Here is a 144,179-nt window from a genome sequence, read left to right on the forward strand (position 1 = left end):
AGGGGAGATACAGTGCTATATGAAGGAAACGCCATCGCTACATAGCCATGAATACATGAATGTAACCTGACTGCATGGATAAAAATGCTAAAGAATAAATGTGTCAATCAGAAAGGGTACAGATTAAACCAGGTACTGAAAGGAGTTAAAGCAGAATTAGGTAAACAGGCAAAGGGATGGAAGAAGGAGGAATCATGGAGCTAGCTGAAACAACAACAACAACAAAAATGTTTTGTAGAAAAACAGGATGGATAGCAGAAAAACGGGGTGTTTTGAAACAAGGATTTTTCCAAGGATGTATCAAACAAAATGTTGCCAAAAGGCCAGGAACCAATCAGAGAGTAGCACAGACAGACAAAGAGCGGGCCTTCAGCAGATAGAAGGGGAACAGCAGAATGCTTCAGGGGACAACCTTTTTGAATTCCCTCCCAAGCAGAGATCCTGAGTTTGTTTGCAATAAACTCCTGCCTTGTTGAACTCCTCTGGTCCTTGGCTTCCTTCTTCTAGTCCGGCTTCATTCTTCAATTCCGTGAGACACGACCCCGGGAAGAATTCCTGCTTACTGGTTCCAGTATCAGTACTACAGGAAAGAAATGTGAAGATGCAAGTTTTGTCAGCTTCTAGTCAAACACAGTCCTATGGAAAGAGAGCTTTGGCAATCAGCCCTTAAATACATTTAGCCCACTGGCTAAACCTTTCTTATGCTGAGATGAATAAAACAAGCTATTAGCTTCCAGCACTGAATAACGCGTCTGCCCTCTGACACGTGGAGCACTTGTAGAGTAATGATAAAATCATATATCTGAGTCAGTAAATTTGGTAGCCAGACATTGGATCATGAAAAATTTATCGTACAAGAATTGCCACTTTATACCCTGGCCTGTGTGGCTCAGTGGATAAAGTATTGGCCTGTGGACTCAAGGGTCCCGGGTTTGATTCTAGTCAAGGGCACATGCCCAGGTTGCTGGCTGGATCCCCAGTAAGGGGTGTGCAGGAGGCAGCCAATCAATGATTCTCTCTCATCATTGATGTTTCTATCTCTCTTTTCCTCTCTAAAATCAATAAAAAAATATATAAAAGAATTGCCACTTTGTGATGGTTTTAGGGATGTGGACTAGCTAACTTTTATTTTCTAACAGTACTGCTCTCATTTTTTTTTGCCTGTTTTAGTTTTCTATGATTTTTACAAAAAATATTCTTGACATTTATTCTGTCTTTAAATCTATCCTTTTGGACCCTGCAGACTTTGTTAGCATTTGGATTTCTATCCATGGCAAATACATGTCTATCAGCCCAGTGTGTATTTATCTCCTGAATATTAGTCTCTTACTCATTTATCCATTAGACCTTTTATCTTGTGTGAGGTATCAGTGCTACTTTCCAGTGGTAGACCTTATTTTTGCTGCTATTTTTCCCCCCCCTAAATCTTTGCTTTCTTCTCTCCCTACTAAAAGCTTTACCCAGCCTCATTCATGGACACTTAACATGCAGAGCCCTCCTAAAGGAGGTGCTACATTCCAGTCTCATTGATTTGGGGCTTGGTCACAATACACAAATTAGCCAAAGAAATGTGAGGAATAATAATTACAGAACTATCTGAGAAGAAACTTTAGAAGGCATCAATAGTTTCTGCCAGCTCTCTTTCTGGAGGTCCCAAGTAAGGCCAGCTCTTTGAGGTTAGAATCTGGAATGAGAACACATTTGGAACAGACATAAGGAAGTTATCCCACAGCCACTGACAAGTATCAGGAATGAGAAATGCATATGTGTGTTATAAGCCACTGTGATTTTAGGGGCCTTATTTAAGTTAATAAAGCTAATGAAATAATGTACTAGGTTAGGAAATAAAAAAAAAGAAATAGCTTAATAGCAAATTTGAATTGCAAATTTACATCCACTTTAGATGATCTGTCAAATGAGTGAAAAATATAATGTTTAAACAAGAGTAAAAATAAGATGAAAGTTATTTAAAGTTAATACAAAATTAAAATCTTTAAATCCAGAATTACTAAAAAACATAATTTGTCTGTCTTTTGGTTATAATAATCTAAGATTAAGTTAACTAATCTCATCACTTGATGATCACTCCTGACCATTTGAGGAGAGATCTCTCCTCCTTCAGCAAGGCTTTGCATGTGAAAGTTGATTTTTTTTGACAAGACATGTAAGTCATGGCCAGGAACAGGAACACTGTTCTTCTTGGTTCCCATTGGAGTTTATGCGATCAGTGGTTCTCCATCTCCCACCCCTCATGCTGTCATCTACAGACCACTTAATTACCTGCCAGGAATTAAAGGCCTACTCAACTCATATAATCATTACTTATTTCTCTGCATGATGTTTAGTGACTTCAAATAATCATAATCATGTAGATGATCCAAAATCCTAGTCTTTCTTCAATTGTCTTTTTTATACCTAGCAAAATTTGGTTTCACCTCAATTTAATCTTCCATTAGTTTCTAATTTTCATAGTAATTCTGTATCTTGCACCAGCATTAGGGTTTTTCCCCCCTCTGAAATCCAAGTTGCAAGTTTCTCCCTCTCTGTGTACCTATCACCTTTTCAACTTACTTCTCTAGTAGCCACTTAAATTACGTCATTATATTGAGATTTCATCCTATTGGGTTGTAGACTTTATGCATCTGTCCTCTTCTGTTTTCACTCCCCTTTTTACTTTTTACCATCTTAGGTTAGGTGGCTCATCATTATTTGCATGATTTTTTAAGCAGTTTAAACTCTTGTTTTCTCTCCCTCTCCCATACTTGTCTGGCAAAACCTCAACTCTGGTTGAATGCAAGTATACACATTCTGTGTATACAACCTGAATAACTCAACTCAACTAGAAGTACTCATGTAACCATACTGACAAATCTCTGTTTTAATTCATGAGCTCTAGCCTTAAATAGACAAGTAGCACTTCTCTTAAATAATACTACATGTCCTAAATGATTTTGATTCCCAGGCTTTGGTAAAAATAATTCAGATACTCCCTTTCAACAGATATCTTCTTATATTGTCTCATAGTTTGCTTAATTGGTTATATACAATATAATGGCTTCCATTGTGTTCTTTATTTTCTGCCATTTTTGCCTGGCCAATCGTTTACTTCCTTGCATTTGCATTTGCTATCCTCTCAGTATATAATGCTCTTGTTCAGTTCTGTGCATTGCTAGCTCCCTTTTATTCTGCAAGTCTCTCTTCAAATGTCACCTCCTCCAAGAGTCCTTCCCCGACCATCTTATTCAAAGAATTTCACTACCCTTAGTTACACTACCCTGTTGAGGCCTTCACAGCACTTATCACAACATGCAATTACCTCTAGGTTTTCCTTCTATTATATTTATCTACATCTAGAAATTAAACTCCTCAAGAGGATAACATTTGTCTACTTTGTACTCTGCTGTATCTTCGATGCCAAATATAATCTCTGGCAAAGAGTATGTAGTCAAGAAATATTTTTTACTAATTAATAAATTAATTAATACCATATGTAAGTCACTAGATAACACTTTTATTCATTTTTTTAATCTGTAGAGTGAAAAGGTGATAGTACAAGGTTTCCAAAGTGTCTTGTGGGATTCTAGTCCCATCTTTAACTTCTTGACTAGGTTGTGAATAACTGTACCATAAGATTAATTGGGTACTTCAATCAACTTGAACTTTGAAGTGTCTTTTGCACTTGTTCTACCATTTATCACCAGAGAGCTGATGATATAAGCCCACTGTTGATGCTTTCTACAGGTGACTTCATCTTTAAAGGGATATCAGTACCCATGTGCAAGAATCATCAACTGCCCAGACACCTTTGTTCACCTTAACAGACATGACAGGTGCCTGTGATACCATGGACACACATTTAGATCATCATGGTTCTAAGTTAGTCTCCATAGGAATTCTCCTCATCTTAAAAATTATAATAATTCATTCACTTTCAAGAATTCTATGTAAATTTATTCCTCTGTCAAAAAGATTATAAGTGGCTAAATACAATCTACTTTCTTCTTCATATCTTCTTCATTTAACACATATGGTCAAAAGGTAGCTAGTTTTACATTTAGGTTACACAAGAGAGGTTAAAATGGCCAAATTTGGATCTTTCCCAAAGGATTTTAAAATGTATTTCTTTATTTTTCTAATAATAGAAACACAATTGTAACCAACATAAACTTTACAATTTGCATGAGCTGTGAATATCTGAGCATATGTTTAATCATAATACCTATCTTAACTTTAGGTATTTGCATAGTGAAGTTTTCTGGTGAACTGTAGGTAAATATGATTGTGTTTATGCAGAATACAGATCGATTATTCATATGATGAGGCACAGGTCAGATGTGAATTAGACTCATTATTTTTCCTTTATTTCCACAGGCTCCCTCCAATAAGTAACTATTTATTCATTCTCCCACAGCAGCTTTCTCCTGCTGACAGATTAGGCATCTCTGCACTTAACTTTCAAAAGTTTAGTTCATAAGGACTTAAGTTATTTGCTCAACTATTCATTTAACAAGAGCCCAGGTTATCAAATTTTCAATCCATTAAACAAATCATGAAATCATTGTGTATAGTTTAATAGAATTATTTAATTGAAGGATTGTAATTTCATGTACATGCAGGGACCAAGTAGATAAATGAATTGGAATAAACACAAATTGTGAAGCGAGATGAAACAATTGTTACTTAATGCCTCCTAATCATTACTATCAGAGTAGGTGAGTTTGGTATTAACAGATCTTATGATATTGAAAATAAATTTGTATTATTGGCACTTAATTGTGTGTGTGTGTATTTAATTTTGATCCATTTTGCTGGAAAACAAAAGTCTTCTAGAAGTTATATTCATCACTAGTGTACCAGCTAATAATGACCTGAATATTATTTTTCTTTAAATATTTAAATGATAAACAATAAACCATTTAAAATGTCTGCTTCACAAAGTTCACTTTACACACAACTGTTCAATGTTATAATATATACATCAAAGCAATATTTTCCGGAGATACTTATTATGTACTATTATAACTATAAAAGTGATTGCATAGATATTTATTTATCTAAAAAGAGATAGACCTACACAAATAATTGTTTTAGCCTTGAAAAATGTGTAATACTATTTCCCTTTGATTCTTTTATGATGAATTGAAAATAATACAAAAAGAAGGTTGGTTAAGTTAAAAAAGAAATTAAGTGGGGATGGTTGGATTGGGCAACATGAAAAAAGAAAGGTAATAAGAAAGCAGAAAGAAATTGGCTAACACAGATATGAGAGACTTAGAAAGTACCCTAAGATTAAAAAATTATGACCCAAAACAATATACTCTCTAGATAGTGACAGAGAGAATTGCTTTGGAAGTGACCACCATTCAATAGGAGAACAGTTTGGGGTAGGTAATATTTGGGGTAAGTAATAGTTATTCTATTTCTACCAGACAGTTCCTCCCAGCGCCACTGAGCATGGAAACACAGGGAAAGTAGAACACAGAAAATATATCACTAGGTAATAAGGTGGGACTTTGAGGACTTCCCAAAACATGTGAGGAATAGTGTATCTGTTTGTTTTCAGGGGTCTTTGCAGAGGGAATAAAACAGCAAGAGTTAGGACTATAAACCAAATGAGATAAGGTTTAAAAACAATTAAAACATGGACTATGAGCAATTGAAGTCCCATTCCAAATTGGAGTATATTGGACTAGCAGTTGTTAAAAGATATCTCAGAGAACATTTCAAATGGATATTATAAATTGAAGAATATTTGACTAACAGTGTGTAAGAACTATCTTTTCAAAGACATTTATATTTAAATAGAGCTCAAATACTAAATGCAAACAAAACTGTAAGTGGTGGGGTTAGATAGTGGGGAAGAACTGAGAATGGCAATGATGGGATTTTCCTGTTGTTCCAGAAATTATATTTATAATTGTATATTGTACCTATAGTCAAGATCACCCCTCTGTTAATATTACATTTGCTTATTATGGATGAAAAACAAAACACAAAGTAACAGAAGGACAATGAATATACATACTGAACAAAAATCAGTGAAGCTTTATGCATATTTATATGAGCAAAATGAATTAATTTAGAATAAATTTTTTAAAACTAGATATTTTGTCCAGAAAAAAAATAAAAAAGACTGAGTTGCCTAGTGATGAACAGCTAAATTTTCATGAACATGTCTCTTGTTTTTCCTGATCATTGACTCATAGGTAAAAGGCTTTCATGAATAATTCTCAGTATATTGTAAGGTCATTAACAAGAATTTTAACCAGCCCATCTGCATCTCTGATGATTTTATGTGCCAACTTGATTAGTCCATAGTACCCAAATATTTAGTTAAATGCCAGTCTAGATGTTGGTGTGAAGGTGTTTTTTTAGTACAGAGTAACTTTTAAATCAAAAATTTTTGAGTAAAGCACTTTATCCTCCATAATCTGATGGGCCTCACCCAGTAAACTGAAGGCTTTAAGAAAATAATAGATTGAGGTTCCTAAAGAAGAGGGATGTCTGCCTCCAGATGTCCTCGGAGTTGAGCTACAATATTAACTCTTCCTTCTTCCAGCCTACCACCTTATCCTACAATTGGGAAGTGCCAACCTCCACAATTACATGATCAGTTCCTTAAAATAAATCTCTCTTCTCTGTATTTACACACATCTTATGGTTCTGTTTCTCTGGAGGTTCTGGACTAATACACCAACAATTCCATTGTTAAAATGCCATGGGTACTAACAAGAAACAATTGGAACTTGAAATTAAAATAAAACACATTTATGTTAGCACTCAAAAAATAAAATACTTAGGTGTAAATCTAACTAAACATATGCAAGAGCTATATGATGAATACTGACAAAGTTTTATGAAATGAATCAAAGAATAACTAAATAAATGAAGAGATCCTCCATGTTCATGATAGGAAGGCAGTATTGTTAAGATGTCACTTTTTTTCAACTTGATCTACAGATTCAACTATTCCAAGTTATTTTGAAGATATTGACAAACTGATTTTAAAGCTTATATTGAGACAAAAGATACAAAGTAGCCTACAGAATATGGAAGGAGAACAGTTGGAGCACTGAAACTACCAGATTTTAACTCTTATTATAAAGTTAAAATAATAAAGACAATGTGATTATTTGTGAAAGAATACACAAATAAATCAGTGGAACAGATAAAGTCCCAGAAATAAACCCATTCAAGTGTATTCAACTGATCTTTGGGAAAGAACAAAGGCAGCACAATGCAGATAACATTGTCTTTTCAACAAATGGTCCATAAACAACTAGATAGCCACGTGCAAAAAAAAAAAAAAAAAAAAAAAAAAAAACCACAAAAAAAAAACCCACAAAAAACAAAACCTAGACATATAACTTATACTCTTCACAAAAATTAAATCAAAATACATGGTAGACATAATATAAAATGGGAAATTATAAAACTCCCAGAAGATAACAGGTGAAAAAATCTAGATGACCTTGGGTTGACAATGACTTTTTAGATTCATCAAAGGCAAGATGAATGTAAGGATAATCAATAAACTAGAAGAGTTAATCAAATTTGAAATGTCTGCTCTGTGAAAGATGCTGTCAAAATAATGAGAAGATAAACCATGGGCTGAAAGAAAATATTTGCAAAACATATGTGATAAAGGACTTTATCCAAATATATACAAAGAACTCTTCAATTCAGCAGTAACAAAATGAAAAACCCAATTTAAATTGGGCAAAAGATCTCAATAGGCTTCTCACCAAAGAAGATACACAGATGGCAAATAAGCATATGAAAAGATGTTTCAAACCATATGTCCTCAGGAAAATGCAAATTAAAACAACAATGAGATATCACTAAACACCTATTTAATGGTCAACATTCAAAATACTGAAAATACCAAATGCTGGTGAGGATGTAGCGCAACAAGAACTCTCATTCATTGCTGGTGGGATGGAAAATAGTACAGTTACTTGGAAGACAATTCAGGTTTCTTCAAAGCTAACCATAGTCTTACCATCAATCTTACCAGCTACTATACTCATTTGATATTTACCCAAATGAGTTGATAACTTAAGTCAACACAAAACAACTTCACATGGATGTTTATAGCAGCTTTGTGATTGCCAAAACTCAGAAGTAACCAAGAGTTCCTTCAGTAGGCATTTGGATAACAACTGCAGTATATCCATAATATGGAATATTATTCAGCATTGAAAAAAAGTGAGCGCTTATGCCATGAAAAAAATACGGAGGAATTTTAAAAGCATATTATTAAGTAAAAGAAGCCAATATAAAAGGGTTACATACTGTATAATTACAACTATATGACTTCTGGAAAAGGCAAAACTGTGGTGACAGTAAAAAGATCAGTGTTTGCTAAGAGTCAGTGGGGAACGAGAGCAGAGCACAGAGGATATTTAGAACAGTGAAACTACTCTGTATAATACTTTTAAGTTATTACACATCTAGCAAAGTCCATAGGATGAATGTAAAATACCAAGAGTGAACCCTAAAATAAGCTATGGACTGTGGGTGACAATGATATGTCAATGTAGCTTCATTGATTTTAACAAATGTACTGCTCTGATATGGGATGTTGATAGTGGGGGAAGCTGTGTATGTTGGAGGTGAGGGTATATGGTAAGTCTCTGTACTTTCTGCTCAATATGCTGTAAATCAAAAGCTGTTCTAAAAATAGTTTATTAAGAAAAACTGTCATGGGCCATTAAAAACCCCACTATGAAACTCCAAATGTCTACCCACTTATTTCTAGCTAAAGTTGAGGGCACAGGCCGCAATTAAAACATGATTTACATTAAGTTGAAAGATAAAGCAGCATTTTAAAAGCAGCTGCCATTATTTTCATTATTTATTCATAGGGTACTGTGTAATTGCAGAATTGTGCTGAATAAAGACAAATGTGTGCTCTTTATTGAAGAACTTACAGTACAAAGATAGAATGGAAATTTAGGAACAACTTGAATTTTTCAGGATCATCAAAACAGGCATTCTAATGGAAAGACGTGAACCCAAAAGACGCTTGTGTGGATATGTTTTCTTACACAACATTTATATTTATGGTTTTTATGCCTAGTTGCCTATTGAGAAGAACCAGACTGTCCTCGATTTGGACCAAGTGTTGGCCTGTGTGCTTTTTATTAACTTGGCAAATACAGATGCATATTTCATGAATCTAATAATATTAGACAAATGACACTAAAATACACTCTAAACCCTAAAGTGTTCAAATATGGGAGGTGGAAGCTCTTGAGTCTTACCGATCCATTATCAATCATTCAGAAGTGTTTACCTCAATCTAAAAGGTGCCATGCTTAAGGAATTTAGAAATAGCAGCATTATAGAATTCAGGCATTCATCCCCCCCCCCCCTCTTCTAGAAGTTTAAATACGTTTTCTGTGCTCCTATAACTAGTACTTGGTGTGCTTTTCTTCTGCTGTTGGTGTGTTTGTTTTGTTCTGTTAGGGCCAGATGAACAGTTTCCCCTAATTTAACTTAAAGCTTCATACAGGAATCAAACCCACTTTCCTCTGGCAGATTTTCTTGTTGCAACTCTCCCATTAGAGGAGACAGCTTGGCATTGTGGAGCTGTAGCATATTCATCCTGAAACCTTTGTCCCACTCCTCTTCCTTCCACTTTCTATTCCCACAGGACTGAACTACTCCACGGTTCCCCAAAGCACCGGCTCTTTCCTCTGCTTGTGATGTCCTAACCTCCCTCTGTCTGGCTTACTCCTTAGCCTTGCAAACCCCAGTTTATCTGTGCCCTCCCTCGGGAAGCTCACCTTCCTTGCTGCCCAAAACTGAAACACTCCCTCTGCTGCTGTTCCTCATGGTGCCAGATTGCAACTTATTTGTTTTACAATCTGCCCCCACTCTGAGTGAGTGAACTTCATGTCTGGCTGGATGCTATATTTTAATCATCTGTATGTTCAGATGTCTTCCATATTGCCTGGCTTTTAGTACTTGCTCAAGATATGTTGGATAAATTTAAGTGATGCACATTACACTATCACCATCAGTGAGTGGCGTTTTATTTAAAATCCAACATTTATTTGTTCCCTGTTTCAAAATCAAAAGTTCAGCTAAGAGAATTTAGCATCCTAACCAGGCGTTGCCCATGTCCTCCCCTTCTAAGTTTCCTTTTTAACTTAAATAAGCGTTTTCTTTACTGCAGTTTCTCCAAGTTAAGAAGTCAGTGTGATAGAGACGCATTAATGCAAGGGAGATTTGCCTCAACATCAATAAACTCGAAAGGCTCCCAGCAGACCACTTGTAGTGTCAATAAAGGCTCATAATTACTTGCTCCTTTGAGCATTTTAGACCCAACCCCCTAGTTCCCTAGTTTGTTCTGCTGTGAATAGAGGCTGGTTCTTAACTTCCCAAACCTTAGGCAAAGAATGTCAGACATTGGTGAGGACCTGGTTTCCTATTACGAAAAGCAGCTAGATGTTATCATTATTTTAAGCCGTCCAGGGACTGGTAACTCATAACTCCTTTTCCTGCTCTCCTCCAGCATAGGATGGGTGGTGGGCCTCACCACTTCTGGTTTGCAGAGGTGTAAACCCCCGGGGCAAGGGTGGGTGACTGCTACAGCTGCTGTAGGCCAGGTACAAAAGGTCACCAGGGTGGAAAGCCCCAGGTGGCTAGCAAAGGACAAAATGTAGGGTGGGACCTCACCCTGGGTGACCTTTCCTCCCCTAGCTTATTGCTGCTGGTCTTGCAGTTTGGAGCCCCTGACCATCCCCCCTTAGAGATAACATCTAAGCCTCAGTTGTATTTCAGCTCAAGACCCAGATAAGCAACAAAACCAGTGACTGCTGATGTGAGGACTAGCTGCATGGAATAATGACCCCCTGCCCTGGTGCCAGCCAATCAATCAGTGGAGACCACAACCCTGAATAGACACACCTGGGAAGGTGCTGAATATTCTATTAAGATCTTTCCCTGGGACCTCCCCTAAAATCTCTTTAGGATGGAGGACCCAGTGCGCTCTCCCTCCAGGGAGCCTGCCCATGCCCTCCTCTCCCCCTCTCTGCCCCAGGCACATTACCATTAGCTTCCTCACTCCCAACTTCCAAGGGCCCATCCTTTACCTTCATAATTTGTATTCTAAGAATCACTTCTTCTACCTCTGTAATTTACTAAACAAATGTCCTCTTACAGTTTGGGTCTTGCTCTGAATTCTTTCCCAGCCAGAACCCAAGTACGGAAGTTGCGAAACCTAGGTTTGGTCTGACCCCACAGGTCAGACACCTGGTACCCTTCCTGCCACCTACAAAAGAGCCATTGCTCAACCTGAAGGAACAAAAATTTCAATTGACACGTTAGGGCTGGGGGGAGGGGGGAAAAACTTGGGATCCTTGCCTGTACATTGGTGAGAATCCTGGGCTCCAGGCACTGTCTCCTGCCAGGGGTGTGGCCCAAAGGACAGTGGAGAAACACTCAGACTGCGGACTGGAACCGAGGACTGGGAAAATGCCCCTGCATTAGAAGTGAGGAAACAGTTGGAGGGAGGAGAGGGTGAAAATCAGAGGATAAATACTTATTGAAACTTTTGAAGAAGAGCCCCTTCCTTCCTTCCTTCCTTCCTTCCTTCCTTCCTTCCTTCCTTCCTTCCTTCCTTCCTCCCTCCCTCCCTCCCTCCCTCCCTCCCTTCCCTTCCTAACTTCTTTCCTGTTTTCCTTCACGTGTATTTTTTTTTAAGTTCTTTGGTGATTGCTTTTTCTCAGAATCCTGTTTCTCCTCAATGAAATTTAAGAGGGGTTGACGTTTCCTTGACTTAGGTGAGGAGTTTCCGAATGACAATGAAAGGGAGTCACGTAAATATCCATAATGTACCTAATGTCATCATTTGTTTCCTACAGGATCCTGAGTGGGGGTCATCCGCCACCCCCCTGAGGGGTAACAGGCTGTTCGGTGCATGTGTGTATTTATTGAGCTATGCACGGTTTATAAAACGTCCTCTTTCTACTCTTTCATCCCCGACCTCCCCCCGCCCCCCCCCCCCAAGTCACTCTATTTGAGAGGCATGCGGATGCCTAAGTGCGCGCATGTGTGTGTTTTCAAAAGCTTGGAACATGCGAACCCTTCTTGCAACACACCCCTTCTTTATCTGTACGATTTCGCCACCAGGAAGCCTCTCTAATCTGTCCGCAGCAGAAGCGCCCTCTCCACGCTCTACGGACGGGCGCCCTCAGCGCCTCCCAGTCCTGCGAGCTTCGGGGTTCTGGGGCTGCCTGCCTCGCTCTCCCCGCAGTGCAGGAGGGCTGGCTCCCGTGAGTGTGAGTGTGAGTGTGTGTGCGTGTGCATGCACGGCCAGGAGCTTGTAGCTTCCTCTCCCGGCACAGCGCAGGCAGCGCCTGCAACGCTACTCTCCGAGCAGCCGTGGGCAACGCGAGGCGGCAGCAGCCTCCGCCTCCTCCGCTGGTGATTGGTTGGTTTTGCTCATCATTTCCCTGCTAGGAAAAGGGAAGGGCCAGTGACGCCCCCGAGCCCAGCTGCAGAAGCGGCCGTCTCCTTCAAAGCACAAGGTGTCTAGTCTTTAAAGAAATCTGAGCCCCAGGGAAGCAGCGCGGAGCGACCCGGCGGGGCTGGCGCGAACCGCGAGGGAGAGCGCAGGGCTGCGCTCCGGCACCGGGGTGAGCGTGGCCGCGGTGGACCCCCGCGACCTGCGCCGGAGACCCCGGCTCCACGCTCTCCTCGCATTTTACAGATAACGCCCCCCACCTCCGGCGACTAAATCTCCCAACACGGAGCTTTTCTATCCAGAGAAGGTGCCGGAACCGGGGCAACCACTACTGTCCCAGGCACCCAAGATGCGGTCCGTTAGGAAGAGGTGGACGATCTGCACGATAAGTCTGCTCCTGATCTTTTATAAGACAAAAGAAATAGCAAGAACTGAGGAGCACCAGGAGACGCAACTCATCGGGTAAATGCAAAGCTTCATTTCAGGATATGATTATTATTTTTATTTTTTTAAAAAAAAAGTCAAGCCAGGAATGAGATGTGGCTGTAGACAATAGAGTGAAGGCTGGGGTCCTCTGTGTGTTCCTAGGAGCGTGCGTGTGTTTAGTCTCGGGAATTAAATAACAAAGGCAGTTGCCGAGGTGTGCGTGCTTCGCTAGGCGTGTTCCCGGGAAGAGTTCAACTTGCTGTGGGGTGGCCGTGACAGTTGTGTTGGCGGCGGGGCTCGCACGCCAAAGGGGAAGTCACTGCAGAAGTGTCAACAAAGAACGTGTGCCCTTGTCCCTTTAATCCGCGGGCAGAACTCAAGGGAGACGTCTTTATTCGCCATCTGGTTGCCCTCCCTTCTGTATCTTATCACTGTGGCGATGCCAGGGAAAGCTGGCTTTCCCAAGGGCTGAAGTTACAGCCCGGAAAGCAGGAAATGTGTCTGCAGTCGTTACTCTTCTTTGGCGTGGGGTAGATCTGCGTATCTCAGTTTGAATGAGAAACTCCAGTACAACCAAGGATACTTTCTTACTTGCTCTTCTGTTGATAAAACACAGGGGCGTCATGGGTACTGTAGCTTCAAACAGACTATATTTCTGCCCTTTTTTTCTTTCTTTCTTTAAGTTTGTCTAGTTGAGTTCAAAATCTTCCTCCACCCCAGTAAGTTCTCTAAATATCACACTTCCTTCCTCCTTGCCCCTGGCCTCTGTCTCTTTGAAGTTTACCCAGCGGGGTAGCTGCAACTTTGTGTTGCTTTACAAGGCTTGGAAGCGTTTGCTGAGGATATGAACCTGGTTGTCAAAGGACTGTGTTCAAAGTCCTGTTTTCGGAAATCCTCCCTCATCCGGAGGCGACCGCTGTGGGAAACGACACACTGGCCCCTGGCAGAGATGCCCGCTTTGCCCGCTCGGTTTTTATTTCCCTCGGCATTTATTAAAACGAAGATAGAATCCTTGCCCCGCTCCCCCTGTGTGTGTGTGTGTGTGTGTGTGTGTGTGTGTGTGTATGGCATAGGACTGCTAAAACGTGCACAGGCACGCGAACTTCATGCACTCCATTTGTTCATATTCCTTCTCCCTAAGTAAGGAGCATTTAAGTGAACAAGACTCAGGCTTACCCTGAGGGAAGTAATTACTATTTTATAGGAAACTAAGATAGCCAGAAGCACAGCCGAATGGAACTGGAAGATGATGAAAAAGCTAATAAGGAATGGCCTGGATGGTCGCAATGCATCAACAAACCTATAAGTGGGTCTGTTCTTGGGGGGAGCGGGGCCACGCTGAACTGTGTGATGAGGTCGTTTGCACATGGAGTGGGTGGGTTGCACATGAGACCGAGCTCAGTTGTCAGCAAAGGAGGACCTCGGGCGGGGGTGGTGGGCTTCCCTGGCCGACCTGAGCTTCCCAGGCAGACAAAGGGGTCTTTCGGAAGGTGGTGAACCAGCGCGTGGGGGCGAGGCGGATGCTGGGGTGTGGGGGAGGCTCTTTGTTCCCTTCCGGGCCGGGCCGGTGGGCTCCGAAGCCAAGCCTGAGCCCAGACAAAGCGGCCAAGCCTCCCCGGGACTCTGAGTGCGGGCCCACCGCTGGCGACCCCGGGGAGCAGGAGTGGGCGGGGCGGGCGAGGCGCGGGGAGGCGCCACAAGCTGCCCAAACGCCCGCCCCGGGCCTCGGGCGGGAAGGAGGCGCGCACCGGGGTCGGGTCCCAATGGGGGAATAACAGACCTAGCACGCTCCTCACGTCAGGGGCGATGTCGCTCCCGGGGCCCTCCCCGGTCCCCGCGGGCCGGTGGGCGCTGCCCAGGACGCTGGGCGGAGGGGGCGGGCCGGCCGGGCGCGGCGTTAGGTGCTGGGCTGGGCTCACATCGCACCCTTGGCGGGGTGCGCGGCGGTCTCTTCCCGGCTTCCCCAGGAAGCTGGGACTGGCGCTGGAGTGGATCACTGGGAAGAGAGGTGTACACGAGGTTTCTCCCCTCCTCCCCAGAGCTGGCCGCGAGGGTGGGAGAATGATGAGAAGACGGGGAAGCCTCTTGCAGGAATCCGGTCCCTTTAAAAGAGCATCACTTTTCTTGCTCCCCCGCCACCCTGCTCCTCCTCCTTAATTAAAACCCGCAATTACCGGTGTGCGGGGCGCGGCGCAGTGCCTCCGGGCTTCCCGGACACCTTGGAGGTGGCGCTGCCAGCGGCAATGCCAGGACAGCCAGGACCTGTAAGCGCTCCCCCTTTCTCTTGAGGATAAAGTGTTCAACAGAAACGCCTGTGGTGTTAGTTTCATGACTGCGTTTTCAACTCCCAGACAGTGCTTCAGGTGGAGGGCTGGACGCATCAAAAGATCACTTTCCTTGATTCTCTACCCCAAGGCCACGTGGAGGGGCTAGTTTCCAGAGGAGTAAACTAGAGTGGAGGTTTGGCCCTCCCGCCCGGACCTGTATTCTAAAGTGGGGTAAGGGAGGCAGTGTCTGACCTTTGGGGGGCACTGCGTGCCTTCTGAGTAGGCTGAGTGGATTCAATGAAGGCCATTCCACATTCCTCATATCTTAGGACAGCCCCCCTAGATTCTTAATTAGCTTACTTGCTACCATTTTTCAACAGGCAGGCAGTTTCGTTGTCTATTGGACTTCTGCGTTTCTTAACTGCAAGGCCCCTCTAGAATCAGTGCAGCGCTGCTCTCATGCACCAGGTTGAGGAGGCATTCCGCGTAGAAGGAGGGAGAACACCAGCACAACTTTCCTACCAACCATCCACATTTTCATCTGTCGACAGGAATACTAGCAGCATGGTTTTTCTAAGGGACTGTTTGAGAATAGATCAAGTAATTATTGGGCATTTAAAACGGAAATCCCCTTCTAGGCAAACCTATTAATAAAGTGGAACTCAAAGGGCATGAAGTGGTCTGTGCTTGATGAACATTTTTTTCTTAATGGGAAAATGACACTTGCCTTGCAATTGGCCCAGGATTTCACTGACCCTGTGAGTGCTCTTTGGGTGTCATTGGAAACGTGTTACCTTACGTGTCCTACAGATAACAATGTATGTGTGTACGCTTATTGAGTGCGATAATGTATTTGAGAGTATGACAGAAACTTTAATATCATTCAAATATTTGTTTTGATTGTTATTCTTTAAAATGTGCCACATGCCATTTTCCTGGTTGACCACAAGTGAACTTTAACTTACATTTCTTATCATCTAGAGCAGTGGTTCCCAAACTTATTTGGCCTACCGCCCCCTTTCCAGAAAAAAATATTACTCAGCGCCCCCTGGAAATTAATTTTTTAAAAATTTTAATAGCAATTAAACAGAAAGATATATGTATTAATGTTTCTACCTTTTTCGTAAAATATAGTAAAGAAAGGTGTAAATTAGAAACATTGAAGTTTGAAATTATGAAACTATTTATTGAACTCAGAATAGAAAGGTAATACAAAAAAAGTTAAAACAAATGCACCTGTGGCCATCACCGCCCCCCTGGATCGCTGCAGCGCCCACCAGGGGGCGGTAGCGCCCACTTTGGGAATCACTGATCTAGAGATCTTTTTAATTTGACTGTGTACCTTGTGTTGTCTTACCAGTATTAGTTCTGAAACTTTTAACTGAATTGACTGTGCAGACAAGCATTCCTACTTAGACTACGATCATCGTCAGCAAAGTTCCTTCCAGGGTGTCCTAGGGTAGAACACACTCTTGTAAATCAGGAAACCCAAGGTCTGCACGTCCCTCACATGTCCCCTTTGGAGCTCTGCTAACAACCATCAAGCAGGGAGTTGAGGTAGTAAATACATTTCTCATCTTTATTTTTAGTTGTTTGGCACTAAGGTAATGAAAACAGAAAACTGACTGCTGTTTGTGTTCAGGCGTACTTGGATGCAAATTCTTTTCTTTTAAATGATTTTCAAAATTTTATATTAACGAGGAGATTTAACCTAGTCCAAAGGAAACACATTCATTTCAATAAACAAATCATGAAGAATTTTTCAGTAGAGGTGAATTCAGGGTTAGTGGGATCTAATTTCATGAAACAAAATTAATATGTCTTATATTCTACAGAATTAATAAATTGTAGTGATGCCTGACAACTCATATTTCAAATGGAAAAATATTTTTAAGTATTAGTAACCTAACTATTGATTAGTTTCTGTCACTAGCATTGCATAGATGAACATCTAGGAGGGCTTCTCTTAGCTTCATACAAGCAGGAAAACTTACATATATTGCTTTATGCTACATTATTTCCTTGATGTGTCTTGTAGTTTTCCTTGTGGAGGTACATGTTGAATCTTACTGTATATAGCCCTATGCCAGTGATGGCGAACCTATGACACGCGTGTCAGAGGTGACACGCGAACTCATTTTTTTGGTTGATTTTTCTTTGTTAAATGGCATTTAAATATATAAAATAAATTTCAAAAATATAAGTCTTTGTTTTACTATGGTTGCAGATATCAAAAAATTTCTATATGTGACACGACACCAGAGTTAAGTTAGGGTTTTTCAAAATGCTGACACGCGGAGCTCAAAAGGTTCGCCATCACTGCCCTATGCAAATGTTTTCAGCGCAGCTGTTCAGCAATCATGCATGATATGGAATGAGAAACTAGTAGAGGGGGTGGTAACATCCTTGCATGCACGGGAAGGAAAAGCCTTTTCTAAGATAGAATGCTACCAAGTCACAAGTGAAAAATCCCTTGGGGCCCATTTAACTTTATACAAAGAAATTTGCTTCAGAGCCTCAGATTGCACTAAGCCAGGCCCTCTCACACAGGAATTTCATTGACTTCAAGAAGTTAACTAGTTGCAGCTGTTTGCATTCAATGATTAAAAACCTGAAATGTGGCTTATCACCAATTTAAATGAAAATAATTCAAATGGAATAGTAACATAGTAGCATTTCATTAATATAAATCTGATTTAAACTTTAAAACCCCCCTTTTTAAAATCTGAGAGGTCCTGAAAAGGCTCCACACAGCTAGGTACTTCATAACAATCATTCTGCCATGTAAAAATGTATCAATAGCAATCTTTCATGGATATTTTAAAATGTCAGCCTGTGCATATTTTTACTTCTCCCATAAAAGCTTATTGGTGAAAATAATTATCATAATCATAGCAATCTATGGTTAGAAAAAGACGATATTGACAGGCCAGTTATTAACAAGATGAAGATTGGAAAGATTCCTACCCCTGGAAATGGTAAAAGTTTGTGTCATACTCTTAAAGGCATACCTACAAAAGTGTGAAGATTAACTTCTGTGTATATCCACATTTTCATTCATATGTAGTTATTATCATTATATATATAATGTAAAAACTGACTTCTGGGCCACTGAGTAGTAAATTGCTCCCTATGTTTTCTTGCATCCTAAATGACCTCTATGAAACAGTCACTATTAGCCATATATAGGCATGTCAATGTATCATTTTCATCAGTAAGATAGTTTAAATATTATTTTTACAGAGTTCTAAATTTTACAGTGGGTAGTTACATGTGATGCCTTGAGTTGCTCCAAATTGGAAGTACATGTTTAAAAAAGAATGCAGACCAAAATACCAAACTATAAACTTCCATTACAGAATTCACCCAACAGCTGTTACACAAGCAGTGTTTCCATTGATAGTAGGAGAGGATTGCCTACATAACAAACAGATTTAGGCTTTCTGATTGAGCAAATAGTTATGCTATTTTTTAAATTATACTTTGAGAGTCTAAAAACTTAAAAGGTAATATATAAAGAAATAAATGCAGATGTTGAAAAGGTTATGCCATAAACAGGTGGCTTTCAGATTCTCTAAGTCTGGCTTTACATCTATCAAGTACCAAGAAAATAGTTTAAACAATGATCTAGTCTGCTATTAACGTTCCAATGGCATAAATGTAATCAGAGATACCTGTCACCATCATCATTATTTCCAGCCCCCCTGCCACTACCATGACACATGGGATACTTGATTGACACTACTGATTGAAGGGAGTCGCAGTGTTAATTTCTTTAATGTACAAGAAAATACCAGTATTAATGACTACTCAATGAGTTTTCTCCCCACTACAGTCTCTGTCTCCCTACCACCATCAACTATCAGGAAAGTGTCTCTTGTTGAGATGACTCAAAGTAATCTTAGCAAGTAGCACGTTAATAGTGCTTTATAAACTACTTTCACATTCAGAGTCCCACATAATTCTCACAAAGTCATTGCACATTAGATAATTTTATTGCAGTTTCACAAGTTAAGATAAGGATTTAGTGGCCTAGAAAGAAAATATTGTCCAAGGTCATACAGGCTAGCAAGTGATAGAATCACCAACATATCCAGATCACCTGATTCCCAAGGTCTTCTTACTACAAAACAAAAGCTCTTTCCATTATGTGTATATGCCTTCTGTGAAAATGAAATTACAGTCTTGGGAGTCACAAGTATACAGATGCAGAGGAACTGGAAAAACATCCTGTCTCTATTGTCTAAAACAGTGGGGAAGGATGGGCTAAACTGGAACAGGGCTTTGATGAGAATTTATTTTTTTCTTTAAATATCACAAAGACCTTTACATTTAATTTTTCAGGATTCTTTTTTTTTAATCTAGATAACATTGGCTTTTATTGGTTAACAAGGGTTTATGTTGGTATATAATATCATGTAAGTTTCAGGTGTTCAACATTATAGTTTAACATATGTGTTCACTACAGCATGCTCACTACCAAAGGTCTAATTTCCATTTGTCACCATATAATTGACCACTTTTACCCATTTCATTTTCCTACTACCCATCCATTCTGCTAACCACCAATGAGTTTGTTTTTACTTTGTTTTGTTTAAATTTTCTTCTTTCCACATATGAGTAAAATCACATGGTATTTTTCTTCCTCCATCTGACTTATTTCACTTAGCATAATACCTTCAGGATCCATTCATGTTGTCTTGAATGTCAAGATTTCATATTTTTCATGGCTAAGTAGTATTCTAGTGTGTGTGTGTGTGTGTGTGTGTGTGTGTGTCTGAGAGAGAGAGAGAGAGAGAGAGAGAGAGAGAGAGAGAGGAGAGAGAGAGAGAGAGATAATATCACATCTTTATTCATCTGTGCATAGACACTTAGGCTATTTTCATAACTTCTGTATTTTAAATATGCTACTATAAACATAGAGGTGCATATATCTTTTTAAATTCGTATTTTAATATTCTTTGGATGAATAACTACAAATGGAATAGCTGGATCATATGCTAGTTCTATTTTTAATATTTGAGAAATCTTCATACTGTTTTTTCATAGTGGCTACACTAATCTACAGTCCCACCAACAGTGTACAAGGGGTCCTTTTTCACAGCATCTTCTCTAACACTTATTTTTTATAATAGCCATTTTTACAGGTGTGAGATGATATCTCACTGTAGTTCTGATTTTAATTTCCCTAAAAATTAGTAATGTTCAATGTTTTTTTATATGTCTGTTGGCCATCTGAATATCTTCTTTGGAAAATGTCTATTCAGATGCTCTGCCCATTTTTTATTGGGTTGTTTGTTTGTTTTTATTGTTGAATTGAATGAGTTCTTTATATATTTTGGATATTAACATTTGTATAATTTGAAAATACCTTTTCCCATTCGGTAAGTTGCCTTTTCGTTTTGTTGATCGTTTCCTTTATTGTCAATGGCTTTTTCTCTATGAAATAGGCTCTATTTCAAAAAGAATAAGTGTAAATAATTGCCCTGATAAAATCATATTCACTTAACCTTTATTATACTTTTTATCATGGTTATTTAACTCTTCTAACTTGTAGAAAAAGTTCTATTTACTATTTGTCACTAGTTATCTAAATCAAATGTATTATGCTACTTAGACAAATGCTTCTATTTTCACCAAGCTGGCGTTTTTATTTTGTTTCAGAGATGGTGAATTGTATTTGAGTCGATCCCTTGTCAATAGTTCTGATAAAATCATTCGAAAGGCTGGCTCTTCAATCTTCCAGCACTCTGTAGAAGGTTGGAAAATCAATTCCTCTTTGGTCCTGGAGATAAGGTGAGTTTCTTTAATTAGGCATAATACATTTCACATCATGTTCTTGGATATGTTGGGATTGGCAAACTTATATTGAATATTTAATTTATGGTTTAAGTATGAATACTTTAATATAAGAGTGAACTGAACCAGTTCTACTAAATGTTACTCACTGAAGAATATGAAACCATAAAACTGAAATCATTATGCAGTCAGAAATTTAAGGATGAATATGTGAGTTTGAATATACTGTCTTTATAGTAATGGAATAAGATATTTAAGTGAGTACTAATGTTTAACATACTTTTCTTCACTCAATTACTCAGGATAGCCATATTTTTGTGAATTATCTTTAACTTCCCTGTTAAGTTTTCATACTGATTTTGAGAGTTTTCTCACACTAGATGAAAACAGAACTTATTCAATTCCTATTTTGCTGACACTTATAAATAAATCTGACATTTTATCACTGGGTATTTCTATATGAGCTTCTGTAATAAAAGTATCAGTAATTATATCTTAAATCAGAAAATAAATTTTCTGGAATACTGATTTATTCTTTGGAATATTTTAGGTGAAACAAGCTCTTGAAAACAAACTTGGTGCCTACATATATCCACTATATTTTACTTTCTTCAATTATAATCCTACTAGAGGCCCGGTGCACAAAAATTTGTGCACTTGCGGGGGGGGGGGGGGGCCCCTCAGGCCCGGCCTGGTCCCCCCTCGGAAGCTGGGAACCCCTTAAGGGGAAGGACCCCCTGCTGGGTTTAAGGCCCCCTCCCCCCCTGGGAAAGGGGCATCTCTCCCGAGGGCCCCCAGGGTTCCAAAAAGGATTTATAATTTCCAAGTTTAGGCCCAATCCCCCTTGGAAGGGGGGCTAAGCAAGAGGGAGGCATCCCCCCTAAGGGGCCCCAAAAATTGAAAAGGGACAAGGCCCGGGGGGGGGGGGGGCGGCCCCCTCAACCCCGCCTGTGCCCTCTCGCAGTCTGGGACCCCTTAGGGGATGACCACCTGCTGGCTTAGGCCCACTCCCCGCTGGCAAGTGGACATCCTCCGAGGGCTCCCGGGCTGCCAGAGGGATGTCTGATTGCCAGCTTAGGCCCAATCCCCTTGGGAGCGGGCCTAAGTCAGCAGGTAGTCATCCCCCGAGGGGTCCCAGACTGTGAGAGGGCACAGGCCGGGCTGAGGGACCCCCCCGAGTGCACAAATTTTTGTGCACTGGGCCTCTAGTCTATAATAATAAAAGCGTAATATGGTAATTAGACCGGATGTCCTTCCAGACGACCTTCTGGGTGAAGTCGGGGCTGTGAGGGAGGCCTGGGTCCCGGGTGCCAGAGGAAAGCCGGTGCTGGCACCTGGGGGAAGGAAGGCCTACTCGATGCACAAATTTCATGCATCGGGCCTCTAGTTGTAAATAATGCTACTATGAACATAGGGGTGCAAATATTCTTTCTGATTGGTGTTGCGGGATTCTTAGGATATATTCCTAGAAGTAGGATCACTGGGTCAAATGACAGTTCCATTTTAATTTATTTACTGTTAATCACTGCCTGAGGACATATTTTCACTGATTTTTAGAGTGGAAGGGAAGAAGGGAGGGAATGGGGGAGGGAGGGAGCAAGGGAGAAAGAAACATCAGTGTGAAAGAGACACATTGATTGGTCACCTCCCACAGGCAAGCTAACCAGGGCAGGGGATTGAACCTGCAAACCAGGTACATGCCTTTGACTGGGGAACTCAAGACCCTTTGGTCTGCAGGCTTATGCTCTAACCATTGAACTATATTGGCCAGGCCCATTTTTAATATTTTGAGGAAACTCCACACTGTTTTCCATAGTGGTTGTACCAGTCTACATTCTCACAAGCAGTGTGCTAGGGTTCCTTTTTCTCCACATTCCCACCAGCACTTGTTGTTTATTGATTTGTTGATGGTAGGTTGTCATTCTGAATGACCATCCTTTACATAATAAAATCATTGAATATTTCTAGTATTGACAAAATGCTAATTGTTCATTTATTGGATAGTAATGCAGATTTTTTAAGCGCAGTTAGTGCACTTAAAAGGGTAAGCTGCTGATTTGTCTGGGTTTCTACCTACTCATTTCTTGGAGCATACCCACATACTGAATATTGTAGATTATAAGCAAATTAAAGAAATAATTTTCATACTCATCTTTAGAGTATGCATAGCAATTCATAGAATTAATGACAGCAAAGGCACTCACTTCATGTTAAAATATATTTGACAGAATGTCTGTTAATTAAAGAGATGGGTCAGGCAAATGTAGGAAATGTTAGAATACTTTGTTTTAAAGCTTTGGCAGTGACTGGAAAGGGAAACTGGAATCAACTCACAGCAATGTCAAGTGGTGTTATGTTTGGTTGATTTTAGTTTAGTGAGAACGTTATATGTTTGTAGGTGGAGTACAGAAATGTGAAGATAAGTATAGTGTGGAGACAGATTATAAATTGGTGTCTTTTGGGTAGAATGTTGTCAGCAAGCAAGATTTATTTCAACCAGGTAGAAAAAAACTTAAAGCCAATATTAAAAATTAGGAGATTCCTTATAAAAGTAAAGATTATCATTACTCTTGAAAATAAACATTGACAACTCTGGGTTCCACCTAAGCACTATTTGCCTGAGACAACATTAGGCAAATATATGCATATAAGTTCTTTGTTTAATCTCTCTAGTTTGACATTTTTACCCATGGAGCATCCTTCTCTCATGATACTTACCTAGTATCTTCCTCATTATCCCAGACCTTTATACCCACATTTGAATTTAGAAACCCTATACATGATGAGATAATTATGAGTTAAACAGCTACAGGATGTGGGACTCAAATGTGGTTGAGTTTAGAACAGAGTAAGGACTCATTTTTCTTCGAGGTAGATTGGAAACAGAGAAATATGGGTCATTATAAAAGGAAATATTTGTAGCATTATTCATGGTGGCCAAAACTTGGAAACAACTAAAGCATCCCTCAATAGATGATTGGATAAAGAAGACATGGTACACATATATACAGTGGAATACTACTCAGCCATAAGAAAAGATGAAATACTTGCAACAACATGGATCAATCTTTCATGCTTGTGAAACACTAAATCAGGCAATAAAAATCAAGGACCATATGATTTCACTCATGTGGAATATAAAACTGAAAGCAACAAATGAACAAATAACACAAACAAACAAACAAATGAAACCTGATAGACACAGACAACAGTATGGTGGTTACCAGAGAGGAAGATGGGTAGGGGAAGGTGGGTAGTAGAGAGTAAAGTGGGTCAAATATATGGTGGCTGATGGAAGGCAATTTGACTTTGGGTGGTAAACATGCAATACAATAGAATTGTACACTTAAACCTATATAATTTCATTAACCAACTAGAGACCTGGTGCATTAAAATTCATGCACTGGAGCATGGGGGTCCCTCAGCCTGGCCTGCCCCCTCTCACAGTCTGGGAGCCCTCAGGGGCAGGAGGTCACCCGGCGATCAGGGGAAGGTGATGCCCCATCACACCTCTGCTGCTGTCATTGCTGGCAGCGCAAGACTCGGCTGGCCCTGGTTACCTGAGCCTTGGGTGGCCCTAGGCAGCTGGGCAGCTGTCATCCGAGGCTTAACTGCACCTTGGGCCGGCCCTGGGCAGCTGGGGGGCTGAGGGGACTGGGTGCAGCCATCTTTGAGGGTGTGGCAGTCAATTAGCATATTCCCTCCTTATTGGCTCTGGGCACCACCATCTTTGGGATGACATGAGGGTCAATTAGCATATTCCCTCTTTATTAGATAGGATGTCACCCCAATACATTTAATAATAAATACATAAATAAAAAGGATATATTTGATCTGTAAGGATGTCTCCAAAGAGAATTCTAAAATGGAAAGATTTGAAAAGAAGGGAGACAATTAGGTAAGGGAAAGGTCAGGTAAAGGAAGGTAATGGAAGAAAGCAAAGTAAAATAACTAATTGGCTATAGTTCAATTAATGTAACTGGCCATGCCTTCCTAGCATCTGTAGAAAAATGAAAATGTAGTTGTGCATGAGGCTACAGAGTTATAGTTTGCTATTATTAAGATATTCAAACTAAATGTATTAAACATAATCTGACCCAAGCAGTTCATTATAGTAATTTTACAAATTAATGAGGGTTGTATCCAATTTTTTAGGGTAATAGTCTTATTTTTAATTATAACACCTGATAATATGTGTAAAATATTAGTATTCTTTTCATATGTTCTTAACAGATAAAGAAATAAACAATAATACAATGAGCAAATATTAACTAATGCACACAAAGTTGTCACATACAGTGGAATACTACTGAGTGGAATGGAATACTATTATTAGGGAATACTATTCCACACCTACAGTGGAATACTATTATTTCTTTACAAGGAAATAATAATTTCTAAAACCATTATTGGACAAAATGCAAACAATTCATTAAAATTATAATTGCCTATAGCAGTAGTGACTAGTGATTATTAATCAGTATGAAACTTGTAATAAAAAATTTAGAATACAAAAATGTCTTATTATTCACTAACCCTTTTTTTTTTTAAGTCACACTGGAAGCTAATTTTACAGTGTTTTGAATTAAGTTTTCTATTTTCCTCCCATTATGTAGAACCATATTACTTTGTGTTTGTGAGTGGGTATGGGCATATTTCATAAGTGTTTTCAAAATTCTGTTTTCAAGTTGTTGATTAAGAAATTACAACTAATCATTTTTTTATCTTATCTGATTGAGCCATGCTTGCAAACCTTTCTCATTTAAAAAAATCTCATTAAACTTAACATGCTCTTGTGACATTTCTACTAAATTATCTATTTACATTAAAATGTAAAACAGCTACTGAAAATACATTTTCCTTACATTTTCTTTTTATTACTCATTCTTTCAACCCCATCTGTACTCTGCTACTTTCACAAACATATTAAGTATGCACTCATATATATTCATCAAACAACTCTACCTCTGGGGAGTTACAAAAGAGAGATGGTTTCCTGTATTGGTTCATTGTATTTTGAAGATTCATCATGGTTTAGGGGAGTTTATTCACTCTACAGCTAACTTTATAATTAAAATAATTTGCTTAGTTTAAGGCTTGATTTTATTAGTACTGGTTTGTTCTTCATTACTGTAAGCTAAGAAATGGCTCACTTAAGATGTGAGTAAATTTGTGAACATTGTACTGAGATATCATTTGGTCATGTCCAACACTTGTGACTTGCCTTTGCTTTTTCCATGTTTAAGTTGTTTCTTGTCTTTCTTTTTTACTTATTTTTCATATGTTGAATAGAAACCTGAAGAATTATAATACCAAATATAGATGTACAGAAATGTATGAGCTCAGCTACCCTTCAGGACAGATTAAGCATGTCATAATTAGTCAGAAAAAAATAGTTTCAACTCTTAGTATTACCATATATCAAAGTTTCCAAGCAGAAAAGGCTAGCAGAGCAACTAAACATAACTGCAAATTTATATGTGCTTATCTGTAAAAAGAGAATTTTCTGTTGCCTTCATCAATTTACTTTAGAAAAGGGTCCCCATATATTTTGTCCAGTAAGTGACCAGTAGAACACATCTTGGGTCTCACAGCTTCATAGTGTCAGAGTCAAGCTTCAAAACCAGGCCTAATTGGAAAACAATATTTTAGTACTAAAATGTATACTATTAAATGTATCTTTATAAAGTATACAATATTTTCTATGCCCCAAAATAATAAAATACATGTAAGATAATATGAATCCAATATTACCAAATGCTGGGTCAAATAGTAAATGGCCATCTGAGGGGTAAATTAAACCAAGAAATGCTTTTCTTTAAGCAGTTAGAGACAACTCTGCCTTTTTATTTGTTTGTTTTAGGATTTTTTTTTTTATACCATAGAGGACCTTAAGCTCAGAAGCCTGAACAAGCTATACGTTATGTTCATTCAGAACTCTGAGGCAAGGTGCTCATGGAAATAACCTTTTGAGTTAAAAACGTTTGTGTGTTCTCTCTGCTTTTCCTAGGCATAATGAAACACTTGGCACTTCTTAAATTATTTTTTTTTCTTTTTAGTAAACCATGTGAGTAACAACTGATTTAGCAATTTTTGTCTGGAGTTTAAAGTTTGTATGTGTCATAACCTTATTTGCTTCTCAACTTGTGATGCATTCCAACTGTAAGATCTGTCTCACAAGACTTGCTGATGGAGTCAACAATGTCATTTGGATTAAATTTTCGTTGCCATAGCACATATGTTTGTTGTTGACAAGGAAGCTGCAGAGAAGAAAGAGTGGCACCTGGTGATAGGTTAGCCCTAGTTAACATTTCACAAGTGAAAACCATCTTTAGTAAACGAATTCCCTGAGATTCTGCAGCTGCTATTTGAAGTGATGGCTGTTGTTGAAAGGGAAGTTCTAGTTGAAAATTCAGTTGAAAAGTTTCTGCGTAGAATCTATTTCTGTCAATTTAACTGTTTAACTGTCGGTGTAAGCCAGCGTTGCCTAACAGAAATGACCTTTCTGACTAAGAGTTTAGTCTCACTGAAAGTGAAACAAGTATTTTTGGTTTTTTTCAGTTATCATTAAAACAGTTGCTGAGTTTAGGTGTGTACTTATCTAATGGGGTTTCAAAAGTTACTTTATGTTCACAAAATGGCCAAGACATAAAAAGTCTTTTTTGTTGTTGTTCTGTTAAGTCACACACAGAAAGCACAACCCCCGGCTTTAAATATCTGTTAATAACTTGACTACTTATAGGAAAACTTGTACAGCAGGTCCTAGAATAACGTGGTTTCATTCAACGTCATTCCATTATACGTTGATGAGAAAAATAATCAATTCCTGGTTGGGGCCACTGTTTGTGTGGAGTTTGCATGTTCTCCCCACGTCTGTGTGGGTTTTCTTTGGCTCCTTTGGTTTCCTCCCACCGCAGATACATGCATGTTAGGTGAGCTGGTATGTCTACACTTTCCCAGTCTGAGTGGGTGTGGGTATGGATGTGAGTGGCCCTGAGCGGGAAGGGTGAACTCTCCAGGGTGGGTGCCCGCCTTGCACCCTGAGCTGCTGGGATGGGCTCCCGCTGCCTGTGACCCTGAACTGGAATAAGCGTGTTGGAAAAGCATTCTCTTACTTATTTTAATTCATCTTTCTTAAATGTATATACAGTTCACATTTATTTCAGTGTTTAATATTTGAAATGTTTTGGGTTTTTATTTTGAAGTTTGATGATGATTTTGTGACCAGAAATATCTTGTTGGAACTTCACTCATATATATCAGTTATGGCAAAATTGGTTTTGTTATATGTCTTCTCTCTCTTGAAGTCACAGTTTCGAAGAACTTATCCACTCGATTAAATGAGGACTTACTGTACTGGTTCAGCCTGCATATTAATAAGTAACTTTTGTTGGTTCATGTTTCTTTAGAGCCCAGAAGTTAAACTGAGTTTTCTTTCCATCTCTCTCATTCTGAAGTAGTTTTGTTTAACCTGATCTTTTCATTCATATCAATTATCTTCTGAACAAAATATGTCAGTTATCTTTGATGATACTTAAAGGATTGTTTCAGTTCCAAGTAAGTTCACTAGTTTTTCATGCTTCCAAGGTCATTTAGTTAATTGTATTTAAGCTCTAGTTTTCTTATTTCTTTTTTTCTACAGTCCAAACAACTAGACTTAGCAAATCCACAGAACATTTTGTAGTCTGTCAAATCTAGAATCTAAAAAATGGCCCTAGCTGGTTCTTCTCAGTAGAGTGTTGGCCCAAGGATTGAAGGGTTGTCAAGGGCATGTACCTTGATTGCAGGCTCAAGCCCTGGCTCCAGTCAGGGCTCTTGCAGGAGGCAGCCAATCATGTGTCTCTCTCACATCAATGTTTCTCTCTGTCTCTCCCCCTCCCTTCTACTCTCTCTGAAAATCAATGGAAAAATATCCTCAGGTGAGGATTAACAACAGCAACAACAAAATGCCTATAACCTGCTAAGGAGAAAAAGAAAGAACTAACATTACTCATTGTTTTAAAAAATAAGCATCAAAATCAAAATATTATTCGCTAAGTAATTACTTTCAGTCTTACTTGCATCCTTCATCAGGAATCTTAGCTCAGATAAAAAGACTGACTAAAAGTTTGGTTCGATATAAGAAAAAGAACAAACTAGAGACCCTCAAGGTCTTTTCCCTTCCCCTTCAGTTTTAAAAACAAATACTATACAATCATTCTGAGTTTTGCCTACAAACTCATATTTTGATTAGCCTATGTAAATTGGTGTCTTTATTCTGTCTTGGAAAATACTTTTACTATTTTTACTGCTGCCAATAAAAAAAAAAAACACAACTGTTGAGGCTATAACAGTATTGGAGGAACACACACAATTTTATCATCTGTACTTAATAATTATATATCTCATTAAGCATTCTTTTCTTCCAAGAGTAGGACATTATGATGTTTTTCAAAACGTTTCTGAACTCTAATAATCCACTTTGTTATACCAACTTTTCTCTGAATAAATAAATTAAACATGCTCATTGATACTCAGGAATTTAGAAGACTTACTGCTTGAAAATATTTTTACTGCTTTTGATCACATGACAAAGGTTCTGTTATGTGAAAGTCCCTCTCACACCCTCTTGCAATCAGCTGTCAAGCATTTAGCTGTTAATTTTTTTTCATGACGAAAGGGATTTCCAGGCTCTAAAGATTCTTCCTTCAAATCTGAACCTGAAATCTATTCACTTCTACTTGCGTACTTGTGAGTACATCTTCGGGTATCTACTGCAGCCCCTTCGCATTCTGTTCAAAGGAAAATGATAATATCGCCTTTGGTGATCTGACCACATCCGTGCAGTCTTTACTTTAGAGCCAGTCTTGTCGTTTTCACAGGAAATGAACATTTTTGTGTTGAAATACAAGTGTCCAAGTATTACTTTTTTTCCTTAAATAAATAAATTGTAGCTAATAAGACTGTATAAAAGTTTGTATGGATTGTAGCTCTTGGTGCTAGTTGTTAACTTTTGTTAAGAATCATATTTACTTAATGAAATGAAAGACTTCTCAATTTTCTGCAATTCCTATGCCCTACAGTTGCTAAATTCATTGGGTGTTTCCTTCTCATATAATTTGTACTTTGTTAAAATAAATTATTATAGTGTCTGATAATGTTTCTATTAATTTTAAAATTTCATTGTAGTGCATTTATACAGATTTTCCTGTACAAATTCCACTCTTTATGCACCTAATATTCCAAATGTTTGAGAAAATTTTTTCAAAAAATCATTTTCTTTTTCAGAGAGATGATAGACATATATAGCCCTTATACAAATCTGGCAAATAAAGTTTTTAATCCCTGGTTTTCTAATTATACAACACATTAAATTGGGACTTATTTTCTTCCCTCTTTGCTAGTCATGCTTCTAGCTCTTGTATGATTTGATGAATTGCTCTTTTGGTGGGTTGATGGGAGGACACCCATATTTTGTAACAAAGTATATGGATTGTTAGGGAGCTTAAATAGTAACAGCACCAGAGGAAAAATATGTCTGTCATATCTTGAATGTTATAATAATGGCATTGTATACCAGCTGCAATAGTACACTTTAGTAAATAATATCCAATTCTCAATCTAGAAAAGAGCTTTCTCAAATTGTTTCTAGCTGGTATATGTTTGGTAGTTTAAGGATAAGCAATCCCAGACTTTGTAGACCAAGTGCGTAGTGTCTTTGGTGATATAATTCCCTCAAAAATGTATTACACTCTTTGTAGTTAGTTCCTGGTATAATTAAACTCACCCCAAAATATCTTCTGAACAGGACTCTTCAGTGTTTTGGTTCCCTCAATTTAATGGCAGCTACTCTGACCTCATTTGAATGATTACACTTAGATGGAAAGGCAATATTCCTCTTGCTGCTAGGATGGCTCTAATTTATAGTTGCATCTTTTGCTCACTGGGGTATTAGGAACATTGGGGAGGTCCCAATTACTAGATTTTCACATGGTTTAGATTGTAGGTCATTACCAGAGATTATCCTTTCCATCTCAACTTGCAATTTGGCTACATCACGCCTAACTTTGCCAATCTTTTAGTGCCTTGCTCAAAGGAACAAGCAACATATAAACACTTTTAAACCAATTCTTCAAGAATAACAGGTTTTTACGTATAGATTATGACTCCCAAATTATTGCAGATAGTAGTTTTTATCAGGAGCTTTGCTGTATTCATGCCAAGGGTCACTACCTTTCTAGCCTACTGTATCTATATTTTCATTTTCCATCATCAAACTTACCATATGTATATATGTTTATGTGGCATCTCACATCTTTTATTAATTTCTTCATTAGTTGTGGGTTAGGCTAAGCTTTCTTTCAAAAGACCTTAAAATATAGTGGATTAATTAAACAAGTTGAAAATTTATTTTTCTCTCCAATAGTTATGTTCATGATTCACTCGTATACCATTTAAGAAAACAGACTACATGACCAAACCCAGCTGCACTTGGATTTGAAAACTTGGAAATGTTCTAGTTGACCATCTATGTGCTCAATTAAAACTTAGAGGATTCAAATACTAAAAGGAAGAAGGGGAGAAAGAACGCTAAGGAACAATTAGCTATCGCTGCCATGCATGAGTCCAGTGTTTTATCTATCTTTTCATCAAATGTACCCATATTACTTCCTGGATCCTTGCGCTCAAAAGAAAGCTTTCATATACATATAGTGCTATAGTTTTAATTTTTCTTCAAATAATTGTAACATACACATAATTTGGGTAAATGTATATAAGTTCATTGGAGGGTTCAATTATTTTAATAGAGTTTATTAAGGTGTAATTCCAAACAATTTCATGTTATTTCTGTTCACCTTAAGGAGACAATATTAAACAAAATAGATAACTATAGAACATTAATTAACACTAGTAGAATGTTAATTATGCAAAAGCAAGTCATGACAATTGCATTTTATTTATTAAACTAATTTTTCTGTATATTTTGGTAGATGAGGGGCTTTGCCATTTCACAAATAGGTGCAGATACCGTGCTTATTTAGAAAATCATTGAGAAACTATGTGCAAATGATTTTTAAAACATATACTCTATTTCCTATAGAATCCATTTAACTAATAGGCTGCTTTAATTACCAACTTACAATTTAAGATTAGTAATTTACCAATTTACATTTCATTATATGGTACTTTGTAAGTTATATCACCAGTTCTTTGATATGTTGTCATTAATAGAAAACTTTGTATTTCAAATATAGGAAGAACATTCTTCGTTTCCTAGATGCAGAACGAGATGTCTCGGTGGTCAAGAGCAGTTTTAAGCCTGGTGACGTCATCCACTATGTGCTTGACAGGCGCCGGACACTAAATATTTCTCAGGATCTGCATAGCCTGCTCCCTGAAGTGTCACCGATGAAGAACCGCAGATTTAAGACATGTGCAGTTGTGGGAAACTCTGGCATTCTGCTGGATAGTGAATGTGGAAAGGAGATTGATAGTCACAATTTTGTAATAAGGTGAGCTTTCTTTTTTTCCTAAAGATTTTAATTTATTCAAAGAAGTTTAATTTAGAAGTACAAAGCTGGCAGAAATGTTTAGACCTAACATTAATATTAAGGATTATTGAAAGCCCAAACAAATATTTATCTATGATATCTTTTTCTGTGTCACATCCAAATTTACATTTACCCTGAAATATAAAATTATTATATCATTGAAAGAAAAGATTCATACCAGCATTTTTTATCAAATGGCAATTTTATTATATTTAATACTACATAGGAAAAATGTTATTGATATTCTTTATATTTATTAAATATTAAATAATTCATGAGTATGAAAAATTATATGTGTGAATGAATTAATTCACTTAGTTATATTCATAATTCTCTTTAAAGGAACTATATTATAATACTTTATTTATTTACAAACATTATGAACATTAATATGCAGTGATGTAATAGATGTAAGTTAAGTTTACTTTATACTGATAATTATTTAGCAGATTTCAAGAACATAATTTAACAAGTTTACATTTGATATATTAGGCCAAATTGTCTTCATTATTCTTTTATGTAGTATTTGTGTTTGTTAGTATATTTTAATTTTTGAGTTTTCACACATAATTAAACACTCCTGTTGGTTTGTTATTGATGGTAAACAGATATTTGATGAGTCATGTGCTTGGTTAACTTTTAATTAAATGAAGACAACAACAGTAGACATGGGATTGTGATGGTATCATAAAAGTAATTTTTAATTCCCACTTTATATATATGAATAGAATTTTTTGCTTGTTTAGTTTTTTAGGAAATTCACTGAATAAATGAAATATGTATACCGAAATGTGAAACAGAGCAATATAATCCTATATAATAAAAGGCTAATATGCAAATCGACCGAATGGTGGAACAACCGGTTGCTATGACACGCACTGACCACCAGGGGGCAGACACTCAATGCAGGAGCTGTCCCCTGGTAGTCAGTGTGCTCCCAGAGTGGGAGCTCTGCTCAGCCAGAAGCCGGGCTCACGGCTGTCGAGCGCATTGGCGGTGGCAGGAGCCTCTCCCGCTTCTGCGTCAGTCAGACATCCCCAGAGGACTCCTGACTGCGAGAGGGCGCAGGCCAGGCTGAGAGACTCCCTCCCTGAGTGCATGAATTTCATGCACCAGGCCGCTAGTGATAAAAAAAAGTATGCTGACTTGCCATGTTGACAAATAAACTGAAGTCTTGAATGTGCCTTTATTGTGCCTTCCATTTTCCCATTCTCTATTGTTCCCATCTTCCCTTTAGCCTAGACCACTTTCTTCTAAGTGTCCCCTTTTTTCTTTTGTTTCTCAGTTCCTGCCATGCTTGACAAATTCCCTCCTAATTTCCTCTTGGTTCATATTTTTCCCCCCTAAAAATATAAGAATAGCAATGAGAGATAGTTAAAATATCCATTTAAATATATCCACATTCATATAAGTAAATCTTTGCTGCTCAAATCACAGTTCTCAACTACCAGCATCGATATCACCTGGAAGCTTGTTAGAAACACAGAATCTCTGAACTTGTACTGGAGCTACTGCGTCTGCATGAGCATTGAGCAGAGAGCTCAGGTGATTTTTATGTGCATTAAGGTTTGGGTTGTACTGAACAGCTCAATATGCCTGGTCAATGCTCTAGGCAAGCTGACCTCTCCAACAAATTTACTTATTTGCCCTGTGTCTTAATCATCTAGTCCCGAAATTGGTACAAGATATATGTTATTTATTTATTAAATTAAAGAAGTAATGTAGGATTTGAAAACAATTTGATTCTTATTCATGTATTATCTTAGATTTAACAACACTGAATTCCAAATTTAACATGTAAGTAAAGTTCATTTAAACCCTTACAATGAAAAAGAAAATACAGGAATATGAAGAGTAGTTTAATAAAATGTCCTAGATATTAAGGATCAGAAAATTGGGTTCCTGACAATTACTAGAAACATAATATTGGACAAATGTCTTAAGATTCTTTTTTTTTTTTTAAATATATTTTATTGATTTTTTACAGAGAGGAAGGGAGAGAGATAGAGAGTTAGAAACATCGATGAGAGAGAAACATCGATCAGCTGCCTCCTGCACATCTCCTACTGGGGATGTGCCCGCAACCCAGGTACATGCCCTTGACCGGAATCGAACCTGGGACCTTTCAGTCCGCAGGCCGACGCTCTATCCACTGAGCCAAACCGGTTTCGGCTGTCTTAAGATTCTAAACATCATTACTTCCACTCTCTAGTGGTATTAATAACAATATACCTATTATTTCAAAGTGTTTTTCTAAGATTCAGATGGAAAAATATAGTAAATAAATGCATAAACTGTAAAGTTAATGATTGATACTAAAGCACATCTTGTTTGAATTGAATGTTGTAGTTAAAAATTAAATTTGTCACTGCATTTCCTAGTAGCAATGTCCATGGACTAGAAATAGAAATTCTCATTGTCTGATATAAACAAAGGACAAACTTTCCCCATATTTATCAGATATGTGTATAGTTGCTGCTGAATAATATGAAATGCAGACACAGGAACACTGCTCAAACAGATAGGAGTGTCTATAAAATCCAAATATATAAAATTGGAAATAGTTGTAGTGAATGTATATATTTCTTCAGGAAACTAAAGAAATAAGACACAGGTTTTACTTTATGATGATGTAGCTTCCTAAGAGAAGAGATGATAAGTTTCACAAAAGAAAAAGATGGAGGAATTGACTTGCCTTGATTGATACAATGTGGTTTTATAATTCAATCAAATTTCATTCTCCACTAGTGGATAATTTACAGCAAACTTTAAATCATCCTCTTGATCTTCTATGAATGCCTACTCTCTTACATCAAAATAGACTCTTTTCTAGGAGAGAGAAAAAAATGCCTGCTTTTCTGTGTGTTCACAAAATGGCTTTTTCAGCCACTCTCAGAATATGTTTGTTCTTAACTCAAATGTTTTAACTGAAAACAGCTAATTTTCTGATAGGGATCCAGGTTCAGGGAATTATAAAGATTTTTTAAAATTTTTATTGATTAGAAAAGGTAATTTATATTTTAGGGATAACAACATTGGTTATGTGATATTGCTGCATATATTTTCTACCTTATTTTTACTTAATATATTATTCATATTTTTAGTGAAATTTTAACATTTCTTAAACTAATTATCCTTGTGATATATATTAATTTTAAAATATAGGTAGAAATCAGAATTTTTATTTTATTCTTATTATTTATGATTTTAAAAATTTAAGTGTGGTGATTATGGGGGTGGAAGGGAATGGATGGAGGTGGTAGAGGACATAGAGGGTATAAAAGGTTATGAAAAATATAACAAAATAAAATTTAAAAAGTCATCTTCAAACTAAATATGGAATTTCTTATTTCTTGTGATGTGAGGTAAGGCTCTAACTTTTTTCTTCCAACCTTGTCACTCCTTGGATAAAGAAATTTTATTTACAGTAGATAATTTTAAAAATGGAAATGACAATGACTGATAAAGTATTTTAAGTTTTGAAACATTTTCTTAAAATGCTTATTCTTCTTTCTAAAACTAGAGTATTATAAACAGATACAGTTACTCTTCTATCAGTCCAACAAGAACTTTAAAGACCTGCATATTCAGTACAAAGTTGCAGTGATATTGGAACTCCTGTAAAACACTTTAAAAATGTAAATTGATTAAACTTTTCTAAAAATCAAGTTGATAATTTCGAACAAGTCTTAAAAATAGTATGTTTCTCTACTCAGTATTTTCAGTTCCAAGAACCTATGCAAATGTGTATAACTGTTTAAGTAGAAAGGCATTTTATAGTTCCTGACAAGAAAGGACAAGTAAATCATCATAGACCTGGATGATTAGTCATTCAGGAAAAGAGGAATCTAAGGCACAGGGACCAGTAAGCACAAAGACAAATGGTTTCCGTGGTCTTTGGATAAAGCAGAGTTTGTGACCATTCTATTACCACATTCATAATGAGCAACAGTATGAAAGGGGAAATGGCAAGGGGTTGGGGCTTAAATAAAGAAGGATTATTACACCATGTTAAAGCATTTACATGGTATCCTGTAGTTCAAGAAAGAACCTTAGAGTTTTTTGGTTTCTTGGCTTGTTTTTGTTGAGGTTTTTTTGCTGTTGCTATAAGCCAGAGAGGAACGGATTTGGAGGTACAGAAGAATGAGCATATTTGCAGATGGAAGGACCATGTAATAAATAATCAAAGATAAGAAAGAGCAATCGATAAGGAAACTACTAGAAGAGGCAAAATATGATAAAATCCAAGTCAGAGTATTTGGACAGAGTAAGATGATAAACCAAGCTTATATGGTATGATTTATATTAATGTACAATATTATAGAGATCATCCTTTCCTGACATCAAATGAGCATTGGTAAATAGGCAATTGATCGGTCCTTACATAGATTTCAAAGTGTGGCTTCAGTTTTGGGGTTAAGGTACTTGTTATCTTTCATCTATCAAACTCATCTGTAAGTGAACATAGGCCCAAAATATGTACTCCAAAGCCAAATGCAAAGGTTCCAGTAACCATTGTTTCCAGTGATAGATAACATTGCTTTGATCTTCCTTATAATTTATTAACTCCTTTGCTCTTTTATTTGCCTATTTTAGGAAGTAGAGATACAGAAACGAAGAGCAGTCTCTACATTGAGATGATCCCAGTCTAGTGAAGGCGATAAAATAATGAACTAATAATGTGCTTATTGCTTTATTAGAGTTACGCAGAGAAGTAGGCACTGGTAACAAGGCACAGGTGAGACATAAGGGGATGGCCAAGAATGATTTCCTGAGACAGACAGCACTTGAGTTGGGTAATGAAGGCTGAAGAGGCGAGTATAGAAAGGAAAAGAAAGAGCGTGAGACCTAGTCCACACTGGATCTATGATGTGCAAAGGGACCTGGGCCTGGGGACAGGTGGCTTTCCCAGGTCCAGAAGTAGTGTCAGCATGCGGGAATAAAGGGTTGTGTGGACAAACGGAAGCAGGCTAGGTTGGAGAAGGAGGCCGGGAGACAGGTTATTCCTTCCTAAAGGGGTTGGGCTTAATTTTGCATAAGGTCTGTGAAGCCACTCAGTTTAGGAATGGTGTGACCACATTTAAACTTCGAAAGACATCTAGGTGATAAATAAACTAGTGGAAGACAAACGTAGTAATACTGAAGAGTTTAAAAGTAAAAATAATGAATGACAAAGTAAGACAGTGACAGTGGGGATCACTTGGAAGCAAATTAGGAAAGCCAATGAATGATATATGAATAGTAAAATAAATGGAAAGTGGAAACGATAATGAATATGAGTATGCTTCACTTTAAAATGTAACACTTTGGGGAGACGACAGAAAATGAAGACTCCAAATAATATTCCATTATTTGGGTTTAAGGTATTTGTTATTTTTCATCTATCAAACTCATCTGTATGTGAACATAGGCCCAAAATATGTACTCCAAAGCCAAATGCAAAGGTTTCATCTGAGGTACTTAGGATTAGGCTAACAAACTGTATTTTTCCATAGGGAGTTTTGAGTGACTTTCCCAAGTGTACACAATAAGTTGGAGAAAGAAGCAACAACAGAGCTTTTTTTTTCCCCTCACCTACTCAAAGTCCAACACTTTATTTTCAAATTACAATTCAAAATATTTATCTTTTTCAATTAGAAATAACAGTCAGTGTTATACTAGATCCATAGATTTTTAGTTTCATGTTTACTCTGAAACATGAAGACCAGTGAGATATTGTCTCAATTAGAGGACATTTCAAATTTTGAGAACTTACCACGAAAGAAAGAAAAAGAATGTGTAGGCTAACAAAACCAATTGAACAACAAATAAAACCACACACATACAAATATCACAACTATCTTAGGTGATGAATGTGTTAATCTTGTTCTGGCAATCATTTCACAGTATATATCCGTATACCAAAACATCATGTTGTACACTTTAAACTTACACAATATTATTTGTCAACTATATTCACATTAAAACTGGGGGGGAAAAACAATTTTTAAAAAATCAAAGAAATAAAAAATAAAAAACCAAGCTGACTTTTTAGTGTTGAACAGTTTCTCCAGTTGTGGTCTATGGACCATCTGTGAGAATTTCTTTCTTTTATTGCATACTTATTGAGTGTCAAAAGAATGTCTAAGTATTCTAAAGATAGCTAAGTGTACGGGAGACTCAAGACCTTTTCTCTCTAGGGAGCTAACACCTCAACCAATTAGGTAGATGTGATTGCAAGTTTCAGCTTTTTCATTATATATTATATTCAATCTTAAGTGATTTGTTTGCTTCTCTAAACCCCAGAATCTTCATATTTAATACGAAGAAAATAATCCCTACCTTTAATTTTAGAAATAAAATGAGATAATACATGTGAAAGGAGCTATTATAAACCCAAATATAAATTAGTTATTAAAGAAATATAAAGTTTTCTTTTTCTGATGGCATAGTATTAATATTCATGCTAGGAAAATTGTATCTGTGACCTGGGTACACAGAAAATGTAAATGTTTTCAGTTAAATGGCCATTGTTATTAAGCAGTGCGTATTCTCCCATGAAGTATAAATTAAATGATACTTATTTGAGAGTTTAGAAACCTGGATCCCCTGCTGGCATTGCTGCTAAATATAGCTATGTGACTTTGAACAATAAGGTAAACCATTTTGGGTTTCAATTTCCAGATATGCCAAATGCGGCAGATGAACTAGATGGAGTCATAAATTCCTTTCTGTATCTGAAACTCCATGACTCTATTTTCCTATGATTCAATATATACCTTTGGAATAAGTCCTGTCAACTTGCATTGTTGTTTAGATTTTTTTCCTTCTGTTTGCCATGTTTTATAAATATATTTCCTCCTCATCAGTCAACTTGTAGAAATAATATTTCCACTTCATACTGCATCATCTGATCTGGCTGTTTGTTTCCTTGGGTCCCAGAGTATTGCCTTTTCTCATCATGTTTGCAGGCAACTAGTAAGACTTAAAATCAGGAAAGTATAACTTCTTAGCCAAAGAAAAATAAGGGTAATTTTTAATGATTCATACAGATTATTGAAAGGTCAGGAACTTGGAAAGTCACAGTATGTTCAAAGTATGTAAAGAAACAGTAAATACAAGTGTTATCACAAGGATAGAGAAGTTATTTCACATCAACATCATTTACTATGTTGTTGACATTTCTCTGGAAGATAAGACCTCCCACTTCCCATATCTACTTCACTGGCAATCACTGAAATTCTTGGAACCACAGAAAATAATATTTTCAGAATATAATTTGACTCATGCCATTATTGGAAACTTTTTTTTTAAATAATAGCACTCAGTATGTTATTAAATATTAACAGTGATTGTCTTTTACAGGGAAACTTACAAGTGCTTTCTGTTGGAAAATTAGTTTAATTTCTGTTTTTGGTACCGACGTTTATGTGTGTGTGTGTATTTTTTCATGCAGTGAACACAAATAATGCTTTTAAATTGGGAATGATGAACAAAAATAGATACAGAAGCAGAGCAGCATCGAACAGACTGTCAAACTACAGCGGAAAGGCCGGGGAGGGTTGGGGGGGTGTAAGAGATCAACCGAAGGACTTGTATGCATGCATATAAGCATAACCAATGGACACAAGACACTGGGGTTAGGGGAGGCCGGGGGAAGGTCAAAGGGGGGGAAAAAAGGAGACATATGTAATACTCTTTGTAATACTTTAAGCAATAAAAAAAATAAAAAAAACCTTAAAAAAAGAATTATAAAGTCAAAAAATAAATTGGGAATGAAAGTAACTTTCATTTTAAAAATTATGTTAAAATCTGGAGTATGGACAAGTAGGATGCTGTACTAGGAGTTAGGAGAATTGGACTCATATTTCAACTCTGACACTACCTGAGTGATCTTAAGCATTATATTTGTTTTTTAACAAATATAAAAATTCACCTTGTAGAGTTTTGTAGCCTGTAGTTTTAAGTATTCTCTCTTTAATGTCAGGTGTCTTGTTTATGGTGTGTGTGTTTGTGTGTGTGTGTGTGTGTGTGTGTGTGTGTGTGTGAGAGAGAGAGAGAGAGAGAGAGAGAGAGAAAGAGAGAGAGAGAGACTGTATTTTGGATAATCAAAATCACTTGATACCGAAATATTGTACAATAATTTTTGGATTTTTAATGTTTCAGATTTAAAGTTGGGTTCAACTCCCAGCTCTGAAGATTTGTAATCTGAAGCGTTTTCCCACCTTATTTGTAAAATATGATTACTGATACTCAATTGTATGGCTATTCTTTAGGTTTGAATAACTTAAATATGTGTAGTATTTGGCATAAGGTAGGTAGTAACTATTAGCTTTCATAATGGTTAGCAAATTATATTGGACTGAACAACACAGCCTTGAGACAAAAGCATAGTGAGCCTATAAAGAATTGGGAGTAATATTTCTGCTGAGATTCATAAATAGTTTAGGAAAGATGTTCAAAATTAGAATCCCATAATTATTTTTGAGTACTACTTTGATCTTTGACATTAAGTGTATGTCACCTAAATATATTTATTAAAAATAAAATATTTATTTGAAGTTTAATAATGAAAGTGGTAGTTTCATTAATCTGTGGTTGCATTATTCAACAGATATTTCTTTCTTAAACAAACAATGAGCAAGCAGCCACTAAATGCCAAGTTCTGAAGGACCTCAGGAGGTTTTTGGGATACAAAGATAAATTATGTGGTCTATCTCTCTTGGAATTTTCAGTCTGATGGAACAAACGGACATGTGTAAAGAAATAAGAAAATAGTACAATAGCAGTAATAATAAAGCTAGAAACAGTATTGCTACCAGGGAGACAGAAGAAATCCTATCTAATAATAGACAAACATGGTAATTGACTGTACCTTTGCTACACCACCCATTGGCTAATCAGCGAGATATGCAAATTAACCGCCAACAAAGATGGTAGTTAATTTGCATATGTAGGCACAAAGCGGTGGAGCCAAGACTGAAGGCGGCTCCGGCTGGAGCAGCGAAGGCTTGAAGGCGGCTCCGGCCGGAGCGAAGGCCTGGGTCCCGGGTGCCGGAGGAAAACCGGTGCCGGCAGCCAGGGGAACGGAAGGCCTATTGCATGAATCTTTTTGTGCAACAGGCCTCTAGTTAATTATAAAATGAAAGAATTTAAGTTGTAAGGCAGTTTCTTTTGGGAGAGGAAAAATAATTTCCTTTTGAGGACTGTCATATTTTTATGCACATTCTTGCCTTTATTCTTTGTGCTTATCATCTTAGCAAAGTATAGTGTGGATGTGTTTTTCATGATGCTCTTTAGCCTATATGATTGAGATCATTAATAAAAATCCTACCCAATTTCTTAACATGCCTTGCCCTTCATTTTAATTTTTAAAATTCTCCAGGCATGATCTTCTATATGTATTTAAGGAAACTATTAATATCTGAGAAGCTTAATTTTGTGCATTTTATATTAAAATATTTTTATCTATTCTTTAATTATCTAACATATTCTTTAATTTTTAAGTCTTGGACAATTGTAATGTACAATATACTTTTAGGAATATTTCAATATTTTATGTGATGTTCAATAAAAGGCAGAACATTTATCTGGATTTAGCTAGAACTGCAAGTTTCATTTTTACAAACCAAAAACTGAATCTGTAATCCTATCTAATAATAGACAAACATGGTAATTAACCGTATCTTCACTACCATCGCCATTGGCTGATCAGCGCGTTATGCAAATTAACCGCCAACAAATATGGCGGCTAATTTGCATACTGCAGGCAGGGCAGGACACTGGGGGCTGTCATCCAGGCCCCCGTGTGCAACCCCAAGAGCCTCCGAAAAGCCAGGCCACAGACAAGGCGGCACCCCGGGACCCAGGAGCCACCTTGCCTGCTGCCTGTGATCGTGATCGTGATTAGAAAGCCGGGCTGCAAGCAAGGTGGCCCCCCAGGACCCAGGAGCCCATCAGCGAGGTCTGCAGGCGAAGCAGCAATCAAGCTATGAGGGGGAGGCTAGGGGGCGGAAGGAGCTACAGGAGCAGCTCTGGCCGGAGAATGAATACTCCGGCCAGAGCTAGGAGCAAAGACTGAAGACTTCAGCTGCAGCAAAGACTGTGTCCAGAGCGAAGATGGAAGGCAGTGGCCAGAGTGAAGGTCTGGGTCCCCGGTGCCAGAGGAAAACTGGTGCTGGCAGCCAGGGGAAAGACGGTCTATTGCATGAATCTTTGTGCAACGGGCCTCTAGTACTTTAATAAAATAAAAGGAGGGAGGGACCCTAACAATTGAAGAATGCTAAGCACTGTAGGTTTTTCCCCCCACTTGCTATCCTTATCTACCATCTTTTCTAATGGGTAAATTTTGACTTTTGAGTGTTTTAAAAGATCAGGATGTTTTTTTAAAATCAGCTTTTAGAACTTCTCTAGTTTCCTAATTTGTTCTGAATGATGATGGTTCTGCTTTCAGAAAACAATAGTCACCTAAAGTAGGTATATCAGTGAAATAGTTTGTATTTCCTGTTTAATTTTAAATAATTCCAACTTGAAGGGATGATTTAAAAAATGATTTTTGGTCTATTTTAGTTAGCACCTGTGGTTAAAATGCAGCTTAACACATGTTTGTTTTCCTTAGTTCAACTCTCAAAACACACACTATATCAACTTTCTAATGGAACATCTTTAACATATTGAATAGAACTAACATTTAAAAATAAAGATTGAAGTTACTGTCCAGGGAATCAGAAGATTTAGTGCAGAGCTCACAAACTGACAGCCTGGGGGCCCATCCAGGTAGTGGATTTTGTTGTTGTTGTCTGGCATTGATCATCACTGTCCCATGAGAGGCTGCCCCCTATAAATAGGGAAACAGATAAGCGAAATTACCCATTTTCCAGAGATATGTTAATCTCTGGTCCAAGGGCCTGCATGTTTTCAGACCTGCTCTAGAGCATCAGCGGTACGCCGAGAAGACTAGAGAGATCAAATACCATTGTAAATAGTTCTCATTTCTCATACACAGAATACACAGAGAAACTGTCATTGATATTACTATGGCTACCTCTACTAATTTCATTAACTATATGAACTCTCTACAAGCAACTAGATATGACAGAATTTAATACATAGTAGAATAACTAAGTATTTTGAACACTACAATGGAAGCAATTAACAAAGAAATCATTGCAATAGATAATAGCCTTTGAGTTTTAACAATAGTTATGACATTTTTTCAGATAAGAGGTTAGAGTGTCCTGAGGGAGGTCATTTCAGGCAAATATATTATCCTATATAATAACAGCCTAATATGCTAAGTGTCCTGTTGACCTGTTGGCCGTTCAACCAATCAAAGTATAATATGCTAATGATATACTAAGGCTACTCAACTGCTTGCTATGACGTGCAATGACCACCAGGGTGCAGATGCTCCGACTGGTAGGTTAGCTTGCTGCTGGGGTCTGGCCAATCAGGACTGAGCGAGATGGGCTGGACCTGCCTGGAGCCCTCCTGTGGTCCCTCCCTGGCTGGCCAACTTTCTGCGTCTCTCCCCAGCCCTGATTGTACACTAGTGGGGTCCCTTGGCCTGGCCTGTGCCCTCTTACAATCCAGGACTCCTCGGGGGATGTCAGAGAGCTGGTTTTGGTCCCATCCTGCAGGCCAGGCCGAGGGACCGCAATGGTGCACAAATTTGTGCACTGGGCCTGTAGTCATAAATAAAGGGACACAGATAAGTATGTGGGGTAGTCTGATGTCATTCATATGTAACATAAGTAATGGGGGTTGTATAGAGAAAATTCTGGAAAGTAAGGGTAGGGACAAGTTATAAAGCTGTAAACTGACATCACTGAAGATTTTTGGTTAGGACAGTAACATTATCAAATGTCCATTTTAGTAAGATGATACCATCCTTGAAACAGAATGAAAATGTTGGAGTACTTGTATTAAAGAACTGGTTAGAGCAATATTTTCCAAAATGTATAATAAAGATGCATAGTAAGATTATGTGCAAGAAAATTATGTGCAAGAAATCTTTCGTTTTCTATTATAATCCATTCTGTTCTTTATCATTTATTAAAAATTGCTAATAAATGACCCCAACTTTAATTAATGCCACCTATGGGTTTAGCTAATAGTTTGAAAAATAATTAAGAAATTATTATAATGATAGTTCAAAGAAATATGGTGGTGCCTAAACTGATAAAATATCAATAGAAATAAAGAATATATTCAGGATAAATATTCTAAGAGGAATTTTTAGCACTTTGTAATAAATCCAATATGGAATATTAAATAATTATAGATATCAAGACCTTTCAACCAAGTCCAAAATATGACTTTCTACTAAAAGATGGCATGAGAAAGATCCACTTAGAATAAATATGATGTAATGAATGTGAAGTTGCCTTGGCCTACCTTATGATAACAAAAAATAAAGCATTTATTTTATCCATGATATGATACTTTTCTGAATGCTTGATTGGTATCAGAATGCCTAAGTCTTCTGGGCATTAAACTTACTGTCTTTCTAGAACCAAGTGTCAAATAAATCATATGTACTAAGTTAGAAGTCATTTCTCTACCTTAGATAGTATTTTTTTAAAGGTAAAAAGAAATATATTTATAATTTGACAAACAAGAAAATTAAATGTCAAGGCAATGGTACTGTGTGACCTGTTTTCTGGGTAGTCACTAAAAGTTAGAAAACTCAGATGTTTCTTGCAAACAATGTGATGACCCCGTTGTACATAGTTTATTAACTCCATAAATTGGCAAAGAGAAAAAGTTATGGTTTCTCTGCCATGGTCTTCTGGCATGGATGATTAAAGTATCAGCCATAATATTTCAGGAATTTTGTTTTCTTTTTTTTATTGCACATCAATTTTTAAGAACATAAACCCATGCTGATTCAGTTTTTCCTTCTATAAAACAGTAACCACTAACTACTCAGTAACTACCCAGAAACCACTGATCAATGGAGTAGTCTAGTTCCCTGATTATGACAAGAGAGCCTAAAAAATACATTCTAAAAATTCTTTCTTGGTTTCCTACCATCTTGTCTTAAATATCCCAGTCATGGATTTTGCCAAGACAATGAATAAGAAATTTCTCAACAACAGTCAGAAATTACCCTTCGCACCTTTCAGAAAAATTAAAATTATCCTACTTATTTAATTATAAAGGATTAAGAGGGTATGCTTAGTATTCATTCTATATGCTATTTCAAGGAACATGACATTTATAATAATTCATAATTTATTTTTTGAAAAATAAAACAATCACATGCAATTTCTTAATTATAATAAAGGATAAAATGAATAGCTCATATTTAAATTACTTTGAAAATTCATGTAGTATAACAATATGTTTTTCACAATGCTCATGAAGTTTATGAACTTTTATAAATATATTGTGAAGTTCCAGATAGAGAACAGCAGTTAAAGCTTTTACCTTAAAAATCACTTAGTGCACACAACCACACATTGATATCTAGAGGCTATGAGACCTTATTTTTAATGGAGAGAAATATATTTGCAAATTGTTATCCTTCTGATGTCTTACTTTTTCCTCTTGTGCTTCTCCTATTATTCCTTTTACCCCTCCTCTATTTTTTATTTTCTTGAAAAATATGTGATGACTTGTAAGTTGTCACACCACTCAAAATTAATTGGGACCAAAGGAAAAGAATAATAAATGCTAAGTTTGAGCTTGATTAAAAATGTGGACTCATACCCTACCTTGTTGGCTCAGTGGATAGAGCATCAGCCCTCAGACTGAAGGGTCTGGGGTTCAATTCTGGTCAAGGATACGTAACTCGGTAGCAGAATCCATCCCTGACCCATGTTGGGGGCTCATGCAGGAGGCAACCAATTGATGTGTCTCTCTCAAATCAACCAATATATGTGTCTCTCTCACATTGATGTTTCTCTGTCTCTCCCACTTCCGTTCTCTCTAAAAATCAATGGAAAAATATCCTTAGGTAAAGAGTAACAAAAAAATGTGGACTCAGTGGAAAACTGACTACTAGTATAACCACCTTCCCTGATTTCCCCAACTCTTGCCTTTTCATATGCTAGAGTTAATCATGAGAGTCTAAGGCAGAGGCCTATGGAGACAAATTTGTATCTTTAGCTAAAGTCTTGGAATAATTCTTCACTTTTAGGCCTTACTTTTAATCCATTGCTTTATATCAGAGGAGATGCTTGTATTTTTATATCACATTTAAATTCACTGAAGTCACTAATAGCCCTCCAGTACTCTCTGAATATTTTGAGATAGTTTCAGTATCCTCTCATTATGTTAAGATCTGAGTTCCAGTGCTAAAGCATATTTGCCCTTTCAGCAATACCACTTGCTCATATGTAGTTTTTCATAATGGGCACTTCTTGTAAGAAATAAATTTCCAAAGACAGAGAAAAGATAAGAAAAATAAAAATGTATTTATTTCTAAATTAAACTCAATAGGGAGACTTTACTTCATATTCTCACCTAAGACAATTTCCTTCTTTTAGGGAAGAGAATATAGTCTAATAATTTTGCTGTAGAATTTTTATTTGAATTCATGAGTGATTACGGGAGAGTGAGGAAGGATTGAACCTCTATCTTAGCCAACTAGACTTTCCCACGACTTGTGAATCAATGAAATCAATGAGATGATAAAAGCCACCGCTATATCACATTCAAATGCAACTGAATTTGTGACCGAATTCTCTAAATTTGTTCCGTGGTCTAGTTCTTACTTTTCATTCACAGGGATTAACTGGTGCACAATATTTAAGAGCTTAAAACCTATCTCTACTACTTACAAGCTTGTACAATTTACCACAACTCAGTTTCTGTCTCATGGGATCATTATGAGAGTTGCATATATCACATACAAAAGAAATAAAACAGTTTCTGTTTTATCACATTAAAAGATCTTTGCTACCTTATATGTAAACTATTTCAAAGTTCTAATTGTAGAGCCTAATTCCCTTTCACACATGTCGTATTCTTCTTTTATTGGGGTGATACTGGTTAACAAAATTATACAGGTACACAATTCTACAACACATCATCTGTACACTGTATTGTGTGTTCATCACACCAAATCATTCTTCTTAAGTATACTAGGCCAAATTTATGAGCTCCTAAAGTTTTCACATTGCCTACTATATCAGATTTATTCTGCCTAATATTCAAGATGTTATGAAATCAACCATTAAATCAACCATTCTAACCCCAATTAGTTTCAGGGGTGCCTAAATTCCAAACAAAATGGTTTATTAAATGACCTATAAATAATCTTTCTTTCCACACTGTTGCTCAGTAAGTTCTTCCTATTTGACATGTTCTTTAAATTGTTCGATTACTTTTCTTTTGACTCTCACAATAGGTTGTAAGAGGAAAGAGCATGTAAAAATGATAAACATTAGCTAATATTTATTACCAACTCTAAGCAATCAATTCTGAGGATATTTAGATATTTCGTTCCTTTTCCCCCCCATTATCATTCCAATTAGTGTTAATAGGTTCAATTATAGAAAAAGTTTGATCTCAGAGAGGTTATATAATACCTAGTATATGTGAGGTCACATAGATTGGAATGTGAAGACCAATGCCCACATAGCTACTAATTAAAAGATGGCTGAGGGCAGAAACTAGGCTAAATACCTTTTATTCCTTAAAGTAAGCCAACGTTGGATATTTTTAAATGCATAATTAACATTTTATTTGATTAAACATAATATACCCATTTCTTGGCATCCCTTCCCCTTCAGCCCTCCAAAAAACTGTTATTAAATAATATGTGTACAGTTGTAGCAGATTTGTCCAGTGATTCCATTTTGGTTTTGACTGAAATGTGGGAATGGCATAGTCTAACATATTCCTGAGTATTCAGATCTTTATATTTTAGAATGAGCTTGATTTTTTTTTCATTCTGTGATTTTCCTAGAAATAATATGACACTGTTCTTCCCAACCTTGCCAGTAATGTAAACAAATCTGGATTTGTGAAAAAGTTCCTTTCTTGTTTAGTCAGTTGTTTTCATGAAATGTGTCATTAGTATTTATTTCTGTCAAGCTTAGGATTTTATTAATGTTTTACCATCAAACATAAAATGTGATGTGCACATTTTTGTGTTCCCTAACCATACTGAAAATGCAAATCTTCAAGATAACATTTCATCTCTATTTCTTACACACTGTGTAAGAAATAGCATGCCAATTCTCTTCATATTTCAAAATGACCTAAATTAGATAGTTAACCCTTTTCCCAACATTTTGAAAAATTTTCCTCAAGAGATCTGAAGTATAAATATTATTTTCATATTTAATATATTTAAAGCCCCTTGTTTAATAACTGCTCAGGATTTGGGGAGTGTTTATGGCTGAGTTGTTTTATATAATATGCTTAAATACTGGGAGTCTGAGACTGGAACCTGAAACTAAATGGTAAAGTACTCTTTCTCCTACAGGAAATTGGGGTGAATGATGAACATATAAACATTTTCTCTGACTCTAAAAGAAATCACATGTGTAAATATGTCATTTAAAACTTCCATCCTGGAGTGATTCTAAAGTAGCTGTGCTTGTTCTTTTATATATACTATGGCCTAGGACAGTGGTTCTCAACCTGTGGGTCGCGACCCCTTTGGCCTAAGACCATCCTGCATATCAGATATTTACATTATGATTCATAACAGATATTTACATTACGATTCGTAACAGTAGCAACATTACAGTTATGAAGTAGCAACGAAAATAATTTTATGGTTGGGTCAAACGGTTGAGAACCAGTGGCCTAGGACATATTTCTTAACCACTTTTACCTTAGTTTCTCGTATTCAAAGTGGACCTTAGTTTCTCGTATTCAAAGTGGAGTTAATACTACTTACCTCAAAGTGTTGGAAAAAGTATTGGTTTCAAGTCAATTGGGGGCCTAATACCCTCACCTTAAGAAAGTCAGAAAGACTGATAGATTGCATGTTTCACCTTCTCCTAGCAATTTTGAGAGGGTAACCACAAAACCTAAAACACCTAGGTAACAGAGAGTGTTTAATCTCTTGGTTCTTCAAGCTCAAAAGTAAGATGAGAGTAGATAGGAACCATAAGCTTCCTCTGGGAGCAGAAAAGAGAAGAGGCTAGCTCCCTTTCCTGGTTGGTTGACAAATGTGGTTCCATTGGTAACAATGGTTTGGGCTAAGGGATTTTAATGCTAGTACAGAGAAACAGTGGAGTTGGTGTTGGTCAAAGGAACCATTAACTAGTAGTGAGGAAGAATAGAATTTATTCTGCAGTACACTCAGTTTTGTTTTCTTCTCACTTAATCTATGTTATATGTGTAAAGAAGTAATTAACAACCTTCAATATCACAGTGCATGCTGTTTTACCTCAGTATTGTGGATGACTAGTCCTGTAGGTAGCACACATGTATAAGATGCACCATGGAATGATTAAAGACGTGGCTAAATCAATGAGAATTATCTTACTGATATTACTAATAATAACCAAAAATATTGTATTTTGGCCAGGTTATATCATTGTAAAAAATTACTATCAAATAGTAAGATAGCTGGAAGAGTTCTGAACATATGGTGCAGTATTTTCAGAATGAACTCTCAAGAGAACTGTTGAGCTATTAAGAGAAGAACTTCTCAGTTGCTTAGACTGCTGAACTATAACATAAGGAGAATGCAGGGAATATCAATAAATCTAAGAGATATGTCTTCCTAGGGAAATCTGTGATCTTGAGGTATTATACATGAAATAAGCATTTCTTTCCTTAAAAATTAAATAAATTAAAATTAAAATGAACGTTAAAAATTATATAGCCTTGAAATAAACAAAAGTACCTTCAATTCTGCATAGAAGGAATGTTGAAAGGCAATCACATCTAGTGTGAGATCATAGAAGAAATTTCAGAGGTCTAAATTACAAGAGGACCTAGCTGCATTTCTTCAGGATTTTCAGCAATGATGGTAAATAAATAGAAAATTAGGCAGCTTAGAATAAACAGGGAGTTTGGATAATGTGTATATGTCTTTAGGTTTTTAATATGTCTGAAACTAGTTGGACAGTTAAAATTTAATTTGGCTAAAGATATAGAGCTTAAATATATTAAATATTCTTATGCACTTAGTACTTTTGACTCACAAAATCCATCATTTATAAGTTGTCCACTCTTCAATTGTATGAGATTAAGAATAACATCTAAAATAATCTGTTACTTCATAAATGCTTGCTACACATTCTGGGTACTTTTGAATATTGTGATCCCTAAGAAGATTTGAAGAAAGGAAGATGAAGTACATGTGATTGGAAATCTATTCATAATCTTGCTCAATCAGCAGTATTGCTACTAGTATCGCTATGTGGTTCGCAACAAGCCTACTGAATTGCTGGAGTACAACACAGCTGGCTGCTTATTCTGGCTTGCTTAATGCTTGCCCTGATTATGTAGCGTTCAGCTAAATATATGACTAAATATCTGACTCAACCACAGAGTAGTTAATTTATTGGCCACATGTGAGCATGATGTTAATCTTTCCTTCCAATGAAAAATTAGACATAGTCACCCCAAGGAAAATGAACCTGTCGAACTCCTGGAGCCAGCATAGATTGTATTTTACTATGTGTCCTTCTGTAATGCTATTTCCATCCCTCGCAAAGCTTGGTTGGGCTGTGCTTAAGACATAAAAACTTTACAATAAAACTCATGTGGATTAATTACTCTTTGATCTCTTTGTTCCCTTTTGTTAGCACCACAGTCATTTAGCTTTCCTTGATTGCATCAACTATGTTGTTTTGTTTCCTGGATCAACCCTATTCTCCAGAAATGTTCTTCTTCTGTTAGTTTCCTTTGCTTCCAAGGTGGAAAGTACCTGTTTTTCAATATCCAACTTTATGGATGAATGTCTTTCTAGCTCTGAAATTATACCTGGTCAGATAATCATGTTTCAGAAACATGCTGAGTCAATCCTTAAAAAGTGGGTGTTAGAAAACTTGGGGGTGGAATAGCTTTTAAATATGTGATAAGAAAAAGTAATGAAAAGCATAAAGTAATTAAGTGATTTTTTTTCCTGAGAAGATAATTCAGTAGAATGTTATTTTTGTTCTCTTAAACTGGGTTGGCTTGGATAATTTTTATAAGTGTAGAGAAAGTGAAGTATAGATATTGTTTTTCTATAGTGGGAATCCTCTGAAAAGAATTGCTGAGGAATTTTTGTAGCAGAAAGATATACTTGATGCTATCTTTCCTGACAGGAACATGTTAACTGTAATATTAACAAGTGTTGCCTATTTTTTATCTATGGAAGTAGAAGTGTCTGTAATAAAGATAATAAGAACACATTTTCCCCCACAGTATCTAAATTCATCTTATAATCTGCTTGCTTAGAATTTTAGATTATTTTTAAAGCTGGTGTGGAGTACATTTTAGGACCTCAAAATTCACCATGTTCTCAGTCTTCCATGAGTTCCATTGTAAGATGCTCACATTGGTTTCTGCTCACATGTAGCTGTTCTTTGCCAGGACAATCCCATCCATAATATTCTGACTGTGGTGGGAATGAATAGTGTCTAATATCAAATAGTGCATGGATCATGGATAGAGACAAAAATACCCTCTCATAATATAGTGGGTGTATTTAAATATGCATAACTTGAAAATATTATTTCTAAATAATATGACGTATCAATTTTTATTTGTTTTATCTCAGTAGCTCATCTTTGATAACAGACTTTGCTTAATCGTGTAAGATGAAAGATATTTGTTGTGATAGCTAAATGTTTTTAGAGATCTAAGAAGTAATAATGCATATTAATTAAAAGAGATAAGAAAGGATACATAAGCCAGTATTTTTAATAGCAGAGCACACACTTTACTTTTTAATTAAATTTATCTCGCTTAAGAATTTAATGAATATGGCTAAATGCATAAGGAAGAGAAATGTGAGAAATTTTCATAATGCAGTCAAATCTGTAAAACGCAGAAAGAGGAAATCATTCTATTTTTCCTTCCCTTGAAAGGCTGATATGAGGAGAGAAAAAGAAAAGGATAATTCTGTGTGTCTGTGTCTATGGGTGTGTGTGTATGCTTGTGTGTGTTTTCATGAATTTGTACATTGAATAGATTTAAATTGTTTTTTTTTCCAAATTAGCAAAATCTTGTTTGCTAAAAATCTAATTTTTCACTAATCAAAGGTAATTAAAATTTACCTTTCCTAGCAAGGTAAAGTACTTAAAAAAAAAAGGACTATTTTCAAGTAGTCAAAGATCTATGTCACAGAATCAAAATAGCATCACAAATTGGTTGAAGGCCAAGTTCAAGGTACTTTCCTAAACTTGTAATACAAGAGTGAAATCAGCATACAAGAACAGAACCAGGCGCAGGCACTTTGCAATATCCTAGAACTTCAGATGTGAGAACAGGTTAGCCAATTCTGACCTCCCCCACAGTGGGCAAGTCTCCTGTTAACAGGGAAAACAAGCATTTTGAGTTGTCCTCAGAGAAACAGAAAGATATTTGTCTCTATAGCAGGGCTTTTCTGCATTATTTAACATCTCAAAAATGCATATTAAATATGATTACTCCATTTTTCTTACCTTTGTTTCCCATTTAGGCCCCTAGAAGGCAATTATAGACATGTTTATGAAAAATGCTATAAGGAATTACAGTTTTCCCTTAACCTTAGAATACAGAAAAGCCATCGTCACTTACTTATGTTTATAAAGTTGTTGAAATGACTTAAGCTTGAGGAGTGGTGCAGATTGGGAGATCAGGTTTTACTTACTTATAGAACAGCATGTGGTTAGGTTTCCCACCTGCATGGCGACAGCCAAACTTACCATCATAAATTCACCTATTAGGAATTCATATTGTATGATTTTATGACGATTACAGCAAAGAATATTCTTAGACAGCAGGTTGAATTCATGTAAGTGACAATTTGAGCCCTACCCTAGGAGTGCACATCTTTATTGCAGAAAATTCCTGATGCGTGGTGATTTATTGCAAATGTAATTTTACCAGATTATTTTTTTTCTACCTGGTTAAAATAAAAACTATGCTCGTTTCTCATTCTTCTTTTCATGCGTATCATTTTAGAAGTAAATGTTTCATATTTACCTTCTCACGTTTTCCATTAATTTTTTCCTCTTCAGGTGTAATCTAGCCCTGTGGTGGAGTTTGCTGCAGATGTGGGAACTAAATCAGATTTTATTACCATGAATCCATCAGTTGTGCAAAGAGCATTTGGAGGCTTTCGGAATGAGAGTGACAGAGAAAAATTTGTGCACAGACTTTCCATGCTGAATGACAGTGTCCTTTGGATCCCTGCTTTCATGGTCAAAGGAGGAGAGAAGCACGTGGAGTGGGTCAATGCATTAATCCTTAAGAATAAACTGAAAGTGCGAACTGCCTATCCATCATTGAGACTTATTCATGCTGTCAGAGGGTAAGTGTCTGGAAAGGACCAGTCTGTCCTTGGCACAATGGAACACATAACTAAACCTTTTCCCTCAGCAGGGAGGAGCCTCCATAAACTCTCCCAGGGGATATATGCTTTCATTATTGATAATGGCTACTCTATTCACCAACTTGAGTTTTATTTATGTGCTATAATATTTAGTTTATTCTTTTTCTTGAAAAGGCAAACATTTGAACTTGGCACTTACATATGTCTGCTCATGAACAAACTACTGATTTTTGTACTTTTCTGTGTTAAAGAATAGTGAGCATTCTTAGTAAAATTGATAAAACTTGGGTAATAAAACAATGGAAGTGCTAAGTGGCTAGTGGTGATATTGTTGAAGCATACATGTTTAATGTATTTAAGGAGCAGTTAAGACCCATCTGTAGCTAGGAGGCCTACTGGAGGTAGAGAAACTGGCTGAAGTAATATTCTTTAATGTTCCCCCCCAAAGTTACAGATTCTATTTTTATGAATTAAGTTAACGTTTCCCTTTTATTTATTAACTCAAATGCAGAAGAAAAACCTAAGAAATAGACTCTTGTTTAAAAGTGGCAAATCACCAAAAGGCCAAATTCAGTCTTGTATATGTGTGTGTGATATATATAACACAAAGATAAGCAATAATGTGTATTTATTGAACTTTTACTGAGTGTCAGGTGCTGTAGATACAAAAATAAAACAGAACTTACCACTGCTTTAAAGGAACACATAGGCTTACGGTGGAATCAGAGGCATGCACAGTTGGCTAGGACATAAACAAATGTTAAGGAGGTATGTTGTTAAGAGTGTAGAATTTGTCCCTCAGATTAACAAAGAAGTCTTAAAAGTCGGACATTTGAACTAGACCTTAAAAATAGAATAACAATTGTCGGAAGAGAGAAAGAGACAACCAAACAAAGAAATGCTATGGCATCATTAGAGCAAACTGAGGCAGGAAATGATTAAGTACACAGTACACTTGTGGAGTATTGTGGAGCATTGTACTACAGAGTTGGAAAAATTACTTGTGTTCTGGTTGGGAAGAGAATCAATTTTATCCTGCATTAAGCACAGTTAGCTGTGTGCATTTAGGAGAGTAAATCTTGTAACTGCAGACTCTGCATTGGCAAGAAGAGGTGCTAGAGGAATGAAAACCAATTAGGCTTTTTGACTAATTGACTCATAAATTGATAAAAATGTAGGGCAGAATCAGTGGAGATGGAAAGGAAGGGCAAGTTCAGGGGACCAATTGAATACAGTGAATAGAAGTCCTAAAAGAAAGTGGTTAACAACCCCAGAGTTAAAAATAGTTTTCTTCATCTACTATAATTGGGCCTGGGCTAGTATTTTCCTTTTGTTTTGTTACTGAGATACTCCCGTCAAAGATTTACCATTTCCTTGTTCTGTCTAAAGATAGTTTCTTGGATTGTATTATTCTGTGAACAATTGCATTCTTATATTGGATCATGTTTATTCAACATTTTCTCTTGATGTTTGACACAAAGTTTCAACAAAATGAGATAAAAATATGCCCATTTAGAGGAAAAGTATTTTTTACGTTACAAAGATTTCTGTTAATTACAATTTGAAAAAACAATGTTCTTTTTATATAATGTGTTCTTAACAGATTCACTTAATAATGCATTGTGCTAAGACTATATACTATTCTTTGAGATGTCAATGTCGAGTATCATTTGATTCAGAGAAAAACTTAAAAAGATGCTGCTTTATGCATGCACACGCTCTGACACATACAGTCACCACTCATTAAGATTCAAAAACAAATGTTTTGAAGTACTTCCTGAGTATATGAAACTAATTAGAAAATCCATTACTCTGAATTAGTACTTTTTTAATAAACTATTTTTACAGCATTTTTAGGTTCACAGCAAAAGCAAGAGAAAGTTACAAAGATTTCCCATATACCCCATGCCTCCCCAAACACACATAGCTTCCCTCATTATCAACATCTTTCACAGTTATACATTTGTTAAAATTGATGAATTTTCATTGAAAGTTATTATCACCCAAAGTCCATAGTTTACACTGCAGTTCACTCCTAGTTTGCACATTCTGTGGGCTTTGGCAGATGTATACATGTAGCCATCAATAGAGTATTACTAAACAGTTGTTTAACTGCCCTAAAATCCTCTCTGCTCAGCCTATTCACCCTTCCTTCCCCATTAATACATGGCAAGCACTGATCTTTTTATTGTCTCCATAGTTTAACCTTTTCTGGAATGTTATATATTGGAATAAGATAGTATGTTGCCCTTTAATATTGGCTTCTTTTACTTAAAATATGCTTTAAAGATTTCTCCTTGTCTTTGCATGGCTTGATAGCTCATTTCCTTTAAGTGGGGAATAATATTCCATTGTCTGGATGTACCAATTTATATATTCACTCATCTGTTGATTCCAAGTTTTGGCCATCATGAATAAAGCTTCTGCAAGCATCTGTGTGCAGATTTTTGGGTAGACATAGTTTTCTAGTCATTTGGATAAATGGCAAGGTATGATTGCTGGATCTTATAATAAAAGTATGTTTAGTTTTGTAAGAAATTTCCAAACTGTCTTCCAAAGTGTCTGTACCATTTTTATATTCCCATTAATAATCAATGTGAATTCCTATAGCTCCACATCCTCACCAGTATTTTGTTTTCCCAGTGTTCTGGATTTTGGCTATTCTAATAGGAATGTAGTGATATTTTGTAGTTATTTTAATTTGCATTTCTCTGATGACATATGATATCCAGTGTCTTTTAATGTGCTTATTTGCCATCTATATCTTTTCTTTAGTGAGATGTCTTTTAAGGTCTTTGACCCATTTCTTAGTCAAGTTGTTAGTTTTCTTGTTGAGTTGTATATATTTAGGATAACTGTTCTTTATCAGATATATATTTTGGACATATTTTCCCCCAGTCTGTGACTTGTCTTCTCATTCTCATGACATTGCCTTTTGTAGAATATTATTTATTATTTTTAATGAAATCCAGGTTATCATTTATTTCTTTTATAGATCATGACTTTTGGTATTATATCTGAAAAGTCCTTGCCAAATACAAAGTTATGTAGATTTTCTTCTATGAGTTATCTTCTAAGAGTTTTATAATTTTGCATTTTACATTTATATCTGTAGTCTATTTTCAGTTAAATTTTGTGAAAGATGTAAGGTCTGTGTGTAGATTCATTGTTTTGTATGACGAGGTCCTGTAGTTCCAGCTCCATTTTGTTGAAAATAGTGTTTTTACTCCATTATATTATCTTTGCTTCTTTGTCAAACATTAATTGACTATATTTGTGTGGGTCTGTTTCTGGGCTCTTTACCTATTTTGTTGATCTGTTTGTCTATTTTTCACCAACACCTAGTAGTCCCGATTACTGTAGCTTTATAGTAATTCTTGAAGTCAGGTAGTGTCTGCTGACTTTTTCTTATTCATCAATATCCTGTTGACTATTATGGGCTTTTTGCCTTTCTGTATAATCTTTGGGATTAGTAACTTTGTTCTTTAGATTTTGGTTTATATTTCTCAGTTTACCACCAGTAACAAAACACAAAATAAGAAGCACGGTTCAAATAGGGCATTTTCAGTTAATTAGAGTCCAGGTAGGATTATGTATTATTAACAACAATGAATTCATATGGGCTTTTTACAGATATATTAAACATAGAAATTGCACAACTTTTAATAATTAGTTCATCAGACTCTCCTTTTACGTTTTGTACATGTTTCTTCCTTATCTTTATAAGTATAAACTACCTCACTAATTTCTAAGCATTTTATTTCAAAGAGCAAGACCAAACTTCTGACTGCTGGTGGTGATGTTAATGGTATGCTTTCTTTTTATTACTGTGCTTTAGGTGTTTTTGACAAGATTTGTCTTGAATTCTCCAGAAACAACTTATCTTGCTACTTTCCTGGTCATGTATCTAATTATACATTCCCCCTGAAATGTCAAGTGATTGAGTTCTAAACTGTAGCCCAGGGTATAAAAAGTAGCTGTAGAGATGCCTTTCACATTTCAAATATTTTGGAAATTCATACACATGGTGTATGTGAAAGGTAATTTCACTTATAGAATTAATAACACATTAGTGCATGTAATGTTGCATTTTGTCGTAATGTTTGTAGTCTGTGCAGCTACTAAAACGCTGAAAGAAAATAAGGAAGTGATAAAACAAGAGTCACAGGATAACAAAACAATAGCAAAATTCCCAAAGTTCTGTTCTTTATGTATCTGTTTTACATCTCTCTGAAATGGCGTGGTTAATACAATGCAGTAAAATAGTTGAGAGAGTTTCATATCCTCTGCTGATCACTGGAGTTTGTTGTCTCTCATGAAAGGTTTAGAGAACTCTACATACGTTTTAGGGTGCATATAATCACCATGTTAAAAAGGCCTTTCCATGTACTGCAGCTACAAGTAGAAAGTTTAAGCTATTTGGAAAGCAAAGTTTCTTGTACAGAATGGGAATCATTTAAGTAGTTTTCATTTTGTCAAGCTTCATTATTTAAACTTTTTCTTCTCTGAAAATTATGATGGCTTACTAATTTTAAACATCCATTCATTTGCAGGGTTTTTTTGAAAAGCTCTAAAAATATAACTATCAACCTTAAAACTCAAAGAGATTCTTACATGATATTTTAATATATGGTCATTCTTCCCAAGCCATATTAAGTGAAGCTGGAGGAAAAAATATAGATATAGTCAAGTTTTAAAACAGTCAACATAAGGAAAGGGTAATTTAATAGGGACAAATAAAAGATATAATTTCAGCCCTAGCTGGTTTGGCTCAGTGGATAGAGCATCGGCTTACGGACTGAAGGGTCCCAGGTTCGATTCCAGTCAAGGGCACATGCCTGGGTTGTGGGCTCGATCCCCAGTAAGGGGGCATTCAGGAGGCAGCCAATCAATGATTCTCTCTCATCATTGATGTTTCTCTCTCTCCCACTTCCTTCCTCTCTGAAATCAATAAAAATATATTTTAAAAAGATATAATTACAAATTTAAATGTATCAACTGGTTTGGGATTGCAAGCTTCTCATTGGTATTCTTCAGAAGCCCTACATGTCTACTTATTTTATTTTTTAAAAAATATTTCTTATAAAGAATGGAACAATTTTCATAATATTTTAAGAGTGAGGAAGGGATTTTGAAACTATAAACTGACTCATTGAAACTTTAAAAATATTATAAAATATATAAAAATTATCTAACCCATAATATAATATACAATTTTAAATTATTATGTAAAACATTCAAAAATATTTTATAAAATATCATGTTAAGCAAAAAAATATCTATTTTTATAATTAATATCATTTGATTCATAATAACTAGGTACTATTGTGTTTTTTTTTAGGGATGATTATATTTAATTTTCTAACTTTTAACACGGTAGCAAAAAAAAACAAAAACACAAAAAACACGAATAGTTTAAAAAGTAGATCCTCAGTTCCACTATCAATTGCTATAGATAATTACTTAAGAATTCTCCCAGGAACTAGCCTGGCCAATGTGGCTCAGTGGTTTAGCGACAACCTATGAACCAGGAGGTAATGGTTTGATTCTTGGTCAGGGCCTATGCCTGGGTTGTGGGCTTGATCCCCAGTAGAGGGTGTGCAGAAGGCAGGTGATTCTCAACATTGATGTTTTTATCTCTCTCCCTCTCCCTTCCTCTCTCTGAGATCAATAAAAAGCATATTTAAATTTAAAAAATTCTTCCATGAGATAAATAAATGAGTATATTTTTAAATTATGTTTTACATAACTAAATATATGTAAATTCTTAGTTGTATATTAGAATCATATGCACACTTATGCAAATTTTTTTGAAGTTTGCACTTTAGGGAGTTTGCTCTTATCGTTCTCATCTTCATTCCTCTATTTCTTATTATACTGCTCTTATCTCTATTCAGATATTTATTTTTAAGAGCTTAATTGATTTAAATTTTATATTTGTTTACAATCAGTCCTGGAAAAAATATCCGAACATTTAAATTTGGATCCTTTGCCCTCTGGCAATTATTATGACTATTATTAAACTATTTAAAATAAATCAATTATTTTTAATGTATATGACCCAATAGTTTTATTATTTTAATTCTACTGTAACAAAAATAATGTATGTGTCCTATTTTGTCACTACATTCTAACTAATAATTTGTTTTAATATAATTGACTCTACTCATCAAATTAATAAGCTTGTACTTTGTATTAATCAAGACAAACATGATTGAAAATTCACTGGTGATTATTGAGTTTGGTAAAAGTAGATATGTCCTGTGATGTCACTATTATAGTCATTCTAAAGTTATCCAACAATTTTATACGCTAATATCTTCAACAAAATGAATTTTAAGGACAAAATAAATTGAGTGAATATAGATTTTTAAAATTTTGGTACAAGTTCTACTTGTGACATTTGTTCTTTATCTTTTAGTGGAGAATACATATGTTATCCTTTTTTAAATATTTGACAAATATTCCAGATGTTTTTTATTTGAAGGATAATTTAACAGTTATAATAAATGTGCAAGTGTGAGATAAATTGACCACGTAACTGCTTTAAATTTTCTTGGAATTAAGAATTTTCATTTGAAGTGCTTGATATGCCCCTCATGACCTACAGCAGTGTTTCTCAAATTAGTTTGCAGATATATATTGCAGAATGTGAGGAAATGTTCTTATTCTCTTTAAAACATGTTTTTACATTGATCCAAACTGAGAATATTTGCTTACAGAATGTTCAATAATCTTTTAGGTTGATTTCCAAGGATGGTAAACAAAAAAAAAACAACAACAAAAAAAACACCTCTCCTATTCTGACTGTAGACAAGACTATTTTCAATCTTGAGTCTCAAATATGTATCTTTTAAAATGTGGATATTGACATAAATAATCATTTGGATTCCTTTGGGCTTCCAGTTTTACTGGTTCTGTCCTTTGTTCTTACTAAAGTGCATATTCAAACCACCACAATAAACATTTGTACTTGATTTTCATAAACATCTTCAAAAATGTCTTCTCTATAACCTAAAGAAAGTTCATTTAACTTTTGATCATCACAGTAATAGAGATAGCTCACTAAAATATTCCTACTTTCAAGTAATATCTCTTGGAATTTAAATATTCTTAATATTTTTAATACCATAATTTAACTAACCCACCCTCATCTGAATGTTTACTGTTGATAGTAAAAGATACGCACATAACCAAATGTATATAAGTAGATATAGAAAATATAGGCACATATGTTTGTTATGATGCTACATAATCTATTGAATTTATTCTTTCTTTGGATTTCTGCAATTATTAAACTTTAAAAAATCATAACTCTGTTTATAAATGGAAATTATGGAAAATTATTTCTCGACTAGTATATATTACATATATGAAAAATAAAAATAGTATATACATATGCTGTATATACACATAATGCATATTTAATATTTAATGTACTATTAATATTTCATATATACTCACAAAGTACATAATATAATGTTATATATATTTACAGAAAATATAAAATATGAATAGTGTGTATATATTTCATACAAGTTGTTTTGTTAGACCTTTTGCACATTAGACACAGTATCAATAATACATTGACTTTCCTTATAATTATGATATATTGTTGATTTATATTCAATTTGTTATCACGGGATTTTCAAAAGTTGATTTTGTTGTACTTAATATGTAGCAAAAGTCTCATATTTTATATTTATGTTGTTGATATTTGTTGTGCTATCTTGAACTTATTCCTAGTAATTTCATTTTGTGTTGGGAGGATAAGCATTTTTTACACTATTACTGTGACTACATAATTTTTTAGTTATTTCATTTTATTTAGAATATAAGATAAGATTCTAATTAATCTGCATATTTCACAAATAGTATACTTATTTCTTCATTTTTGCCATTAAATAAAATTATGTTGAATAATGGGCTATCACTTAATATACCCTCCTAAATTTCCCATGGTTTTGCTGGGTTATTGATGTTTTCTTATGGCATGCAGCCAGTAAACTGGCTGATTCACAATTAATGATCAAGGTCATAATTCCTAGCTTGTTGGTATAAATGTAAGCAGAAGTAACAAGCCTTAGAGAAATCAAATAAAGTAACATTTCTAGCTCACCTCTTATTTATGTAGCTGTCACTCTGTTGTAAAATATTTCTTTGGTCTAGAATATCTATTAAAAGAAGCATACATTAGTTGCTAAAGTATGTTTTTTATGTGGCTCTTAACAAATAAACAGATTGTATTTTTACACATCTCCCAGCATCAACTCTTCCCCCTCCCCCGTTTTAAGATTACAAAATAAATACTATTTCTCAGACTTTAATTACTGCACTTATTTTTCAGATGTGAAAATTTGTCAATTTTAAAGGAGTATACAAAAAAGGCTATATAAAATTAGGGTGATCCTCTGCAGACTACCAGTAAATTCATGTGAATGGCATGTGCTTGCCCAATAATTTGAATCAGACCAGGCTCCAAAAAGAGCCCCCACTAAAAGTGTAGGCTGAAATAGACCATTAGCAGATTTCAGGAAACTTAAGTTCATCACTGTTGTTCAAATGGATTGTGTTAGAATATTGAATCTACTCAGTCACGTAAGTAAAAGCAATTTAATAAAACAACTTTGAAAATGGATACATTCACTCCAAATGCCTTCTGGAAATGGCTTATTTGTTCTAAATTTGATCTTAGGCCAAACACATTTTCATATGGTTTCTATTTTGACCAATGAGCAACACAGCTGAAATATTTCTTTATAAAACATGTATCCTTCTTTAATGCCTTTGAGCAGTTAGATACTGCATTTTGGGTGTTCTAAGCCTCATAATTTTTCATAATGGAATATTTCTTCCCTTACTGGGGACTCTGATATCCACTCTTCTGGCATTGCCCCATTTCCTGATATCTTAAATCTTTTTACTCTCGTGTCACAATATTATTTCCTATCAGTTCCCATTATTCATATTTCATCCTGGAATGTGAAAATATTCATAGCTTATATCTGAGAAGTCATTCACAGGTGTATGGCTTAAACAGGAACCTGTGAGAAACAGAGCTGCCAGGCTGCCCTTGGCCAGCATGTTCTCTCATTGAGACTAAAAAGGCTCTGCAAATATCTAGAATGTCTTTTGACAAGTGGGGAAGCATTCGTGGCACTCAGTGACATAGGCATATCCTGGTTTTTCTCCTGGGTATACATTTTCTCTCCTCTCCACTTGGATAACTTCTACTCCTTCAAGTCTCCGTTGAAAGGTAAGTTCCAATAGGGCACAATTCCTCACTCTTGTGTCTTTTCTCTGTATTTTCTTCACAAGTAATGAATGTCTCTAATAAAACATTCATCAAAATGTATGATTATTATTCATTTTGTTCTCTGTTTATATTGTAAATTACATGAGAGCAAAGATTTATTTATTTATCTCTTTATCTTAGAAGTGTGAAAACCTCATACTCCTTATGGTGAGAGCTGAGGCACAGGTGCAGAGGGGTGGAGAATAGAGTCATGAAAAAGAACAAAGTTGTGTTGAACTTTGGTTTAGGGTTACTTCTTTAGAGCAATCAAAGAAGCAGGGTAGCAAGTAGAATGGAAGAAAAACATTTTTAATCATTCTGGCTACCACCAGAAATCATATTAGCTTATGTTGAAGCAGAGGGAAACCATGCCAGTAAGGAAGGTTTGAATCTCAAATAATGAGAATAGAACCTGGATAGCTTGTCTTCCCAGCAATTTGTTAATTAATCAACTCGTACATATTAAGAACCAACTTGTGCCCAGTATCCACAAAACCCACAAAATTGTGATATCAATGCTTACTAAATTTTACCTGCCTAAGGTGTTGTTAGAATGAAAATATAAGATTAACTTCTGATTAACAAATAAGTGGATCATAATAATGAAGTGTGAAACTTGGAAATATCTATCCTGGCCACCTGAGAAAGTTACCATAGTTTCATAATTTAAAACTTAATGTTATCTCTTGAATATTATCTTTCAAATTCTGATATATATGTTAGAGAGAGAGAGAGAGAGAGAGAGAGAGAGAGAGAGAGAGAGAGGAGAAGATAGAGGGAAATCTATGAATATTTTATAAAGAATTTACTATTCTGCTCTTGAGAAGAAAAATTATTATTTTAAACATTTTAGCCAGGGAAAGAAATGTATTTTCATTATTTTTTAAGTTCCAAGACTATATTCAGAATAAAGGTTTATACTGCTATATTTAAGAGCTACAGGAAAAATTCATGCATTTATTTTTATATGTTATATTTGTTACATGCATTTGGGTTGTTTTTGGTTGTGTTTTTTTTTTTTTTTTTTTGCCTTTTTGCTTTTAAGACCCAATCTTGTAATGACTGGTGGTAGAAAATACATGCATAATCTTAGAAATTCCCCTGTTTCTCTGACCTTTCAGGAAAAAAGAGGAACACTGATCAATATGCAAAAAATGTATTGAATTAATCTGCATAAAGCTATTCTAACTTAAGTCCAAGTGACTGGGCAATTACTACATTCAGAGATTTCTTATAAACATTAAAATAATTAGTTGTGAATTTAAAATAAAAAGCAAACCTAATGGATTTTTAAGAAGTGAATATCTCTAGATATTGAGTTTGCTGGGAAGGTTATTGAATCAAGTGTCCCATAAATCTTTAAAATTTACAATTTCTTATCTTCTTGGAATAATTTAGCTCTGGTTTAGCTTGAAGGCAATAGTTTAGATTAGGTGTTTTCAAATGATTGATTATAGGCAATCAGTTAACTCTAGCTTCTAATATGGTTGATCAGATTATCATAGCCTCAGGCTACAACTTCCAAATTATGGCTATAGGTATTTGAAATGCCAACTCAAGATAACATATTAGGAGAGAGTAAAACAAAAAACTTGGTGTTTGCCCACTAGACTTTTCATGTAGGAAAGAAGTCCCTGATAGAGACTTTGGCATATTCATAAGTCTATGTACCAGACCTCATTACCTAAGCAATGATATTACTATATTTAGTTATATTCCTTGATTAAATTTTCCTGGAGAAAATATGACTGTAATGCTAGCATATTAAGAACTCAGTCACATTCAATTCTACCCTGTTCCACTTTTGTCTTCCAAACCATCACCTAATGACCGTGTTTGGTGGTCAAAGGGAATGTGTAGCAGGGAAGATTGGGGTGGCAGTTGCTATTTACTATTAGTCTCTTATCAGGAATAAACTAATTTTGTTTCAGGCAGTATACATTTTTATTGTCAGCACCCAATTGTTTTCAAAACAAAAGTATGGTCCATAGTGCTTGTCTCATTCTCTAATTCCTCATTTAAAGCACACTCTTGAAGAAAAGATTGCCATTTGATGTATCTCTAGAGATGGTCAAATCAGTGAAAAATCCATTTAACTCTCTGTAAAAAATAAACAAAGTTTTATACAGTAATTGGGAAATCTTAGGTACTTAGTTTATATAGATTTCATTGATGAATTATATGAACTGTGTTTTCTTAGCCTTTATAACAATTTCAGAGAAATTTTCCAAAATTAATTAGGCTGTAGCACCAAGCAACTGAGTTCAGAATTATAGCTTCATTGTTTCGATATCCAACAATACTTATGCTAGTTAAATTTTAGATGCAATTAAAAGGCTAAAACAATCATGTAATGTCTAAAATGCAAAGAATTCTATATTATACTATTAATATCTTTGATAATTTAGTCTAATAAGAACCAACATTTTTTTCCTTTGCTCCACTGGATTTTACTTACAATTATCACCTGCAACTAAAGTAATCATTTTGGATTTTATTCCATTGATGATCTTACTTCTCTCAGTAGAATTCTGTAAACTTTCTTTTTTATTTATATTTATTTTTATGTCTTTTGTAGAATGAAATAGCAATTTATTTTAATTCTTCAAATGCAGTTAATAACAAAATAGCAATTAATATCTCAATAAATTATCCTGACATATACTAGGTGTTTTACCTGTGTAAATTAATCTTACTTGTATTACCAATACAGGTTTTTTTTAATTTAAATTCTTTGTTGTTTAAAGTATTTCATAAATTTCCTTTCCCCCCATGGATCTCTCCCCTATCACTCCCACCCCCAGCACATGCCTCACCCCCCTACTTTCTGTGTTCATTGGTTATGCTCATATGCATGCATACAAGTCCTTTGATTGATCTCTTACACACACACACACACACACACACACACACACACACCTTGCCTTCTATCTTAGGTTGGATGGTCTGATGCTTCTATCTCTGGATCTATTTTTGTTCATCAGTTTATCAGTTTATGTTGTTCATTATATTCCACAAATGAGTGAGATCATGTGATGTTTATCTTTCTCTGGCTGGCTTATTTTGCTTAGCATAATGCTCTTCAGGTCCATCCATGCTGTTGCAAATGGTAAGAGTTCCTTCTTTTTCACAGCAGCGTAGAATTCCATTATATAGATGTACCACTGTTTTCTAATCCACTCATCTGCTGTTGGGCACTTGGGTTGCTTCCAAATCTTTGCTATTGTAAATTGTGCTGCTATGAACATAGGGATGCATATATCCTTTCTGGTTGGTGTTTCTGTTTTCTTGGGATATATTCCTAGAAGTAGGAACACTGGGTCAAGTGAGAGTTTCATTTTTAATTTTTTGAGGAAACTCCATACTGTTTTCCACAGTGGCTGCACCAATCTGCATTCCCACCAGCAGTGTATGAGGGTTCCTTTTTCTATGCATCCTTGCCATCACTTGTCATTTGTTGATTTGTTGATGATAGCCATTCTGAGAGGTATGAGATGGTACTTCATTGTTGCTTTGCTTTGTATCTCTCAGATAATTAGTGACTTTGAGCATGTTTTCATATGTCTCTCAGCTTTCTTTATGTCCTCTTTTGAAAAGTGTTTATTTAGGTCTTCAGCCCATTTTTTGATTGGATTGTTTATCTTCCTTTTGTTAAGTTGTATGAGTTCCCTGTAAATGTTGGAGATTAAACCCTTATCGGAGATAACATTGGCAAATATGTTCTCCCATGCAGTGGGCTTTCTTGTTCTTTTGTTGATGGTTTCTTTGCTGTGCGGAAGCTTTTTATTTTGATGTATATTTTCTCCTTAGTTTCCATTGTCCTAGGAGCTGTATTGGTGAATATATTGCTACAACATATGTCTGATATTTTGCTGCCTATGGGTTCTTCTAAGATTTTTATGGTTTCCCTCCTTATGTTCAAGTCCTTTACCAATTTTGAGTTTATTTTTGTGTATGGTGTAAGTTGATGGTCTAGTTTCATTTTTTTGCATGTATCTTTCCAATTTTCCCAACATCATTTATTGAAGAGACTGTCTTGACTCCATTGTATGCTCTTGCCTCCTTTGTCATATATGAATTCTGTAAATTTTCTACAGAAATTTATTTTATAGCCGTATATGAAATTTTCACAGTATTACAGACTGACCTTACATTAAAATACCTGTTTCTCAGTATTGCTGTAGAAAAGTATATAGTCATTATAAATGTTTGACAGTAGCTATTTCAAAAAATAATCAAAATTAGAGAAGCAGTGTTTGGATGGGATTGAGCACTTTCCTAAAACTCTCATCTGTGTTTTGCTTGTTACTAGACATTATTTAAAAAAAAAGAAAAGAAAAGAATTTGATACTTTGTAGAATCCATATGTGTTAAGGTCAAATAATCCATCAGCAGGAAGAATCAGTGCTGCTAAGCGCATTTTGTAGTTTATTCAGCTGGCAAATATGTTCTCTTTCTTTTTTTCCCTAGAACAGATGCCTACAACAGAATTGCTGTTAGTTTCAAAATCAGTAAGCTGATTATTTTATGGAAAATAATTAACACAGTATATGTTCATACACATATTTTAGTAATGCACGAAGGGATGGCATTCCTCTCAAACTGGATAAATAATAAAACTCAGAATTTTTCATTTAGGAAGAATCAGTGCTGCTAAAGCGCACTTTGTAGTTTATTCAGCTGGCAAATATGTTCTCTTTCTTTTTTTCCCTAGAACAGATGCCTACAACAGAATTGCTGTTAGTTTCAAAATCAGTAAGCTGATTATTTTATGGAAAATAATTAACACAGTATATGTTCATACACATATTTTAGTAATGCACGAAGGATGGCATTCCTCTCAAACTGGATAAATAATAAAACTCAGAATTTTTCATTTAAAAAGTTTATTCTAAAGCAGCAAAGTACTTTAAATCACATAATTCTACAGTTGGAAAATATGGATAGATGAATTTCTTCACGTTCATCCCTTCAACAACCTTAATAGAGTGCATTCTGTGCCAAGAATTGGGGTAGGTCTGAAGTTGCAAACAGATAACAAAAGGATGGGCTTCCTCAAGGATGGGAATCCCCACCAGAGATTTGCATAAAATAAGGACAAAGTAATTTGAGATGCAGGCCCAGGGGATTTGGCAAATGCTTGGAATCCCTCTGGTGGGATGTATAAGCAGCGTCACTGAATAGACACGAACAGAAGAGTTTCCAAGCAGGATTAAAGGTCATCTAAATGTACAGCCCAAAATTTACAGTAGTGCCTGTTCATAGCTATATACTGCATAATAGTCCTCTTTTCAGAGAAGTAAGTGTAATAACTCCAAATCTTTATTATTTGATTTAAAAAACAAAGAAGCCCTAACCAGTTTGGTTCAGTGGATAGAGCGTCGGCCTGTGGACTGAATGGTCCCAGGTTCGATTCCAGTCAAGGGCATGTACCTTGGTTGCAGGCACATCCCCAGTAGGAGGTGTGCAGGAGGCAGCTGATCAATGTTTCTCTCTCATCGATGTTTCCAACTCTCTATCCCTCTCCCTTGCTCTCTGTAAAAAAATCAATAAAATATATTCAAAAAATAAAAATAAAAAAGAAAGAAAATAATATTAATCAGAGTCCTAACTTACAAAAGTCTTCAGGATCCAAACAATGACAATGATAAAATTTATTCTAGAAAGGTATGGAAGGTGATAAGAGGGGCATTTATATAACTGCTGAAGTGAGTTAGCCATTTAGAACTAACACAAGGTGACAGGACAAATTATGTTCAAATAGGTTTAGGAAGCTCTCTTCTTTTTCCACCATGATATATGGTGAATTTGACATTTCCCTTATCTGGTTTTCTCTTTTAACTTAGTGTGTACAGGAACTAAGTCTTTCTCTTACTCACTGCCTGTGGGACACTGAGTATGAGAGTGAGGAGGTACTCTGACTTCCAGTAGATTAGAAGGAGGGCAGGTACTTACTGGAGAAAAGAAAAAGGTGACACACTAGACAAACCATCTGCATTTTCTTGGTTCTTTTGCATCTATGTAAATGGTTTTTGGAGATCAGTTTTCTTATATCCTTAAGGAACCAGAGACAGGCATGTGACAAGAGCATATGTAGGCTAACTGGAAAAAAGACTAAAGGTAAACTGAGCACTGTTCAAATGGGGTGCTGCCCCTACTGGCCAGGCGATGACAGAGGCATGTGACTTTCTGGAAGTTAGTATGTTAGGAAATGACTGCATTGCACAAGAATTGTGACTCATGATGCAATGAACCCTTTGGGGAATTTGACATCCCCCCCCTCCATCTTCTGGACCTTTTAACACATAAGTTTGATTGGGGACTTTCTAACCAAGCTGATGGTTGACAATATTAGGGAACATTTTTTCATGGCTTGCTCTTTATTTCATGATAGTAATGCACTGAAAATAGCTTGTATAGTTTCTGAAAATCCCCAACCTTTCACCTTAAAGGAAACTCTAATGTATTCTATATGTTCGTCAAACAACTGCATTCTCTGCTTTGAATTTCTTTAAAAATAGCACTATAATTCTCCCTGAAATATGTGAAAAATTTTGGAAAAAGTGAGGAAATTGATAACTGATTAGAAAAATCCAAACTCATTTGAAAAACAATGAAGATTTTCATTTCGTACATCAAACAATTTTGCTTTGTCTCACTGATAAACATAGATTTATATAGCACAAGACTTCAGGATCAAGAACAGTTAAAAAAGATTTTAGGTAGAGTGAAAAAATTAAAGTGATATAATTATCATAAATATATAAATATATGATGCATAGCTAATCTATGTATATCAGAGAGACTTTAGTGACCCTTTGACGACATATCTAGTTAAACCCCTCATTTTGCAGAGCAGGATATTGAGGCCCAGAGTTTCATCTAAGACTAGACACTCAGTGGCAGAGCCAAACTTGCTGATCCCAGGATCGGCTCACTTTCCACCAATATCTCTATAGAAGATGTAGCTTTATATTAGTATGACATTATTTGTGTCATTTCATCATTCCCTTTTCATGTTTATTTTCCAATATAATAAAACCTATTAATTTATATAGCTTTGCACTCTTTTCCAAATGGTATTCAGAAAGTGAATGCATTCCTGTTAATGTGTCTTCACAGATCTTGAACTCTTTCTAGCTTATGTTTCCTACCCAGAGAGAAAAAGAAGATTATTTTCCAGAGACAAGAAGAGGAAACAACTAAATAAACTGTCTATATAGTTAAGGACTATACTCCAAACTTCAGACACAGTTAGCTGTTATATAATTCTAAAATAGAATTCCTTTTTTTTTTTCATTCAACTCTAAAAGAGAGAACAAAAGTCCTAGAGCTAGGTTCTGAAGCATTCCATTAAATTCATGTTCTTTTATCTACTCAGGCTTTCAGCCAACATCTGTAGCACAAAAGCAGGATCTCTTCTAGAGAATTGATTCTGTGCCATATTATTTGTAAAGCTCAAGCCATGTCAATTTGAAATATTTTATTTTAAATTAAATTGGAAACATAATACAGAACTTTAAGGTATATATTTAGCTAGAGAAGACATCCAATTTGTATCATAATAAAATATCAATTCTTACACATTCTAAGTTGATGAAAGGTTATAGAAATAAAAAAATATGTTTTTAGTTCAAGCTTTGTCAACACGATTCAAATAAGTTTGCTGAGAACTTTAATGTGGATGACACAGTAATAGAATCAGAATGTCACTGTTTCATAATATGCAGAAATTACCTAGTGACAATTTTGTTTTCTATTGTACACATTTATTATTCTATAGAAAGCAAATACTGTTGAGGGTTTACCTGAGAAAGGTGGGAATAATTGGGAATCTATTTTAAATAAAAATAATATTGATGACTTGCACTTGAGTCACTTCACTCAGGTCTTTATTTCAAATTTGGATTAAAATAGTAATTGCACTCTTATAGATAAATAAGCAAATGACTTGTAGTAGTGTGACTTTTATATTTAATTTAACAAGTTGTTTTCCCTTCTAGTGTTCCCTGAAGTGTTTCAAACATAATAATTTACTAATATTTGGACTAGAATGAGAAAAACATGTAATTTAGATATTGTTTTTACTCAAGACAGACTTATAAAATACGTTGTTTTCAGTATCTATTTGGCACTTATCTGATAGCAGTATAAGTAATATCATGTTGGTCTTCATTAAAATCCCTGGCTTCTTTCGTTTCTCCTGTAGAAACACCCTATTGCCTTTTCTGTTCCTCTTCTTGGTTGTAGAATAGGGGTAGCAAACTCATGAGTAACAATTTGATGCCAGTTTACAGACCTGTTTAACCACACAGATATTTAAATATAAAATTTGTGCCCAACATATAAAAACCATGAATTTTCAAATTATATCTCAATTTTTGTTGATTCTTTAGAAAATCAGAAGATCTGGCAATGCTGGAACTTTATCTCTTCTTGATAACTGTGAGCTAGACCTGATTTTTTTTTCTATAGTGTAAGAATTGTTATTCAGTTTGTCACAATCCACATACTTCCTTTGTCTTTTCCATCCTGACATTCAGCCTGATTCGTTTATTTCTGACCACTAGATTTTAGCCATTCTTTTTATTATTCTACCTTTTAGAAGGAGAATGAGCTATAAACATATGGTAATTGATTTAGACAGTCTGAGAACTGGAGAAGACTGCACATCATCTAATCAAAGGACTCAATATCTCTATTATAAATGCCTGAAAGCATTTTACATGAGTAAAAATGTTCCATTTTAATCTAGAAACTTGATAATTTTGACATTGATTCTCACACTTACATAATTGGAAAAATATGATTTCTTTAACTACTTAACCTAAAAACCAAGATGATATGAGTAAAATAACTTATCTGAGAAAATAAAATTCTATTGTCATTTCCTTTAGTCATAACTAAATATTTAAAAATAAAAATAATTTTTGGTAAATTTTTATACAGAAAACAAGTAAATTTTAATATTTGATAATACATGATTAAAATATTATAACGAATATATATACATGTTTTATATATGTGCATATGTGTGAATTCCAGTTAATGTGCACCCAATTCTGTATCTCATTCCAGAACTCTTAATGCATTATTTTAGTGAACTAATTGATCTAATTGTTAATACATAGTAAGATTTATTTCCAAATAGAAAAAAAATGACGTATATATGCAAAGTAGTTCAGATTTTCAGAAAAAAAATCTATTTCATCTGCAATGTTTTATGTTAACTCAGTTATCTATTTTATAGGTGTTTTAGACTAAGAAACTGAAATATTTTTTTCTTCTTCATTCCATAATGAAAGGCATCTCATCAGAAAAAGGAATTAGAGCCAAATCATTTACAATAGTACTTAAGATCATACATAGTTCATCATTACTCTATTTCCTAGCAGTTTTTTTAAAAAAATATATTTCTTTATTGATTTCAGAGAGGAAGGGAGAAGGAGAGATAGAAACATCAATGATGAGAGAGAATCATTGATTGGTTGCCTCCTGCACACCCCCCACTGGAGAACGAGCCCACAACCCAGGCATGTGCCCTTGGCCAGAATTGAACCTGGGACCCCTCAGTCTGCAGCCCAACACTCCATCCACTGAGCCAAGCTGGCTAGGGCTTTTTTTTTTTAATATATTTTATTGATTTATTGATTTTTTTTTTTTACAGAGAGGAAGGGAGAGGGATAGAGTTAGAAACATCGATGAGAGAGAAACATCGATCAGCTGCCTCCTGCACACTCCCTACTGGGGATGTGCCCACAACCAAGGTACATGCCCTTGACTGGAATCGAACCTGGGACTCTTGAGTCCGCAGGCCGATTCTCTATCTACTGAGCCAAACCGATTAGGGCTATTTCCTAGCAGTTTTAATCTTCTATTTGAAGAGAATGATTTTGTCATCTAAAACCTCTTATATTCATCCTCAAGGTTGAACACAGTTCCATCCTAACTACTGCATCTAAAATATTTCACCCCTCTTGCATGAAAATGACTTGTCCAGTGCCACAGGATTATTAAATACTAGAGGCCCAGTTGGTACACGACATTCGTGCACTGGGGGCAGGGGGTCCCTCAGCCCCACCAGCACCCGCTCGTAGTCCGGGACCCCTTGGGGGATGTCTGCCTTCTGCAGGGAGTGGGCCTAAGCCGGCAGTTGGACATCCCCCGTAGGGATCCTTAGCGCTGCATTGGAAGCGGGAGCCCCGCTGTGTTCACCAGCCATGAGCCCGGCTTCTGGCTGAGCTGTGCTCCCAGACCACCAGGTGGCAGTTCCTGTGTTGAGTATCTGCCCCCTAGTGGTCAGTGCGCATCATAGTGACCAGTCGTTCTGCCATTTGGTCGATTTGCATCTTATATAGGATTACAGATGGTGAATCTGCACCATTTGTTTTCATTAATTTTTTGTGGGGGCAAAAGAAACAATAATAAAATAGGCAAATGCAACTTTTTAAATATATATTTTATTGATTTTTTACAGAGAGGAAGGGAGAGGGATAGAGAGTTAGAAACATTGATGAGAGAGAAACATCGATCAGCTGCCTCCTGCATATTCCCCACTGGGTATGTGCCCGCAAACAAGGTACATGCCCTTGACTGGAATCGAGCCTGGGACCCTTGAGTCTGCAGGCCGACACTCTATCCATTGGGCCAAACCGGTCAGGGCCAAATGCAACATTTGATTTAGAAGAGCAAAGAAAGATAAGATATCTAGATGAACATTTAAAAACTAGTAAAAGGTAGCTGTTGGTGCTCACAGGACTCATATGCTCCATTTATTTTATTTTGTCTGTGAAAAGACTGGCAAAATGTGTGTGTGTGTGTGTGTGTGTGTGTGTGTGTGTGTGTGAGAGAGAGAGAGAGAGAGAGAGAGAGAGAGAGAGAGAGAGAGAGAATGTTGTGCTGGAAGAATCACTTGGAATAATTGTTGAATTCTATCCTCTGTTATTTATAGTTCTTCACTCATAACATAAAGGAAATTATTTCTGTCACTCATTGGATTGGAGACAATTAGGACTTTGAGTTTGGGGTGAGTAGTATATAAAAGAAAAGTAAAATAGGCTATCTTCTAGGATTTGAGAATTACCCTCTAGACAGAATTTGGGGGGAGAAAAGGGTGCATAAAACTAAGGTATAAATTGGCTTGCTGTGTTTTCACCATATTTTGAGAAAGAGTGTGGTATGGAAAATAAGACTGCAGGAATCTATCTATCCATCTATCTATCATCTACCTACCTACCTACCTATCATCTATCTATCTTTTTCTTTCTTTCTTTTTTTTTTGTAAGCCAATTCAACACTGGTTCCCCAAGCACCTTTTACACTTATGATGACTCTGATTTTGCAAGTGGAAAGTAGAGCTAATAATCTGAATGGTCTCTTATTTCCCTCAAGTATTGTGAGGTGTGTGTGTGTTTGTGTGTGGGTGTGTGTGTGTGTATGTGTGTGTGTGTGTGTGTGTGTGTGTGTGTGTGTGTGATTTAGCATTAATGAGAAAACTCCCTACACTTCCTTTAGAGCTCCTATGAATAAAGTCAATAGTGATCATAACTGTCATGGGAATATTACTACCTGGAAATTAGATAGCATGTCTCCAAAGTACTCCATTTTAATGTCAGCATGGAATAGTAGCATTTTTTCTGATAGATTTTATTCTTTTCCAAGTAACAGTATTATTTCTACCAACTGTAAGTAAACACAGAATCTGGAGATGATAAAATACTTTTCTAATTATATATAGTTCAAGTTGATGGTTTTAAATTATTTTTCAGTTTGAAAATATAATTATCTCCCTCAGTGAAATGGAATAACTTTGATTTGACAGGTTGAAGAAGTCAACATGGGATTTAACATTTGCCATAGAAAAAAGTTTTTAAATTCCAGGTTACACTTAGTAAGAAGGACCATATATTTAACAGGGGGAGAAAAGCATGTTAACCTTCTTTTGTACAGTAGATTTTAGAAGCGTTTTTACTTCTCTGTGTTTTCTTTTAGCAGTTAATACAACACACCTAATGATTAGAATTATACCCAAGAAAGTTATAAAATAAAGTATTGGGCCCTCAGTCATATTTTACATTTTGGTAATTTAATTATTGATTCTGAAATTAATGTAATGTCAACTAAAATGACATGGCAAATTAATTGCACTACTAAGATTCCACTTAATGTTTAGGACATTTACCTTGGAGAGAGATTTTTTTTTTAATTCCAAGTTTCACAGCTTATCAACGTTAGGACTTTGGTCCAGTTCTTTATTCTCATCGCGCTTTAGTGTTCTGAATTGTAAAACAAAGTTAAGAGTTTCTACTTCACAGGGTTGCTGAGAGAATCATTTGAGTTGTATGTAAACCATATAGAACAGTGCCTGGTACATTTTAAGTGAAAGAGCTTAATGCCATATGCCATATGGAAAGCAAGACCCTGGTCACCTGTATTTCTGACCGACTGGCTGTAAATCAAAGGTTTCCACAACCTCTTTCTGGAGTTCGGTGATTTGCTAGAACAAGTCACATAACTCAGGACAGCAATTTATTTACTATTACTGGCTTATTATAAGGATTGTAACTCAGAAGCTGCCAAAGGGAAGAGATACATATGGCAAAGATGTGTTGGGGGAAGAGGGATAAGGGAGATGGCTAGGAGTTTTCAGCACCTTGGTGTGTATACTAACTGGGAAGCTCTGTGGATCTCCTTATTAAAGAGGAACTTATAACCAAGTTTCCAGTCCCCCCCCTTTTCTGGGGGCAGGGGTGGGGCTGAAAGTTCTCACCCACTTACTCGTTGGCCTTTCTTATCACCAGCCCCAGGCCTGAGGTATCTAGGGGCCCCACCTGTGTCACCCCCTCAATATAAACTCCAGGGTAATGGAAAGTGACCTTTGATGAATAGCAAAGACACTGCTATCACTCGGGGTCTACCAAGGGTCTTAGGGTCTCTGTGCCAGGAAGTAGTGATGAAGACCAAAAGGACCATTTGTTAATCTCTGAACTTGTGAGTTTTTTTAGAATTTGTGATTGAGAACTTCGTGTGCAAGTTGAAAAGTTAGTATGTCTGGGATGCAAAGTTCAATAGCTATACATGTAAGAATATAAATTGGAAGATTTCCATTTCTTCCTTGTTTTATAGCTTTAAAAAAATTAATGCAACCAGGGTGGGTCAATTTCATCAAGAGTGACAACTTGAGAATGAGGAAAAAATATTAAATGTAAAACAAATACTTTTTAAGCATTTGGAAATTCAAAACTATCAAATTAAAATACGTCACGCAATAATTCCTGGCAGCAATTATGTTTTAATGTCGCCATTAGATGCCAAATCACAGGTGTTTTCACAAATAAGGACTTTTTTTCTGTGTGTGAGATAGATAACCATAAGGTGTCTGTATTTAATATCTAAGTGAGGTTTTAAGAAATGCTAAATCCTACTTTCTTTTCATTCCCCGCAAACTAACAATTGCTCCTTTTGTCATTATATGATTTCATGTTTTATTTTATTCTATTTTTCTGTCACTTTTTACTTCTATTTCTATTAAAAATATACCTCAATGTTATATGCATATATTTTAATTGCATTTTATAGTAATCTTATTTATTATTGTGTTTATACTCATTTGATTAAGAGAATTTCCTAAACTTCAATTTTCTTCAATAATGTCATCTAGGATTCACCTTAAATCAAACATCAGCTGTGTGCCAGGTATTCTGTAGATCTGGGGTGCAAATTTGGATTAAATAGACTTAGTTCTCACCTTCACCTGGATGATTATATCAGTATAACAAGTGCTGTGATTGGGGAGGAAAGGACAGTGTGGGATAGTCACTTCTAAAAGAAATAAAAATGGGAGATTGATTAAAAGAAAAAGACCTGCTGGAGAAATTGATATTCTAGTTAATTTAGGAGTAGGGGGACTGTTTAAGGCAAAGAAAATGACATGTGTCAAGACAGACGACTTTTTGCAAACGTTTCACTGTTTAATTTTAGCTAACACTCATATAACTCTTCCTATGTGCCAGCCTTTTTACAAGTTGTTTTCATACTATGTAAACAACCCTGTAAGCTAGTTCTGCTATTACTTTCATTTTTCACATGAGGAAACTGACAGAGGAACTAGTGATGCAACTTGCCAAGTTTATACAACCAGTGAAAAGCAAAGCCCGAGTCCAAGACAAGCAGCTTGAGTCTGTGCTCTTCCATAGTGCCTTTCACAATGGAAATGCATCAAAGTAAAAATTTAATTAGTTACACTAGGCATTCATTTTGGAGCCCAATAAAACCAGTAAAATTATTTTGGAGACCAGCTCACAGTAGCTGAAATCATAAAAATCACGAAAAAGCCAGAGTGCCATTTATAATGAATCATAGTCCACAACAGACTAGGAACTCACTTCACTTCAACAAAGATTTATTGTCTCTCTCTCTCTACATGCAACGTTCCCTGCTAGGACCCACGGACATAAACAACAATTAGTTTAAGCTCGGAGGTTCTCAATTTTGTCTGTGAGGTGATGCACCAACCAATAAGAAGATAAACAACTTATGGCAAATATAATTGAGCAGACATCTGTCTGATATAAGGGCAAGTTTTTCTTATTTGCCTTTCATTTCAGAGCACAATGTCTAACACATTATGCATGAAATGAATGAATGAATGCAACAATCTATACTAATAAAAGGGTGATATGCTAATTAGATCGGACATCCTTTTGGACGTCCTTCTGGACAAAGCCACGGTGGCAGAGGCTGAGGCAGAGGTGGTTAGGGGCTATCAAGCCAGCAGGGGAGAGCAGTTAGGGATGACCAGGTTGGCAGGGGAGGGCAGTTGGGGGCGACCAGGCTGGCAGGAAAGCAGTTAGGTGGTGATCGGGCTGGCAGAGGAGCAGTTAGGGGGCGATCAGGCTGGCAGGCAGAGGCAGTTAGGGGCGATCATTGCGGCAGGCAGGCGAGTGGTTAGGAGTCAGCAGTCCCGGTTTGTGAGAGGGATGTCCTAGGGATCAGGCCTAAACTGGCAGTCAGACATCCCTCGAGGGGTCAGGGATTGGAGAGGGTGCAGGCCGGGCTGAGGGACCCCCCCCCCCATGAATTTCGTGCACCGGGCCTCTAGTGTGCTATAAAGGGAAAAATTGCTTTCATCAGTGTAAATCATGAGATATTTCATTAAAATAGGCATTTGGAGCCCTGAAGAGTGAATTGGATTTCCCTAATGGAAGATTATAGAGTAGCAGGATAAATGAATCTTGTTTAATATATAAAGGATGAACAAAAGCATTACATTAGATAAATACATAACCGAGTAAGGACAGAAATAATTACTAAAGAGTTTGGCTAGTGTAAGATTCCAAAAAGCCTTGAAGGATGCACAAGGAACCTTATTCTTTCAAAAGTAGAGAATCCTTAGAGTTTTGTGAGCAAGAAGCGGCAAGATCAGAGCTGAACTGTCATAAAATTAGCCTTGTATTGGGTAACTGGAGCCTGTAATAATGTTTTAGAGGCTATTTTGTTAAAGTGTGTTCAAATTATCAATGGTCTGAAGCAGGCCAATAAAAACAAGAAGATAAAGAAACAGAAAGATGTGTATGTTAGCTAAGCATATACTGAATTTATAGAATGCTGCAATAGGTTTTAATGCTCTAACCTACACTAACTGAAAGAGAGAGGCACACTTCAAAAATAAGGACAATTCCTTCACTTCATTGATGGAAATAGCAAATCTTTATTCTTACTATTATAGTTGCTGTGGTCCAAAGCATGCTTGAAAATGAAATATCTATGATACCAAAATATCTTCAATAATGAAACATCTGTGATACTGAAATATCCTCAATATGTTTTAAGAATTGGGAAGGCTTCCCTCAGGCGTATGTCCCAGATATACAGTATTACATTTTAGGTCTAATTGCAAAAACTGTGGTGCCCTGACAGAGTCCCCAGAGAAAAAACTAATCCATGGGGAGTTAAATTTTTATTTTAAAGGATAAAACTGTGGACTGATTTTATTAAAGTCCTTTCTCTAAGTATAAATGAATAGAACACATTTAATTTCTCCAGTTATGAAGTCTCTGTTATTGATATTCAGTATGTATTTAGACAAAGTTAAATAGTGTGATGTTCAAATAAAACTAGATTCTGTTGAGAATTCAGAGATGAATTCTAAGTCTTTTCCAGAATCAATATTTTAAACAAAGTTATGATTCCAGTTTCTGAGACCATACTCAAATACAATTCACTTGCATATATAGATTACTGTCATGTCTCAATTCATATGTCACCCATCTATCAAAAAAAAAGAAAAACAACAACAACACACACACACATACACACACTGTAAAATGTTAAATCAAGAGTCAGATGAGGCGAATTTAAAAAAATAAAATTATTTGTTTGGGGCTCCTTCAGAGATAATCAGGTCAAACTATTTAGGAATATGTCATCTGGCAAAGAAATGGACTTGAACTCCAAGGAAAGGTTTAAGTAGTGGAGCAGAAGTAGTGGAGAATGAAGGAAAAATGAATATGATAACACAGGATGGGGAAGAGATGATTTACTAGAGAAGAGTTGTATAAGACTTTTTATCTCTATCTTCTTTAATTGTACTTCAGAAAACTGAGTTTTACTCAAAGAACACTATGTCACTAGCTAGAAACATTGTGGTAATTCTAAAGGATATGTTGAAGCATTTCAGAGCTTAAGGACACAAATGAACATTATGTCCATTTTCTGTTCACCTTATGACTTTCCTTTCTCTATTATAGATCTATCACTGTCTATACCCTTTATATTTCAACCTTTTCTTTATTACTCTAAAGTAGAATTCAGGCAAAAAAAAAACCCAAAAAACTTTAAGTAAATGAAAAGATGTATCGAAGCATCGGGGCAGTAATTGGGAGGAGTCAAAGGAAATGGATCAGAGGAATGTACGCCTATTTTTAAAAATTTCTAATCTGTGAGTGGGAAAAAGCACAAGGGGGCGGACATCAGGCCTAAAGATGATTGTGCTCTGAGGGGGAGAGAGACAGTGCTGGGAGAGCCCCTGGTTCACAGCTCCCAGACCTCACGGGCTCCCTCGTTTCCTGGGATGAGAAGGCAGAGCAGGGCTATAGGGTGAGTGTGAGCGCATACACTGCTCTTCCTACCTGCAGGATATTCACAGTTCATAGGTAATGATTGTGTTTGGGGCACAGACTCTGCATCAGAATTCATTGGCATTTCCTAGTAAGTCACCTGGCACTGCTTTGTTCTTTTCCTGACTGTAATCATTTAGCTAATGAAACTCCCTCCCGGTCTCAGGCTTGCTAGGAACATTTCATAGAAATCTGGGCCTTGGAGAAAACTGAACTCTTCCCTTGCTCAATTAGGGAGTAGTATTAACGGAGGAAGGTCTTTACCTCTGACTGGAATGGACACCTGTGGACTAAGGATCTCCCACACCCCATGCAAACTGCTGATCCTCCCCTTAGAGTTCTGGAGCTCTCCACTTAGCTTTTCAACAGGCAAACTGTGGGTTTAATCATGAAACACGGCCCTAGATGTCTCTGGTGCCCCACAAGTGAGAAAATCTAGGGCACAATCTAGGCTTTTGGCCTGAAAGAAGTTTTGTTTTGGGGGTTTGTTTTTTTTTTTGGCAAAGATGTGTTTCATCTAACACAAATTTTTTTATTCCATTACAAGTAGCTTTCAGTTAGGTTTTCAGAAAGGCATTGATTGCTTTTTGAGGTCTTGGGGGCGGGGGGAAGTGAAGCTTTCCACTTGCAAAAGATGTAGCAGGGAGTTGTTCTCTCTGGGGAATGCCCTGGAAAGCTGCTTGCCTGGCCCAAGCAAGGGACTCTGAACGGCTGAGGGAAATACTCCTCATGCCAGCCCCTGTGACGTACCATCCGTCAGCTCATTCGGGTTTTGCACAGGGGCTGGTTTGTGCAGGCCACAGTTGGTAATGAACTTGAGAAGTAAAAACTCACCCCTGGAGGAAGCAAGGACTCACCTAGGAGAAGTAATCCACTTTCCAGTGAATGGAAGTAGACTCATGTTTTGTTGTTACAATCACACATTTGCTCTAATTGGTGAGATGTCCCAGAACTGCAAATTCAGTGTTTTATTTTTACTTCAGTTTATGCATCTACATATTCTTAGGTACATGGATGTAGATATAGATTTCAGTTTGAAACTTGAATCACTTAACCAGTGTCTACCAAGTGTACACGGTGCTGATGCTGCAGATGGCATCTGGGAAAAGTGCTACAATGGGCCCGGGAAATCTGTGCTCTTACAAGGCACTTTGCAGTGTCCTAATAGAAGCACAGAAACTGCTGCCGTGGATGTCACTGCTATTTAGGGAGTGACAGAGGTACATCTTGGACTTCTTAGAGTGGCCTGCAGCCACACGTGCAGCTTGTCTCTGAAGCCAAGGAGGTCTGATTAAATTCAGCCCACCCACTGTGAGAAAGCTCTCTGGCATCCCAGCTGCCATTCAGGATGTGAAATCCAGGATATGACCTGTCAAGATGAGCCACTTCAGCATATTGTGGCAATGCAGCTGTCACTGAGATCCATCAGCCTCCAGAGGAAGGCATTCAAACTGTTTCCATGGTGGGGTGAATACAAATACACAGCGCCCAGTCACATTTGAATGTGATTTCTTTTCAGCAGGATGGTCTACACTAAATATGCACATTAGTGGAAGTGATCCCATACCTCTTCTCATCTTTGATTGCTGAGCATTTTCTGGCAGCAAACTGGTTCAATATTTCTCTTGATCTGTAGTTGAGAGGGGCATGGAATATTTGGATGCCATACAAATTTACAATATGCATTTTCCCCCTTCTCTTTCTTCAATAAAAACAAAATTGCTATAGATCCCCAAAGGTATTTCAGTGAAAAGTTTGGAAACCAGACAGCTCCACAATCCAGGTTTAAAAGATGGATTTCATTTTCATTCCTCGATACTGAACTTATTCTAGACAACATTTTTATCTATGGCACCAACACCAAAACTTATACTAGAATTTGAAAATTTCTAACTTGTGACATGAATGTCAAGAGAAGATCGGTGAATAAGATTAGTGATTATATAAGCATTTTCCTAATGGGGAATTAGCATGTATGACCTCTCAGCTGTGTCCACATAGGTGGCAGTAAATCAATTTTAGAGTAAATTTATTTTTAAGTTCCTATTAAACGTTTCTGAAAAATAGGAAACATGTTTGAATTTGGTACATTCTTGATAAAACTGGCGGAAATATGTCTCATAACAAAAATGCCTCATCATAGGCAGAGTTTTGTCAGGAATTATACCAATCTGCATTGTCAACCAACTGACTTTCCTTTTAATAGCATAAAGGAAATGAGAGAAACTTTGATTCAGCTAACATTAGAGTTTTAAAAAGTCTTGCTATCCCCAATATTTTTTTATTTTAAAGCAATATTATCAACTATATATTCTGAGATTTAGATAATTATTATATACCTATGAGATATTTGTTTGCATATATATATTTGCATAGCAAACTAGAGGTATATATTTACATATGCATTACATATGTGTAATTACATATGTAAACATAATATGTGACATATAACTATGTATATTATATAGCCAGACTTGATAGTATACTTCTATATTCACTTTATTAGTTAGAATGAAATGTCCTCTTTCTCATAACATAATAATTTGTTTCACTTGTTTATCTCTTGATTCCAATAATCATTAATTTGGCAATTATGTTCATGCTTACTATGTAAAATTGTTTAGTAGATATGTGTTTCTAGTTTGTGTGCATATTAATTCAGAACTTGTCTATCCCAAAATACCTGAAAGCCACCACTGAACTTTGAAATAACCTTGAGGCATTCACACATGTCATTTCTTCACTGCACTGTGACAAATATTTTTCCCCAAACACCTATCATATTCCTCAGATGGCTTAGCAGTCATCACTGGCAGAGTGTGAATAATGTTTTAGGTTGAACAGATGTAAGCAATTTGTAATTTTTCCCCTTTCTGAACCAGCTTTGTTTTGATGAATAAACTGGAAATGGAAACTTACATAGAACTTGTGTTTGAAAAGGAGCAGTGTTTTCCCACATTGGAATACGTGTATGTAATCAGCTCTGAAATGTGGTAAGAGACAGGGAACAGGGAAACTGGCCAGACTGTGTGAGAATAAAAACAGGAAGATCATTACTTAGCATTGCAATGTAGTTCCCAGTTTCTTTAGTCTATAGAACCACATCTAGAAATAGTTGTAGGTCTTTCCAAAGCAACCAGACCTCGATCACATTTTGAAAAGAGGGTTTTTTTTTACTAGTGTGTATATCACATTGCTCATGTTTCTTTTTCTCTGGTCAGAATACTCTTCGAAGAAATAGAGTACTAGAAATGCAGAAAGTGCTGATGAAGTGTTGAGAGAAGGAAATCACCTATTCTTCTGGCAAGGATTTGTTTATTCTGCCAAGTTAATTTTATATAAATTATATTTTTGACCTTAATATAGTCAACTTAAATTGAGCCTTACTAGCAATTCAGTTTCAGGGAAAGCTCTCTCAAACTATAAATTAAATATGCTTTTCTTTTAAAAAAATGATTTTAAAAGTCTAAGACAAATTGAATTCCATGGTTATAAAAAGCACATTTATTTGTGCATTGATATTCCATTTGTATTCAATATAATTTATTTTCCTTATCATAACCAGTGGCCAGGCCTAAAAGGCCACTTAATGTCCAGAGTTCAATCACTCCCTGCACTTCCAGAGCCTGTCTCTGCACTGATAATTTTGCTGTTGAAAGAACAATCATAGTGAGTATTTGTAGTTTTCCTTAAATTAAGGCCTATAAGACCAAACTAATTGACAATTGGTCTAGTTAGATAACTCTGAATTATTTGAACACTTAAGAATTTGGGAACTTTATATTCTACAGACAGAATTTAATAACCCAAACGTGAACTATCAAAGACAGCCTTCAGTGCACTTCCTATCCCTGCTCATTACTACATTTCAACACCATTGACAAAGAGGGTTTAATGTTAATATTGTAAAATGAAACATTATAGGTAGCATTTATAGACCATTCTCACAAAATTTTTTAAACCTGCTCTATTTGAAAATCACAAAATTTCATACACTTCCTTTGGAACGTCAAAATAAATTAAATAGTTCGACTTAAATCTCATCAAAACAATTAGAATATTTATTATGCTGCTTCTACTGGCGCTCCACTTCAGAAAGCCACCTGTTTTACCTTCTTCAGTGAATAATCACTGGTCCTGATAAGGTGGTTAAGGATCTGATTTGCCATAGTCTTGTAGCAGCCACTTTGAGGAACTTAATAGATATATCTTCTTATTTACTTACGGAGCTCTACAGAATGGCCTACATTGGTGGTTTTTTGTCTCTTAGATTCTCTAAGTTAACATTCTGCAGATATATAACTCAGTTCCTGAGTTGCTGCTTTTGCTTTCATACACTATTGCTAGGCCATGGGCGAAAAGTCTTGTTTTCATGCCAATACAAAATGAAGGACCCCCTGGACAGTTCTTTCAGGACTCCCATGAATTGTAATGATTTGTAGCCTTTTTGGTGTTGCACTTCATTTCTTCTCTTTATTTGAAAGGATGTATATTAAGATAGCAACTGAGACAAGACCCTGTGAGAGTCAGTATGAAATTTCTTAATATTTTAACCTAATTATTCTTATTCCAAAATTTAACTGTAATTTATTCTTCAGTAGTGTGTACTCCTTTTCTCAACCTGTATATTCCCAAAATTCATCTCTTGCTCACTCCTCTCTAGGGATGTTTTGTGCATTCAAGAAGTTTACAAATGAAATTTGAGTCAGCATACAAAACAATAGTACATGAGTGTACTAACACAAGAAAAACAGATGGTCAAGAATACCATACACATGCTTTGAAAGCCAGCTTCCACAGATTGCCTGTTTTCAGATATTTTCCCCCCAAGTAGAATCAATCATTAGACTAGTGATTTGAGAAGCTTTATTATGGAAATATTCCTCTTGAACAACAACAAAAAGCCATTTCAATTTCTTTTCATTTTAAAGAAAGTTATGTTTCACCCTCTTGGTAAGTTTGTTATGAAATCTGAGCTAATTATCTCCATCAACTTACATTCTTATTCAAAGTGTCTGGAAAAAAAGTGTTGTTACTCTCATTCCTGAATTTCTGTTATATCAGTACAGCTAAAAGAAAACAAATAGTACAAAATAAATGGCTGTCCTAGACCAACTGCCTCTAAATTTATGTGAATTTCATTATTGCTATATTCAGTTGAATTGTATAGTTCACATTCTAGATGGAAACCTAATGGTTATTTCTCTCTGCCTATTAAAATGTAACAAGTTTAAAAGAAGTAACTATAGGTTTTTTGATTGTTTGTTTTGCTTTGTTTTCCTAGGTGATATTTAAGCCCTAGTACTATAATGCAGGCAATACTTCATCAAGTTCTTTAAAAAACAAGAACTAAACTAAACTGAACTCGAATTCACTAGTTGACTGTTATGTAGCCATGTGCATAGGTAATGTGACTGGCCATTCCTAATATGATTACATCAACATAATATATTAAATTTCATATGTATATAAATTCACAGTGAACTCGAAAAAAGGCAGGGGATGAGGGTTTGATCAGATGTCAAAGGTGGTCAGATATAAAAAGTAGGGTAATTCCTCCTAAATTAATTTGGCAGGATTCTTGTTAAAACTGGACTCAGCCAGGATAGACTCAGAAGGCTGAAGTAGTGGCCTAGTTGACGAGAGGGTACAGAGGAGTCTAAATAAAGTGTTTGGTCCAGGAGAGAATATTATACCTAGGAGTACAATTGCTGCGTCATAAGGTAATTATAGGTCTAACCTTTTGAGAAATTTCCAGACCTTGTTCCAAAGGGGCTACATCATTTTACTCTCATACACAAGCACCAGCAATATATGAAGGTTTCAGTTGCATCACATTCTCACCAACACTTAATATTATTTATCTTTTTTTATTATAATCATTCTTATTGGTATGAAAAAGCATCTCATTGTGAATTTGACTCACATTTCCTTCATGGCTAATAATGTTGACCATTTTTTTCATGTTCATGTTGGCAATTTATATCTTCTTTGGAAAAATGTCTATTCCTTTGCTCATTTTTAAATTAAGTATTTTGGTGTATTTATTATTGAACTATAAAATTTATGTATTTTAGATGCAAATCAGTTATGTGATTTGCAAATATTTTCACCTATTCTGTGGTGGGTTTTTTCCCCCTCTTTCATTTTTATGGTATTCTTTGAAACACAAACATTTTTAATTTTGATGAAGTCCAATTTATTTTTCTTTTATCAATTGTGCTTTTGGTGTCATATTTAAGGAGGCTTTGGCTAAGGTCATGTTACATTATTCCTCTATTTCTAAGAGTTTTACCTCTTAACTAAATGAGTCTATGATTCATTTTGAGTTATTTTTTGCAATGGGTATGATGAAGGGGTCCAACTTCATTCTTTCAACATTGCATTTTAACTGAATATTATGATAAACATCATAATAGGGGCAAATTTCAGGCAAGGGACAGTTTTTTAAACAATAGTCTGGTTGTGTAGTACTGTTTCACTTTTATATTTTCCCATTGTAAAGAATATTACATTACATAATGTAATTGTCTTTACAGCTATATTTCTGATTGTTTTATTTCTTCAGAAGTACAAGAGCATTCTTTTAAAAAATATCTACTAATGGTCTTCCATTCAGCAACTACTTTATAAATGTGCTTTATATATTAAGTGATTCTGCTTAAAATATGTTGAAGGGATCAGCATTAGTTATGCTAAAAAAGAGAAAAGGGAGGAAAATTGCATTCATTACATTATATTGGACTTGCATCAAATAAAGATTGACATCTGGAGGGGGAAAATAAGTATTTATTGACATTTAACTAGATGAAAAGTATTATATATCACCTTATAGCCCTTCAAACTTTACATAAAATTTAAATTTATCCCTTAATTAATCATGTGGAGCAGTTGTATTTCTAGTGATAGGTAACTTTGGAGTATTACGCAGATGCCACAGCCTGCATCCCTGGTTCACCTCAACAATACCCCCATTTTTGTTGTTGTTTGTTTGTTTGTTTGTTTTTAAGCTAGAATCCCCATTCTATGCTTAAAGAATGTCCTTTACTGAGTGATACAATTATGCCAAAGACAAGGCAAGTGTCTGAATGTCAAGTCACTTCAGCATCACATCCTCTATGGCAGGAATAAAAAGAGAACACTTACCTAAATTTGACTAACCTCCCCACATGCTATTATTTTGATACTTGCTGGGAAAGCTTTAAAAAACACTTTGAACTTGCTTATGGCTATTTTTTATTTCATTACTTCACTGGGCTTTGAGAACTCTGATCTTTGGCTGATATTTGTACACTTTGCTAGCAAGCATTCTACATTACTGAATGGATTAGAGATAACATTTTAGGTCCTTATTCCTTCTGAAATAGATTTTAGTACAATTCCTATCAGGAAGGTTAATGTAACCTGACTTATTAATGTAAACTAAACATATACAATTGAAAATAGCCCAAATCAAGCATAAATAAGATCATCAGACCATTAGAAGAGTTGTTTACATTTTGTTATTATAGTAAAACGGACTTTTATTGGGAAACTGTTCTTACATTGGCTGGGGATGTGGAAATGTCATCTCTAAGTGCTTCCTTGGACTAAATGTTTATGTAAAGGAAACATTTGCATGGGTAAAACACCACTATCATTTTCATCTTCCAATATATGACCCATTTTTTTTTGCCAGGTTTTGGGATTATCTACCCTAGTTGATTTTAATTCTTCTTTCTTTTTCTGTAGGACTCCATGTCTTATGATAAATGATTTTACTGCTTCCTTTTAATTTTAATAAGAAAAATGTAAGATTTTTCATAATTACTGATTTTCAAAAAGCAATCTAACCTCATTAGAAAGATAATATAAAAGGATTAACCTCATTTAACTCCTTCATCATGCTTCAAAACCATCCCCCTTCTATGTTGCTTATATTTCACCATTTGAATGTCACCACTTCCTCATTCTGACAGTTTACATTATCAATTTCAGTTATCTTTCAGAATTTAATTTGGTTAAAAGAGAAGCTTATTAAAACCTGTGGCTTTACATCCACTTTATCTTTTTGCCATAACCTCCATGTACCAGTTCAAGTTTTTAAGCTTTATCTTTAAGAAGTCTCAAAATGGTTAGAATTCATTTATGTACTATAATTATTTTTAAATTCCCCTTCACCGAAATCTAACTAACACGATGTTCTTTTGGTGTAGTCCTTTTAAATTTATTCAGGTTTCTGACATGATAAATAAAATCTAAAGAATTCCTCTGTTCATTTTTGTTTAATTGTTCTCACGTCTCAACAAAATCCCATTTTCCTATATGGTATCATTCTCTCCCATTAGTTTTATATTTGAAATTATAGTGAATAGTTTTATAATTTTTAGAGAATCAAAAATCAATCTATTATGAATTTGTAAGTCAATTTTAGTATTATAGGAAATTAGAAATGATGTTAAACTGTTCAGCAGGGGTGATTTTATCAAACAGCTCTATAATGTTATTGAAGGGAAATGCTGCATGTTATTTCAGATCACATATCATAAAAGTATTAGTAGTTAATAACTACAAGCAAAACATAAAGTTTAGACTACCAATACAACTGGATGAACTTTCATGTTCCTCAATCCAAATTCAGATTACTGTGACCTTTTATAAATGACAGTTTTATATGTGGTAGAAACCATATTAAGAATCTCATTTTATTGGTTAATAATGTGCAACTGACTAAGTTTAAGGGGTTTGCCCAAGATCACATAGTTAGCTAAAGGTACAGCCAAGCCAAGACTGCCACTTTTTTAGGGCTTTCCCACTATTAAATATTGTCACTCAGAGATTTCCAAGCCATAAGGGTGCTCCACTTTTTTAACACTACAAATCTCCAAAATGCCAGCAAGAAGAAATTAAATAAACAGTCATTAGTACTTATTTTGTATCCAGCACTGTGCTAAAATACCATGAGATGAAACAGATTTATCTTTCTATTTTATTACATAACTAGAGGCCTGGTGCATGAAATTAATGCACTGGGGAAGCGGGGGTTCCTCAGCCTGGACTGTGCCCTCTCGCAGTCCAAGACCCCTCACTCCTTACCACCCACCTGCTCACTGCTCGTTACCACTCTGCTTGCTGCTCCTTAGCACTGCCACGGAGGCAGGAGAGGCTCCCGAAACTCACCAGCCGTGAGCCCCGCTTCTGGCTGAGTGGCACGCCCCCTGTGGGAGCACACTGACCACCAGGAGCAGCTCCTGCATTGAGTGTCTGCCCCCTGGTTGTCAGTGTGCATCATAGCGACCAGTCGTTCTGGTCATTCCACTGTAACAGTTGCTTAGGCTTTTATTATATAGACTAGAGACCCGGTGCACAAAAATTCATACACTGAGGGCCGGGGGTGGGGGGGTCCCTCAGCCCAGCCTGCCCCCTCTCACAGTCCAAGAGTCCTCAGAAGATGTCCTACTGACAGCTTAGGCCCATTACCCCTGGGGGGAGCGGGCCTAAGCTGCAGTCTGGCCTCCCGCTGCGGGAGGCCACCGGGCTGATCAGGGGAAGGTGCCGCCACCATCACCCCACTGCTGCTGCCACTGACACTGCTGGGCGCTGCAACTGCCAGCCCTTGGCCCTTGCAGCCGCCAAGGTGTTTTCATCAACATAGACTCCAGTCCCTTCACCACAAACAACTTTCTTTAGGCATTTTCAAGATGTCTCTTTCATAGGATATGACCTTCCTCCCTCCCTCCCTCCCTTCCTTCCTTCCTTCCTTCCTTCCTTCCTTCCTTCCTTCCTTCCTTCCTTCCTTCCTTCCTTCCTTCCTTCCTTTCTTTCTTTCTTTTTATCCTCCCTGAGGATATCCTCACTGCGGCTGCTGATCAGGCCCCGCCTCTCTCTCCAGGCCTTGCAGCAGCCGTAGTCCCCACACACCCAAGTTGCTGTGCACGCAGCCTGCTGATTGGTCATTACTGTGATGAGGTGCCAGACAATTTGCATATTCCTCTATTATTAGTATAGATAAATAATGTTAAACTTCTGTATAAGTATGTAGTGAAGCTATATTTACAGATATGCAAGCCATTCCCCTATCTTCTCTCTTTCCAAACAGGGCAAAAATAAACAACTACCTGGAAATTTCTCAAAGGCACTTTTTCTAACTTTGAATTTTCTTGTACAAATCTTATGGAGGTATGGGTCAGGAGGAATATTTTCTATGTCTTTTCTGCAGTCAGTGGAGCTGGCTTGCAAGAACTGATTATGTCATCTCTTTCCATCTCAGTTTTCACTGATGTCAGGTTAGAAGCCTGAAATTAGCTGTGATGGGAATATTTACACCATGGAAATTGGCCAATGCTGCAGATCTGTAACTGTCTCCCCTAATCAGTGTCTGCTATTAAACATTTACCAACATACCCATGTACAATGCACTGGTTGAGCAAAATTGGGCAAGTTATTTTACTTCTTAAGCTATTAACTGTTCCTTCTGTGAAGTAGGAATGCAAATATATACTATATCATATAAAACAGAATTTTATAAGTCCATGTGAAAGTACTTTGAAACTGAGTTTCAAGTAGAATAACTATTGCAGTAATTAGAGTTATATGTTCACTGATAAAATATGAGACACTTGGCAAAACCAATATAGTTTAGGTAGATCAAAAATTTCTTAACACTGCATCTTCACATAAACTGACTATGAACCTGGCTAAATAAAAAGGAAAAAGAATGAAATTCAGAGCTAAGGTCAAAGTCTGGATTTCTATAGAGGACATCAAATAACATTAACAGGTACCAAACAGAATATAGAGATTATTGGGCCTAAGGTATTATTCCTATTCTTTTCCCCATGCCATAATTCCTCTGTGCCTCTGATGAATTAGGCTTAGGAATGTGGATAAATATTTTCTGTTTGTAGATTGTGAAGGCCTCTGCAGAAAGAATTTTCTGTTTTCTTTTTATCACCTACATAATACAGACCTCTGTATACAAAAGGCTCACAGATAAGAAATATTGACAGATTGACCTCTTGAGGTTACACATTCCTGCTTTCATTTTCATGACACTTGAAAATACTTTTTAAATCTGAATGGAAATCCCTACCCTTTGATACAGTGTCACTGCCTTTGGCATTTGCAATGTGGTTAAGTAAGTTATATATTGAAACTACAAAATCCTCTTCTGATTTAAAGACTTTTGAGAATGTACTTTGGAAAAGTGGGTCCTGTATATTGGTCAGCTCTTACTTACCTTTGAATAAAACAAAAAACCCAAAAACCTTTGCGTGTAAAAATCACTAACAGCTGACTGTTAATCACCAAAACATGATACAGATCACATGATACATGTGAACTCAGTGTGGAAACTACTCCCCGGGACTTGCTATTTCAAGCTGAATGATCTTGAAAACTAAAGAAATCAATTCCTTTTTGTTAAAATTGAAAATATTATAGTCAGATAGATGTGGGCTTAAATCTTGGTTCCATCACCTACAATTTCCATGATCTTAAACTGGTTATATAACCTTCCCAAGCCTGGTTTCCTCATATGTGAAATAATATCAATTCATAGGTTTGTGGTGAGTATTAAGTGAAGAAAAAAGCAACAGCGTACATAAAGCTCTTAACACTATCTCTGGCCCATTGTGGATACTCAGTAAATTATTATTCTCTTTGCAACTTTTCAATAGATTGCTTGTGTTTTTTACTCTTGGGTTTACTCCTAGCTTGCCAAATCACATAAAATATGCCCGTCTTTTTGTTTCCTCACACAAGAAGAAGATATAAGATCACCGTTTGCTTCCCTGGAATAATACAAGGATTAATTAATTCATAGTGGACTGAATTATTCTCAGGATGTACATACAGTACTGGAAGTTCTATTTTTTTAAAGAAATGATCACCAACCTTACTTTTGTGGCAAGACAAATCATTTCATAATCTTTAAAAAGAAATATCATTAACTTTACCAAAAGTTTTCAAACAAAATTAAGTTTTATGCACTTTAAAAAAATGAATTCACGTTATGTGGCATACTGCAGACTGGGGATACATGAAAGGACTATTTGAACAGTTGGAAGCAAAATACAAGAGATGTTCTAGTTTGGCATGCCCAGGATGACTGCATTAAGTTTTATTTTATATAGCCCCTACACATAGATTACTCCAAAGAATGAACCAGCATATTGACAAATATGTAGAACAGAATCCCTGAAAATTCTTATAAATTATTCAGGTATTATAAAAGAATAAACTTTTGGGAGGTGGGGTGTAGATTTGGGGCAATGAATTATAGAAAGCTAATTCTTTTATAATGTCTCATATGTTCATACATGTTTTAGAACCAGAAGCCATATTATACCCTTAACAGAATCTTCCTATGGAACTGAGCACAAAGCTTAGTTGTGGAAAGATTAAACATAGGAGGAGAAATAAAGAAGACTCTTCTGAACCAAGAGTGCACTATGCTATGTGCTTCATCTCACATTCCAGACAAAAGAATTCCTGGGCTCATAGTAGAAATTTTGCAAGTAATATAATACCAAGTTAAAAACTGTTGGCACAGTAAGATTCCATACTTTTTATTCAGATTCATCTAGAAATTTTTATGCTCAGTTGTTGGAGGTTAATAATATTTTATGAAGAAGAATATTTTATTACTTCTAAACATTTAGACTTATTTGTTTAAATAAAAATTATTTGCCAACATGTTGAGTGTGAACTCTCTCCAGTATATTACTTCTAAAATATTGGTTGTTTGAAATAATCATATAATTTGGCTCATCAAGTGGTCATTATCTAATTTCATTGTGACATAAAATCTAACATATTGCTGGCTTTAACATCAAGCATTTTTTGAGTAACTTTTTTGCTTTGCAATATATTAAAACCTAAAAAAAGGTAAAGAGAGCAGAATAAGGAAGAGGAAGCAGAACAAGACTAAAAGTGTCAGAGCATGTTCAGTTTCATGGGGAGAGAAAATTTGAAACAGCAAATAGAGAAGAGCCTAAAGCCATACAATCAAATGTTTTTGCTTCTCAGCTAAGGAAACATGCCCATTGAGGTTAAATTACAGACCTCCAATTGTCCAGCCAATACGTAATTACAGAAGGTGCCAAGAGAGAAGTGGGATATGTGAGTAGGATTGAAGAATGGGTTGTTATGGGATCTGATGAAATTCAACTAATACTACATACTATTTGTCAAATTTTATACTATGTTCTTCCACACTTACTATCTCTTTTACATGATCCTAACAGGCTTGTGTGTTCAATATTATTAACCAATGTCCCTGGAAATAAAGTAGTTGTCCCAAGGACTTAAAAGCAATATATCACAGCTTCACACCCATGGCGTGTCGTGACCATAAACATGGCCTTCTATAGCACATTGATTTGTGGGTAAAGGCATCCTACTAGTAAGTGTTGAGTTCCTCCTAAATAATGGGACTGATATGTTGGAGGAACAGTACATAAGGCACCTTGCTTAGCAAGAACAGAGCTTCCATACTGGGAAGTAATGAGATGATTGAATCTATTTTAAAAAGAAGAAGAAATATTCCATTTACACATAAAAGTGAGTTGGTTTCATATAGACAGAGTATTACAATATTGAAATAAAGCAGAAAGTAAGGAAGAGAGGGAGTTAATAGTATCTGAAATAAAACAGCCTTGCTGATGAAAATTATCCCATGTGTATCTATGAATGATTGTAATACATTTTAATATCCAAAACTGTCAGAGAAACAAAAGGGTGCCTCACATTATAGCAGCTATTATCGCTATGTGATGTATTAGAAGTAATATTCTTCTTTTTCATTCATTTCTTTTTTCTTCAAGTTTTCTATATAAAGCCTGCACTCTATAAATTAAAAAAGAATTTATTTATAAAAATAAATACATACAAGGAAACTAGATGATTTCCTGATTTGAAAACATTGATAAATTTTAAGCTACAACAGATAAGATTTTGAGATAAAACTTAGAACAGCTTGTACTGAATTAGAATGTGAATAGTGCATTATTTTATCAATGCAGCTTTTTAGTCAATTTTGTCCTAAATAAGATTAAAAACTTAATATTCTATCTTTTGTATAAACTCCTCACAACAAACTTATAGTTTTTAAATGTCAGCTTGTAAATAAGCAGATACTTTCAAATATGGTTTTTAAAATTGTTCTCTGGGCTTTGGATTATAAAGTTGACCAAAATTATCTGATAATGCTAATAGAATTTTAAAAGAATATTATTTTTGTTATTTTCACATGTGGAATTTGTTTCTGGACAAATGCTGAATCCTGATCATTTAGGTTGGCCTATACAATTTCAAGCACAAGGTTAGATTTATCATAAGCACATAGTAGACTCTTACTGTATTTGATAGCTGTTACGTTTTTTAATTTCACAAAATGTTATTACCTATGACTTTAGTTCTTGACCTGCTTTAAGGATTTTTTGTTTTTTTATCTGTTGCATGTTGATATCATTTATTAAGGTCTGTTTTCTTGTGGGTTTTGTTTGTTTGTTTGTTTTAGAATTCAATAGGATAAGTGCATTTATTTTGTGTGTGTGTGTATGTTTTTTTAATGTCCTGGAAAATGAGTAATTTATATTTCTTTGGATTATTCAAAGAATAATTGTTACAAGCCAAACATTACAAAGCTTAATTTCTCCTTCTGTTAGCATTTCTAAAGGAAAGTTTATTAATACCAGTATTTTAATGGCATAGATGAGAATACAGGAAGTTTCTAAAGTATCTCTACCCATTATTTTCAAACTAGAGGCCCGGTGCGCACATTCATGCACTGGTGGGGTCCCTAGGCCTGGCCCTCGGGCATCAGGCCTAAACCGGCTCTCCAACATCCCCCGAGGGGTCCCGGATTGTGAGAGGGTGTTTTTTGAGTGACACACCCCAGAATCAGGCTCCCTCCTCTCTGGTTCTGGTGTGTCACCCGAGAACTGCAGCTGCAAAGTCACCACAGCTCGGCAGCTCCTGTGTTGAGCATCTACCCCCTGGTGGTCAATGCACATCATGGCTCCTGGTCAGCCTGTCGCTTAGGCTTTTATATATATAAACTAGAGGCCTGGTGCACCAAATTCAGGCACTGGTGGGGGGTGGTCCCTCGGCCCAACCTGCGCCCTCTCATAGTCCGGGACTGCTTGGGGGATGTCCGCCTACCGGAGGGATGGGGCCTAAGCTGGCAGGAGGACATCCCTCTTGCAACCTGGGATCTCTCACTCCTTACTGCCCATGTGCTCGCTCCTTACCGCTTGGCTTGATGCTTCTTAGCAGCAGGCTCCTTACTCCTTGGCTTACTGCTTCTTAGCACTGCCGTGAACCCGGCTTTTGGCTGAGTGGTGCTCCCCCTGTGGGAGTGCACTGACCACCAGGAGGCATCTTCTACATTGAGAGTCTGCCCCCTATGGTCAGTGTGCATCATAGCAACCGGTCGTTCTGGTCGTTCCACTGTAATGGTCGCTTAGGCATTTATTATATAGATAAGATGCTTTGTGATCAGAATTTAGTTTTCAGAACACAATTTTTATTAATATTAATTAATTAATATTCTAGGTATATCCTACCTGTTAAAAAGTTAAAACATTAATTTGCTCCATAAAATCCTCACTGAAGTCACAGTGAATTGACGATTATCTCAAGAATTATATTTTTCTATTATGTTTTTCTGGATGTGCTGACCTTCCATAATGCTCATTTGTCTGTTCTGCAATTCAGATGTCAGGTACTTGAGGGTAAGAGGACAACCTCACTAACTGTCTGTGCTATCTTATAAGGTGCCTGGATCTAAAAATGTTGAGTGATTGTTCACCTCTGACATTATTTTGAAATAGGCCAATAATTTTGCCTTCAGCATTTCTAACATTAGAGTTGCTTATTTGTATTACATATAGGAGTTGCTTTGGTATTTTGTCTATGACCAACCATATTTAAGTGGATTCCTGCATATCTCACCAGAATTAAGGAATGAAAAGCATCTATTTATAATGTACCCATGGAGTCATATTTAATGTGATCTTTCATTCCTATACATATAATCTAACATTATATTATTGCCTGGTAGTTATTTTTTTCTCATCTTAGAATAAGATTAAAACACATAATTTAGCATGACCTTCATACTGCCAAATTATTCCAAATCATTGGCACTCCCTAATGGAAATAATCAAATTTTTTAAGTGTACAGTTCAACGTTTTTTTTAATGTATTCAACTATACATACAACCACCAACTGCAGGCTGAACCAGCTTCAATGTATTCAAACTGTAGGCATGGAATCAACGGCTGGGTTCCCTCATGATGTTACCAATATGCATTGTATAGTTTTTGCTCATTCAGCTACCTTTGGGTTGTGAAACAATGTTTAGATGTTCTTCTCTGTAAAGTCCTTATGAACCTTCTTTATTGAAGGATAAGCTTTCTTAAAACACTTGTAATAACAAAAGGTCAGTGATGCATTTCACATTGCTTAACACGTTCAGCATGTGGCCTTCACCCCAAGAAAAATAAAAATGTAAAAGGTCACTTCTGGTTTAAAGAGGGGTACAAAGAATAAAAAAGGAATGATGATGGCAAAGTGTATTTCCTTTTCCTGTTTGAGATGTTGGAGTGAGGTTTGAAAATCCAGTATGTATCTATCAAATAAAGTAAAATAAAATTTTGTGGTTTTTTTCATATTCAATAGTCTAAATCTATTTGCTCTTCCCTGAAAAGCTTCATGAATTATTTTTTAAATGGAAATAATAATATATAAATTCTAAGTATATATTTAAGTATGTATTTAAATACAACTGTGACCAAAATCTAATAATTTTCCCCCTTACATTTGGATGGCAGAAATATATTTCCTCAAATAGGAGATATTAAATAAAACACAAATTTTAAAAACAGACAATTTATTATTGGACAACTTTGAAAGTAGGGGGACATCTATACCCTTACTCTTTCAGCAGGTTCCACGTAAGATAATGAATATCTCAAGAACTATTGGAAACCCCCTTCCATACCAGAGGTGCTGATTAACTTCTGAGTTTGCATGCTTTTCAAAGGAACCAAGTGTGGCAACAATGATGGGTCATAACATTTTGGAGTATTTTAGTGCCTTTTAAAATGAATAGTATAAAATACTTATTAGCACTGACATATATTTTACCAATTTTACAAAATGTTAAACTGCATAAATGGTGAATTAGTTGCAAATATATGTTTTATGTTGTTCTTCTGTGGGTTGAGGCGATGTTTTTAATTAGTCTTGATAATATATGACTTGGACAATTGATGTTGAAGAAGTAAATTAGTATAATGCAGGTAAAGCATTTATTTGTTTGGGTTTTTAAGTTAAATATGAGGTTTTGAAAAACTATAAGCATAGTTTCAAATTCTCTTTATCCAGGAGATTACTTAGTCACTGCCCACTTACTATACCTTTCTCAACATATTTAACACTTTCTGAGAAGATTCCAGTCTGTATATAAATGTTTGCTACTAATTTATTTTAATACAAGATCACACAACAATATTTACCTACATTTCAGGTACCCTGGCTAACTATATGACCTCAAAAATTAGCAATATAATAAAATAAATACATTAGTATTCTAAATGCTTATAAATATATTTCTTCAGTAATCTTTTGTGTATTATTTATAAAGATACTTTTCAAATTTCATTTACTTTAATTCTTCGTAGTATATTTGATATAGTCTATGTTGGATGTATCTCTAAATTATCTTTTCTGTGTGTGTGTGTGTGCTGTTGTTTTTTCCAGTTACTGGCTGACAAACAAAGTTCCCATCAAAAGACCCAGTACAGGTCTCCTCATGTATACACTTGCCACAAGATTCTGTGATGAAATTCACCTGTATGGATTCTGGCCTTTCCCTAAGGATTTGAATGGAAAAGCGGTCAAATATCATTACTATGATGACTTAAAATATAGGTACTTTTCTAATGCAAGTCCTCACAGAATGCCATTAGAATTCAAAACCTTAAATGTGCTACACAATAGAGGCGCTCTGAAACTGACAACAGGGAAGTGTGTAAAGCAATAAAGCACATTTGAAAACAGACAAACTGAATATGCACTTCTTTTCTGAAGATGCTTCCTAAGATCTGAAAATAGGATCCAAAACACGACTGGGTTTCAGCATCCACCAATTACCTGAAAGGTGATCAAGGACATTCATGAGAAATCCACTACCAGCTGATGAAATACCTGCGAAGTGCTCTAAAATTTAAATATGTTGACTTCAAGGGTCCTAGTAAGTGCCACTTCCACGAAGAACACAGTTTGAATGTATAATCAGTAGTGTTTACAAGATCCAACAATGCACTTGTCCTTAGTTACTGAAACAAAGATGTTCATCACTGTCGGGCTGCCTCTGCGATGCCAAGCACATGAGAAGAGGAACAGCGGGAACATAACTCAGCCCTTGGGGAAATTAACCATCCTTGTCAGCAGATATGAAGATGGAAACTGAGCAGCGAAATACACAAGATTAAACAACTCAAGTAAATGCCTTCAGTCAGGACTCTGAGTCTGATCATGAATTTTATGTTTCTGTTTTTTGTCTGGAATCTCTTTTGGTTTGGGGTGTTTAGAAATCCTTTCTAAGACAAATATGAATGAGATAAATAACCTCCATGTGGTCATTTTTAAACTTCCTAAATTTTTAAAGAGCAGTCACACAATGACTTTGTAAAAAAGTTTTATTTTGCACAACTCTAAACCTCCAGATGTTTTTCCAGTGGTATAGAAGGTACCAGCTAAACTGTACCATTAAGTAATCTTGAACCATTCTAAAGAAAAGATGTTCTATGTCACCTGAGGTGGTAATATTAGCTGAAAAAAATGTACTTTTGGTACCAAAGATTATACTGATGTTTCTACACAACAATCCATTTTCCTTTCATGAAAATAATATATTACTGTGTTATTCTATTAATGTGAAAGTTCTCTCTAGATATTTTCAATTTTCAAAACTCAAACTTTATTTTTATTTGAAGGAAGACTTCCATGGTGTTTACATTTCATAATAATTTTGTGGAAGCACTTTGCCCTTTAAGAATAAATGTTTGCCTGATAGGGATGAAATGTGACTTCCAATTATTTGATATCCCCCTTATTCAAATAGAAAGATTGGCCTGCTCTTTATAGCATAAATTTTCTCAGTGCAGAAATAACTAATGAGTGTTGCTTCCATTACAGAGATGATTCATTTTAATAGGTTTAACAATGAAACTGTATGTCAGTATTTTGCACTTTGAATGAATTAAATTGACCAACTTTTTTTTCTGTGGTTAAATTTATTCAATGTTATCATATTAATATGTTTTCAAAGAAGCACATGAAGTTATTAATAAAGTGAGTTAGGATGTGTTAGCATGTAACAGAATTGACCAGTAGGCCTGTTTACTGGTAACTCGTGCTACACTGGTAGGTGATTCTGATGGTAACTTGTTTCTTTTGAAAGCAGAAGTGCTCTGTTTCCACTTCTACTCTTGGTCTGAAACAACTCAGTTGACTTCTTGTTTTTTAGGCAAGGCAGTCTGAAGAGAGAAGAATAGCACGCAGAGTATGTATGCTTTGTTTTTTAGAGAAGACACTCTGGGAAAAAAAAGAATAAATAGCATGGGGAATGTATATGAAATCACGAAAAAAGATATTCTCAGTACAGTTCTTAATATATTAATGATATATGGTATTATTTTTAAAAATATGTTAGAACTGTGTGATATGGGAGACTATATTTTCTGAGAATTCATGTCTCTAAGAAAACAAAATAGAGTAAAGGAGATGCTTAGCTACAAATGGATAGAACATACGTACTTTTGTCATTAATCTCTTATCTTTTGGAAATTTAAAAAAAATTAGGCACATGTTATGAATGTAAAGTTAACAATCTGATGGATTTAATAAATCAAAACTAGGTAGGTGATTTGTAGAATCTTAATTTCCACCATTTGTGAATAAGTTGTTTGAGTAGTCTTTAATTGAGTTCTATAGAAATTTTGAAGTCAAAATTTGTATGTAAAATTAATCTCAGAACTTATTTAAAGTATGTCCTAAAAAGCATCAGCAAAGTACCTTGCCATTTTTACTGCATTTTAGACAAATGTATTTAAACAATTTTAAGGCCACAGCAAAAGCGTCCCAGCCATTCACTGTTCTGTGCATTGAAGTTTATTTCATAGATGCATTGAGTAGTGCCTTTTTAGCTTCACCTTGTTTTGTTACCCTGTGCTTTCTGTTCTCTAAATACGTTGCCCAGTTCTGAAAATGTTTGGCATATAAAAAAGGGCTTCAGTATCAACTGAGACTACTTTTGTTCATCTCAGGGAGCTTTCAATACTCAAGAATGAATTCAATTAAGGCATCAAGTGTTCAAAGCATACAAACTGTACATGATCATTTCATTCCCTATCGTAAACCTTTCCATCCATGCCTCCCGCTTCAAGATCTACTGTGGCCTTAATGGGGCAAGGAGATGACCGAGAGCTGACAGCAAGAATAAGAAAATAACTGAGATTTAACCAATAAGGGGGCAAAAGGGATCATGATAAAATCTAATTATACATGCATACTTGAAATACCTGCTTTTTTTCTTTTGTACTATTATATGTTCACGGCTTTAGTTTTTTATTTCTTTGTTATGATTTAACCCAGTACCTGGCAATGCTCAGGCAGCTGATTGTAAAAGAAAGGTTCCTGTCCTTCAGAGAACATGGTTGTTACTGTGCTGTTGACATGTGTAGGCCATGGAAACCTGTTCATCATTATCACCCAGCTTGTTCTATTATTAATATTAAGTTGCTGGAATAAAAAAAAAGAATCAGTAACAGATTTTCTGGGCAATTCTAATTAATTATTCAGCCCAAAGGACTGCTGAAATTATTGTGGAAGTTTTTCTATCTGAAGGTGCTGGGCATTCAAATGTATTTATGTATTGTGTATCATATGAAGTGTGTATCAATTGCTAACGGGAATTTCTACATATATGCTTATAGAAGCAATTTATTTCAATGACGCTATGCTTGTATTGGTGGTATAGTGGTGAGCATAGCTGCCTTCTATACATTATGGGTAGTGTACATACCAACTAGTTATTAAGCTACTACACAGGAAAAGGGTGAACAAAATAATTTATTTCTGATTGAGCGAGTCAGTCACAATGCACACAATGTGGTATTTGGTTCATAAAAGAGTTGTTTTCACGTGGTTATTGTTGGAAGTAGCTATAATTGTGGAAGGGGTGTAGGAAGAGTTAAATAGAATTAGTTACCTCTACAGGTGTGAAATTTCCCCAACAGACATTATCCATATACCAATGTTTTAAAGATTGAGTGAGGGGAGGATATTGCTTGTACTAGTATTTAATGAAAGAAAATCCAAATAAAGACCACCTAGAAATAGATATTTTATTATATATGTGCTATAGATATATCTATACAGTACAAATAGACATGTGTGATGCATATATACAATGCTATATATGTGTGTTTGTGTGTATACACACTGAGTCTGAAATATACACACACTAGACTTGTGTTATGCTAACATCTTCAGGGGCCGCACTGGGAAGCACCCTGGAGATGAGACCACTTTAGAATAAAGAAGTCCTTCTGAGACTTCAGTTACTAACCTGCTTTAAGAGGTATCTACTTTATAACTGAATTGTGTGTTGCTCATACCTAGAGTTACAATAAGGGTCTAGTCTGTCGGAATCTTAAATAAAAAGAAAACTTTAAAATTAAAAAAAAAGTCTTCATGCTGGCAATGTATTTGAATTGCAGTTTTCAGCTTGTGGCTTCAGGCCCTGTGTCTCCCATTTAAGTAGCACCTTTTACTAGACATGGTTTCTTTGTGTAGGCGAAAGCACAAGTGGTTCAAATGTATATAGCAGGAAAAAAAGTTTACAAAGATAGCATTGCTGCACAGAATAATTGCTACTGAATATTTCTTATATAATTTGTGGAAAGGAAAGCTGAGGTTTATTCTGTCAAATTCATTCTGTTCAACACTGTTTTCCTATTGTTTATGTAGAGCAATTGGGTGTTACTGTTTTATCATTTGTAATATTGTAAAATAAATTAAATCCTTTTTTTCAATTTTTCTCTTATTTCTTATATCCAAGCCCTGGTTTTACTTTATACTTCAATATAAGGTTATAGTTTAGCTAATGCCTTTGTCTTCCCTGCCTCTCACCTGCAGCCATTGGGAATTTGGCATCTGTTTTAAAGAGTATGCATAAGACTGAACAAAATCAAAAGCCCGTGAACATCAGGAAATTCTTGACAATTTTAAGTGTGGTGCGTTGTGTTTGTAGTTGAAGGAATAGAATGTTACACAAGTTACAGTCATTTCTATTCAGTTTATAGTCCTGCTAACTGCTGTCAGCTAGTCACTACAGCTTTACGGCTAGAGAGGTCAATGGTTTCTTACACACTGCACATTCTTAAGGCTTCCCTTTGGTCTGTGATTTCAAATTTTCTAGTTTGCAGTTCACTTCCAGGAGATGATTCTGGAAAACTACATGTTTAAATCCTCTCATCTTTGTTTTCAGACTCTGCACTATTTTCTCCAGAAATTATTATATACGGTCACTTTTAGCATTCTGTAATTTTGAAACATTTGCTAGAGACCAACAGTGAATCATGAATCATTAACAATGGTTAATGAATATTGATCTTATTTATATCTGCGTCATTACCTTTTAATTCCAAAGATCCATACACTCTGGGGTCATTCCTCTCTATTCTGGGGATGTAATCAGATCTTATCATAAACCTATGAGATAGATATTGCAAATATCCCAGTAATACAGATTAGATTAAATGAGAGGTTGGATGTTTTGAAGGTCACACGGTTCAGAAGTGAGAGAATCAGTATTTGAACCCAAGTGTCTGACTTCAGTGTCCACTGTCTTAACCATCACATTTTTTATTGTTGAAAGTATCACACATATTCCCTTTTTCCCCCCAGTCACCCCCTCCACCCCTTGCCCCTGACTCTCCATCCCACAGGCCATGCTGCCTCTTTTAAACTGGCAAGAAGTGCCCTAGAAAACTTAAGTTTGCAAATAATTTATTTTTTGTAATGAGCACAGCTCAAAAGTATAGGTGTGTACATAGGAGGGATATATAATATATGCTTTAGGATAGTGTAATAAATGGTCCCTGCCCTACACAGAAGTATTATCTCTAATGACAATATGTGTGCCTTCTAGTTCAGAGGTTTCCCCCTGGATAGTACTGCATAAACAATGCCAACTTTTGCTCCAAATTTTTATATATTTTTTTCATACAAGGTGGATTCACTTATGTTAGAATCTGACTTTATGTATTACAAATTGTATGATAGCTATTTTAAAGTCTAATTGTGAGGTTCCTCCATAAACATTTTGATTGAATTTGAATGTTTGATTCATCTCTATTAGCAACTATTTCCAGAAATATCTTAAGTTTGAACTTGTGCAGATAGCTAAGTTCATCCGTTATATATTAATTAAAAGTAAAACCTAGTTTCCCTCTCTGGCTTGAAATGAAAGTAACTTCATCTCCAAATTAAGGGGATTGCTTAATGATTCCCCCTATATACTAACTTCATTGTGCACAAGCCCATGAAAGTTAAAAAAAATTTCAGATATAGGAATAAAGTTATTGTTCCATCCATTTAAAAAAGATTTTGGTCACTTCATTGCTTAAGTTCTGAAATCTCAATAAACAAATGTGAAAGAATTGAATGCCAATATAAATATCTCCTCTTTTTTTCCTTTTAGATTGCTGATTTCTAATTCAGTCGCCCAAGTAAAATCTCTCAAGTAGACATGATCTACAAAAATGCCTCAGTGAGTGACAATTCTGTAATATCTCTCCCTTGGTGATTCAGAAAATGCACTAACATAAAAAAAATCTGAGAAATTTTAAAATAAAGATTTTTTTATTGTTTAAAAAGTCATAGATTATACATCATTCTGTAGAGTATGAAATTATGTTCTACAGACCATACTTGGGCTAGCACTTGCAGATAACAAACAATACAAGATAACAGGTAAGAGCTGCAGTTTTAGAAAGGCTGATGCTGACTTTATTCAGTGTTATCTTTTCCCATAGACCAAAAAATATTGTCTTAATAATATTTTCAAATATAAAAATAATTTAAACTGGCATTTACTCTCTAAACTTTTTATATTAATTTTTACATTAACAATTACTCTCTCTAAACTATTAATCATATCATGGCTAAATTCCTAAGAGCAGTCCCAAAGGTAAACTTTATTGCTCATTATAAGTAATGCACACAAATTAGTTAGCATTAAGACACTAATAGCTCAGGAAGGGGAAAAAAATGCAATGAGGTGCTAATTTGCATTTCTAGAGCAACTCAGTATATTACCGTAAGCTCTCTCCCTGCTGTCCGTCCAGCCCAGCTTCCTCCAACCTCCCATCACCACACAGATGGGCTGTCTCTGAGCACATCTGCCGGTGCTGCCACAGTGTAAACACACTCAGCTGGTAGCAGATGTTTTCCAGGAGAGATTGCTACCACTGAGTTGTTCCGCTTTGGATTCTATGTTAGTTGATCTCCATGAATGAGCAGAAGGTTATTGTGTTCAAATAGATCATTTGTCTATCAGGTACAGAACAATAGCAGGGTAGTTGCAGGCTCAACTGTTTGACATTACCATGTACATATATGTAGAAATGCTCTGAAGGCTCTCCTAATAAGTCAAAAAATTTCTTTTTTTAAATATGAGCCTTTATAAGACTTTTTTGCTGAGTTCTTCAAAGTTAAAAGAAAAATAAGTAGAGTCTCTGATTTTCTATGGTAATTGTTGCAATGGTTAGTGTTCTTGTGGGTTGTTATGATAAGTGTGTGTATTCATGGTTCTCAGTTTATATCAATAAACTAGGCATTCATTAATGGAGTAATTTTATTTAATTCTATAGACTCTGATAGCATGTTTTTCTTATGTAAGTTTATCATTTCACTTAGTATGGATATATTTGAAAATTTATTGATGATATGTAAAATCGACAAATACTTCATCTTTTAAATGGTTACATTTGTTGGCTTTTATAAAGTAATACTACCTACTAGGCACTCAAATAAACATGAGGAATACCTTTCTACATGGTATGTCTTCAAAATTTAAATAGAAAAGACATACAAGAAATAATCATATTCTTTGGCGACAAGTATTCTATTCCCAGAGTGCCAGAGAGTTAGGGGAGCATAGAGGAGGCCAAGCAGAGGGCACAGGCTGCATTGAGCAGGGTTTTCCGTCAGGTGGAAAATACTCCATTAAGACAGAAGACCCAACGAACAATTTCTTTAGTAATCTAATCAGCAGGGTTTGAAAAACCGTTGTTCTAAAAAACACTTTTTACCCCTGCTCCTGACCAAACTTCCCCCGAATCACTGTTGAATTACAAGTTTAAATAAAACTGAAGTCCACCCTAAACCAAGCACTTACCGCCAAAACTGAGTAACTGCAAACCTATTGAATAATCTATTGTACAAGACTCTCCACTTCCAAATATCTGTCTTAACATTTACTTTGTGCTTCCAGCTGAATGAAAGCGCCATAAAAGAAAATGTCTTGTACTTGTTTCCAAGTGATGGCTTTAAAAACTGATTTATTTCTGCTACTTCAATACATGTTCGCAAATTATCATAACTTTTAAGTTTCATTTTGGGATGACCCCAGAATTTGAAAATCCACCTGCCCAAACTTTCTAAGATATCAGAATACGAGCCTTCTATTATTCTCATTCAATGTCCACAGCTTCTCTCTCTTCTGCCAGCTCCTTCTTTTATGATACCTACAATGTGTTTCTGTAGGACTTTCTCTAGTCTTTTATCTCCACAATTCTAGAGATCTTCTCTATTCTGATGCTTTGTAAACTGGCAGAGGTATGGATAAGCAGAGATAATAATAAAATTAAGGACTTTATTCATAGAAGAACATGCACATTCACATCACTGTTATAGTTTAGATTCCCTTAAAAACATAGCTAAAGGCTTTTTAATGCAAATAGTCTACTGGGCAAATGGTTGCAGGAAGCAGAAGGAAAGAACCAGGAAACCATAGACTGAATGTCTGTGTCCCTCCAAAATTCATATGTTGAAATCTGATTCCTAATGTGATGGTATTTGGAGGTAGGGCCTTTTGGGAGCTAATTAGGTCCTGAGAATGGAGCCCTCCTGAACAGGATGAATGCATTTATAGAAGAACCTTAGATTGCTGCCTCACCCTCTACTACACCACGTGAGTCCACAGCAGGAAGATGGCTGAAGTTGAACTAAGAAGCAGGCTCTCACCAGACACCCAATCTGCAGGTGCTTTGATTTGGGACTTCACAGCCTCCAGAAGTTGTTATCAGCCACCTAGTCTATTATGTTTTGTTATAGCAGATTCAATGGACTAAGACTCAGGGAAAGTGTAACAGGAAAGGAGAGAAAGCTTATATAAAGATATGTTTTCAAATTGACTGCTTCTATGGATACTGGGTGCTCAATCCCACTTGGACTATTTGAGGAAATGTATACTAAGGCTCTTACGATTCAAGAGATATAAAGAGGAAGCAATTATCCATCAGACACTCTCTCTCACTGAGAGTTTTCCTATGAGTCATAAATTTCCAGAACTTCTGAGTTACACATGTGAATACTAAGCTAGCTTACGCAGCTATCCCAGATCATATGCCAGAGACGCAACCGGCAGTATGCAAGAGAGGCAATGCAGCTTGACATGAGGAACTGTCTGCACAGTATTGTTTGCTGAGTCAGTGAGTGGAATTAGAGGTGAGGCAGAGAAAAAATGAGGTAGTGCACAAGGTGTTTAATATGTAATTCTAGTGCACCATTTGCATAGGTTAGTGTCCTCTGTTAATTCCAATCTATAACAAACTCTCCAAATTGTTAGATTGCTATACATTTTACAAAAGAATTTGTATATGAGGGTTATTTTGCAACTGTAGTTCCCTCAATTGTGAATCATTGTGAGTCATAAATTGTTATTCATCATCTCCATTCTTAGAGCCGCCTCACTTCAGCTAGTGTGGATTTCTTGCTTATGAGTGACCCTAATCCTCGACGAGTCTGAGCACTTAGTTGTCTTGTCTATGGTGGACCTTGATTGCTGAAATAGTTCACTCAGATTTATTTCTTGGCACTGAAGCACCAAGAGATACTCAATGAATGTTCTGGGTCTCAGAATTACTCTCCCCTTTCTTCATCGTATATCACCAACTCTAACTCAATTACCCCTCACAGTATGATAACTCCTGTCCTTGCCTATTGGCTCACTGGCATGAGCAGCCCAATTTGATAAGGTAGGAATCTTAGCTTGTTCAGTGAGATCTTTATTGTGTCCCTTTGAAAAAACATTCTATCAGGATTTATAATCTAACAGAGTCTAAATTGTAAGTATAGGAAACAAATTTCCAAAATGGGTTTACAGAAAAAATGGGAGAGAAGCCAATAGTTCTTTTATTACCTGGTTATGAGACTAGTATTCTAGATATTAGGAACACAGCATCATGTATTGACTATTATTTTTATGCATATTGCACATCTTAAAGGACAGAATACCAAACCTGTATTGTGCCTTGGCTCTGAGCTGTAATTTTACTGAGTAGTTAAAAAGTTACTTCTTTATCATATTAGGTTAGCACTTTGTGGTGATCAGGTGTGCAGTGAGACAAGTAGATTCATTCTCTGGTAATGGTAATGCATCCATTGCCTCACCTTGTTTGCCATAAAATTGATTTGTTAGTCTGAGGAAGTTTGCAAGAGCCAGTTCCAGTGAATTAGGGATTTAGTAAGAGCCTGATGGTAAGGTTGGCAGACGTATTACGTATAGGAAATCAAATCCATATCCAGAACTATGTCAGTTCTGATAAGGTTAAATTGTTGCCTCCTCCAGGGTTGAAAGGATGTAATTCTAAAAGGTCCAGGAATTTCACTTTGTATCATTTCAATGTGCTTCCACATTGTTCAACTTGAATCCATACCATACTGAGGGCCTACATTGGTTGCTGTCATCGACAGGTTGTACATTCAGCCTTGGCAATACCTAATCGAGCCTTAGGGAGAGGGAACCCACACTGTTGGACCCATAGATAGTTCCATCTTGGCCTCCATGGACAACCTGTTTTGGAGCCTCCTGTACAAACATGGTGCTGGCTGAGAAATGAGCTGACTGGCATCAGTAGGAAGGGCCATCTTGTCCCCCTAAGTGTTTGAAATTCTCTTCTATAATGGAGGCTTTTTGTCTCTGTCAGACCTTAATGTGCGGCACAATAATCCATAGACTTTGTGCCTTCTCCCAAATCAGTTTGCATGTAATACTCCAGATTCCTTTTTTTCTAGTTCCCAGTCTTTACCTGTGTAGGCCCCAATTCAACTAGTCAAATCACTTGCCACTTTGATACAAAGTGAATGACCAAAGAGACTACTCTCCATTCTGCTCACTGGAAGGATTTGCTCTCACCAAGGTCCTATAGGATCACACCTGGATGGGGCTGAAGTCCAGCAGGTGAACATTTTCAGCTTACATCAACTTATTAAGTTGACCCATTTGAGACCCAGACCTGAATTATCCCACATGGTCACTTGTTGCTATGGAACCTGCTACAAGGACATAGATGGGAACTGAGGGATAAACAGTGGTACAATAGAAGTCATTGGCATGGAATTTGGGCCATGTGTTTGTGTAACTTATGTATGCATCTCAGAATGACATAGTCCCAGTGTCACCCAGTGAATTCAAATGGTATACTGGTGCCATATAACAGGTATAGGAGAAGTAGCAATTTTAAGGACAATTGATTTGAATGGCTATTATTAAGCACCATAAATGATGCCCTAGAAAAATATAATAAATAGCTATTGCTAACTAACAGGCAATTGGAAAGCAATATGATACAGAGAACAAACTGATGCTTGTCGATGGGAGGGGGCTGTGGGGATGGGTGAAAAGGTGAAGAGATTAAGAAGTACAAATTGGCAGCTACAAAATAGTCATGGGGATGTAAAGTACAGGATAGGGAATAGAGTCAATATTATTGTAATAACTATGTATGGTGTCAAGTGGGTACCAGACTTACCAGTGGATCACTTCATAAGTTATATAAATGCCTAACACTATGCTGTATTCCTGAAGCTAATATAATACTGAATGCCAATTGTAATTTTTTTAATTTAAATTACAAAAAGAAAAGCAATATCAAAGATAAAGGGAAAGAAAACCTCCTTGGAAGCTCTCCCAGACACATTCTTCCTCTGAAATGGGAAGGCAGAGCAGGCTAAGGACCAATCCCAATACATAATCATCTGAATAGTCCAGCTTCAAAGAAGGTGAAACTCTAAACCAAGAAAGCTTAATTTATCAAAATCAGGGCCTTGTTGGGGAAAAAAAATCAGGTACACATAGATTGAAAGCTCCCAAAATATTGAATTCCTAAATTGTCCTAAACTACTTGTAAAGTGTTCAATAGCAACATAAAGCTAATGACTATTGACTTGGGCGATGCAGCTCAAGACATTCCTCCTTTGATAGATTATGGGAAGACATTTACAGTCAATAATCAGATTATGTCTATTCATGAAGGAGCCCAGGGCTATAGACAAAAAGGCTTGGTCTAGTATTGGCTCCCTCACTTATTTGCTGTGAAATCTCTGATTTTCAAATTATCTGTTAACTGAAGCGAATAAAACCCTCTTAGAGCCTGACATTTAGATATGCTGAGATGTGATTGTTGATAGAAACTAATTTTAATGGTGAGAAGAATTTGTGATGTACTGTGGACTGAGGATATTACAAAAGTTGCAAAAGAACCAGTTTCTCATTACAAATAAATTATAGAAAACTTAACGTATATTCCTAACTAGAATATAGAATCCTTGACTTTCCATGGTAATTTCATCATAAGTTTATATAATTAAATACTATTTAGTTTATTATGCATGGTTTAAGCTCAATAAAAACAGACTCATAATCTATGTATCATTTTAACACTGGATTTTTGTCTTAGTATATGTATGGCCTATATCAGGGGTGGGCAACCTTTTTGTGAGTGCGTGCCAAAACCAGAAAAATCTCTGACTCAAAATTCTTCTGCGTGCCAACCCTAATTTTTTGAGAACATGTTATGCCTACTTGATATCTCTTAAGGTGTACGTATGTGAAGAACCTTGAAGAAATAATAAAATTCATTCGAGCGACAAAAACACAGTATATGATGATGAAAAATACATTTATTTTTAATGTATACATGTACACTGATAGTCCAACGGAAAACTTTATGACTCCATTTGATATTATCAGTGGGACTTTTGCTGCTGCATCACTGATGACAGAGCTTTTACATCAGGTTTATATTTCGTGACCTTCAGAAATATGCACGAGCTACTACTTCCATCCGTCAGGCTACTCCTATTACGAGACTTAACAAAATTCATCACTGAGAACAAAGATTCACAAGCGTAGGTGGATGAAACCAAAACACTGGTTGGATTTAGGAAGGCAGGGAGAGTTAAGGCAGAGGCATAGAAATTGCTCTTCCCCTCTCTCGTCAATCCATGTCTATGGTCTTTAAGATAACTTGTTATGTAAAATTATTTATTTATCTAAGATGCACCTACACTGAATTTATCTGAAAAATAAAAAAGTCGATATTAAGAAAAAAATTGTAAATGGAAGATTATAAGAGAGGGTTTCGCGTGCCATCAAAAGTTACTGGAGTGCCATGTTTGGCACGTGTGCCAGGGGTTGCCCACCCCTGGCCTATATTGATGTTGATGCATGTAGCACTACTTGATTTGTTTTCCCTACAATTTAGGTTTTTGTTGTATAAATGTAAATTTTTTAAATAATGTCTGTTAGAATACTCAGATGAAATAATAATTTCAGACAACATCCGGCCTCCAGCATTCCAGATGCAAAGTCGAAGGCCCTCTGCATGTGTCAAGATGTACTCCAAGGGCATACCTGTATCTTAAGTCAAGAAGTTCTGTTAATTACAGATTGATCATTCAGGTAGACATTTTCCTTACCACAGCATTTAATTCCATTCACTGCAAAAGAAACAGGTTATCTCAAGAATAAGATGCACTCTGGGTGACTAGACCCTGACTGTACTAAATGATAGCTATTATAGATCTAAATGTAGTTTTTCATTACTTTTTCTTATCAACCCTCATCAGCAACTTGTATCTTTTTGTCTCTATAATTGCATTTATTGGCAGTTAAACTTTATGGGCCAAACAGTATGTTCTGGCCATGTTAAAGTTTTTCAGAAACACTCTATTTCTTTTCCCTCTGGTCTAATCCTTTTAGCTAGAACACCTTTCCTGATGCTATCTGGCTGCATCTATTTATCAGTTGGGTTTCAACTTACTAGTAAACATTAATCTATATTTTCCATATCAAAGCACTGTGCAACTTTCTTTATTAAGGTATGTACTTGAAACATCAATGTGAGGAAGACACATCTCCCCAACCAGGGATCAAACCTGCAACCCAGGTACAAGCCTTGACTTGAATTTTTATCTACTTTGAAGAACTGGTTAAAGTTTAAGGATAGAGTTTATATGTATTAGTTCTATCTGTTATGACTACAGTGCCTCTTGAAGTACCTAGTACCTAGTAGATCAATGATACTTTTAGTTGAATGTATTATTTAATTTTATGATATCTCATTGATCCAAAGGTACACATATTTTAATATTCTAACATCTCTAAAGTCAGAGTGCTGTTTAAAATTTGTGGTGCTTATAGATTGTTTGGTTTTAATTTTACCAAAATAATTGAGCCTTATAACTGAGGATGCATTTGATTTTATAAAAACATGGTAATTTATGATGAAAATGCTTGAAGTTTCAAATTATCTCCACACTGTAGAGTTTGACATTTAATTAATAGTAAATATACTATCAACATGAACATGAATTAATTATTAGCCATCAATTAATGTTGACTAGATATTTTCTGTCACATTTGTAGTCTTAAGAGAAGTTTCTGAACTATTTCTTTCATGCAGCATTAGCTTGTTCTCATACACAAATTGCTGCAACCCAAAATTTGATCAGCAGGATCCTCAAAATACATTGTTGATAAGTATTATATGATATATCATTATGCTATCCACAACGAACATCTATTCAGCTTGAAAGAGGGACATAGGTTAACTCTAGTGAGTTAGGCAGTAAATTCCTTATAGAACTTAACCCTAAAAATTTAGTGTCCTTCCATATAGAAAAAAATAAAAAGTAAAAAGAACTATTCTGTAGTAAAATAATTGTAAGAAGTAAAATAAGTCTCCAAAGTCAGTTTATATATTTTTTCTGTTTAATTTATTTCACTTAGCATAATATTCTCAAGATCCATTCTTAAAAAAAAAAAATTGTGACTTCATCAGGCTGTCTGTCTTCCTATTGAGTAATCTAGCATTGGCCACACCCACAAACACTGTGTCCTTTCTGTGTGGAAAGACAGAACATATTTCATCATGTATTTCAATCTAAGCTCCTGTATTTGCAATTATGAGTAAAAAAATAGAAACTATCTGCCAATGATGCAGAATGGGTAGCATTTCATCTGAAGAGGAGTTGCTTTGGGCTCATTTGGAAGAGAATAGTGATTCCATATAGACCTCATAGTTGTGCCAAGACACAAGGGCCCACGGCAGAGCCTTGTTCTAAAGTCCAGACCTTCAGGGATCAGCAGGCAGGAAGCTGGTCTCCTTGTTCTAAATTGTCACTGCCAAGCACGTGCTCCCGCCCCTTGGTCCCCAGGCTTTCCTGAAGGATCAGACACCAGATGGCCAGCCCTGATTCTAGTTCTGGGAAGAAGGACTGGACACAGAAACATAGGCTCCCACCCGCTTCTTTACCCCACCTACTTCCCCAAGGGGCCCATCTAGATAGAGATTTTCAGGATGAGAAACATATCTAGATTTTCTGGGTGCAATTTAGACCTCCTTTACATTGCTTTAATTCCAGTGTCCTTCATCAAATGTTCATACTCCTGTAGGTTTTGACAGTATGAATAGTTATGTGACAAAATGCAATACAACCCTCTTTCCTGACTCAGGGATAAAGCTGAAGTCATGGGTATTAGCCATGTTTTGAACTGAAAAGAGTAACTGTCAAATAAATCTTGATGCTAAAATAAAATGTATGTATTCAAGTAGTGAAAAATTTGGGTGTGAAACTACTAATCTTCTCATCTCACTCAAACATAAAGTCAGTCCTAACAGTGGCCCTACATGATCTGCAACACCGAACCACTCTCAGACGACGATTCCCATCCTTCTCTCCACTCCAGCCACACTAGCCTCCTTGCTATTCTCTGACATATATTCATGCCTGGCTCAGGGCCTTTGCTCTGCTGTACCCGCTTCCTAGTGCTCCCTCCACCTCTGCATATGTTCATGCCTCATTTTCTTTTCATCTTCTGTTCTATTTCCAAATATCACATTCTCAGTGGGTCTTTCCAGCTTTGTTTTTCTCCTAAATACTCATCACTACCTGATATCTACATATTTAACTAGTTATTGTCTATTTCCCTTTACTTGAAAGTTAGCTTTGAGAAGGCAGATAGTCTTGCTTCCATTATTCAATCCTCTATTCTCAACATTTAAAGCTGTGTCTGGCACATGGTAGCCCTCAAAAAATAGTTTTTGAGGGAAAGAAACATTCAAAATATATGAAGCCCCAAGGTTACCATGTTATCAAAGTCTATAATTTTGATTGCCAATTAAAAGATTAAAGTGGGAAAATAGCATTTATATAATTCAATTTTGTACATTGGAATTCAGTGTAACATTGAGTATTGATTTAAAAAATCTAAAGCTGTAAATTTAAAACTGTGGAGCTCACCTTTCATATTTTCATAAATTTCTCATACCATAATCATAAATTAATTTCAGAGGAATCATTCATTCACTGTTTACACTTCTTAAATGGGTTATAAAATGCCTCCTCTGTGTCAAACATTGTCAACAACCTCAATTTGGCTTATCATGGGGCACCTTTTAAAACAAAACAACAATCAGTAAATCTAGACTTTCTGATCTTAGTTATAAAACTTCATGATGCAAATAAGACAATAAGGTATGTTACCTTAGCAGTGTCTATGTTTTCTTCATTCCTAATGTCAGATATGTTTCCATAAGTCTAAGACACGGGGTCTTCTCACTTTTTCAATAGGCCTTCTCCTACAAGGTAGAAGAAGGCAGGCTTCCCAGACCTGGGAGAGGGTGCTGGATCTCACACCAACTTACACATGAATGAAAACCTGTGCCTCCACTGGAAACTTTGGGTGTGTTTCTTTTCTAGTTTTAATTTTATTATTCTAGATTTTAAGTCTCCATTATGAAAAGATCATATAATTTTAAGTAATATGGATAAAAGGATATTTTTTTTCAACTAGAACCAGCTGTGAACATAATTTTCAAGGCACCATTGAATTTAAGTTAGAGTGTGTCTTAGAATAGGGGAAGATAAAGTATGAGAAGGAAAAGTAATTTTTTATCTTTTTCAAGAAACCTGATTTTCTTTGGCCAATGCTTAGTTTCAGGAAGGCTCCCTTAGGTTTTGAGGGGAGGAGGCTAGGGGTTGCCAGTTTCAGGTGAGTGGAAAAGGGTTAAAATTTAATCAAGCTTGTTCAGCTCTCCTTGGCTGGATGCTAAGTGGCTGTGTGGATCATTAAAAGGGAGGGCAGGAGTAGGGTTGAGTGATACTTTACTACAATAAGTAAATGTCTGACAAACATATCAATATAAAGGTATATTTGTTTCGCCAGTTTACAAAAATTCTTAAAATGTTAAGCCGCACACAATTTCTTTGAGATATTCATTCAGGAGTAACAGATTAAAAAGTATCCACATCAGTTCTTCAACCTTTCTTTGCCTTTGTACATGGAATTCATTCACAGTAAGATGACTGTACAGTAACAGACGTAAAATGTCAAACCTTCCAGTTGAAAAGATAGATATATGGCATTATAATTACTACCAGCTAGACTGAGATGCAGCTCCAGTGTGGGGAGTTAAGAAATCAGTGTGATGCTATTGATGTTCTCGGGTACATCTGATTCAGTCATGTTTTTCTGTTATCTATTGCTCTGGGAGGCAGTTAGTTCCAGGAGCTATGCAGTTTGTGGAATAAAATTAAAATGCCCCCACCTATTTCTAATTAAGATTAAGAGAATTCTTGGTCATGTTGAGTGTATTTAGGCATAAAATTACAATTATTTTGACATTAAATTCTCATTACTCTATTTCTCCAGTGTGATCTTTTTACAGATATTTGTTGAAATGCTGACTGACAGCAATTTTTTAAATGCCATTCCCTTGCCTACTTTTTCTTCTTCCCTCTGCCTTCATTCCCCCCAGCACCAACCTCTTCTGTGTTACGGATTTTGAAATTCATGCAGGAAGGAACTAAAAACAAAACAAAGGGTAAAATTATTTCCCCACTGGTTTATGTAAGATGAAAAGCTAAGACAAGGAACAATTGGTAAAGTCACCGTCACACAAACAGGTTTCTGAGAGCCCATTTCAGGTGTCATGAGGCTGCGATGACAACAGGAAGAGGCATTTGCATTGCTGTGTGGGGAGGAGCCGGGGCAGTTCCTTCCTCCATAGCTGCTCTGGGCAGTGCCCGTCAGTGGGGCTGTATGAAAGGACCCAGAGGTATAAACCCACATCCCCTCCAACCTGCAGTCAGGTGAGCGCTGAAGCTTGTAAGCTCCACAGACGGATTTGAGTGGCTGAGACCAGCTTCCTACGATGCCACTGAACTTTTCTGCCTTTTGCTTTCCAGAAAAGCTGACATGTACAACCTTGCACAATGGCGCCTGAAAGGAGGCATGCTGGCTTCATTGTCACTTTTAAAAGTCCCTTCTGAAGGAAGTCAGTCCATAAGCCTATTGAAGCTCCCTCTAGGACCATGCTGCAAGGTCAGCATGGCAAACGAGTCCTGCACTGAAGACCTGAGAGAAAGATAAGAATATTTGACTTCAAACCTCCTGGCGATTCTCATTAAAAGATACATCTACCTCAATCTCTTGGAGCCTTTTTTTATATATACCACAATAATAAAAGGGGCAGTGTGAAAAGGCTTCATTTCATCTACCACATTTCCCCCACTGTTCTCAGTCTATAAAAGCATTTAGCAAGTCTAAAGGCAATTGGAAAGTGTGTAGCATATGGTAGCTTTGCAGCCAGGTGACATATTGTTCATTCAAGTTAGAAAATTCAAGATCTAACTCTTCTTTGTTCACTTCTGGGAGGACAGCAAAAGGCAACTGAGTCTTCCAGTCTCAGTCTCTTTCTGTAAAGGGACATGCTCAAGGGTTGCATTGTGTGAAAACACAGTAAGTGGCAGAATGTCACCTACCCTTTCAAGGCTATACCTCCAATGCACCCCAGAGTCTGGGATTGGAGTTGGTGATGAGGCCTAAACTGGCAGTCAGACATCCCCTGAGGGTTACGGGATTGGAGAGGGTGCACGGTGGGCTGAGGGTCCCCCCGCCCCCGCACAAATTTTGTGCACCGGGCCTCTAGTGTTGTCAATGGTTCCTCTCTCAAGGACTTTCTACTCCAGATGTGAATATGAAAGATTGAAAGCACAGGAGTAATGTCATATTAGTAAGTAATGTACTAGGAAAAAGACTGAACACTGAGGAATGCAGTATTGCAGACAAAGATAAATTTTAAGTCACATAATCCAGGTTTCAAAATTCTATTTTGTTAGTGACTATTTAGGTGACTCTTTTTAAGCCTTAGATTGCACATCTGTGAAATAGGTGTTATCAAAGCACATAGCTCACCCTGACATGGCCACTTCAAAACTAAAAATTTGAGAGTTGGTAGGAATCATGGAAGAATTTTTTAAGAGGATGATAAGCTGAGATTTTAAGAATGACTAGAATTTCAAATAAAGAGAATAGAAGTGAGGCTTGATTCTAGTTTCAATAAAGAGAACAGGGTAGAGAAGAAAATGTGCTTATGGGAAGAAAATAGTAAGGTGTTTATTGTGGAAGGAAGTATGGGGAACGACAATGGCAACTTTTATTAACACAGCAATGGTGATTAGGCTTATTGCATATGAGGGTAAATCAAAGATAACTCCCATGTTTTCGGTTTGTGAAACAAGATGGAGAGTGATACTATTCATTGAGGCAAAGAACATCAGAAAAGGATCAGATAGGGAGAGTGGTAAATCAAGAAATGTGTGTAGGATAAATTAAATTGCTATAGTTTTTTTGTTTGTTTGTTTGTTTTTAACATAGAGCTAGTAAGGAGTCAGTTCAATATATTTATTTTTCTGGAGCCTAAAGGTTTCAATTAGAGAGGTGATTCATATTAAAGAGAGGAATCTAGAAGCAAATGCATCAAGGAAGAGATATTGCTCAAGCCCAGATGATCAGAAAGAACTGGAAGTCAGAAAAATTACATAGGGTACATATATGGAGCTATAACCACACAGAAACTTTATTTTCTTTAATCTGGCCTTTTATTTTGATTTTTTTCCTTTGACTCAAATTGGCCTCACCTAGTGCCCTGACTCACCCACCTCCTTCTCTCTTGCTTAATCATTAAGCCCTCAGGACAATGAGGTACTCATCAACAGTAGTCTTGGGAACAAGGTACCGTGTATATTGACTACTGAGACAGAGTTAAACATAATATCGTGGCTTCAGCTATGTTTTAGCTCTGGACGCAGGAAATCAGAACAATCCCACAGACAAATCCTTGCAAAATTGGACAGAGCAACTCCATGGCTGAAGTCATGATCAGTGCGGTGATCAATTACCCACTACCCTAGCACCAACCAATCAGTAGAAACCAGGACCCAAATTCCATTATTCACCGTGATTAATGATTTTTCCTCTATATAATCCATCCCCTGGAAGCCATTGGGGAGCCAGGTCTTTGAGCATGAGCTCACCTATGGCGCTGGGCATGGTGCCATCTCTTTAATAAATTCTTACTTTCTTTGCTGCAAACTTATGTTCATGTCTTATTGGACTTTGATGAGTCCAGGCAAATGGACCCCCTCAGTCCAGTAGCAGAGCTTGTGGTCTGCTTCTAAAGGAATAGATTAAGAGATTTTCAACTTAGCAGTAAAATTTGAAGCTATAGGAATATATGAAAAGTGTGAGGGACAAAGCGCAGAAAGAGAAGAGACACTTGGCAGAGGATCCATTTAGATAGCAGTAGAGGGACAGGGAGCTGAAACAGGAAATGAAGAAGGCATGTCGGTGGGAGACAAACTAAATGCAACTTCACAGGAACTGAAGGGAGAATCGTAAGAAAGGGCCTGTGAACCATTACAAGCACCACAGAGAAACGAAAGGGAAGAGATATACCCCATCAAAAAGGCAATTTTATCATGACTGAAGACAGGAATTTGCCAGGGATTTGCAAAGTGTGAAGGCACTTCTCAAAATATTTGCTGACTGTTTTCCAAAGGATCCAAATCTTTCTCATATTCAATATTTCTTTATCTCTGGGTTCAACATGAGGATATCAGAAAAACAAAATATTCTCTTTTTAAAATATTTTTAAAATATTTATTGATTTTAGGGAGGGAGAGAGATAGAAACATCAATGATGATAGAGAATCATTGATTGGCTGCCTCCTGCATGCCCTCTACTGGGGATCGAGCCTGCAACCCTGGTATGTGCCCTTGACCGGAATCAAACCCAGGACACTTAAATCCACAGGCCAATGCTCTATCTACTGAGCCAAATTAGCCAGGGCAAAATATTCTCTTTTTAATGCTGCCATTAAAATATATAAATGAAAATGTCATAACCACATATATTAGTTATAGATTTTACCAATCTCTGAATTACTTCAAAACTAATAGCACCATTTCCAACTGAATATTCTAAGGCCAAGGAGATAGCAAGTGACATATGGCATTTGTTCCAGTAAATCAAAGACAAAATGGCCCTATCATTTTATCTGAATAGCACTTAGAATGCCCTCCAATTTGCCTAAAAGAAGATTTTCATTTTCAGTACATTTTTCCACAATTAATAAATTGTAGCAAATAAGTACTGTGATTTGTTAAGTGTAACAACATGTAAAAAAATGCTTTTAAACTTATTAAAATCATTCTTTCTCCCTCAAATCAATGCTGACATAGGATTCTGCAGAGGAGACAAAGTTCTTTTGTATTCTAGTACTACATGACTCAGAATAAATATGTCTTCTTTCAGCATCTCTTGTATGAGATGCAAGATATATATATATATATATATATATATATATATATATATATATAATTTATATGTATATGTGTATATATAAAATAATATTCAAGCATGAGTTTAAAAAAAATAGTTTAAGTTATGGGCAGGTGGTAGGGAAAAGCCTGAACTTCATTACTTAGGCCATTGCATCAGCCAAAAAAATGTTACTAACATAGGTATGAATCTGAAAAGTACATATGCCACACAAATTGACCCAATTTCCTCATCGATATCCTTATCTCTGAATGAATGTTGCCAATGGCGGGGGCGGGGGGGCGGGGGGGGGCGGAGTGGACTTTCTTCTACCTACCCTGGGAATTTTTGCAGTATTTTAGAACAGCAAAGACCAATTTAAAAAGAATTCTCTTTGAATTTAGAGAATGTTTTAAATGGTAAGCATGGCCATTGTCATATGCACTTGTAAGTAAATATAACTTTCAGTCTTCAGTTCCCTTGCCTCTCCTTAGCATGCCCTGCATGCCTCAGTGAAGCCACAGAAACAATTCCGCTGGAGAAGTAACTCGAATTGAGAGGCTGTTCCATGCTATGAGAAGTCAAGAGCTTAAATTCTGGCTCTTGCAATGATATTTCTTTAGTTACCAGGTATTTAGCAAATTTTAAGATGAATCAATAAAATATTATGTTTGTTGCCAAAATGCAATAATTTTTATACTGGGTTTTCTTTGATCACCTCCTCTCTAGTCTTCTTAAATCTCCTATTCACCCCATTTCTCTGAGTCTCATTAGTTTTTGTTATGGTATGTATCTTGCATACTCCTTTTTTCTCTTTTCCATCTTCCTTTCCTTTGTAAACAACCGCATTCTGAGCCTTTCCCTTACCATCGCACCTGTCCTCTGAAATTGGATTAGCAATGCCATACACATTTTCAGAAACTTCCCTCATCTAGCCTTGTATCCAAGAGACAAAGTCGCAGACCATAACATTAAAATAAATCTTTTCAGATGTTTCAGTTCTAATACTGATTTTTAACATATTCTTGCAAATGTTAAAGAAGCACTTTTATTACCATGGTACAAATTGCTTCAACAGCAGAATCCACAGCTTCTAGACTGGAGCTTGAGGAGTCTCTGTCCCCTGTTTGGCTCCATCCCATAACCCTCGCCCTGACCTCAGAAAGCCAAGCTGATGTTGCCTGACCAGAAAGCTTTGAGAACAGAAGTGAATTATTCAATGTTTTTCATCAAGGCCACTTAAAAATAATTTCTACCTTGGGGTCAGTGTAGTTCAAGGTTGGAGTTGATGTTTTTATGCTAATTTCCAATTTTTTCTCCATGTACACTGTACTCTTTAAACTGTATGAGGTGTAAAGTCTAGGAGAAATAGGAAGAAATTATATTTCATACAGATGACAATAAATGTAAAAGTAACTTCACCCTCAAGAGGTGGTCCTAGCATTAATGGACCCTAAATAGATCTGAACACCTCTGAAAATGACGGAGACAAGTAGTAATGAAGCCAAGGTGTGAGTGTTGGACCATATCTCTATGTCTGACCCAGGCTAGCAAACATTCCCATGGCACGACCCTCAGAATCCCTGTTGGCAGCAGGACTGAGTGAGAGGGCAGATGAGCATGGCCCTTCATGGGCTGCCCACTTTCGCTGTAATGACGGTGAAAATAGACTTGCCAAATCACTTTGAGAGAGTCGTTTAATTCCATCCTGATCAAATTTTACAGGTTGTGATTCAAATTATGCCACGTTGTCGGCTGCAAGACTTCATCAGGAATGAATTTGTTCTGCTTGGCCTCCTTAGTTAGTATTCAAGAAAGACCTCTGTGATTAGCCAAATCAAAACCTTTCAGCGGCAGCCCAGACACATTCAGACGGAATCTCGCAGCTGACTTTCCTAACAAAACATTACCTTCTCTTTAATCAAGGGCTAAAACACATGATTCTCTTTCTCATTTTCAGTAAATAGTCGAACTGTGAGCTAAACGCAGAATCTGGAGGGGCTACGAACTACACCCCCACCCTCCCTCTTCAGGTGATGGAGTTGCGCCTTCTCCAGGCCACTCCCACAAGCTCTCAGGTCCTCTCCATGCAGCCTCCCACTCACAATGAGGTAAACGAGGCCTTCAGAAGCCTTTTGTGGAGTGGAGGTTGGGCGGAGGGGGGCTGGGGACTGTGGAACCCAGGCAACTCAAATTTGTTGGAACAATGCCAGCAGGAGCACACCAGGGAAGTCTCTGCCTGACCAAACAAAGGCACTTCTACCCCACTTAGCAGCCAGAATCTGCTTTAGGTTAATTGCCCTGCTTTATTGCAGGAAGCTCATTTCCCAGAGCCCCCAAGAGCTATGCTGCCCTCCGCTGTGTACACACTGGGCACGTTTCCCTGGGTCTTAATGGAGATTCTAAATGCCATCGTGCAGTTGCCTCAGCCTTTCCCCCCCCCTTTTTTTCTTGTTTTAAGCTCATTGACTGGCATCTCTCCTAGCTTAAGCATGCATACAAGTAGCAAATTCTGATTTCTTGTTTCATGGGTGGTTAGCTGTTTATTGTTATCATTTGCTGGCTGGCTAAGCTCTTTGATGGCTTAAGACAAGTAAGTACCTACGGTTTATAGCTGAGGAGTACCTCCGACGGCTGGGAGCTGTGTGGGATGCGAGCTTATCTGGAAGTCTGGTGTTTGTTCACCGTTTTGTGTGCCCTTACTTCTGCCTCAAAAGCAGCAATTAATCAAGACATCTGACCAGCCTTCCAGGACAGCTATAGAACATCTTGTTGCCCTGAATCACCTGCCCCTCAGCCCTAAAGGGAGTCATATTTACTAATACTGCAGGAGATGCATTTTGGGGATGACCCTCACGCAACTCTACTCATAAATGATATTTTCCCCCTAAACATTAATATTTCCTGCCTGATTCTTTTTGCGACAAAACTGCCAACTGTTAAGTAGATGCCAAAGGTGAAATCGTAGACCATTAGAATAATAATAATAATGATATAGTTAATAAGTGGTGTTTATTCATTTTTCTTATTTAATCTTCATAATAACCATGACAGATAGAGATAACTATTCTTATTTTATTAATGAGGAAGTAAGCACGAAGAGGCTAACATACAGCTGGGAAGAATGCAACGTTATTAGCAGGAATTTTTTCCTTCCTGTAATTTCCACCTTAATCTTGCAAACCCAGAAGTGTGTTCATCATCATACAATGGGATTTGAGAAAGAAATACCCAGACTCTGGCTTTTGTGTACTCCCAAACCCAAGTCTAGTAATGTAATATTGAAAATAGCAAATTAGAAATTTACCTTTAAGGGGAAATATGGCAATTAGGATGTAAAGGGACCCCCCCCCCCCACACACACACACACTACCCTGCAGACTAGAGAACAATCCTGCCAGTTTAGCTGTCTGTGTATGTGTGGTGGAGTGAGAAATGAAAAAATAAAAAGATGAAAGCAGTCCTGAACTGAGGATCTTGCTACCTTTGAGAGAACCTGAGGAAACGTTAATGGGCAACAATCTTGTGCTGCACGTGGGACCAGGGAGAGCCCAGGTGAGAATCGCATCACAGGTCACAGGCAAACGTGACTCTGGAAGTCAAATTTAAATGAGTAAATGAATGATTTTGCATGAACTAGACGTATGTTAGATGCTCACTTCATATTTGTAAAAATTAGAGATGTAGATCTGGACGGAAAGTAAATTTTAATTTAGAAATCTGGAGTTTGTGGTGGAGCACAGCATCCAGGATGAGACAACTAGAAAGCAAGTGGGAGATGCAGTGATGCAAACTAGGCAATATCTGGACTAGAGATATAATTTAAGAGTTAGCATAACGACATGAAATATGATCATTGCACAGACATTTCATAGAAGCAACAGTTACGTCTCGGGGTTTTTTATTCCCAATTTCTTAAATAATTCCTGGCACATTACTGATGGGACTCATTGGTCAAATATGTGAAAAGAATAGTCAGAGACACAGGGAAGGAAGTCAAATACCGATCAAAATCTGAAGTTTTCCAACAGAATTAGCTCAAAAGCCACTTTCATGAATCTTTTTCCTTCCCTCGTCAGAACTAATTCTTCCCTTTTCTCTACTCTCCTGTCACATAGTATCTATATTACAGCACTTAATACATTATGTCTTACTTTATGGTTAATTGCTTTAAACCTCTTTCTCCCACACTAAATTCCGAACCCTTAGAGGCCAGCTGTCAAATCTTAGTATCTTCATATCCCACCTTTCCCAGAGCACCTGCTTTATAAAGAGTAAGTACTTAATGTAGGCTTATTGCTCTGGCTTGAACTTAGTTGACTAGAACGATGCTAAAAGTATTTTTACCTAAAATTTAGGAAAAACATATATACCCTGATAACCTACAATATACTTTTCTGTAAGTGGTATACACCGAACTTTAATATAGTGAATATGATTCAATTTCAAACATTTATCACTGTTTTGCAATTATCAGAAGGTCTAGCAAACAAAACGAGCGTTGTGTTTTTTTTACCCTATTTATTTGTCAAACCAGAAGCAATTAAAAAAGCAGTCCTGAGAGAAAGAACACTTCACCTAACAAAATTGCCTTTGTTTGTTTGAGATTTCAGGTATATTGTGTTTGTGAAGTAATCAGTTTAGATTTAGTCCATCTCTTTGTTAGCTAATAGATTTCTTCTTTCTATTTAATAATTATGGTAAAGTCTATCTCAGAATAACCGTGGGCTTATTTTTTTTTTAATGATAGCTCTTAAAGCCTTGCTTTTTACCTTTAAAAAAAATAAAATAAAATGAAAGTCTAAATTGCTCTCATTGTGTCGCCTAAGCTGTACCATGCATTAGGAAAACATTCTACTGGAAAAAATAGTAAATGACTTTCCTAGCCACATGCCTTCTGTTTAACTAATGACCCGTTCAGAGGCGCCCTGATCAGTTCTTGCTTCTCCAGGCATATAGATGATGTAATGCATGGATGGGAGCTATACTTACAGCACTCTTTTTTTTTCTTCTCTCCAGGGATTTACAGAAAGTCACCTTTTCAACTTGTCTGCAAAATATTTTATTAATGAGGCTCTCTGAAGTCAAATTATAATCTGTATTAAATGAAAAAGTCCAACAATGTCTATTATTTCCCCCTCTGTATTAGAAAGAGTTTATTTTCTGGTTTGCTGATTTCTCTGTTATTTTGTCCTAGGATACTCACGCTGTTCGAATACAATAACTAAAAAGTAAGTTAGAATTACTGCCTTTGACTGAATAAGTACCTCTTTTGGTGAATCAAGCATTCAAATATATACCGCCATTTTAGAACATAGAAATGACTTTTTAAATGAAAATTATAACTGATCATAGTAAATCATATGGGTTTTTTTGTAGTGGTGGTAAGAGGGAAAAATCTTAAAATGCAGTAATGTCTAACCAGAGAGGGCATTATATTTCTGGAGCTAAATGCTGCAAACTAGAGACAATTAAAAGGCTATATAAATAATTACACTTGCTCACAAACCTATTCTTATAAAATCTAATTTTGAATGTTAAACAAAATAATGTAACATCTATCATATTTATCTATGTTTTGCGGGGAGGAGGGTTATTTGTTGTATGCTTGTCCACAACAGCCCTAAGAAGCTACAAAAGTAAAAGCTGTATCAAGGACATTTCTCCTGCTCACTTATCTTTCTTATGTATTCACCTGTTTCTGAAAAAACTTCATTAATAACCTCTCTGCTCCATCAAAGAACCCTTTTCATGATCTTCCTAATGTAAAACAGCATCCTTTCTCTATCACATTGTCTTGCTTTATTTTTCTTCCTACCACCTATCATTATCTGACATTATATATTTAAAATTTTATTTGTTTATTATTTGATCTCCACTAGAAGGTAAGTTATATGAGACTAACAGTTTTTTCTCTCATGGTCACCACTGGATGCCCTGTTCCTATATATATGGGATTTTGAATGAATAAAACCAATGTGTTACTTTTAACACCAGGAAAAAATAAACACCAAAAACACAGCTGAAACTTGTAAAGAGAGCTAGAAACAAGGAAGAGAAAAAAGCAGGGGCTATTAATAGAAGCCACGCAGTGAGAATGTGGTTCACCGGGACCTGGTCTACAGACAAACACAGCAGCCTCACCACTGAAGAAGGAATCATGGGCCACACAGATGCCAAGCCACCCTGCAGATTTCCCCAGCCTCTGCTCCACAGGTATGCACATTCACTGGTGCCAGCCTCCTAAGTCCCCGCCCACCTCCTCTTCCCTGCACCCTTGGGAGCCCCAGAAACCACCCTGGCAGCTAGCTGAGACCTCTGTGGCTGCAACAGTGTAAGCAGCCACCTAGAATCCCCACTGTCATGTGCACACTCCGGGCTAGCCCCCCAGCTGTGCACTTGCATGCCTCTGGCATGGCCCTCTTCGCTGGCCGCCTCTGCATTGCACAGGCCCAGGGGAGACCGTGCAGCCACGGGGAAGCAGGCCAAAAGCCAAAAACCCCGCAGCTGCTGTGGCCCCAGATCAGGCCCTGTCTTCTGTCACTGGCATATACCACCGCACTCAAATGTAGCCACCCCACCTCTCAGCTGTGTACCTGCATACCCCAGCCCAACTGAACCCTGTCACCCATCAGCCTGCACTGCAGTGGGCACACATGGGGGAGATTACACAGCCCAAGAGGATTATGCTAAGTGAAGTAAGTCACACAGAGAGGCAAGTACTGTATGATTTCACTGACAAGTAGAATCTAAAGAGTTGAATGCATAGGAACAGGGTGGAGTGGTGGCCACTGGGGGCTGGCGGGTAGAGAAGTGGGGAGTTATTGCTTAAAGGCACAAACTTCCAGTTATAATATGAAGATCTACTGTACAGTATAGTGATTATGGTTAATAATACTATATTATAAACTGATAAGTCTAGAAGGGAGATTTTAAATGTTCTCACCACAAAAAAAATACTAATTGTGTGACATGATGAAGGTGTTAGTTAACAAAATTGGGTACTCATTTTGCAATATATGTGTATCAATTCAATATATATACCTCAAATTTATACAATGTTATATGTGTAATTACACCTCAATGAAACTGAAAAAAAGTGAAAAAATAGCTTTTTCAGGGAAAAATAATACATGCATATTATTATAAATTCAAACAATGTAGAAATTTACAGAGAAAAATCTAATTATGTGGGGATTTCCACCCTGACTATATTTACATAATCTTTTACAATATGTCTACAATCACAGATGCCAGGTTTTTCGATGAGAAAGGAGTCCTATCTGAAAGTGGGAAATGAGGAGAATGTCAAATTCATGTTTCAACAGTGAGAAAGTGGGTTGTAGGATATTGCAGTCCTCCACCTAAAAGGAAAAACAACGGTTTAAAGCAGTGGTTCTCAACCTTGGCTGCACATTAGAATCACCTGGGAATCTTTTTAAAATCCTGATTTCTGGGCCTCATCCTCCAGAAATTCTGTTTCTTTGTTACTAATGTGTGGCCCCACCACCATAACAAAGAAACAGAATTTCCAGTGGATGAGGCCCAGAAATCAGGATTTTAAAAAGATTCTCAGGTGATTCTAATGTGCAGCCAAGGTTGAGAACCACTGGTTTAAAGGGACAGGCATTGTATGTTAAGGAAACAAGTGAAGATAACTCTCTTTGTTAGACTGTGATCGTGATTATATGAATGCTAGTTCATCATAGACTGTAGATTTCAGAAGACATAGAATATTGCTCAGAAACTGGAAAGCTGAAAAAGGATGTATGTGGTAAAGAGAATATAAAACTGGATCAGCTGAGAATATGGGAGAAGAGAGATGATCAGAAGGGTTCCATCTTGGTCATCAACGAGGAACTTGAGATATGGCAGATGTGGCTACTGCAAGGCTGGCAGGAAATTCGTCTCTGTAACCTGTTCATAAATCGGTGGACCTGTGGGTCTATTGGGATCAGCTGCCAGGGTGGTCCTTGTTCCTTCTCTCGTTCACTAAAAATAAGCTTTGAGCACCTACTCTGTGCCAGGAATGATGTGAGTATGTAGGGTATGAACTGATAATCAAGGGGATCATTGTCCCTAACCTCAGCTTGAATATAATGGCAAAATAGGATGTGTTTACAAATGCCACTGAAAGCCTGCGAGCGGACCAGCACACAGCAGTCTGTTCCCTAGTAGACAATTTTCATCAAAGCAGTCCAGTGAATTGGGGACCCAGGGAAGGAGCAATGCCATCAGATCACAGTTTTAGATAAAGGAATAAAAAAGCCCAATATCTCCAAACCAACTCAACGTAATCTGGGCTCATTCCTTTATACAGACATTAGCATTTTTAGAATTTTTAGCAAACACACTCAGAGGTGCACATGCCTTAAAAATTTGAGAAAGGTAAGATACCAAGTTACACACATTACAAACTTCAATCTTTTATGTATGATTATTGAATACTATTTAATATACGAAATACCTTTAATGTAACATGTTATCACACATCCTCATATTTCAGACATGTCACCATTATTTCAGGCATATGTAAGAAAAAAAGTCATGGATGTTTTGACTTGTGATTCATCTCACGAAGACATAAAGCGTGACTTTGCAAAACTATAGCAATCCATCATATCTGACACAAACAGCAATATGTGTACACAGAGAAGTTGCTCAAGTGCTTCAATACACCTGTTCAACCCAGAAACCCCTAACAACCATCCATGGAAAATTTTCCTTTATCAGATACTATCTTATTTCTGAAGGTTTCCTTTCTTTCAACGATAAAATTATAATACCCTCTCTAAAAGAATATTCAACAATTTCATACATTTATAGTTTCATCTTAATAGTTTATTCTAAATATTTTTAAAATAGCCTGTTGGACTGAAGACCTGAGATTCTTAAACTTTTACCGACACGGTTTATAACATAACATAAATCCATAGGTAGTATATAGTTTTTTCACGTTTAGGAGCTGATGGGCTGTGGTTGAATGATAGTTATTCCTACACTAAGAAAATGTGATATGCTTGGCAGTGAGGAGGATGAAAAGCTTTTGAGTTTATTCCAGGACAGCTCTTTTACAAGCAGTTAGGTTCCAAGCGTTAGGAACATGTCTGTGAGAACAGGCACCACGGGGAGACAGAGGAATTGCAGATGGAGAATGGCAGGTACATTTTATCATCGCAGAATGAGGTCAATTGTTCACCTTTGTGGACGTCTGACCCTGTGGCATAAACTTGCAAGTGGTCCCTGGGAAAGGCTATCAGCTGGCTCACCATAGGCTGCGTAAATTAGAAACACACTCTCCAGACAGATGAGGATGAAAGTAAACCAGTAAAGAGCTCTTGTTGTTTGTTTGTTTTAAATCAAATTTCTGATTACTACTTTCTTAGGAGCTTGCCTTTAGGTAATTTGTTTAGAATCAACAGAAAATTTCTCTTTGAGCGGAACTGATTTAGATTCACTACCTGGACAGATGGCTGTTTTTCACCTGCTAGTGGTTATGCAGGCTCGGAATAAGCCATCATTTTACTGAGTAAAGGGGCCTTTACTGAGCAAAGAGGGTCATTCTTCAATCCACTTGCACATCCTTTAAAAAACTGTCTTTATTCCTAAACTGAAAGTGTGGCTTTAGATATAATAATTCCCACAGAAAAGAAATTCTGGAAAGAATTCTAGTCAAGGGGAAGAACGAGGTCTTAAAACATCCTTTCAGTCTTTTTCCATACATTTAATTTCCCAAATAATTACATTATATACTTTTCTCTTTAAAAATATATTGCTGCCATTCAGTAGATCTCCTGAATATTTTCTGAATCACTGTGCATAAAATTATGATATAGAATGGCTTAATTATAAAATTATGTAAAGAAATGATTTAGACCCTAGTCAAAAGTACTAAAATCATATATAAAAATGTCTCATGTGTAACAATTTCCTGGATGCAGAAAAATTCCCTTTCCCAGAAGTTCTATTCATTATTCAGAAGTTTTATCCATTATTAACTTCCCTCCAACCTTCAACAAGGAAGTAGATACTTACAATCCACTTAACATTTCAAATTAATTAAAATATTAAAAGCTGGCTAATTTCTGGAGTGTATGCTGATTGTTTATGGAACAAAATATGCAAACTACTTTGCTAAAATGGTTTTGTTTGTATTACACATCTTCGTGGTTCATTTACCCCATTTTTCATGTCAGCATCACACTTCCTTTCTTGCTCATACTGTGCCCACCATCTGAATGGTCAGAGTGAAGAGAATGCAGGGCAGTGGGCCAAGCTTTAGAAAATGACTTCATCTTCTACTTACCCAATTCTTCTAAAGCAGGGAAGCATCCAGATGGTCATCAATAACTGAGACAGCCACTGCCTCCCTTACAGAGCCTAATGTGTATGAGTTGAATCAGAAGCAAATTTCCCTCTCAGCCCAACTTTAGCATTTTTCTTTAAGAATCCTTCTGGTCGGCTTGTCGCAGCACATGCAAATCATAAAAATCTGAAGCTATCTAATATTAAAAGAATAGTGACTGCTTAAGAAAACTCATGTTTAAATGTAATCCCCCAGAAGACCGTATTAGTTATACCCTAGTGACTTTCTATTCTTAGGAAATAATATTATTTTTTCAATTAGACCTCATCAGAAAAAAGCTAGAAGATGCTTAAAGACATAAATTTGGGGAAAATGAGGTGAAAATAAATTCTTCCTTTGTTAAATAAGCATGAGCCATTTTTAGGCAAATGTTTGTCTCTGTATGTCAGACTTACTACACAATTAATAATGGTGCTAATAGGTATAAAACACCTATTATGTGTCAAGAATAGGATTATATCATTAAATCCTTCTACCCAGCCAATATGTCAAGCAATGATACATGTAATGAAACGAGATTCAGAGAACTTAAGTGACTTGTCCAAGGCTTCGCATCAAGTAAGTGGCAGAGACAGGATTGAAGTCCACAGAAGTCTGAGGTCAGACTGCACTCAATCATTATAGCACAACTCTCTCAGTGCCTTAATGGGAGAAAAACCCTTCTGTTGGCACAAATCTAACTAGAAAACAGCTAGTAATACCGAGAGAAAGAGAAATTATTTTTAGGGTGTAAACCCAACCCCAAGTTGCCACTTCCATATCCAGGAACAGCTGGTAACTCATCTTTGAATATCTATATATCTATATCTATATCTATATCTATATCTATATCTATATCTATCTATATATAAAATATATTTATATTTTAAAATCAAAGATATATATCTATATCTTTATATATAAAGTTTGGTTGCTTAGGTGGCAGCCATGGAGGGACAAGATGACCCTGTGCAGGGGCAAATTCACCAGGACTTGGTGAACCCGGAGTACATTGAGGTCATCACCAACAACATCAAGAAAATCATTCTATATGGCTTGTCACTCAAGACTCCCAACACTAAATGAGAAATTGAAAGCCCTTGAATGGAGAATAGAGGGCATTGAAGCACATGTGACAAAAGGGGAGACCCTCGCCTAGAACTGTGCAAGCTGCTGCTGGGAAGGAAGTTGCTTTCCAGAACACACACCTACGTGGGAAAGGTCCCAGCAGCTTTCGACTCCGTTTCTCGTTCAAGAGCTACAGGGCCTATTTCTGTTTTTCTTTCTTCAAAAATGTGGCCTTTGGGGTCTTCCATGTATGTCTGGCAGTGGGATTTGACATTTGGGGAGAAGTCCAGGGGAACTCTTGAAAACATTAGGCATTTTACCTTTTCAGTGACATTTTGTAGAACTACTTGTCAATGTATTTGAGGCACTCAGAGCCAAAAGCCTGGGACTCTTTGTTAAAGTCTGTCTCACCTCTCTCTTTTTCTCTCTCTCTCAGACTTGCCTTACAGCTGCCATTGCCTCTGCATTAATTCTATAAGCAGTCTTTGTCTCCTCCCCACCTTTGTTGAGGGATAGAAGACTGTCCCAGCTGAGAAACTCATGCCCTGGCAAGGTGGCTGCCAGAGAATGTTGTTGCTAACCCACCAATTTATTGTCCTTCTGGGGAGGTCAAGGCCAGGCCCCCACTTGGCTTGAAGAGATATTTCCTTCAGTCTCTTGGGGTGTCTGTCTCTCATATTTCCATAGTAAATTCCTCAACTTGAAACTAAGAAAGGGGGGGGAGAGAGAGAGAGAGAGAGAGAGAGAGAGAGAGAGAGAGAGAGAAAGAGAAAGTAAGTTTGTGTTGAAAGAAGATTAATTTTTACCTGAAAGTTTTAATTGCATATGCCACTTAAAGGGTAGGCAATATATAAAGGAGAAAATTTTACTGTGTTTTGGAAACAATCAGTTCCAAAAAATATTTAAAAAGAAAGAATTGAATAAGTATATATCCAGTTAACAATGTCCAGTTGTAGAACTGTCTATTGTCTTTGAAATAATGAAAACCAAATGCTATCAGCAATATAATACCACTGTGGAAAGCTCGCCTTTTAATGGAAGGACCTGTGTGTTGCTTATGCTGATTTAAGAGTCACAAACATGGAAAGGAATCCCCATGGTGTCTGGTCTGCTCTTTACATGGACAGGTCAGTATCCACAAGATCTATTGTTAGTCCCAGCTCAAAGCTGCTGCCTGGGGAAGGAAAGAATGCTTTGATAACTCATGTGTCAAAGAAAAAGATTTCACCATGTGAAATATTGATTAAAACTTTAAAATAAAATTGGTACTTTCTGAAAGAACCTGGTAAAGATAACAAAGAGAATAACAAAGAAAATTCAAAGGGTGCTTTTCAGATTGTTTTGAAAAAGGTTGATCTTAAAAAGAAAATCTTGTGGAAAATATAGGAATTTTACCTTTTGATTCTTAAATCAATATAAATTTTTCACTAATGATGATGATATGCTTTTTTCACATTGCTGTTATTACTTTATATTTTAAAATCAAAGTGTATTCGTTGTAATTTTTAGTTAATAAAATGAGTGCATTCCAGCCCTAGCCACCAGACTATTACTCCTCAAGGTACAAACAAGTCTAAGAAAAGTCAGTAGTACCAATAGATATTTTTACTGTCAAAAATCTGAGTCCATCTAAGCCTTTCAATTGTATAGGATATTTATAAAATACTGCAATGCTATCACAACAATTTTTTGGAGCGTTTATATCCTATTAAGGCAGGGGTGGGGAACGTCCAACCCTTGGGCCATATAAGGCCCATAAATCATTTGGTCTGGCCCCGCCAAGGCATTAGGGGTGAGTTAATTAAATGTTTTAAGATGATAATTTTGTATGGCCCACCAATGATATTATAAATATCCAAATGGCCTTTGGCAGAAAAAAGGTTCCCCACCCCTGTATCAAGGGAAACCATGTCACATTATATAATAAAGACAGTAATCACAAGCAAATTGGGCCATTAGGGGCCCCATGATGATTATATTATTAGGGATATTTTGAGAAATGTTTAAAACATGAAAAAAATCACCCTGGGTACTGCTTTTGGGAAAATGAGGGTGCAGTAGGAAGAAGGCAAGAACGTTGATTGAAATGGTAAGGATCAAGTTGCATCTCAGCTAAATTACTATGCTCTTCAGAGCAAAGTAAGAACAAAGATGTTTGTGTCGGACTGCCTTGTGTGTTTTTTCTGAACGACTTTTCACTCAGTCCACCTATGTTGAGCATGCACCTGTCACTCTGATGATGTCTCTAAAAAAAGAAAGGTTTAAAATGTGGCTCCTGTTATTTGATAAAGATTCATCGAAGCACTAAAGTGCATAAAGTTTGTCTGAAGATATACATGGTGTTCTAAGAGGAAATATGATGAGATGAACCAAATTATATTGCCATAATGCCTGGAAAATAGTAACCGGTCAAAAAATATCAAAGAAAAATCAGTTGATGTAGTGCAGGGACCACAGGAGTCCTGAGACATGGGTTGGATCCTGGATCCTAGTTCCTTCTCTGTTACTTATCTCAGGGTGAGACTGTGAGTGTGGGGCTTGTTTCTCCAATGGTAAAACAGTGAGGAGCAGACTTCATTCCTCCCTTTATGGTTCTCAACCTTCCTAATGCCGTGACCCTTTAATACAGTTCCTCATGTTGTGGTGACCCCCAACCATAAAATTATTTTTGTTGCTACTTCATAACTGTCATTTTGCTACTGTTATGAATCATAATGTAAATATCTGATATGCTATATGTGTTTTCCGATGGTCGCGACCCACAGGTTGAGAACCGCTTTAGAAGTATTTTTAATGGCTGACTGTAGCTCTCCCGATATTAATTATATAACTTTTGAGAAGGGAAGTGTTTCCTAGGCATTCTAGATGCTGCCCAGAGGAAATGATTACTACACATAGGGATCAGAAACCCAGTGAGGAAGGCACCTGGGCTGAGGCGCCAAACTCAAATCCTAAATTTAAATCCTAGTCCTACCACTAGGTGTGTGATGTTGGGCATGCTATTTAGACTGGACCTCGGTAGCTCCTCCATTAAATGTAATTATACCTCTCTCACCAGGTTATTGGATGGATTAAGAGAGCACATCTGGGGCATAGTACATACTGAAAACAGTAAGGAGCTGGTAAATGGTTCACATTGGTAATATTCTGGAAAACCAAATGGTTGTTTGATTTTAACCTGGTAAGTTTGCAGCCATAATTCTATTTTCCCATGAAGTGACACAGTCCCAACTCAACTTTATTCTAATAGGCCGCTCCTTTTATCCTTTAGACAGGGCCACAGATCCAGAAGTATTACACTAGCCCAGTGGTCGGCAAACCACAGCTCGCGAGCCACATGCGGCTCTTTGGCCCCTTGAGTGTGGCTCTTCCACAAAATACCACGTGCGGGCGCGCACCCACAGTGCGATTGAAACTTCGTGGCCCATGCGCAAAAGTCGGTTTTCCGCCTTGGCGAGTCTATTTTGAAGAAATGGCGTTAGAAGAAGTGGGGGTACGTTCACTGAGGTCAACCCCTCAGATTGAGGATGTTTTTAGCAAAGGCCAACTTAGGAGTACCCTAATTAAGTTAATAACAATGCACCTACCTATATAGTTTAAGTTTAAAAAATTTGGCTCTCAAAAGAAATTTCAATCGTTGTACTGTTGATATTTGGCTCTGTTGACTAATGAGTTTGCTGACCACTGCACTAGCCCATTCATTTAAGGAAAGTCAGTCCATTTTCTCTTTCTTTTTCTCTTTCCCACCCCGTTGACATAATTTCTTGTAAAATATCCAAGAAATTAAGACCAAACTGTGAAGATTTTCCTTTGCTTAAGATCTTTACCTAGATATTTCAAAAAACATTATATGAAGGCCTGGTATACTCTGGGAGCAGAGAGTGGGTGGGGGGAGAAACACTATCAAAACACTTCTCTCTTTTTGACTTGGCCTTTCAGGCTCTTAGTCCTCTTTGTCCTTCAAATCATTTTATACTGCAGAGCCAGACAAATTCAATTATTTTCCTAATGCTGAGCTCTGTGACTAACATCATTCCTTTGGGGTTTGATCAGAAACATTAGACCTGAGTGATGTATAATATGAAATAGGGCATATTTACTAGCTATGACCTTTATCATACATGGTATCAGTAAACAATTTACACACAAACACTCAGGGAGAAGGTCAGGTTAAAGATAAAGAAGCTGGCCTCAAAAGAAAGGCCTTTAAGTGACATTTAATTGAATCGACTGCTTTCCCTTAAAAATTATGAACCCTCTACCCTTTTCCCACAGGCCAATACACGTCCTATTCCTAACATTCCAGGATTCTAGCAACAGTACAACTTTGCTTAGCCGTGCCTCTAAAATCAATTTTTGATCATGTTGCTAGGTGATAGTGATACTTTCTGTTGTATTAGAAAAAAATCTTTTTGGTTAAGATAATTAGGAGTGGGCAATATATGTAAGTGTACACTGTATTTCAAGCTTTAACATTTTTATTTTCAATGTTTCTTAGAATGCACTATCCATACAACTAAATTACTCATAAACTTAGCTGTTGCACTACACTTAATCATTCAACCTGGAGCTCTCCATGTTTTGGAATAACAAATATTCACCCCAACTGTTTCACTGGCACTTCACATCAGTTTGACTTCTTTATCTACCTCACCTTGTTTTGCCCCACGTGTTATAAACTTAAATGCTTACAGGAGCCAGGCAAATAAAACTAGTGCCTGAAGCAGCTATTATATGAATATTGATACATATTAAAATATATTTTCATGGTGCCATAACATGCAACAAGAGAATTAATAAATATTCTGCAAATTATAGCCTATATGTTTTTGACAGTTAAGGGCTATTTCTCTTAAAGCAGTTGATCTGCTTATACATTTGATGAGAAAAACCTAGAAGATGATGTTTCAGCTATGACACAATTCCTTCAAACCACTCTTCATGTGGAACTGTGACCTGGACCAGAGCAAAGCTTATCTATATGGCCCTTGACTAAGCTTTAGGTAGCTGAACTTTGACCTCATTTGATTCTTGGAATATTACTTAGCAGAAAAGGGCCCTGTGTGCTTTTCAGGCTGAAAGATTGTGGTTGACCTGTATTGCTGCTTTAAAACTCCATGTCCAGTTCGGATACACATAGTGTGTCCTCCATAGAATAAGGGTGAAATACAGAACCCATAGGAGTTCCCAATGCACAGCATCACTTTGGGCCAGAGACATCTTGGTGAACCACTTTTGAGTGTCTTCATGCTGCTGATTGCCCATGACATTAATCTTGACTTCACAGATTTTATTATTTCTGCTTCAATATTCTACTCAAACCATTTTTTTTCACCCAGAAAAAAAAAATAAAAGTACTGTAAATCTTGTTATAACCCATCTGGACACATAAAAATGATATAAAAAACAAATAAAGGCATAATACAAGTAGTCATAGTAATCTTGAAACATATATTAGGAAAACACTAAACATGTATTTTATTCCAATCAAATTTGAATTAAAAACTTAATGTCATAAACCATCCTTTATGGAAAAATAACAAAACCTTTTGAGACATCCTAGAAGGTGCTTATTACAGTACCACCAACTCCTGCTGAACTCCTGCTTAGTTATAATGTGTTTAAGTTGCTGGCCCAGAAAAATGGTCCCCAGCTCCCAGCTTCTGAGCGTCCTGCAGCTGCACACACAGCACCAACCTTTCATTCTGATGCCCAGCAGAGTCTCTCCCAAGTAAATAATTTTTGCAGGGTCTAGAAATTTACCAAGAAATTTATTTTAAAATGTATTACAAAATTAACAGGCCCATGGGAAATACAATGATTTATCAATGAAGATTTAAAGCGGTGGCTAGAGAAGTGGTGCTTAGATTGTTGTTTGTTTGTTTAATTGGAGCGTGTGAAGTATCTTTATTCTTTCTGTAAGGTGAATGGGACTTGCCTGGAATAAGTGTCTCAGCACTATTCTGATGTCCTGATCTCAAGCAATTCAGTAAAAAAAATGTGCTGGAGAGAGAGGGTGAGCGACCGCTTTCCAGGGGCCCTCTGAAACCCCAGCCTGGTAAAGAAGTAACATGACCTCATAGGTACAAATCCTGGAACACAAAACAAAACCTCTGAAAAAATAAAGGGCTGGCTGTCATGAAAGAAATGAATATTTGCATGTGTAATTTTTGCTGCCCATGAAAACAAAGACCACCAGGAAAACTTTCATGAACTCTGTGCAATTTGGGGTCCTCCTAAAAACCAATGCGCAGAGAGGACAGGGACAGATTGGTAGAAAAAAGCTTTACTATAGGTCTTTTATTTTACTTACTATAGGTCTTGATCCTAAGTATTGGGTACTTCCTCCAGCATTTTTCCTACTTCTTTGTTTTCATATTTTAGTGAGGTATTTTTTTAAAACTATATATATATATATATATATATATATATATATATATTCCTTTTTTCTTTATTGATTAAGATATTACATGTGTGTACTCATTCCCCCATTGGCACCCCAGCCGCCCACTCATGCCCTCACCCCCCTGGTGTCTGTGTCCATTGATTAGGCTTATATGTATGCATACAAGTCCTTTGGTTGATCTCTTTTAATCTATGTGGATAACTAGGAGAGAATTTTTATTGAAAGTAAGCTAGTCATTATTTACACTTAAAGTAGACATAGTCCTTGACACAAAAATATCCAATATTTTTGAGCTCTTACTATATATGTATTTCCTTGCTATGCTAGTCAATGGTAATTCAGAGATTAAAAGAAATTTGTGTTTTCTAGCCCAAGAAGTGCAACAGTCTAACAGAGAAAGCTAAACCATTCAAAGTAAACTAGATTGCAAAAGAACACTCTTTTTCAATCTATAGTCAAATGTCTCATCTATCAAGCCTTAACTGACTCATATTCAAGTCAATTTGATCACTTCCTGCTTAAAAACCCCGATCTCTTCTGCATACCTTCATCCTTGTACTTACCATATTGTGTTGAAACATTATATTTATATGTCTATTTCCATAACTAGGTTGTAAGCATCTTTAAACCAAAGGGTTTTAAGTTTTGTTTAATTGTGTACCTTTGGTATAAAACACAAAATTTGATTTCTGATGGGCACTCAAATGTGTTCTGAATGAACGTAAGTGTACTATAATCATGTTGTGAACTGTCTTTGAAGAGAGCACAAAAAGACAAAGCATTAATTCCAGCAGAGAGAAGGGCATCATTGAGGAAATGCCCTTTGACTTGGATTTTGAGGGATGAGATAAATTATGCTAGCATACAATCAGACAAAGCTCAACAGCTTTCTAGGCTTGAATGCACTCAGCTAAATTGCTTAGGGTCCAAACATAACCTAAAGACAGCTTGTCAAAATAGGCTAGGAATTGCTTAGGGAAATATGTTGAAGCTCAAAGTTGCAAAAGTATTTATTTTTCAAGCCGTGTAAGCAAAAATTTATGTAGAAAAAAACTAAGAGAATTTATTACAATGAACTTTTTTGATGCCCACCATACACCATGCTGTTGCTGGACCTTTTCTCTGGAGTTCAGGGCACAACTGGAATTTGCATGAGGATGTGATACAACTGACCCTTTAATAGCTCACTGCTAGTGAGATGACAGGCCTGCAGAAGTGTGTCATATGGTTGACAGGATGTGTCACGTGGAACTTGTCACTGGTTCTTAAATTTCTCTCCCTTCCTGTCTAGAGAGGACAAATCATCCTTCTAATATTTTCCCAGATATTTCTATGCTGAGAGCCAAATGATGTATGAGAAAATCTTGCCTAAATGGTTCTGAACATTCCTAATGCTGTGACCCTTTAATACAGTTCTTCATGTTGTGGTGACCCCCAACCATAAAATTATTTTTGTTGCTACTTCATAACTGTAATTTTGCTACTGTTATGAATCGTAATGTAAATATCTGATATGCTATATGTGTTTTCCGATGGTCGCGACCCACAGGTTGAGAACCGCTGCCTAAAAATAGTAAAACAACATTCCAGGACATTATGTTGGGCAATTTGACTTGGAGTGGTCCAAAGAAACTAGATCTGTGAAATAAGGTAAAACAGCAGGTCTAACGCAATTTTGGGATGTGTGACCATAGAAATGACCAAGCTTGGTGTATTTCTTGACAAGTAGCAAGTCAAATGTCTCTGGGAACTAATTCATGGGAGGAATATTTTGAAAATCATAAATTTAATTGCACTAAAATATTTCTTTATTTTTCTTTGTTAAAAGTATTAAGATTCATTCCTGTGGTGATAGTTAGTAGACCTGGGTACGTTTACTTGTTTTTCAAGCTGTGCTACATTTTTAAGATTTACATTAGATGAGCCATGGAAAGAGCTCCCATCAATAGAATTTTAGGGTCCACATGAAGAGAGACTATAATTTCAGTATACTATATGTTTACCAGACCACATCTGAATTATTTTCCCCCAGTTACACTTACAATGTTTTAAAAGGATCAAAAGTCAAATGGATTGTGACGTCTGAATATCAAGGCACATGAGGACAGATAAAGTAGTTGAGGATATTAAACCTAGAGAAAAAATGACTATAAAGATCACAACAATAATGAAAGAATTGTCAGTATTAGATGAAGTAAATCTTTTGTTTTGCTCCAGAGGAACTGGCAGTGGTGAAAGGGAGAATAGCAGATTCTATTTCAAATTGCAAAGAGCATGTGTGAAGACACCCAATCAACAACAGAATGAATTCTCTGGAAAAGTATCAACAGAGTTGCTTAAAAAGAGGTTAAAGATGATCCATCAGGGATGTTGTAAGAGATTTGGGCATTAGATGGAAATTTGGACCAAATGACCTTACAATCCGTTCATATTTATAAAATTGACTAACCAGATAATTAGATGGATTACAAAGCCATAATAATAACTGTGGTATGGTGTCAGACACACAGGCAGTAGTCCAGTGGAATAGAAAAGTTTAGAGACAGAAAGAATATATAGAAACTTAATTTACAGTAAAGGAAAACTACAGGTCAATAAATAAAAGATAAGTTTTATAGTACATAGTGTTAGCTAATCTATCTTATTATGTGGAGAAAAATAAGATTGTTTCCAAAAGAATTAGATATTAAATGTTAAGGGCAGTACTATAAAAATTTCAGTAGGAAATGTTGGAAAGTACCTTCAATGATAAAAAAGGACTTCTTAAAATTTCAAAAGCACAGACTATAGAGCAAATATCTTGTTTAGTTAGATTACAGAAAATCAATAATTTATGTTCAATATGGATTCTAAGGAAATGTAGTATATATAAAACAGAATGAGAAAAGATATTTGAGATCTACCAATAGCAGAGTAACAAAAGAATTCCCAAAAATAAAGTCAGCCCCAATAAAAAAATTGACAAAGGAATTGAAATTGACAAAGTGAATAAGAATATTTTTTATAGAGGTGGAAATAAAAATAATGAAGAAACAGAAAAAAGCTAAGAAGCATAAAAAAGTGCTCACAATCATTAGAGATTTATAAATGTAAAATAAGTGAGATATGCTATACTTATTAAATGGCAAAAATTAAAAAGCTGGATAATACAAAGTGTTGGTAGAATTATAAACTATATGAATATCCATCTACTACTGCTAGGAACAAGGTTGTAATAATCATTCTGAAGAGATTCTGTCATTTCCTAATAAAATAAAATTATGTATGTCATATTGTCCTGGAATTCCACTCTTTGGTGTATAGTTCTAAAAAATTCTCACACTTCGGAGAGATATATACATCAGTGTTTATTGCAGCAATATTTATAGTTAGAGGAAGTTTGAGGAAAATTCAGAATGCATTGCGAGAAGGGTAGAAATAAAAATGAAGTTGATGCACATCATGAAGTATTGTGAATGGAAGATTGAGTGTTTAAGCAATAGATTGGAGGTACATTCAGAAATATGAATGTTCTTAAAAATGTTTAGTAAGAAAAGTAAAGAAAGATAGTAGATATAGTTATATATAACACAATACCATTTAAGTACATAAAGAATACATGCAGATAGCCCAGCTGGAGTGGCTCAGGGGTTGAGCATCAGCCTCTGAACCAGGAGGTCATGGTTCAATTCCCGGCCAGGGTATATGCCCAGATTGCAATCCTTAATCCTCAGTCAGGGGCATCCAGGAGGCAACTGATCAATGATTCTCTCTCTCCCTTGCCCTTCCTCTCTGAACGCAATAAAAATATATTTAAAAAATACATGCACACAAAAATGACACACTTTTGCCTGAACATCCATATGCCAAATACACATTAAACATCTTAATATATTAACTGTTGGAAAAATAGAAATAGGTGTGGAATCTATAATAAAAGCATAATATGCAAGTTGGCCAAATGATTGAACAGCAGAACGACTGTCCGTACAACCTTCCAGACAACCATTCTATGACACCCACTGGTGCCAGGCCAGCCAAGGCAGGTGCGATGTGATTGGTTGGGGGCCTGGCCATTGCCCCATGATTGCCCTGCAGAGGGAGGCCCAGGCCACCGACCAGTGGGCTGTGGCAGGTGGGTGAGGCCTCCCTCTGCGGGGGTGATCCATCACAGAGCCGTGTCTGGTCAGGCAGGACCTACCTCTTTGGAGTGATTGACCGCGGGGCTCCTGGACTGTGAGAGGGCACAGGCTGTGCTGAGGGACCCCCCCTGCCAAGTGCATGAATTTTGTGCATTGTGCATCTAGTCTATATATATATATAAGCCTAAGTGACCAAAGACTGGTTGACCAAATGACCATTATGACCAGTCAACCAAATGACCTGTCGATCGGATGCTATGATGCGCACTGACCACCAGGGGGAAGATGCTCAATGCTGGAACTGCTCCCTGGTGGTCAGTGCACTCCCACAGCCAACCACCCATGGTCCCTCCCTCAAGCCAGCTGGCCTCAATTGCCCTGATCACCAGCCAGGCTGAGGGACCCCACCCATGCATAAATTTGTGCACCAGGCCTCTAGTCTTACCTAATAATAGACAAACATGTAAATTGACCATACCTTCGCTACGCTAACCAGCCAATCAGGGGAGTATGCAAATTAACTCAACAAAGATGGCTGTTAATTTGCATACGTAGGCTCCAAGCGGCAGAGCGGAAGCCTGATGGCCCTGGGGCCAGAGCAGCGAAGCCTGACAGCCCGAGGCCAGAGCAGCGGCCAGAGCGAAAGCCTGGGTCCCAGGTGCCAGAGGCAAACCGGTGCCAGCAGCCAAGGGAAGGGAAGGCCTATTGCATGAATCTTTTCGTGCAACAGGTCTCTAATATGGTAATAAAAGAGAATAAATGAAGAAAACAAGAGAGAGACTGCATGGACCATGATGATAATGTGCCATGAACTGAATTCGCATAATTAACTCAACATTATCCATCTTAGTATCAGAATATAAAATAATACAAAATCATATTGTTTTCAGGGGACCTAGAGACTGATATGCTATTGTATATGATACTACACATTTTATCTCTTATTAACTCATATCCTCTACTCAGATCTCCTTGGAAGGTGTAGGACTTCATTTTTCCCTCTTCCCAAGGCAGGTTTCAAGTTTTTGCTTTGTAAGGTATAGGTTTCATTAAGGAGTTTCCTCCAGCTTATTATGTACATACATATATGAAAGAACCGCAAAGGAGAATTATCTCAGACTTTTTCTATTTGAAACAGTTTTCAACTATGTACTAAACTATTTCAATCATTTTTTAAAGTTTAATATTTAATGGAAGAAAAGTTTAATTTGAAGATAATATGAAACTGTTCTAATAGCTTATTAAACATAAAGGATAAAAGAACTAGTGAAGCTTTAAAATGGTAATTAAAAGAGCTGATGTGTGTCTAATGCATTTATTCAGTGTCTTCTAGCAATAAGTCATGATGATGTTAAAAATTTTGTCTATATATTCAAGTCATTATTATTGCAGTAATTTCTGTCCCCACCAACTGTCAAAGTCCTGAGCTGTGGCTGCATTTGCGTCACCAAAAGTAGTAAACGACACACTCAGAATGCAGACACATGCGGACTTTACCTGCTGCAAACCAACCTGCCTCTTTCCAGGGAAATTCAGAGGCGATGTTACTATCATTGAAGGGAGGTTAGATGTGGCTTCCTGATCAAGGTGAAATTAGAAGTGACAAAAATAATTGAACAGTTTTCTGTGTTTAGAGGATTTACTCCGTTTCCTGGTGCTTTCAAGTTTACAGAGACATTTACATCTATTAGCTAATCACTGCCTCATATATAGTTGCCTGTGAGAAAAGTAGAGTGGTATTATCTTGATTCTATAGAAAACAATCTCTACACAATTTAAGTAGTATAGTTAAATGTACATTATTCAATATCTTATCAATTTTTATGCCCTCAAAATAACCAACTGATACTCCAAGTTATGTTTATGTTGGCAATCTTTCTATTCTTCATTGGTTATTAAATGTAAAGTATACATGATTGTCATCAAACATCAAATGTAGTCACTAATTAAATGTATAAGGTTTTACAATAAAAATTGGAAAGAACTTGGAGAATTGAGATCAATAGAAAATTAAATATGACATCCATAAATTAAAATCTAGGACCACTTTTCAAGATGTTATTTATTTCATGAATTGAGGTTCATTTGAAAACTAAAGGAAAACTTACACTCACAATGACATCAAAGTTTTGTTTATATTGTGATTCTCCTGACCACCCCATAAGATATTTTCAAGGAAAATAGATTTGCTATAATTATTATGGCCCTAATTATGGGTCAGAGATAGTTCTGGCTTATGTCTGATATTCTAGTATAATTATTAATAGCACCCTGTTTACCTTACTTGTCCTCTGTTAGAAGATAAATTGCATTGTTGCCCTAATCAGAATTCAACATAAGACAATGGTCATATTTCACTGATAAACATACTGTGTCAGAAAAATGGGAAGGGAGAGATGATAATTGCTCAAAACTATCAAAAGCTAAAATATAACGAAATTTAATTTTCAACAATTCATGAGATGATTACTTCATTAGCCATATTAAAAATATGCTTAATGTAATAATTATTAGATAAAATGCTTAATCAACCTTGGGTCAAGTCTGCAACTACAAACAGAAGTAGTGAATTCGGAGCCAAATTTGGTTGACCAAAAGAAAGTTGACAATTATCTCTTTTTCTAACTGTAAAGCTAACCAGTTGTTCAACAAAAGTATGACTCCTGCAACTGCACACCCT

The 144,179-nt window shown here is 36.4% G+C and overlaps 1 protein-coding gene and 1 pseudogene across 1 annotated transcript; both read left to right on the plus strand.

Annotated features, from left to right (window-relative positions):
* The first annotated feature begins 12,568 nt into the window (after positions 1-12,568).
* ST8SIA4 (ST8 alpha-N-acetyl-neuraminide alpha-2,8-sialyltransferase 4) lies at positions 12,569-102,382 on the plus strand. The gene is made up of 6 exons (XM_006081188.3): positions 12,569-12,937; positions 20,833-20,964; positions 32,202-32,459; positions 38,706-38,717; positions 53,614-53,895; positions 98,078-102,382. The coding sequence occupies exons 1-6, from the start codon at positions 12,825-12,827 to the stop codon at positions 98,358-98,360; spliced, it is 1,080 nt and encodes a 359-aa protein (XP_006081250.1). The 5' UTR covers positions 12,569-12,824; the 3' UTR covers positions 98,361-102,382.
* Positions 102,383-130,852: 28,470 nt separating this feature from the next.
* On the plus strand, positions 130,853-131,063 carry LOC102439361 (annotated as a pseudogene).
* The last annotated feature ends 13,116 nt before the right edge of the window (positions 131,064-144,179 follow it).

The sequence above is a fragment of the Myotis lucifugus genome, unplaced genomic scaffold, assembly GCF_000147115.1.
Source record: "Myotis lucifugus unplaced genomic scaffold, Myoluc2.0 scaffold_0, whole genome shotgun sequence".
Classification (NCBI taxonomy): domain Eukaryota; kingdom Metazoa; phylum Chordata; class Mammalia; order Chiroptera; family Vespertilionidae; genus Myotis; species Myotis lucifugus.

What these genes read in the sequence shown, in the direction of transcription:
- ST8SIA4 (XM_006081188.3), top strand. Translation starts at nt 12,825, where the DNA reads ATGCGGTCCGTTAGGAAGAGGTGGACGATCTGCACGATAAGTCTGCTC. An exon ending in TCTTTGGTCCTGGAGATAAG is followed by an intron (nt 20,965 to 32,201) that starts GTGAGTTTCTTT and finishes TTTCAAATATAG; the next exon opens with GAAGAACATTCTTCGTTTCC. An exon ending in CTTATTCATGCTGTCAGAGG is followed by an intron (nt 53,896 to 98,077) that starts GTAAGTGTCTGG and finishes TGTTTTTTCCAG; the next exon opens with TTACTGGCTGACAAACAAAG.